Here is a 144179-nt window from a genome sequence, read left to right as displayed (position 1 = left end):
TGGGTTAAACTCCAATGTGCAGGCTTTGAGCCGGGGTGGCAACAAAAATTGCTACCCCAGCTCTTCGCTTCTTACTGCGTGCAACGCCAGTGTGGAAGAGAGTCCAGCCCCTATCGAGAGAACTGGTTCCAGAGCCCTTGCTGTGCGTCGAGGTGAGTCCTAATATAGCCAGCTGGAACTTCTCTACCTCGTGCACTAGCTCAGGCTCCCTACCCTCCAGCGAGGTGACGTTCCACGTCCCAAGAGCTAGCTGATGTAGCCGAGGATCAGACCGCCAAGTGCCCTGCCTTCGGCTTCCGCCAAGTGCCTTGCCTTCGGCTTCCGCCAAGTGCCCTGCCTTCGGCTTCCGCCAAGCTCACATGCACCCGACCTTTATGGCCCCTCCCATGAGTGGTGAGCCCATTGGAGGGGTGACCCACGTTGCCTCTTCAGGCTGGGCCATTGTGCCCCAATTCTGAGCCTACCTCCAGGGGGAGGGAAATCTGCGTCTTTGTTGTTGCATTCCCGGACAACATAGCTCCTAGGATCATTGGGACACGCAAACTCCTCTACCATGATAAGGTGCCAGGTCAGAGAGGAGTGCTTGAAACATGTTGTTTTTAAACAATTTGCTCAGGTGTCAGGTTCAAACACTGATGACATCTATTAGTCAGACAAGAAGCAAAGAAGCATGGAGAGACACTGTTCAATTTAGCTCATGAGGAGAACACATGGAGCTGCACACTTAGTCACAGTCTCGCCCTACGCTCTAAGATTCAACTCCCACGTCTCTCTATTTATTCAGGAGTTCCACAGTCAACATTACTGAGGCCGCCTCTAAAAGCAGTGGTCACATTTATCATGCAAAGCAGGTCTAGTACGCACGATATGTGACGTAATGTGCCGGGGCCTTGTGATTGCTTTGTTTCTGCTTCGTCTGCGTGCTGTCCTTTTATCTTGGTTGAGGTCTCTGAAGTCCTTGGCTGTTAGCCGGCTAAAACAAAGATAACATCTGCGGCAGAGGTCACCCCTTTAGACCAGAAGTTTTGACCTTACACAGATATAAAAAAATGCAGCTTGAGCAAAATAGCTAATAACTATAGCAACAGACTTTAAACATACTAAAGTTGTGTGATAATATGTTAGTATATATACATGATTATTCTCACATCAGACATTTGTTGACAAAGTGGTGACCCTCGCCCTGTCCTTGTTTGTGAATGAGTGAGAATTTCATGGAAGCTGATTTTATACCAAATCCTGGCACCCACCTGTTCCCAATTAGCCTGTCCACCTGTGGGATGTTCCAAATAAGTCTTTGATGAGCATTCCTCAACTATCTCAGTCTTTTTTGCCACTTGTGCCAGCTTTTTTGAAACATGTTGCAGCCATCACATTCCACATGAGCTAATATTTGCAAAAAATAACAAAGTTTCTCAGTGTGAACATGAAATATCTTGTATTTGCAGTCTATTCAATTGAATATAAGTTGAAAAGGATTTGTTGTATTTTTTTTTTATTTACCATTTACACAACGTGACAACTTCACTGCTTGTGGGCTTTTGTAATTAAAATCCATGTAACAAAGTCAAATACAAATAAGTCAAGAAGAGAAGTATCAACACTTCTCTATCCTAGAGTAAAAGTGTAAAGCAGATAAAGATCATCTACATCCGTGGTTCTTAACCTGTGTCCGATCGAACCCTAGGGGTTCCGTGAGTCGGCGTCAGGAGTTCGTGGGAGGTCAAAACACACCTGACTTATTGTGTAAATACAAACTTCTTCCGTAATACGCCAACAGCTGACTGATTTGCAGGTGTGTAATTTGCTGTGAGTTTATGCACTGTGTTGGTTTTGTTGATTGAACAAGGTGATGTTCAAGCACGATTTACTGGATATATCTCGGGTTTGTCTCTGTGCGATACAGGAAATGACTATATCGTGATATTCGAATATATGTTCTCACACAGTTGCATTTAGCTGCTGGCATTACACTACAGGCTCTTCCCACTCTTCCTTGTCTCTCCTCGCAGAGACATAAAACAAGCGCACCTTCTTACATACGTCAGATACTGTCACACGTGCAACGTCACACGCCCTCCCCGAGCAGAGAGGTAGCTACATGGGTAACGTTAGCTGTGATGCTAACAGTGCGTTGAGAGTGGCAATACGAGAGTGAGAAGGTGCGAATCTGGTAACAAATGCAGGAAGACTTAATCCCCAAGGAAAACAGCACAGGGTGCATCGTCTGGCGGGGGTTTGGCTTCAAGCGGGAAAATGTTGAACAGACAACCGTTATATGTCAAGTACGCGGAAAAAGCGTTGGTACAAAAAGTAGCACCACTGCTGTTGTGTAGCATCATTTGAAAAGTCACCCGCTACAGAATGAAGGGTGCTTGAAACTCTGCATGTCAACATCTTGGCTGGTGCCACACCCACAAAATGCCCCAGCAACCATTTCCAGATCAACACCATATGAAAAAAATAGTCAACAACAGAAGGAGATAACGTCCGCAGGAACCTACCACAGAATGAAGGACATACACTGTTTGATTTCCTATTATGCAGCTCCTTTTTATTTGACACTTATTAAAATATTTCTGTGACATCATGCACAAAAGTGCACTTTATTTGTTTTAAACTATTGTAGTGGCGTTCTGTACAAAAAGTGCACTTTAATTTAGTGTTGTTTTGATATGTCATCTTAGTGACATCATGCACACAAGTGCACTAATAGCTTGTTTTAAAATGTCTCTGACAATCTTGCACGTTCAGTTTTGGAAATGTTATTAATGTGTGTGCCACTGCTTAATAACTGTTTAATAAATACACTTTTGCTAAATTGACTTAGTTGTGATTTCCCTCTCTGCATGACAGTTGAAAAGTAGCATATATTAATGCAGTATGAAGAAGAATGTTTTAATGTAGACCCAAAGAATCATCATTCTGCTGTGATTATATGCATCAAGTGTTCATTCAAGGCTAAGGCAAAATATCCACATACTGTATATATGGTGTATTGTAACATGGCCTAAAAATATCGAGATATAAATAAAAGGCCGTATCGCCCTGTCAGGCTTGCCACTGACAATTTGTTTGTGTTTTAGTTTTTCCTCTGTGTGTTTAGTATTTCCTGTTTTTAGTTCCTGTCAGCGCTCTTATTTTGTCTGTTTCCTGTTTTTTCCCCCCGTGCGCTGTTTTCCCTCAGTTGCGGCTGATTGGCGCTCCTATTTGTACCTGCTTTTGTCCTCCAGTCAGTGCTGGATTATTGATTTGTTGATGTCACTTCTTGTCGCTCGTGTCATGTATTATCGCTCCTGTTGTGTCGTACCTTGTCGTGTCTTTGCAGCGTAGCGGTAAGCTATATTCGTTTGATGTTTATTGCTTACTGTTTTGTGTTCCCTGCCTCCAGTTTGTTCTTTCATTTTACATGTACGACTTCTGTTTCCTGCTAGATACCTGCTAGCTTCCACACTAGGCCGTTTTGTTTGTTATCCGCCCACGTGCGTGCTTTTTATTTGAACCCTTTGTTTGTTTTTGTCTTAGTATTTTAATTAAATCATGTTTTCTCACTCCATGCCTGCCTCCATCTCTGCATCTTGGGGTTAGTCACAAATTAACTCTGACACGCCCAGCCCTAATGCACGGTTCATTTTGTGCACCAGTAAAAAACAACAACATTGTAACACTTTAGTATGGTGAACATATTCACCATTAATTAATTGCTCATTAACATGCAAAGTAGTAATATATTTGATCTTAACTAATCATTATTAAGTACTTATTCATGCCTTATTCGGCAAGGACTTATTACAACCCTAAGCCTATAACCCTGACCCTAACCAAATAACTGTAAATTAAGTCTTTGTTACTTAGAATATGTTCCCCACCCTTAAGTGTTACCAAAAACATAGTATTATTTTGTGTATAACTGGAAAAAAATATGTATAAATATTTTTCACTAACTAAGGGTTCGGTGAATGCGCATATGAAACTGGTGGGGTTCGGTACCTCCAACAAGGTAAAGAACCACTGATCTACATGGCTGCACAGGACAAAAGACACAGAATAAGTAATCTTACTCTTTATTATTAATACTGCATGAGAAGTGAATAATAAATCTACATGCAAGTATGTAGTATTCAAATACACTACTTCAATAATGAATGTTTCTTCACTAAACTGGCAGAAGAATTCAAGTAGAGATAAAAATACAACTTCACACCATTAGTTATATTTTTTGCACTGAAGAAACTTGATATGCAGCCCAAATGTATACATACTATATATATATATACATACACACATTTACATTGTATGTATTATATAAGTGCATTCACATTATATATATATATATATATATATATGTATGTCTTGATTGGATTATCCAGAGAATAGTGCTCGATACCGTGGTAGAGCGCAATATGTAGGTGTGGGAAAAATCACAAGACTACTTCATCTCTACAGAACTGTTTCATGAGGGGTTCCCTCAATCATCAGGAGATTTTTTTTTTTTTTTTGAAACAGTTCTGTAGAGATGAAGTAGTCTTGTGATTTTTCCCACACCTACATATATATATATATATATATATATATGTATATATATATATATATATATATATATATATATATATATATATATATATATATATATATATATATATATATATATATAAAGACACATTTAAAAAGACAAACATTATATTGTTTTTACTTGGGACATCTTGCTGGTCCAGGTTTTGGACGCTGGTGGACGAGATCCAGCCTGCAGGTCTTAGTTTGAGGACCCTGCTTTAGGTCCAAAGGTGAGTTCTGAGGACATGGTTGATCATTTAGTCCCAAAGGTGAGTTCTAAGGACATGGTTGAATATTTAGTCCCAAAGGTGTTTGGAGTGAGCAAAGTCCCAGAAGCAGAGAACTGGTGTTAGGCAGAAGCGGGCTGCGAGGATGGGGGGTGTCATGTGAGTTCAAGGGTCCGGGGTGGTCCTCTCAGATGACCTCTCTGCTGTGTCTGATGGCACAACACAGCACCATGCTGAAGATCATCCCCAGTATCTGAGGGACAAAGAAGTCAGTCCTTGAGAACCTCACTGAGGACTTCATGTTTGTAATATTTAGTCTTCTCACCATCACTCCTCCCACGGCCGTGCCCATGTAGACCATGAGGAGCATCTTGTGGCTGAAGAAGTCTGTGATGGCCTTCAGACAGTCCTTCACAGCACACACACACATCACATGACTGTGGCTGTAGTGCAGGTATCCAAAATGCGGCCGAGGGCCATTTCTAATACTCTCTGCACATTCCATAAATACAACATTATTATGAAGTACTGAAATATTCCAGGATCTGATTACTTTCACAGTATTACACTTTGAAATACACAATCTTGTCTTAAGACTTAGATGAGTCACATCTAGTCTTAGATCGTTCACATCCAGTCTTGGACTTAGATTGTTACATCTTGTTTTAGTCATATATATATATATATATATATATATATATATATATATATATATATATATATATATATGTTTTGAATGTGAGTGTGAATGTTGTCTGTCTGTCTGTGTTGGCCCTGTGATGAGGTGTCGACTTGTCCAGGGTGTACCCCGCCTTCCGCCCGATTGTAGCTGAGATAGGCGCCAGCGCCCCCTCGACCCCAAAAGGGAATAAGCGGTAAAAAATGGATGGATGGATGGGTTTTGAAAATGAAAAATATGAAAATGGCGCCCGCATGTTTTATTATTCAGTGCAAAAGTTAGGACACCCTGCTGTCAGTGACATGAGTGACAGGTGTGGCGCTCTCACGTGGCCAAAAGACGTCACAACAAGCAGGTTCACCTTCGTCTCCTTAGGAGCATGCGCACAAAGGACTGATGATGATGACGACGAAGATCTTCCACAGCAACTCAACTGCAAATGTAAATATGATACATATATTAAATATGATGCATTTGTTAAATATGATAATTATGATGAATATAATAAATAAATATGACACACATGATGAATATGATAAATAGATATGATAAGTAAAATACAACATGATGAATAAATATGATACATATGATAGGCACCAGCGCCCCCCGCCACCCCAAAGGGAATAAACGGTAGAAAATGGATGGATGGATGATAAATAAATATGATAAATCTGATACAATATGAAGAATAATATGGTACATATGATGAATAGGATAAATAAATATAATAAATATGACACATGATGAATTGATAAATAAATGTGATAGTTAAGATAAAAATATGATTAGGATAAATATGACATTAATGATGAATATGATAAATCTGACACATATGATGAATATGATAAATAAATATGATATGTATGATGAATATGATAAATCAATAACATATGATACAAATATGATTATAATACATATCATACATATGATAAATATGTATATGATTATTATGATCCATCCATCCATCTATTTTCTATCGCTTGCCCTTTTTTGGGGTCAAATGCAGCTGAGATACAAATGATGAATATGATAAATAAATAGGACACAAATGATGAATATTATAACTATGATCAATATGACATATATGATGAATATGACGAATAATATGATATGTATGATTATGATAAATACATATGATGGATATGATAAATATAGTACATATGACTCATATGATAAATCTATGTGATACACATGATGAATATGATAAATCAACATGATAAAAATATGATTATGATACATTTCATACATATGATGAATATGAGACACACATATGGTAAATATGAATACGATAAATATGTTAAATGATACATACAAATGTGATAAATATGATAATGATAAATATCATGAATATGTATGATGAATGTGATAAATATGAACATTGTATATTATTACTAACATTATAAATAAATAGAATACATATAATGAATATGATACAATATGATGAATATAATAAATACATGTGATAAATATGAATGTGATGAATAATAATTATGAATGTGATGAATATCATGAATATTTTAATATGATACATATGATAAATATAATGAACATGATAATTATGATGAATATAAATAGGATTAATATGATTTTATACTAACTGCGATGAATATGATTATGATAAATATGATGATTAAGATAAATATGATTAATATGAATATGATACAAATATGAGCCATAAAGAAGTGAAGAGAGTATCTCACAATTGTGTGATAGATGACTGAAATGTTGCTTGTGTTGTCTCTGATGGACGTGCTGTAGTACTTGTGTACCTCCTCCACAATCTGGAAAATACATATAAATAAACATCTTTACATACCTGTAAATTTACATTGTATACATTTTCATATACCTGTAAGGATAAATTGTTATACATGTTTATATAGCTGTAAATAAACATTATATATATATCTTTATATACCCGTAAATACAAATTGTTATACATGTTTATATACCTGTAAATATACATCATATACATATTTATATACCTGTAAATATACATCATATACATATTTATATACCTGTAAATATACATTTGTATACATCTTTATATACCTGTAAATATACATTATATACATCTTCATATACCTGTAAATAACTTTATATACATGTTTATATACATCATATACCTCTTTATATACCTGTAAATATACATTATTTACATCTTTATATACCTGTAAATAACATTATATCCATCCATTTTCTACCACTTGTTCCCTTTGGGGTCGCTGGTGCCTATCTCAGCTACAATCGGGCGGAAGGCGAAGTACACCCTGGACAAGTCGCCACCTCATCGCAGAATAACATTATATACATGTTTATATACCTGTAAATATACATCTTTATATACCTGTAAATATACACCATATACATCTTCATATACCTGTAAATAACATTATATACATGTTTGTATAACTTTAAATATACATCATATACCTCTTCATATACCTGTAAATATACGTTATATATATTTTTATACACCTGTAAATACACATTTTTATACACATGTAAATATACATTATATACATCTTCATATAACTGTAAATAACATTATATACATGTTTGTATAACTGTAAATATACATCATATACCTCTTCATATACCTGTAAATATACTTTTTTTTTTACATCTTTATACACTTGTAAATATACATTATATACATCTTCATATAACTGTAAATAACATTATATACATGTTTGTATGCCTGTAAATATACACCATATACATTTTTATATACCTGTAAATAGGGCTGGGCGATATGGCCTTTTTTTAAAATCGCAATATTTTTAGGCCATATCACGATACACGATATATAGCTCGATATTTTGCCTTAGCCTTGAATGAACAATTGATGCATATAATCACAGCGGTATGATGATTCTATGTGTTCATATTCAAACATTCTTCTTCATACTGCATTAATATATGCTACTTTTAAACTTTCATGCAGAGAAGGAAATCACAACAAAAAAGAATCACTATTTTTTTCATACAGCGTTGATCTGGAAATGTTTGCCTCTGCAGTTTGAGGGTGTGGGCGTGTGCCACCAAATGTAGATGTTGACATGCAGAGTTTCAAGCACTCTTCATTCTCTAGCAGGTGACTTTTCAAATGATGCTACATATTAGCAGTAATGCTACCTTTTGTAGCAACGCTTTTGCCCCACACTTGACAAATTAAGGTTGTCTGTTCGACATATTCCCACTTAAAGCCAAACCACCACCTGCTGCTTTTCTTGGGAATTAATTCTTCCTTCATTTGTTACCAGATTCGCACCTTCTTTCTCTCGCACTCGCACTCGCACGGCTCCACTCACACCAAAGCTAACGTTACCCATGCTGCTACCTGTCTGTTCTGCGTGGGCGTATACGTATGTGACGTATGATGTGACAGTATATGACGTATGTAAGAAGGTGCACTTGCTATCTGTGAGAAGGAGAGACAACAAAGAGCAAGGAGAGCCTGTAGTGTAATGCCAGCAGCAAAAAGCAACTGCGTGAGAACGTATACTCCAATATCACCATTTACACCTGTAAATATACATTATATACATCTTCATATACCTGTAAATAACATTATATACATGTTTATATACCTGTAAATATACATCATATACCTCTTTATATACCTGTAAATATACATCATATACCTCTTTATATACCTGTAAATATACGTTATATACATCTTTATATACCAGTAAATATACATTATATACATCTTTATTAGGGCTGCGAATCTTTGGGTGTCCCACGATTCGATTCAATATCGATTCTTGGGGTCACGATTCTCGATTCAAAAACGATTTTTTCCCGATTTAAAACTATTCTGTATTCATTCAATACATAGGATTTCAGCAGGATCTACCCCAGTCTGCTGATATGCAAGCAGAGTAGTAGATTTTTGTAAAAAAAGCTTTTATAATTGTAAAGGACAATGTTTTATCAACTGATTGCAATAATGTAAATTTGTTTTAACTATTAAACACACCAAATATATGACTTATTTTATCTTTGTGAAAATATTGGACACAGTGTGTTGTCAAGCTTATGAGATGTGATGCAAGTGTAAGCCACTGTGACACTATTGTTCTTTTTTATTTTTTTATAAATGTCTAATGATAATGTCAAGCAGGGATTTTTAATCACTGCTATGCTGAAATTATAATTAATATTGATACTGTTGTTGATACTGTGTTTGTGTCGCCTCTCAATTGGTCTGTTTATTGCAGTTCGGAGTGTTGCTGGGTCAGGTTTGGTTTTGGAATTGGATTACATTGTTATGGTATTGCTGTGTAGTGGTTTGTTGGATTGATTAAAAAAATAAATAATCCATCCATCCATCCATTTTCTACCGCTTATTCCCTTTCGGGGTTGCGGGGGGCGCTGGCGCCTATCTCAGCTACAATCGGGCGGAAGGCAGGGTACACCCTGGACAAGTCGCCACCTCATCGCAGGGCCAACACAGATAGACAGACAACATTCACACTCACATTCATAAATAATCCAAAAATAAAAAATAAAATCGATTTTTTCAAAATTAAAATCGATTCTGGATCACGATTCATATTCGACTCGATTTTTCCCCACACCCCTAATCTTTATATACCTGTAAATATACATTATATACCAGTAAATATATATTATATACATCTTTATATACCTGTAAATATACATTATACACATCTTCATATACCTGTAAATATACATCATAAACATCTTTATATACCTGTAAATATACGTACATTATATACATCTTTATATACCTGAAAATATACGTCATATACTGTACATCTTTATATACCTGTAATAATACATTATATACATCTTCATATACCTGTAAATAAACATTATATATTTCTTTATATACCTGTAAATATACATCATATAAATCTTTATATACCTGTAAATATATATGATATTCATGTTTATATACCTGTAAATATACATATTTTTATACCTGTAAATATACATTATATACCTGTAAATATACATTATGTTGCGTCACATTCGGTCTGCATCTTCCTCCGCTGCGGTTCCACCCAGAGGGCCCACTGACAGCGCACCCGGACACGCCGCCGCGCTCGTCAAGTGGACCGCGCCCACTCTCCGCCGCAGCTGGCCGCAGTCCACACCTGTGACTGATGACGTGAGCTGCTTAAAGGACCAATGGACCCAGGGATCCTGGCGGGAACTTAGTTCTCTGTTGAAGTACAGTAAGCGATCATCCTGCGTTATGCAAATCCTGTTTTCCTTGTGTTCAGTCTCTCCGTGGTTCTCAGTGTCTTTTCCCATGTCCCCGCAGAACTCTCCGTCACCTGCAAAGTGAGCTGTGCATCTCACTCTTCCCCGGATCTCCTTCGTCCTCGGATAGCTTCCTTCGTCCCTCGACTCCTCGCTTCCTTCCACGGACTACCCTGCCTGTCTTGCCCTTATTGGACTGCATCGCTTCTCTCAACACGCACCTCCAACACTTTGGTAAGACACTCCAGTTAATCTATACACACATAGTCTTACAACACACACTCTTGGGTTTTTGACACACACATCATTCTCTAGTTTATTAGCATTGTTATTATTATATTTAGTATTATATATGTATATATATATATATATATATATATATATATATATATTTTACTTTATATAAGAATAAATCTTTGGACATTACTGCCATCTGCTGTCCGTTTGCCGTCACGTCCTTAGTAAACCATAACACATTATATACATGTAAATATACATTTTTATACATCTTTATATACCTGTAAATATACATTATATACATCTTCATATACCTGTAAATGTTATATATGTTTATATACATGTAAATATACATCATATACATATTTATATACCTGTAAATATACATTATATACCTGTAAATATACATCTTTATATAACTGTAAATATACATTATACACATCTTCATATACCGGTAAATAACATTATATACATATCTCTATACCTGTAAGTATACATATTTATACAGATGTAAATATACATGATATTCATGTTTATATACATGTAAATATACACTATAAACATATTTATATACCTGTAAATATACATTATACACATTGTTATATACATGATATTCATTTTTATATACCTGTAAATATACATCTTTATATACCTGTAAATATACATTATATACATGTAAATATACATTATATACATCTTTATATACCTGTAAATATAAATTATGTTAATGTTTATTATTATTATGATTATTGTTTACCTGTAAATATAAATAATATACATGTTGGTATTAGGTACATTATTATTATTATTGTTGTTTACCTGTTCCTTGTTGATGAATCCAAACACGCCTGCTGCGATCTCTGCAGCAAATATGATCAGCAGACAAACCAAGAACTGCAACACAAACTACTATCATTAACAATGTACTACACACTATCACAAAGAATTTAGTATACACTGTCACAAAGTACTATCAGAAAGAATGTAGTACGAACGCCGTTTCCATATGAGTAGGGAAATTGTGTTAGAATACAATGATTTGCAAATCCTTTTCAACCCATATTCAATTGAATGCACTACAAAGACAAGATATTTGATGTTCAAACTCATAAACTTTATTTTTTTTTGCAAATAATAATTAACTTAGAATTTCATGGCTGCAACACGTGCCAAAGTAGTTGGGAAAGGACATGTTCATCACTGTGTTACATCATCTTTTCTTTTAACAACCCTCAATAAACGTTTGGGAACTGAGGAAACTAATTGTTGAAGCTTTGAAAGTGGAATTCTTTCCCATTTTTGTTTTATGTAGGGCTTAAGTCGTTCAACAATCCGGGGTCTCCGCTGTCGTATTTTATGCTTCATAATGGGCCACACATTTTTGATAGGAGACAGGTCTGGACTGCAGGCAGGCCAGGAAAGTACCCGCACTATTTTTTTTACAAAGCCACGCAGTTGTAACACGTGGCTTGCTGAAATAAGCAGGGGCGTCCATGATAACGTTGCTTGGATGACAACATATGTTGCTCTAAAACCTGTATGGACCTTTTAGCTTTAATGGTGCCTTCACAGATGTGTAAGTTACCCATGCCTTGGGCACTAATACACCCCCATAACCATCACAGATGCTGGCTTTTGAACTTTGTGCCTATAACAATCCGAATGGTTAATATCCTCTTTGTTCTGGAGGACACCACGTCCTCTGTTTCCAAATATAATTTGAAATGTGGACTCGTCAGACCACAGAACACCTTTCCACTTTGCATCAGTCCATCTTAGATGAGCTCGGGCCCAGCCAAACCGGCGGCGTTTCAGGATATTGTTGATAAACGGGTTTCGCTTTGCATAGTAGAGTTTTAACTTGCACTTACAGATGTAGCGACCAACTGTAGTTACAAACAGTGGTTTTATGAAGTGTTCCTGAGCCCATGTGATTATATCCTTTACAGACTGATGTCGGTTTTTGATACAGTACCGCCTGAGGGATCAGAAGTCCGTAATATCATCGCTTATGTGTAGTGATTTCTCCAGATTCTCTTACTTTTTGAGGATTTTACGGACCGTTGATGGTAAAATCCCTAAATTCCTTGCAATAGCTCGTTGAGAAATGTTCTAAAACGGTTTGACAATTTGCTTACAAAGTGGTGACCCTCGCCCCATCCTTGTTTGTGAATTACTTAGCAGTTCATGGAAGCTGCTTTTATACCCAATCATGGCACCCACCTGTTCCCAATTAGCCTGCACACCTGTGGGGTGTTCCATATAAGTGTTCGATGAGCATTCCTCAACTTTATCAGTATTTATTGCCACCTTTCCCAACTTCTTTGTCACGTGTTGCTGGCATCAAAGTCTAAAGTTAATGATTATTTGCACAAAAAAAAAAAAGTTTATCAGTTTGAACATCAAATATGTTGTCTTTGTAGCATATTCAACTGAATATGGGTTGAAAATTATTTGCAAATCATTGTATTCCGTTTAGGGCTTCACGGTGGAAGAGGGGTTAGTGCGTCTGCCTCACAATACGAAGGTCCTGAGTAGTCAGGGTTCAATCCCGGGCTCGGGATCTTTCTGTGTGGAGTTTGAATGTCCTGCCCCTGAATGCGTGGGTTCCCTCCGGGTACTCCGGCTTCCTCCCACTTCCAAAGACATGCACCCGGGGATAGGTTGATTGGCAACACTAAATTGGCCCTAGTGTGTGAATGTGAGTGTGAATGTTGTCTGTCTCTCTGTGTTGGCCCTGCAATGAGGTGGCGACTTGTCCAGGGTGTACCCCGCCTTCCGCCCGATTGTAGCTGAGATAGACATCAGCGCCCCCCGCAACCCCAAAGGGAATAAGTATTAGAAAATGGATGGATGTGTTCTGTTTATATTTACATCTAACACAATTTCCCAACTCATATGGAAACAGGGTTTGTACACTGTATCACAAAGTACGACATCCATCCATTTTCTACCGCTTATTCCCTTTTGGGGTCGCGGGGGGGGGGCTGGCGCCTATCTCAGCTACAATCGGGCGGAAATTATAACAAAATATGTAGTACACTGTATCACAAAATACTTCACAATATCACAAAGTATGTAGTACATTGTATCACAAAGTACTACACACTATCATAAAGTCTGTAGTAGACTGTATCACAAAGTATTACACACTATCACAAAGCATGTAGTATACACTATCACAAAGTACTAGACACTATCAAAAAGTATGTAGTACAAAGTACTAAACACTATTAAGAAGCATGTTGTACACTGTATCACAAAGTACTACACACTATCATAAAGTATGTAGTAGACCAGGGGTTGGGAACCTTTTTGGCTGAGAGAGCAATGAAAGCCAAATATTTTGAAATGTATTTCCGTGAGAGCCGTATCATATTTTTAACACCGAATACAACTGTCAGGTTCAAACACTGATGCCATCTATTAAACAAGACAAGAAGCAAGGAATTAAACAGAGACTGGATTCAATTTAGCTCAATGAGGAGAAACCTGTACCCTTGTACAGTGTCGTTCCACGCTCTGACGAGAGAAATCTATGCCTCCTCTTTCATTTGGACTTTTCCAGATTACAACAACTAAATGCGTGCATCTCTTATTATTGTTTCCTTGAATTGCCGCTGGGGCGCTAATTAATTTAAAACCTCTTCTCACTCCGGCGCTTACCAAAGGCATGCGGTATATTTAGGCCTGCGCTTGTAAATTTGAGTGTGATGTAAGGATACCATCATGAAAAGCACATTTAATAAAAAAAAAAAAAAAACGTAATTATGGTCTTACCTTTACGTATAAATGAAGTCCATGCGCAGCTCCTTCTGATCAAAAGCATCGATAACTTCTTTATGGAAGTCTTCCTTATCTATCTTCAGTTTTAATAGTCTCTCTGTCTCAATGGAGATCTTCCTGTATTACCTCCTGCTTCGATTGACCAGTTTAGAAAACTGTTTTACTTTAGATATGTAATCCTCCATGTTAAAAGTGCAAGCGAGAGGAAAAAATAAATGATCGCTGCTCACTCTTGCTGCTTGTTGTCACTTCTTCTGCAGCCGAGTTGTCGCAAGAAGGATAACTAGCGCCTTCTACCACCAGGAGGCAGGAGTCATTTAATAACTCATATTTGACACACGCAGCTACGGTATATTAATAAAACATAGCTGCTTACTGTTCTTTTTAGCATATTCAATAGCTTGGACCTTAAATCCTACTGAATAGCTCTTAATCTTCTTCCCTTAATGCGATTTCCTAATGATTGAAATCAGCCTCCTCCATTTTGAAAATGATGACAGGTCACTTGTAACGTGACGAGTTTGACCCGGCAGAAATTTTAGACATGCGCTAATAAAAATAATATTTTGCAAAACGAGTTTGACCCGGCGTTAATCCTGAGTTGGCGGTAATGCTAAGCACGCACTATTTTTTTGCGAAATGGATTTGACTCTGCAGTAATTCTAGGCAGGCGCATACTATATACCCGGCGGTAATTCAAGGAAATACGGTATTCTGAAGCTAACCGATAATAAATAAAATACTTTCGACCATTAATGTGACTTATTGAACAGGTGGATGGATTACAATGCATGAGACTATTTTATATTTTGAACGTTATTTTTAAAACCAATGGAATTATTAATTACTTATCGGGTTAGGCAACATAGGCTAAGATTTATCTGAGAGCCAGATGCGGTCATCAAAAGAGCCACATATGGCTCGAGAGCCATAGGTTCCCTAACCCTGTAGTAGACTGTATCACAAAGTATTACACACTATCACAAAGCATTTAGCACACAGTATCACAAAGTATTACACAATATCACAAAGTATGTAGTACACACTATCACAAAATACTACACACTATCAGAAAGCTTGTAGTACACTGCAACACAAAGTACTACACACTAACACAAAGTAGTACACACTATCACAAAGTATGTAGTAGACTGTATCATAAAGTAGTACACACTCTCACAAAGCAGTTGTACCCACTGCCATAAAGTACTACACACTATCACAATGTACTGCACGGTATCACAAAGTACTACACATTATGACAGAGTATGTAGTAGACTGTATCACAAAGTACTACACACTATCACAAAGTATGTAGTAGACTGTATCACAAAGTAGTACACACTATCACAAAGCATGTAGTACGCAGTATCACAAAGTACTACACCCAATCACAAAGCATGTAGTACACACTATCACAAAGTTCTACACACTATTACAAAGTATGTAGTAGACTGTATCACAAAGTACTACAAACTATCACAAAACATGTAGTACACACTATCAAAAAGTACTACACACTATCACAAAGCATGTAGTACACAGTATCACAAAGTACTACACACTATCACAAAGCATGTAGTACACAGTATCACAAAGTAGTACACAGTATAATAAAGTAGTAAACAGTACTTTGGAATGAAGTAATATTCACTTGCTTACTTTAAGTTGACTAAGTAAAATAAAAAGAAAAGTTGTCAACTCACTGAGGTGAGAAGACTCTGAGACTCTCTCACGGCCCCCACACTTCCTAGCAGGGCCCCCAGCATCATCAGCACTGTGGCCCCCAGCATCATGTACGCTCCTGCAAGTACCAGATACATGTAGTTTTATCATGTGTACAACTATAATAACCGTCATCATGTACGCGCCTGCAAGTACCATAAACATATAGCATTATCATGTTTACAAATGTAATAACTGTTATGTACGTGCCGGCAAGTACCTCAAAAATATAGTATTACCATGTGTACAACTGTAATAACTTTATTATGTAAGTGCCTGCAAGTACCATAAACATGTAGAACTATCATGTGTACAACTGTAATACCTGTTATTATGTACATGCCTGCAAGTACCATAAACATATAGCACTATAATGTGTACAAATGTAATAACTGTTATTATGTACGTGCCTGCAAGCACCATAAACATATAGCACCATCATGTGTACAAATGTAATAACTGTCATCATGTATGCGCCTGCATGTACCATAAAAATATAGCACTATCATGTGTACAAATGTAATAACTGTTATTATGTACACACCTGCAAGTACCATAAACATATGGCACTATCATGTGTACAGATGTAATTGCTGTCATCATGTACGCGCCTGCAAGTACAATAAACATATAGCACTATCATGTGTACAGATGTAATAACTGTTATGTATGTGCCTGGAAGGACCATAAACAAGTACTACTATCATGTGTACAACTGTAATAACTGTTATGTACGTGCCTGCAAGTACCATAAACATATAGCACTATCATGTGTACAAATGTAATAACTGTTATGTACGTGCCTGCAAGTACCATAAACATATAGCACTATCATGGGTACAACTGTAATAACTGTCATGTACGCGCCTGCAAGTACCATAAACATATAGCACTATCATGTGTACAGATGTAATAACTGTTATTATGTACGTGCCTGCAAGTACCATAAATATACAGTACTACCATGTGTACAACTGTAATAACTATTATTATGTAGCCACCTGAAAGTAACATCATTATATAGTGCTATCATGTGTACAACTGTAATAACTGTTATCATGTACACACCTGCAAGTACCATAAATATACCAACATGTAGTACTATTATGTGTACAACTGTAATAACTGTTATTATGTACACAGCAGGAAGTGCTGAAAGTGCACCTGAACCGTTTTCAGAAGGAGCAGAAATCCAAGTGGCCAATCTTGACTATAGGATGTCCCGCAAGGAACTACACACTATCAGAAAGCTTGTAGTACACTGCAACACAAATTTATTTGAAAGTATGTACAAATTATACCAGTAGGAAAAGATTCATCATTTACGACATTAAACATCTTTGGTTGGCTTCAAAACTCCCTCAGAGGTTTTGTTCAGTAAAATGGATGCTTTTTGTCTTTTAAAAACTTTTATTTTGTAGGTGATATTTCCGGTTCTGCTTACGTTACGTTCTACACTTGACTGATTGAATGTTTCTTGAGCTCAGTCATTGATGAGTCAGTCTTACACGCCTTTAGGAGACTTATTGCTATTCACGGCTGCGTGGATGTTTCTGCGTGTAAGATACACTCGGCAAGTATTATTACTATTATTATTATTACTATATTTTACTGATATTTTAAGGCGACACCACCCATTTTGGTACCGATACAAAAACAACGGCATCGACTTTTTAAAGAAATAATCTAAATATTAGCTTAATTGAATACGTTTTTGGCACGACTGTACCATCTAGTCCCACAACAATCATTACAACTAACACTTTATGAGCATCTTAACAACATTTAAGGAATGAAAAAAAATTGTTAATTCGACTGCAGTTGAATCAACAATTTTTGATTCAACTACAGTTCATCATCTCACCAGAGGAGGGCAGCAGTTTACTACGTGTGTGTTTGTGTACTCCCACGGACTCATATATTTTATATATATATATATATATATATATATATATATATATATATATATATATATATAGTAGGGCTCCTGGGCAATATGGCCTTTTTTAATATCTCGATATTTTTAGGCCATATCGCGATACACAATATATATCTCGATATTTTGCCTTAGCCTTGAATTAACACTTATATACTTTATATATATATATATATATACATACATATATATATATATATATATATATATATATACATACATACATACATACACATATAATCACAGCAGTATGATGATTCTATGTGCCTACATTAAAACATTCTTGTTCATACTGCATTAATATATGCTCATTTTAAACTTTCATGCAGAGAAGGAAATCACAACTAAGTCAATCGACCAAAAGTGTATTTATTAAACAGTTATTAGCAGGTGACTTTTTAAATGATTCTACATATTAGCAGTAATGCTATTTTTGGTAGCAACGCTTGAGCCCCACACTTGACAAATTAAAGTTGTCTATTCGACATCTTCCCGCTTAAAGCCGAACCATTGCCAGACGATGGACCCCCTGGTGTTTTTCTTGGGAATTAATTTTTCCTTCATTCGCACTTTCTTTCTCTCGTATTAGCACTCGCACGGCTTCGCTAGCATCACAGCTAACCTTACCCATGCTGCTACCTCTCTGCTCCTCGAGGGCGTATACGTATGTGACGTATGACATGACAGTATGTGACGTATGTAATTTTGTGCGCTTGCTGTTTGTGAGAAGGAGACACAAGAAGGAGTGGGTAAAGCCTGTAGTGTAATGCCCGCAGCTAAAAGCAACAGCGTGAGAACGTATACTCCAATATCACGGTATAGTCATTTTCTATAACGCACAGGGACTAGTCTGATGTGTGATATGGTAGAAGTGGTCAGACTGGTCTAATGTGTGAAATAGTAGACGTGGTCAGGTGGTGTAATGTGTGATGTAGTAGAAATGGTCAGACTAGTTTAACGTGTGAAATAGTAGAAGTGGTCAGGTGGTCTAATGTGTGATACAGTAGAAGTGGTCAGGTGGTCTAATGTGTGATACAGTATAAGTGGTCAGGTGGTCTAATGTGTAATATAGTAGAAATGGTCACGTGGTCCAATGTGTGATATAGTAGAAGTGGTCAGACTAGTCTAATGTGTGAAATAGTAGAAGTGGTCAGGTGGTCTAATGTGTGATATAGTAGAAATGGTCACGTGGTCTAATGTGTGATACAGTAGAAGTGGTCAGACTAGTCTAATGTGTGAAATAGTAGAAGTGGTCAGGTGGTCTAATCTGTGATACAGTAGAAGTGGTCAGGTGGTCTAATGTGTGATATAGTAGAAGTGGTCGGACTAGTCTAGTGTGTGAAATAGTAGAAGTGGTCAGGTGGTCTAATGTGTGATATAGTTGGAAATGGTCGGGTGGTCTAATGTGTGATACAGTAGAAGTGGTCAGGTGGTCTAATGTGTGAAATAGTAGAAGTGGTCAGGTGGTCTAATCTGTGATACAGTAGAAGTGGTCAGGTGGTCTAATGTGTGATATAGTAGAAGTGGTCAGACTAGTCTAGTGTGTGAAATAGTAGAAGTGGTCAGGTGGTCTAATGTGTGATATAGTAGAAATGGTCAGGTGGTCTAATGTGTGATACAGTATAAGTGGTCAGGTGGTCTAATGTGTGATACAGTAGAAGTGGTCAGGTGGTCTAATGTGTAATATAGTAGAAATGGTCAGGTGGTCTAATGTGTGATATAGTAGAAGTGGTCAGACTAGTCTAGTGTGTGAACTAGTAGAAGTGGTCAGGTGGTCTAATGTGTGATATAGTAGAAGTGGTCAGACTAGTCTAGTGTGTGAAATAGTAGAAGTGGTCAGGTGGTCTAATGTGTGATATAGTAGAAATGGTCAGGTGGTCTAATGTGTGATACAGTAGAAGTGGTCAGGTAGTCTAATGTGTGATACAGTAGAAGTGGTCAGGTGGTCTAATGTGTGATACAGTATAAGTGGTCAGGTGGTCTAATGTGTGATACAGTAGAAGTGGTCAGGTGGTCTAATATGTAATATAGTAGAAATGGTCAGGTGGTCTAATGTGTGATATAGTAGAAGTGGTCAGACTAGTCTAATGTGTGAAATAGTAGAAGTGGTCAGGTGGTCTAATGTGTGATATAGTAGAAATGGTCACGTGGTCTAATGTGTGAAATAGTAGAAGTGGTCAGGTGGTCTAATGTGTGATATAGTAGAAATGGTCACGTGGTCTAATGTGTGAAATAGTAGAAGTGGTCAGGTGGTCTAATCTGTGATACAGTAGAAGTGGTCAGGTGGTCTAATGTGTGATATAGTAGAAGTGGTCAGACTAGTCTAGTGTGTGAAATAGTAGAAGTGGTCAGGTGGTCTAATGTGTGATATAGTAGAAATGGTCAGGTGGTCTAATGTGTGATACAGTAGAAGTGGTCAGGTAGTCTAATGTGTGATACAGTAGAAGTGGTCAGGTGGTCTAATGTGTGATACAGTATAAGTAGTCAGGTGGTCTAATGTGTAATATAGTAGAAATGGTCACGTGGTCCAATGTGTGATATAGTAGAAGTGGTCAGACTAGTCTAATGTGTGAAATAGTAGAAGTGGTCAGGTGGTCTAATGTGTGATATAGTAGAAATGGTCACGTGGTCTAATGTGTGATACAGTAGAAGTGGTCAGACTAGTCTAATGTGTGAAATAGTAGAAGTGGTCAGGTGGTCTAATCTGTGATACAGTAGAAGTGGTCAGGTGGTCTAATGTGTGATATAGTAGAAGTGGTCGGACTAGTCTAGTGTGTGAAATAGTAGAAGTGGTCAGGTGGTCTAATGTGTGATATAGTTGGAAATGGTCGGGTGGTCTAATGTGTGATACAGTAGAAGTGGTCAGGTGGTCTAATGTGTGAAATAGTAGAAGTGGTCAGGTGGTCTAATCTGTGATACAGTAGAAGTGGTCAGGTGGTCTAATGTGTGATATAGTAGAAGTGGTCAGACTAGTCTAGTGTGTGAAATAGTAGAAGTGGTCAGGTGGTCTAATGTGTGATATAGTAGAAATGGTCAGGTGGTCTAATGTGTGATACAGTATAAGTGGTCAGGTGGTCTAATGTGTGATACAGTAGAAGTGGTCAGGTGGTCTAATGTGTAATATAGTAGAAATGGTCAGGTGGTCTAATGTGTGATATAGTAGAAGTGGTCAGACTAGTCTAATGTGTGAACTAGTAGAAGTGGTCAGGTGGTCTAATGTGTGATATAGTAGAAGTGGTCAGACTAGTCTAGTGTGTGAAATAGTAGAAGTGGTCAGGTGGTCTAATGTGTGATATAGTAGAAATGGTCAGGTGGTCTAATGTGTGATACAGTAGAAGTGGTCAGGTAGTCTAATGTGTGATACAGTAGAAGTGGTCAGGTGGTCTAATGTGTGATACAGTATAAGTGGTCAGGTGGTCTAATGTGTGATACAGTAGAAGTGGTCAGGTGGTCTAATGTGTAATATAGTAGAAATGGTCAGGTGGTCTAATGTGTGATATAGTAGAAGTGGTCAGACTAGTCTAATGTGTGAAATAGTAGAAGTGGTCAGGTGGTCTAATGTGTGATATAGTAGAAATGGTCACGTGGTCTAATGTGTGAAATAGTAGAAGTGGTCAGGTGGTCTAATGTGTGATATAGTAGAAATGGTCACGTGGTCTAATGTGTGAAATAGTAGAAGTGGTCAGGTGGTCTAATCTGTGATACAGTAGAAGTGGTCAGGTGGTCTAATGTGTGATATAGTAGAAGTGGTCAGACTAGTCTAGTGTGTGAAATAGTAGAAGTGGTCAGGTGGTCTAATGTGTGATATAGTAGAAATGGTCAGGTGGTCTAATGTGTGATACAGTAGAAGTGGTCAGGTGGTCTAATGTGTGATATAGTAGAAGTGGTCAGACTAGTCTAGTGTGTGAAATAGTAGAAGTGGTCAGGTGGTCTAATGTGTGAAATAGTAGAAGTGGTCAGGTGGTCTAATCTGTGATACAGTAGAAGTGGTCAGGTGGTCTAATGTGTGATATAGTAGAAGTGGTCAGACTAGTCTAGTGTGTGAAATAGTAGAAGTGGTCAGGTGGTCTAATGTGTGATATAGTAGAAATGGTCAGGTGGTCTAATGTGTGATACAGTATAAGTGGTCAGGTGGTCTAATGTGTGATACAGTAGAAGTGGTCAGGTGGTCTAATGTGTAATATAGTAGAAATGGTCAGGTGGTCTAATGTGTGATATAGTAGAAGTGGTCAGACTAGTCTAATGTGTGAACTAGTAGAAGTGGTCAGGTGGTCTAATGTGTGATATAGTAGAAGTGGTCAGACTAGTCTAGTGTGTGAAATAGTAGAAGTGGTCAGGTGGTCTAATGTGTGATATAGTAGAAATGGTCAGGTGGTCTAATGTGTGATACAGTAGAAGTGGTCAGGTAGTCTAATGTGTGATACAGTAGAAGTGGTCAGGTGGTCTAATGTGTGATACAGTATAAGTGGTCAGGTGGTCTAATGTGTGATACAGTAGAAGTGGTCAGGTGGTCTAATGTGTAATATAGTAGAAATGGTCAGGTGGTCTAATGTGTGATATAGTAGAAGTGGTCAGACTAGTCTAATGTGTGAAATAGTAGAAGTGGTCAGGTGGTCTAATGTGTGATATAGTAGAAATGGTCACGTGGTCTAATGTGTGAAATAGTAGAAGTGGTCAGGTGGTCTAATGTGTGATATAGTAGAAATGGTCACGTGGTCTAATGTGTGAAATAGTAGAAGTGGTCAGGTGGTCTAATCTGTGATACAGTAGAAGTGGTCAGGTGGTCTAATGTGTGATATAGTAGAAGTGGTCAGACTAGTCTAGTGTGTGAAATAGTAGAAGTGGTCAGGTGGTCTAATGTGTGATATAGTAGAAATGGTCAGGTGGTCTAATGTGTGATACAGTAGAAGTGGTCAGGTAGTCTAATGTGTGATACAGTAGAAGTGGTCAGGTGGTCTAATGTGTGATACAGTATGTGGTCAGGTGGTCTAATGTGTGATACAGTAGAAGTGGTCAGGTGGTCTAATGTGTGATACAGTAGAAGTGGTCAGACTAGTCTAATGTGTGAAATAGTAGAAGTGGTCAGGTGGTCTAATGTGTGATACAGTAGAAGTGGTCAGGTGGTCTAATGTGTGAAATAGTAGAAGTGGTCAGGTGGTCTAATCTGTGATACAGTAGAAGTGGTCAGGTGGTCTAATGTGTGATATAGTAGAAGTGGTCAGACTAGTCTAGTGTGTGAAATAGTAGAAGTGGCCAGGTGGTCTAATGTGTGATATAGTAGAAATGGTCAGGTGGTCTAATGTGTGATACAGTAGAAGTGGTCAGGTAGTCTAATGTGTGATACAGTAGAAGTGGTCAGGTGGTCTAATGTGTGATACAGTAGAGGTGGTCAGGTGGTCTAATGTGTGATACAGTAGAAGTGGTCAGGTGGTCTAATGTGTGATACAGTAGAAGTAGTCAGGTGGTGTAATGTGTGATACAGTAGAAGTGGTCAGGTGGTGTAATGTGTGATACAGTAGAAGTGGTCAGACTACCCATGAAAAAGGTGTGGGGGGCTTCATCTCCAGTCAGCAGCTGCACAGTGTCAGGGTCGAAGCGCAGCCAAAGTCCCACAGCCAGGACCAACAAGCCACAGAGCTGTGGAGTAAAGAGTTAATACTGTTTAGTCTGCATTTTTAAAATCACTTCATTATAAAACTTAAATAATTAAAATTGTGTGTCAGTAGTTGTTGACGTCTTTAATATTGACTTATGAATACTCTGACTTCATGTCATGACTCTTAGCTTGGAGGGCAACTGAACTTTGTGTCATACTCCTTATGAGAGACAAGAACACATCTTTGTAAGGCACTACCACTGGCCAATCACAGTCAGCTAACACCATAGCTCATGTGAGCCATGAAGTCATATTCCACATATAATGTGAGCCATGATATCATATTCCACATATAATGCTAGTCATGACATCATATTCCACATATCATGTGAGCCATGACGTCATATTCCACATATGTGAGCCATGACGTCATATTCAACATATGTGAGCCATGATATCATATTCCACATATAATGCTAGTCATGATGTCATATTCCACATATCATGTGAGCCATGACGTCATATTCCACATATGTGAGCCATGATATCATATTCCACATATAATGCTAGTCATGACATCATATTCCACATATCATGTGAGCCATGACGTCATATTCCACATATGTGAGCCATGACGTCATATTCAACATATGTGAGCCATGATATCATATTCCACATATAATGCTAGTCATGACGTCATATTCCACATATCATGTGAGCCATGACGTCATATTCCACATATGTGAGCCATGACGTCATATTCAACATATGTGAGCCATGATGTCATATTCCACACATAAAGTGAGCCATGATGTCATATTCCACATATAATGCTAGTCATGACATCATATTCCACATATGTGAGCCATGACGTCATATTCAACATATGTGAGCCATGATGTCATATTCCACACATAAAGTGAGCCATGATGTCATATTCCACATATAATGCTAGTCATGACATCATATTCCACATATCATGTGAGCCATGACGTCATATTCCACTTATAATGTGAGCCATGACGTCATATGTGACATTCTAACATAAACATAAAAAATACAAGTAAGTCTGTAAGTGAGGATACATGGACATGAGGTATGTATCAGAGGTGGGACCAAGTCATTGTTTTGCAAGTCACAAGTAAGTCTCAAGTCTTTGCCCTCGAGTCTCGAGTCAAGTCCCAAGTCAAGACAGGCAAGTCCCGAGTCAAGTCCAAAGGTCTAGACTGGAAAGTCTCAAGTCAAGTCCCAAGTCCTGCATTTTGAGTTTCAAGTCATTTGAAGTCCTTTTAACCACAGACTAATACATTTACACAGATTGTGTATGCTTTTAAAACGCTGTATTTATTTACAGTATAATAAAAAAAAAATGTGCTGACATTGCACTTCATAATAGCACTATTAACCAGTTATTTTAAACATTTAACTCATTCCTTTACAGAATAAACACATTTGAAAAAACAAGTGCAACTGTACTTATTTGCACAAAGGTGTTAACATTGTATTTCCATGGCATATAGCATTGGAACTAGTTCCACAGCAGTTTCTATCCTGTTCTTACCCTATCTCATTGATCTCATCTCACACTGTAAATGTGTTTATGTGTGCGTATACATGAAAAACATAAATACATGAAAATAACAAGGAACAGAGTTGCACTTTTTAGAATTCACGGCCCTATGGAAAATTAACCAGCCGCCACTGATTATAATGCATTCTCATTTTAGGCAAAGTATATGACAATACTTTAACAGTATAACTGTAACCAGGAATAAGTCTTCAAGTAACAATATTCAAATACTAACATTGTTGGGTGAGAAAGAATTTGCTTTTATTCTGAATCCAGTAAAACTGATTGGTGGTTTTAGCTGATATTAAGACTTTCAGGTGTTTATATACGTTTATGTTTAAATTGGCAGACACTTTTATCCAAAGCATCATAGATGAAAAATACATATAAAACAATCACTGTAAACATCATCATTTAAGGGAAGAATGTAATACAAAATATTAATACAAAGTGTCAAGACAGAATAAACTCTCTGCTGATGCAGCAACAGAAATACAGTCTATAAGATATATAGATATCTTATGCATTCATACATTGTTTATGTAGGATATATGCATGTATATATAACCTAATCATATTGTTTCTTCAACTTAGAAATAGCTGACCGTTTTTTTCCCCCTTTTTGGGATTATTATTCCCAGTTTTGATCTTGGACGTCTGGTCACTTATATCATATAAGAATATTCTATTACTGTTAAGCAAACTATGAACACACCAAAAAATGTGTCCTTTATCATAGTTACACGTATGACAAAAAAAGCGCGTGAATATCAGTGCTATTCAGTGAGGTAAAATGAATTAAATGCACCGACAGTTCATTGCTCCTGAGTGGAGGGGATCACCACTCCAAGATGGCGGCCGCGCGTCTCGTCTCGTCTCGTCTCGTCAGCGCCAGTAGGCAGGAGTGGTCGATGCTGCGTCTACTTATAAGATGTCTATGGTTATAACGTTAGAAGTGTGTTTACAGCCTACCTGATTTAACTAAACAGCAAATAAAAATTACGATACTCGGCCAATAAACGTTAGCTTACATTCAAAATATACCCTTCTTTGTGCAACTTCAAATGTCGAACGAAGTCGGAAGTTGTTGCGTCTCCGTCTGCAATCTTTGAACGAACCACATGCTTTGCATACGGCAATTCGTTTTTTGTTGACCAATTCATAGTTTTTATACCCGAACAACACAATTTTTGGCATAAATTTTCCTCAATGGCGTGTTGTATGAGAGCTCTTCTTTGTTGGTTTTCATGCAATTTGATTGGCTGAATGCTGTGTGACAAAAATAACATGTATGTAATTTGATTGGCTGCTGTTCTGACAGGTAGCGCACACACTGTCATCGCACACACGGACAGATACAGCGCGCTCCTGAATAACTTTTTAATCGTTGGGTTTTGGGGAAAGTAGCAAGTCATGTCAAGTCAAAAGGCTCAAGTCCAAGTCAAGTCACAAGTCATGGATGTTAAAGTCTAAGTCGAGTTGCAAGTCTTTTTAAATGTTTTCAAGTCGAGTCTAAAATCATCAAATTCATGACTCGAGTCTGACTCCAGTCCAAGTCATGTGACTCGAGTCCACACCTCTGGTATGTATCAATCACCAAGTATGTATAAATCACCAAATATGTATGAATGAAAAGTATGTATATATCACCAAGTATGTATCAATCACCAAATATGTATCAATCACCAAGTATGTATAAATGACAAGTATGTATAATCACGAGTAGGTATAAATCACAAGTATGTATACATCAAAAGTATGTATAAATGACAAGTATGTATCAATCACCAAGTATGTATAAATCACCAAATATGTATAAATGACATGTATGAATCACTAAGTATATAAAAATCACCAAGTATGTATGCATCACCAAATCTGTATAAATGACAAGTATGTATAATCACAAAGTGTGTATAAATTATAAGTATGTATAAAAAAAAAATGTATCAATCACCAATCATGTAGCAATCACAAGCATGTATTAATCACAAGTATGTATAGATCACAACTTCAAGTACAAACCCCATTTCCATGTGAGTTGGGATATTATGTTCGACGTAAATATAAACAGAATACAATTATTTGCAAATCCTTTTCAACCCATATTCAATTGAATGCACTACAAAGACAAGATATTTGATGTTCAAACTCAACACTTTTTTTTTGTCCGCAAATAATTATTAACTTACAAACACCATTTCCATATGAGTTGGGAAATTGTGTTAGATGTAAACATAAACTGAATACAATGATTTGCAAATCATTTTCAACCCATATTCAGTTGAATATGCTACAAAGACAACATATTTGATGTTCAAACTGATAAACAATTTTTAAATTTTTTTGCAAATAATCATTAACTTTGGAATTTGATGCCAGCAACACGTGACAAAGAAGTTGGGAAAGGTGGCAATACATACTGATAAAGTTGAGGAATGCTGGTCAAACACTAATTTGGAACATCCCACAGGTGTGCAGGCTAACTGGGAACAGGTGGGTGCCATGATTGGGTATAAAAGCAGCTTCCATGAAATAAGTAATTCACAAACAAGGATGGGGTGAGGGTCACCAATTTGTAAGCAAATTGTCGAACAGTTTTAGAACAACATTTCTCAACGAGCTATTGCAAGGAATTTAGGAATTTTACCATCTACGGTCCATAAAATCATCAAAAGGTTCAGAGAATCTGGAGAAATCACTGCACGTAAGCGATGATATTACGGACCTTTGATCCCTCAGGTGGTACTGCACCAAAAACTGATATCAGTGTGTAAAGGATATCACCACATGGGCTCAGGAACACTTCATAAAACCACTGTCAGTAACTAAAGTTGGTCGCTACATCTGTAAGTGCAAGTTAATACTCTACTATGTAAAGCGAAAGCCATTTATCAACAACACTCAAAAACACCGCCGGCTTGGCTGGGCCCGAGCTCATCTAAGATGGACTGATGCAAAGTGGAAAAGTGTTCTGTGGTCTGACGAGTCCAATTTTCAAATTATATTTGGAAACGGTGGACGTGGTGTCCTCCGGAACAAAGAGGAAAATAACCATCCGGATTGTTATAGGCGCAAAGTTCAAAAGCCAGCATCTGTGATGGCATGGGGGTGTATTAGTGCCCAAGGCATGGGTAACTTACACATCTGTGAAGGTACCATTAATGCTAAATGGTCCATACAGGTTTTGGAGCAACATATGATGCCATACAAGCAACGTTATCATGGAGGCCCTTTTGCTTCTTTCAGCAAAACAATGCCAAGCCACGTGTTACAACAGCGTGGCTTCGTAGTAAAAGAGTGCGGGTACTTTCCTGGCCCGCCTGCAGTCCAGACATGTCTCCCATCAAAAATGTGTGGCGCATTATGAAGCGTAAAATACGACAACAAGACCCCGGACTGTTGAACAACTTAAGCTGTACCTCAAGCAAGAATGGTAAAGAATTCCACTTTGAAAGCTTGAACAATTAGTTTCCTCAGTTCCCAAACATTTATTGAGTGTTGTTAAAAGATAAGGTGATGTGACACAGTGGTGAACATGCCCTTTCCCAACTACTTTGGCACGTGTTGCAGCCATGAAATTCTAAGTTAATTATTATTTGCAAAAAAAAAAAGTTTATGAGTTTGAACATCAAATATTTTGTCTTTGTAGTGCATTCAACTGAATATGGGTTGAAAAGGATTTGCAAATCATTGTATCCTGTTTATATTTACATGTAACACAATTTCCAGACTCATATGGAAACAAGGTTTGTATGTATGAATCCCCAAGTATGTATACATTTCTAAGTATGTATAAATTACCAAATATTTATAAATGACAAGTATGTATAATTACAAGTAGGTATAAATCACAAGTATGTATACATCAAAAGTATGTATAAATGACAAATATGTATAAATCACCAAATATGTATAAATGACAAGTATTTATGAATCACCAAGTATGTATAATCACAAGTATGTATAAAAAAAGTATGTATCAATCACAAGTACAAACCCCATTTCCATATGAGTTAGGAAATTGTGTTAGATGTAAATATAAATCATTTTCAACCCATATTCAGTTGAATGCACTACAAAGACAAGATATTTGATGTTCAAACTAATAAACTTTATTTTTTATTGTTTGCAAATAATAATTAACATAGAATTTCATGGCTGCAACACATGCCAGAGTAGTTGGGAAAGGTAATGTTCACCACTGTGTTACATCACCTTTTCTTTTAACAACATTTGATAAAAGTTTGGGAACTGAGGAAACTAACTGTTGAAGCTTTGAAAGTGGAATTCTTTCCCATTCTTGTTTTATGTAGAGCTTCATTCGTTGAACAGTTTGGGGTCGGTCTCCGGCTGTCGTATTTTACGCTTCATAATGCGTCACACATTTTCAATGGGAGACAGGTCTGGACTGCAGGCGGGCCAGGAAAGTACCCACATTCTTTTTTTACGAAGCCACGCTGTTGTAACACGTGCTGAATGTGGCTTGGCATTGTCTTGCTGGAATAAGCAGTGGCATCCATGAAAAAGACGGCGCTTAGATGGCAGCATATGTTGTTCCAAAACCTGTATGTACCTTTCAGCATTAATGCTGCCTTCACAGATGTGGAAGTTATCCATGCCTTGGGCACTAATGCACCCCCATACCATCACCGATGCTGGCTTTTCAACTTTGCGTCGAGAACAGTCTGGAATGTCCGCTTGCCCTTTGGTCCGGATGACCAAACGATGTCGAATATTTCCAAAAACATTTTGAAATGTGGACATGTCAGACCACAGAACACTTTTCCACTTTGCATCAGTCCATCTTAAATGATCTCGGGCCCAGAGAAGCCGGCGGCGTTTCTGGATGTTGTTGATGAATGGCTTTCGCTTTGCATAGTAGAGCTTTAACTTGCACTTACAGATGTATCGACAAACTGTATTTAGTGACAGTGGTTTGCTGAAGTGCTCCTGAGCCCATGGGGTGATATCCTTTAGAGATTGATCTCGGTTTTTGATACAGTGCCGTTTGAAGGATGGAAGGTCACGGTCATTCAATGTTGGTTTCCGGCCATGCCACTTACGTGGAGTGATTTCTTCAGATTTTGATGATATTATTGGCCGTAGATGTTGAAATCCCTAAATTTCTTGCAATTGCACTTTGAGAAACGTTGTTCTTAAACTGTTTGACTATTTGCTCACGCAGTTGAGGACAAAGGGGTGTACCTCGCCCCATCCTTTCTTGTGAAAGACTGAGCATTTTTTGGGAAGCTGTTTTTATACCCAATCATGGCACCCACCTGTTCCCAATTAGCCTGCACACCTGTGGGATGCTCCAAATAAGTGTTTGATGAGCATTCCTCAACTTTATCAGTATTTATTGCCACCTTTCCCAACTTCTTTGTTACGTGTTGCTGGCATCAAATTCTAAAGTTAATGATTATTTGCCCAAAAAAAAAAAGTTTATCATTTTTAACATCAAATATGTTGTCTTTGTTGCATATTCAACTGGGATGAAAATGATTTGCAAATCATTGTAGTCCGTTTATATTTACGTCAAACGCAATTTCTCAACTCATATGGAAACGGGGTTTGTATATATATATATATATATATATATATATATATATATATATATATATATATATATATATATATATGATGGCCTGATTGAAATCATAGTTTGGGTTACAACAACAGAAAGAAGTTTTCTGCTGTGTGTCCTCAGGCAGGAAAAGAACTGTATTGATGTTGAAGGCATAGTCCATGTCTCCAAAAAGCAAGAGGAAGGGCATCATGGCTTCAAGCATCCTATTGATTTGAAATGAACATTTGCCCCAACGTGTCTGATCAATGAGTGCATTAGTGTTCCCATCATGCACATGGGTCGCTGCCAGCCTCCCACACAGCGGTGACGTCATACATGCGGGCCCCTCAGGAGCCCCGCTCTCAGGCCCTTGGTGCCTGGCAACTGAGTGTTTCCTTTCACGCAGACAAGGAGGGTTTCATCACTTCATGTGTCTCTCGTTGGCCTATTTTTTTTTACTGAGCATGTTTTTTGGTGCCTCTTTTATTCAGCCAAATGATAACCACAATAATAAAATCATAGAAATGTAAAAAGCTAAAACATCTTTACAACATGATTACCTTACATGCTCGTTCGGGGGCAGCAGTACGACAAACAATCATACTAATAACAATAATACTGATAAATAAAATAATGAAAAATCATGATTGATAACTAAACCGTGATTAAATTATGGACTGTTTAGCATTAGGTTGCTAACCATCTTAAATGAAAACATGAAAACAAAAGTCATTAACATATTTCCCCATTAAAAAACATCATACCCCACTCTAAACTTGGATAAACTCATTAGTGTCTAAATTACCATGGTACAATATTCACATTAAACATAAACAACTAAGATAAAGTATTCACATTAAACAAACAATTAAGATACGGTATTCACATTAAACATCAACTACTAAGATACAGTATTCACATCGAATATAAACAACTAAGATACAGTATTCACATTGAACATAAACAACTAAGATACAGTATTCACATTAAACAATCGACTAAGTTACAGTATTCACATTAAACATGAAGACTACTCCTGCACAGACACACAACCCCTTTGATGGTTTTTTGGTTGTGATTTTTAAACAACAGTGCAATTTTGATGACAAATATTTTATTATTTTAGTATTTCTTATATTCCAATTACAATGTATAAATGTTAATATGTATGTCAGAAATACAACTTTATTGCATGTGGAAGTGTACACAAATATCACAAAATCACAAATCGACTAATATATATATATATATATATATATATACACACACATATACACACACACACACAAAGCAATGTTTTGCAGCAGACACACAACACAAATACACAACAGAAACACACGGTACACAAAGACATACTACATAACGTGCACAACACAAAGACATACTACACAAAGACACACTGTACAACATGCACAAAACAAAGACACACTACACTACACACTACACAAAGACACACTACGCAACGTGCACAACACAACGTGCACAACACAAAAAACACTACACTACGTGCACAACACAAAGCCAGACTACACAACGTGCACAACACAAAGACACACTGCACACAGACACACAAGAAATACACACTACACAACGTGCATAACACAAATACACACTACACAAAGACACACTATACAACGACATATTGAGACACACGACGTGCACAACACAAAGACACACTACACAAAAAAGACACACAATAAAGACACTACACAACGTGCACAACACAAATACACACTACTTAAAGACACACTACACAACGTGCACAACACAGACACCCGACACAAGGTGCGCATGCGCAACATATACTGTACTCCACGACCACTGCACGTTTGAGTTTGCTCACTGAATGACGCAATGGGACGGATGACGTCAGGCACTCACCCAGAAGATGGCGGTGAGGGCAAGCAGCAGGTACTTCACGCACGTCATTCCTCCGTGCACGTTGCTCATCGTGTCACGTGATGCCATCACACCCGGCCCGAGTCCAGACGTGATTGCGCACCGTCGCGGGTCAGCTGGTCAGACGTGCGCGTTCACGGTCATGTTTGAGTATGGCGTCACATTAGTGCCAAAAATCCAAGCGCATCTCTCGCGACTACGCCGCAAGCTAAGCCCCGCCCAACGCTGATGGCGCGTGCGCCTGCTTTCCAGCAATGGTCACGTGGCGTAAACAATATGACCAACAACAATATTAATAATTTATTAGTACTCCACAGTGTTTAAGATGACTAATACTACTAATACTCAATACTATTTTTCATTAAGTACCACCATAATAACAACATTAAAATACAGTAGTGTAGTAGACCTAAGTATTCATTAAATATAATGACAACATTAAAATACAGTAGTGTAGTAGACCTAAGTATTCATTAAACATAATGACAACACTAAAATACAGTAGCGTAGTAGACCTAAGTATTAAGTACCACCATAATGACAACATTAAAATACAGTGGCGTAATAGACCTAAGTATTCATTAAGTACCATCATAATGACAACATTAAAATACAGTAGCGTAATAGACCTAAGTATTCATTAAGTACCACCATAATGACAACATTAAAATACAGTGGCATAATAGACCTAAGTATTCATTAAGTACCACCATAATGACAACATTAAAATACAGTAGCGTAATAATTGAATTGAATTGAATTATATATTTATATAGCGCTTTGGGACGGCGTGGCGCAGTGGGAGAGTGGCCGTGCGCAACCCGAGGGTCACTGGTTCAAATCCCACCTAGAACCAACCTCGTCACGTCCGTTGTGTCCTGAACAAGACACTTCACCCTTGCTCCTGATGGGTGCTGGTTGGCGCCTTGCATGGCAGCTCCCTCCATCAGTGTGTGAATGTGTGTGTGAATGGGTAAATGTGGAAGTAGTGTCAAAGCGCTTTGAGTACCTTGAAGGTAGAAAAGCGCTATACAAGTACAACCCATTTATTTATTTATTTGCTCTAGTGACTCAAAGCGCTTAACATAGTGAAACCCAATATCTAAGTTACATTTAAATCAGTGTGGGTGGCACTGGGAGCAGGTGAGTAAAGTGTCTTGCCCAAGGACACAAGTATTCATTAAGTACCACCATAATGACAACATTAAAATACAGTAGCGTAATAAACCTAAGTATTCATTAAGTACCACCATAATGACAACATTAAAATACAGTAGCGTAATATGACAACATTAAAATACAGTAGCGTAATTGACCTAAGTATTCATTAAGTACCACCATAATGACAACATTAAGATACAGTAGCGTAATAGACCTAAGTATTCATTAAGTACCACCATAATGACAACATTAAAATACAGTAGCGTAATAGACCTAAGTATTCATTAAGTACCACCCTAATGACTACATTAAAATACAGTAGCGTAATAGACCTAAGTATTCATTGGGTACCACCATATTGACAACATTAAAATACAGTAGCGTAATAGACCTAAATATTCATTAAGTACCACCATAATGACAACATTAAAATAGAGTAGCGTAATAGACCTAAGTATTCATTAAGTACCACCCTAATGACTACATTAAATACAGTAGTGTAGTAGACCTAAGTATTCATTAAGTACCACCATAATGACAACATTAAAATACAGTAGCGTAATAGACCTAAGTATTCATTAAGTACCACCATAATGACAACATTAAAATACAGTAGCGTAATAGACCTAAGTATTCATTAAGTACCACCCTAATGACTACATTAAATACAGCAGTGTAGTAGACCTAAGTATTCATCAAGTACCACCATGATGACAGCATTAAAATACATTAGCGTAATAGACCTAAGTATTCATTAAGTACCACCATAATGACAACATTAAATACAGTAGTGTGGTAGACCTAAGTATTCATCAAGTACCACCCTAATGACTATATTAAAATAGAGTAGCGTAATAGACCTAAGTATTCATTAAAGGCCTACTGAAATTAGATTTTCTTATTCAAACGGGGATAGCAGGTCCATTCTATTCGTCATACTTGATAATTTTGCGATATTGCCATATTTTTGCTGAAAGGATTTAGTCGAGAACATCCACGATAAAGTTTGCAACTTTCGGTGCTAAGAGAAAGCCCTGCCTCTACCGGAAGTCGCAGGCTCCTCACATATTCACATTGTTTATAATGGGAGCCTCGAACAAAAAGTGCTATTCGGACTGAGAAAACGACAATTTCCCCATTAATTTGAGCGAAGATGAAAGATTCGTGTTTGAGGATATTGATAGCGACGGACTAGAAAAAAAAAAAGTTTAAAAAAACAATACGCGATTGCATTGGTACGGATTCCGATGTGTTTAGACACATTTACTAGGTTAATTCTGGGAAATCCCTTATCTTTCTATTGTGTTGCTAGTGTTTTACTGAGTTAAATAGTACCTGATAGTCGGAAGGGTGTCTCCACGGGTGTCTTGACGCCAATGTCTCAGGGGAGTCGACGGCAGCTATGGACGGCACAAGCTCAGCTTTTCTCCGGTAAGAACTGACTTTTTAACCACAATTTTCACACCGAAAACTGCTGGTTGACAAGTGGTTGGGATCCATGTTGGCTTGACCGCGCTCTGATCCATAGTAAAGCTTCACCTCCAGGAATTTTAAACAAGGAATCACCGTGTGTTTGTGTGGGTAAAGGCTAAAGCTTCCCAACTCCATCTTTCTACTGTGACTTCTCCAATATTAATTGATGACATTGCAAAAGATTCAGCAACACAGATCTCCAAAATACTGTGTAGTTATGCCGTTAAAGCAGACGACTTTAGCTGTGTGTGTGCGTAGCGCTCATACTCCCTAAAACCCGTGACGTCTTGCGTTCACGTCATCATTACACGACGTTTCGAAGACGAAACTCCCGGGAAATTTAAAATTGTAATTTAGTAAACTAAAAAGGCCATATTGGCATGTGTTGCAATGTTAATATTTCATCATTGATATATAAACTATCAGACTGCGTGGTGGGTAATAGTGGGTTTCAGTAGGCCTTTAAGTACCACCATAATAACAACATTAAATACAGTAGTGTAGTCGACGTAAGTATTCATTAAGTAGGAGTGGACTTACTGAGTCTGTTTAGCTGATTGGAGAGCTGGCTTGCGCAGCAAGCGGGTCCATGACCATGACTTCTGTTTTGTTTGATCAGTCGTTTTACTGCCCTTTTACAGACACCGTTAGGAAACAATATAGGTATGTAAATAAACATTTACAGAACATTTCTGTTTCTGTTCTATTTGTAAATGGAAAACAGCACCATGTTTTTTTTTTCCATCGGTGAAAGTCAGGCACTTCTTTTTTTTTTTTTTTTACCATAAAATATTTATTTTTATTTAATACAAAGTTTGTCATGTATGATCATGTAATAATTACATAGTTACATGAATAGAAAACATGAACATAATATTAGTACAGATTATTATTACCGGTACTTTCCAGGTGGACTTCTTACAAATGTGACCAAGATTAACATCATCCATCCATCCATCCATTTCCTACCGCTTGTCCTTATCCCGGCTCCATTCGGGTGGAAGGCGGTGTACACCATGGACAAGTCACCATCTCTTCACAGGGCATTAACATCCTTAATAAATGCAAACATATTTAAGTATATGTATTTTTTCTGTCCAAATGAAGAGAATGAATACATTTAGTAAAAAAAGATAAGCTACTTTATTGATAGATTTTATTTTGTAGGCCACATAAAATGAAGTGGCGGCCCAGATCTGGCCCCCGGTCCCTGAGTTTGACACCTGTGGTCTATTGCCGACGCTGCATTATATCATTTGTATTGGTGTACCCCCCTGGGGGGTCATGTGTGAGGTCACATTTCCTGTCATTTGTGCAACTGCCAAGCAAATATTGATAAATATTGACCTGCTTTGTGTTTCACATGCAGCTTTCATCATCTTCATGATTAGCATACAGTCATCATCATCGTTGGGTCATGATTAGCATACAGTCGTCTTCCTCATTGGCATCATGATTAGCATACTGTCATCTTCATCATAGGATCATGATTAGCATACAGTCGTCTTCATCATTTTCATGATTAGCATACAGCCATCTTCATCACTGCATCGTGATTAGCATACAGTCATCTTCATCATCTTCATGATTAGCATACAAACGTCTTCATCATTGGATCATGATTAGCATACAGTCATCATCATTTTCATGATTAGCATACAGTCATCTTCATCATTGCATCATGATTAGCATACAGTCATCATCATCATGTTTTATGATTAGCATACAGTTGTCTTCATCATTGAATCATGATTAGCATACAGTCGTCTTCATCATCTTCATGATTAGCATACAGTCGTCTTTATCATTGGATCATGATTAGCATACAGTTGTCTTCATCATTGGCATCATGATTAGCACACCGTCATCTTTATCATTGGATCATGATTAGCATACAGTCATCATCTTCATTGGATCATGATTAGCATAAAGTTGTCTTTATAATCTTCATAATTAGCATGAAGTTGTCTTCATCATTTTCAATATTAGCATAAAGTTGTCTTCATCATTGCATCATGAGTAGCATACAATCGTCATCATAATTTTCATGATTAGCATACTGTCCTTTTCATCATTGGGTCATGATTAGCATAGAGTCGTCATCAACATCATTTTCATGATTAGCATACAGTCGTCTTCATCATTGCATAATGATTAGCATACAGTCGTCTTCATCATCTTCATGATTAGCATACAGTTGTCTTCATCATTGGATCATGATTAGCTTAGAGTCATCATCACTGGATCATGATTAGCATACAGTCCTCATCATCATCTTCATGATTAGCATACAGTCGTCTTCATCATTGCATCATGATTATCACATACATACAACTAGCATGTATTCATATTACATTGACGAGAGCCGTAAAGCAGGGTTTCTTAACCATAGGGCCGGGGCTGCAGTGTTCCTCAGGTGTGATACACTTGTCCACCATTTGTGGCAGTAATGACCATCTCGAAAACACAGAAGAAGTCCTAGAGAAGTTCCTCAAGCACAAAAAATATGACTAAAGCTGTATTTTCATTTGCACTTTAATTGAACTGTAAATGTCAATATTGGAGTGGGTCCCGGCCCCTGTGTAGTAGATAGGTTGGGGCTGAGAACCCTTCCCTAAGGGTTGTCATTACATTTGTGATCTCGTCAAGATTTAATTAACAAAAGAGAGAAATCAGCATATATTCAATGTGTTCTTTTTTCCTTGTCAACCTGAATGTAACATAACGCATGCGCACTGTGCATATTAAAGCTAATCAATCAATCAATCAATCAATGTTTACTTATATAGCCCTAAATCACTAGTGTCTCAAAGGGCTGCACAAACCACCACGACATCCTCGGTAGGCCCACATAAGGGCAAGGAAAACTCACACCCAGTGGGACATTGATGACAATAATGACCTAGTGGGACGTCAGTGACAATGATGACTATGAGAACCTTAGAGAGGAGGAAAGCAATGGATGTCGAGCGGGTCTAACATGATACTGTGAAAGTTCAATCCACTCATGTTCCAATTTACTGTAAAGTACAAAAACAAATTGCCGTTGCCAGCTTTTAATCGTTGCCAGCAGCCTATACGTAATCAATTCTTTAGTGAGTTGGAGTTTTTTTTACCCTTTATATAATTGGATACAAGCTTGTCCCTTTACCATGAATTGATTAACGTGGACCCCGACTTAAACAAGTTGAAAAACTTATTGGGGTGTTACCATTTAGTGGTCAATTGTACGGAATATGTACTGTACTGTGCAATCTACTAATAAAAGTTTCAATCAATCAATCAAACACAAACCGCTAGCCGGTCAGAAGACGCATCCTTACGTCGAGTGTCCACCAGAGAGCAGTGTGGTGTTGAAGTTGCGGCGCCTTGATTTATTTATTTATTATTTTCAGAAATCTTTATGTATACTTTGCAACATTTCACATACAAAGTTGCTGCATGGATTTTTTTATTTCATTTTTTTTCAAATGTATTATTACATTTTTTAAATTATAATGTACAACATTTACATACAAAGTTCCTGCTTGGCTTATTTTTTATTTGCAATTATTTTCCAAATCTTTTTTAGAATTTGCCACACTTACATACAAAGTTGCTGCATGGCTTTTTATTTTTTTATTTTTTGTATGTATGTTTTATAAATCGATATTATAATATACAGCATTTACATACAAAGTTGCAGCATGGGTTTTTTATACATATATTTATTTATTTATGTATTTATTTTTATGAATCTTTATTTGTAATTTGTAAAATTTACATATAAAATTGCTGCATGGCCTATTTTTTATTTTCATTTATTTTAATAAATCGTTACTTATAATTTGCAACATTTACATACAAAGTTGCTGCATGACCTTTTTTATTTATTTTTTTATTTTTATAAATCGTTCAATACCCGGCTCGGGATCTTTCTGTGTGGAGTTTTCATGTTTTCACCGTGAATGCGATGAGGTGGCGACTTGTCCAGAGTGTACGCCGCCTTCCGCCCGATTGTAGCTGAGATAGGAACAGGCGCCCCCCGCGACCCCAAAGGGAATAAGCGGTAGGAAATGGATGGATGGATGGATGGATGGATGGGTTTATTTATAATTTGCAACATTTACATACAAATTTGCTAAATGGCTTATTTTTTAAATTTTATTTATTTTTGCAAACCTTTAAATATAATTTGCAACATTTACTTCCGAAGTTGCAGAATGGCTTTTTTATTTTCATTTCAAAAAATATTTTTTATAAATCTTTATTTATAATATACAACATTTACATACAAAGTTGCTGCATGGCTTATTTTTTGTTTTTTTTCATTTGACATGAATCTGTTCATATAATTTGCAACATTTACATATAGAGTTGCTGCATGGCTATTTTTAATTTTTCTTTTTTAGGTGTTTTTTTATAGATCATTATTTATAATTTGCAACATTTACATACAAAGTTGCTGCTTTTTTTTGGTAATTTTTTATTTATAATTTGCAACATTTACATACAAAGTTGCTGGATGGCTTTTTTAATTTTTCTTTTTTGAAATTTATTTAAAAACATCTTCATTTATAATTTGCAACATTTACATACAAAGTTGCTGCATGGCTTTTTTATTTCTTCTTTTTGAATTTTTTTTATAAATCTTTATTTATAATTTGCAAAATTTACATAAAAAGTTGCTGCATGGCTTTTTTTCTTTTTTATTTCATTTTTATGAATCTTTATTTATAATTTGCAACGTTTACATTGAAAATTGCTGCATTACCTATTTTCTATTTTTATTTATTTTTATAAATCATTATTTATAATTTGCAACATTTACATACAAAGTTGCTGCATGGCTATTTTATGTTTTCTTTTTTTAATTTTTTTTAAAGAAATCTTTATTTATAATTTGCAACATTTATATACAACGTTTCTGCATGGCTTTTTTTATTTAATCTTTTTTCAGATACATTTACATAAATCTTTATTTATAATTTACAACATTTACATAAAAAGTTGCTGAATGGCTTTTTTTTCTTTTTGAATTTTTTTTATTGAATCTTTATTTATAATTTGCAACGTTTACGTTGAACATTTTTGCATGGCCTATTTTGTATTTTATTTATTTTCATAAATCGTTATTTATAATTTGCAACATTTACATACAAAGTTGCTGCATGATTTATTTGTTTATTTGTATTTATTTTTATAAATCTTTAGTTAAAATTTGCATCATTTACATACAAAGTTGGTGAATGGCTTTTTTTCTTTTTTTACATTTATTTTTCCTAAATCTTTATTATAATATATAACATTTACATACAAAGTTGCTGCATGACTTGTTTTCCTTTTCTTAAATCTATTTTTTTTTTATATAAATATTCAATATAATATACAACATTTACATACAAAGTTGCTGCACGGCTTTTTTAAATTTTTCTTTTATTTACATGTATCAACTTTGGAGTCAACTGAAAGTATTTGTTTCGTTTGTGTTCTCATCTCCCCCAGCTAAAAGAACTTTGAAGAAAGACACCCAGCATGTATGTAAGTGTTTAATAAATAAAGTTGTCCTCGTACCAGGTCTGGACTAGAAACACTTACACGTTGTTGTTGCTGCTTCTTCACCACAAGTTGCAACCTGCCGAGTCAGAGGAGTGTTGTATTCTACTTGGCATTGAATGACCTTGACACATCTCAGACCATGTTTGCACTTTCATGAACCAGAGAGTGTGGCGAAGTTTGTAACAAGAAATAAATGAGTCCAATGATCACCTAGAAGTGTGTCCTCAAATATTAGTGATACAAGATGTCATATTTGAGGTCACACAGGACTAGAAAGTGAGGTCGGGTCACCTCTGATCAAGGTCGTGTCCACACAAATATGGATATTAAAAAAAACAAAGCTATTTGGTTTTTTCATCAACAGGCAAACCTGGGTTTTGGTCCTTGAAGGGGAACTGCAATTTATTGGAATGTTGCTTATTGTTCACAATCATAGTGAGAGACAAGAACATATTTGTGGTTTTATTGGTTTTTTTCAATCAATCAATCAATGTTTACTTATATAGCCCTAAATCACTAGTGTCTCAAAGGGCTGCACAAACCACCACGACATCCTCGGTAGGCCCACATAAGGGCAAGGAAAACTCACACCCAGTGGGACATCGGTGACAATAATGACTATGAGAACCTTAGAGAGGAGGAAAGCAATGGATGTCGAGCGGGTCTAACATGATACTGTGAAAGTTCAATCCACAATGGATCCAACACAGTCGCGAGAGTCCAGTCCAAAGCGGATCCAACACAGCAGCGAGAGTCCCGTTCACAGCGGAGCCAGCAGGAAACCATCCCAAGCGGAGGCGGATCAGCATCGCAGAGATGTCCCCAGCCGATACACAGGCAAGCAGTACATGGCCACCGGATCGGACCGGACCCCCTCCACAAGGGAGAGTGGGACATAGAAGAAAAAGAAAAGAAACGGCAGATCAACTGGTCTAAAAAGGGAGTCTATTTAAAGGCTAGAGTATACAAATGAGTTTTAAGGTGAGACTTAAATGCTTCTACTGTATTCCAATTTGTACTAATCAGCTCCTTCAGCCTCTAAATCACTTTAAAATGCATTCTAAAATTGTCAACAATACTTCCTTTACGTTGTGTAACCTGTATAATAACAAACTGAACAACGTTGTTTTTTTAAGAGAGAACACCGAGGAACTCTTTTTCTAGCGTACTAACATATCACTTTAACAAGCTTCTGCGTCCGCACCAGAATGCATTTTGAGTTTATAACACACAACACTGGGATGGGACACCAATCTGTACGAGTGAAACACATGAACAATCATTTTGTCCACTTGGGATGGTCTCCTGCTGGCCCCACTATGGACTGGACTCTCACTATTATGTTAGATCCACTATGGACTGGACTCTCACTATTATGTTGGATCCACTATGGACTGGAATCTCACACTATTATGTTAGATCCACTATGGACTGGACTCTCACTATTATGTTAGATCCACTATGGACAGGACTCTCAAACTACTATGTTAGATCCACTCTGGACTGGACTCTCACACTATTATGTTGGATCCACTATGGACTGGACTCTCATACTATTATGTTAGATCCACTATGGACTGGACTCTCAAACTATTATGTTAGATCCACTATGGACTGGACTCTCATACTATTATGTTAGATCCACCATGGACTGGACTCTCACACTATTATGTTAGATCCACTATGGACTGGACTCTCTCACTATTATGTTAGATCCACTATGGACTGGACTCTCAAACTATTATGTTAGATCCACTATTTACTGGACTCTCACTATTATGTTAGATCCACTATGGACTGGACTTTCACTATTATGTTAGATCCACTATGGACTGGGCTCCCACACTATTATGTTAAATCCACTATCGACTGGACTCTCACACTATTATGTTAGATCCACTATGGACTGGACTCTCTCACTATTATGTTAGATCCACTATGGACTGGACTCTCACACTATTATGTTAGATCCACTATGGACTGGACTCTCTAAAAAATAAAAGATGATATAGCAAGATGGAACTTAATTCCTTTTTTTAGCCTTAGTTCTAGAATTGATTCCATTAAAATGAATGTACTGCCGAGACTGCTATACCTGTTCCAAACCCTTCCAATAGAGATTAACCAAAACCAATTCAATGAATGGGACAAAATGCTATCAAGGTTTATATGGCAAAGTAAAAGGCCAAGATTTCGTCTCAAAACTTTACAACTGATCAAACAAAAAGGAGGATGGGGTTACCTTGCCTTCGATATTATTATTTTGCAGCCCAGATGAGAGCAGTGATATGTTGGTGCAACCCGTCATATGTTGCTCAATGGAAAATTATTGAAGAAGAAATGGCCTCCATCCCCATACAAGCAATTCTGGCAGATAGCAATTTACAAGCCCACATAAATAATATTGATAATCCATGGGTGAAATGGACCCTTAAAGTGTGGAAAAAGATCATAAAGGAACACAAACTCAAGAGCGATATTGCAGTTCTTAAGTGGTGTGCCTACGATACAGAGTTTGCACCTAATAAATTAGACTCAAGATTTAAGGACTGGATATCTAAGGGTATAACAGCTTTATGTAGTATAATGGAAAATAAAAAAATGCTTAGTTTTGAAACTATGAAAAGGACATATATATTAGAAAACCAAGATTTTCATCGATATCTGCAGTTGCGTCATTTTGTTAATATGAAGATGAAAAGCGTCACAAAGACGAATATATGTTGGATTGAATTGTTTACAAAAGCTTACAATTCAGAAATTATTGATAAAACTGTTTCATGCCTGTATAAGTGTTTGTTGAATATGAAATTATACTCAACCTCATATATTAGAACAAAATGGGAGAAGGAAGGAGGGATAACTATATCGGAGGAAGAATGGACAATAATATGGAAATATCAATGGACTTGTACCAGCTCACCCAAGTGGAGGGAGTTTGGCTGGAAAAGTTTGATCAGATTTTTTATTACACCCTCTCAGAAGTCTCACTATGATAACTCCCCTGCCTGCTGGAGAAATTGTGGGAATTCAAACGCAAACCACTACCATGTTTTCTGGGACTGCTCTACCATAAAGGACTATTGGAAAGAGATACACCAAGCTTTACAGGATATTTTTAAACGAGAAATACCCCTTGAAAGTAAAACTTTGTTTTTTGGACTTGCTCCTCAAGATTGGCTGAAGAAAGATAAATACTTAATGAATATCCTACTGGTGGCTTGTAAAAAGACCATCACTAGGAAATGGATATCCCAGGAGAGCCCAACTTTGAAGCAATGGATGGAAACCACAATGGACATATATAAAATGGAGAAGATAACTGCCTTTATTAATTATAAATCTGAGAAATTTGACTTATACTGGGAAAACTGGGTCAATTATGTCACGCCCCATAAGCCTGACTTAAATCTTGGGAATTAGTGTACTGTTTAAAAAAAAAAAAAAAAAAGGTTACTCCCTATATGTGTATATATACATATAAGTATCTGTATATATTTTATTTCTGTTCATTATTATTATCAATGTATTATTTATTATTTGCTGATTTAATTGATGTATTTGTAGATACCACCTTGTTTTTGTTTATCTCTGTTTCTTTTTCTTTTTTTGGGGGGGTGGGTGGCAAACAAAAATACTTTTGACATTTAAGACAGACAACGGTTATGTGATGTATGTTAATATGATTTAGTAGATGGAAATGTCTGATGCTGGATGTCAATAAAAATAAAATGAAAAATAAAAAATAAAAGGACTGGACTCTCTCACTATTATGTTAGATCAGGGGTCTCAAACTCAATTCACCTAGGGGCCACTGGATGCAGAGTCTTGGCCGCAAGAAAATAAAGTATTACAGTGTCCCGGAAGAGATAGTGCTGCAAGGGATTCTGGGTGTTTGTTCTGTTGTGTTTATGTTGTGTTACGGTGCGGATGTTCTCCCAAAATGAGTTTGTCATTCTTGTTTGGTGTGGGTTCACAGTGTGGCACACATTTGCAACAGTGTTAAAGTTGTTTATACGGCCACCCTCAGTGTGACCTGTATGGCTGTTGAACAAGTATGCTTGCATTCACTTGTGTGTGTGAAAAGCCGTAGATATTATGTGAGTGGGCCGGCATGCAGAGGCAGTGCCGTTAAGGTTTATTCGCGCGCTGTACTTCTCCCTATGTCCGTGTACCATTCCGTACAGCGGCATTTTAAAAAGTCATTCATTTTACTTTTTGAAACTGATAACGATAATTTCCGATAATACATTTTAAAGCATTTATTGGCCGATAATACCGGCAGTTCGATATTATCGGAGATCTCCACAAATAACGTTTTGAATTGGTCCGCGTTATCAGGGACTGTTATTACTGATGGACAAGAGTTGCAGTGTGACTGCAGCCGGGCACGTAAGAAAACCCTTTTCTCCATGGCAACATCTCTGTTGATTCCACTCATTTGCCGCTTTTCCACTAACGCAGGGGTAGGCAACCCAGAACGTTGAAAGAGCCATTTTGGAGCCAAATAACACAACACTGTCAAGCGCCATTCATATAAAACTTGTGGGCTGCACTAACATTAGACTTTCATATTAAGGTGGGGGCCCCAAAATAACGTCTCGCGGGACCCCTGTGTTAGATCCAATATTGACTGGACTCTCACACTATTATGTTAGATCCACTAAGGACTGAACTCTCACACTATTATGTTAGATCCACTATTGACTGGACTCTCACACTATTATGTTAGATCCACTATGGACTGGACTCTCATACTATTATGTTAGATCCACTATGGACTGGACTCTCATACTATTATGTTAGATCCACTATGGACTGGACTCTCACTATTATGTTAGATCCACTAAGGACTGAACTCTCACACTATTATGTTAGATCCACTATTGACTGGACTCTCACACTATTATGTTGGATCCACTGTGGACTGGACTCTCATACTATTATGTTAGATCCACTATGGACTGGACTCTCACTATTATGTTAGATCCACTACGGACTGGACTCTCACTATTATGTTAGATCCACTATGGACTGGACTCTCAATATTATGTTAGATCCACTATGGACTGAACTCTCACTATTATGTTAGGTCCACTATAGACTGGACTCTCAAACTATTATGTTAGATCCACTATGGACTGGACTGTCACTATCATGTTAGATCCACTATGGACTGAACTCTCACTATTATGTTAGATCCACTATGGACTGGACTCTCACACTATTATGTTAGACCCACTCGACGTCTACTGCATCCAGTCTCCCCTGGGGTGGTTATAAACACATCTACGGTCCTCTACGAGGTTTCTCATAGTCGTCCACATTGATGTCCCACTGGGATGTGAGTTTTCCCTTGCCCTTTTGTGTTTTATATGAAACATGGATTATGGTTTAGAAGTTGTTTTAAAGGCCTTTGGGTGTAGCATAGGTGACTTCCATTAGCTGCAATGTTAGCTGCATCTTGCTCACAATTTTTTTCTCTTTAGAAACCTAATAAATAGGCAAGTGTGTTCTTTTCTCTCGTAAGGAGTGTGAATGATGGACACAATTCCCCGCCCCAAAAAGTGCAGTTCCCATCAAAGCTTATTAAAAGTACAACTTCAGGTGTAATTTGGCCCTAGAGTGATGGACAGAGGAGCTCTGATGTGTTTTTGTGTTTCTTCTGATCAGTCCATGAAAGTCCTTGAGTGAGTTGTTGACAAAGTGGATGAACAAACATGTTGGTGTGGACAAGACCTCAGTCGGGTGGTGGCACCTCTCAACTCTCCTGACTTGGAGGTCATGATGTGGGTCGTACCAAGGAGCATTGGGGCAACAAACAATATTGCTGATAAAGAATGTAGTGAATCATGAAAGTCACAGAAATGAAAACTCTCTCTCCAATTTTCTTTTTGAAATCTTGTGGTAATATTGTGTTATTACTATTGTGCCAGCCCTAATACTCATTGGTACAAAGTCATCACTAGTTAGTGGCAGAGTAGAGATCATCCCTCCAATGTATAATCCTCATGTTTAAGGGTTGGAATTTGGGGTTAAATCACCAAAAATGATTCCCGGGCGCAACCACCGCTGCTGCTCACTGCTCCCCTCACCTCGCAAGGGGTGAACAAGGGTGATAGTTTAAATGCAGAGAATTGTTTCGCAACACCTAGCGTGTGTGTGTGAAAATCATTGGTACTTTAACTGTAACTTTGTACCTCTATGTTCCAAAATTTAAATAATTGTAAAAACATATTTAATGTGAAAATACAAACTACAAAAGCAGTGAAGTTGTCACCTTGTGTAAATGGTAAATAAAAAGAGAATATAACAAATCCTTTTCAACCTATATTCAATTAAATAGACTGCAAAGACAAGATATTTCATGTTCACACTGAGGAACTCTGTTGTTTTTTGCAAATAATCATGAATTAGAATTGAATGGCAGCAAGATATTGCAAAAAATGGCATTTTTACCAGTGTGTTACATGGCCTTTCCTTTTAACAACACTCAGTAAAGGTTTGGGAACTGAGGAGACGCATTTTTGACGTGGAATTATTTCCCATTCTTGCTTGATGTACAGCTTAAGTTGTTCAATAGTCTCCCTTCTCATATTTTAGCCTTCATATTGCACCACACATTTTCAAAGTCTGGACTACAGGCAGGCCAGTCTAGTAGCCGCACTCTTTTACTATGAAGCCACGCTGCTGTAACACCTGTATTGGCATTGTATCGCTGAAATAAGCAGGGGTGTCCATGATAACATTGCTTGAATGGCAACTTAAGTTGCTTCAAAAGCTGTATGTAACTTTCAGCATTAATGGTGCCTTCACAGATGTGTAAGTTACCTATGCCTCGGCCACTAATACACCCCCATACCATCACACATGCTGCCTTTTACACTTTGACACTAGAACAGTCCCGATGGTTATTTTCGACGACCGCAGTTTCCAAAGACAATTTGAAATATTAACTCGTCAGACCACAGAACACTTTTCCTCTTTGCATCAGTCCATCTTAGATGAGCTCGGGCCCAGCAAAGTGTTTCTGGGTGTTGTTGATAAATGGCTTTGGCTTTGCATAGTAGAGTTTTTACTTGCACTTACAAACGTAGCGACCAACTGTTGTTATTGACAGTGGTTTTCTGAAGTGTTCCTGAGCCGATGTACAACTATACCTAACCCTAACCCTGACCCTAACCCTATGATATTCTAAACCTTAGATGGTAAAATCCCTAAATTCCTTGCAATAGGTGGTTGACAAATGTTGTTCTTAAACAATTTGCTCAGGCATTTGTTGACCAAGTGGTGACCCTCGCCCCGTCCTTGTTTGTGAACGACTGAGCATTTCGTGGAAGCTGCTTTTATACCTAATCATGGCACCCACCTGTTCCCAATTAGCCTGTTCACCTGCGGGATGTTCCAAATAAGTCTTTGAGGAGTGTTCCTCGATGTTCTCAGTTTTTTTTGTCACCTTTGCCAGCTTTTTTGAAACATGTGGCAGGCATCGAATTCCAAATGAGCTAATATTTGCAAAAAATAACACATTTTCTCAGTGTGAACATGAAATATCTTGTCTTTGCAGTCCATTCAAATGAATATAAGTTGAAAAGGATTTGCAAATCATTGTATTCTATTTGTATTTTACCATTTACACAACGTGATAACTTCACAGCTTTTGGGGTTTGAAGAAGGAAATCAAATATTCAAACTCACAATTTGCAGCACCCGTCAGATAACGCAAGCCACACTCATAGTTGGTTGATTTGAGTGAAAGTGGTGGTAAAACTCTCTCACCTTGTCCCACAAGATTTAGCTTCTCCTGAACATCCTTCTCGAAAATGACCTTGCGAGTATGAATCTACAACCTAATCAATGTTTTGCTGTCATTGAGCAATGGTGGCTTGAAGAAAATCAAGTCAATATAAGCAGTGTGACTCGTAACAAGTCTTCATGGCACTTCCTGGTTTTGCAACCTGTGATTGGATACTCACTTGTTGCATACTTGCCAACCCTCACGGATTTTCTGGGAGACTCCTGAAATTCAGCGCTTCTCCCGAAAACCTTCCGGGACAAATTTTCTCCCGAAAATCTCCTGAAATTCAGGCAGAGCTGGAGGCCACGCCCCCTCCAGCTCTATGAGGACGTGAGTGATGTGTCTGAGAGCGTGTCTGCCCAATGACGTTATAACTGTAGAATGATCGAGGGCGAGTTCTTGGTTTCTTATGTGGGTTTATTGTTAGGCAGTTTCATTAAGTCCTCCCAGCGCAGCAACAACACACAACAACAGCAGTCACGTTTACGTCTACCACTCTACCGTAAGGCAGTTCGTCTGCCGTAAACAGCATGTGACACTCTTAAACATGACAATACTGCCATCTACTGTACATGCACCACAACACCTCCAGGCAACTTCAACCCTTTACTAATCCTCCTCCAATCACATTCCATCTCCCTGAATTGTAAATAACCTAATGTAAATAATCTAATGTATTTCTAATGTATATACTTGTTCTTATGCTATCTGAGCTCACTAGGTTCTCTGCTGGCTGTACATATCCTACTAAGTAAGACCTACACTGTTTCAATGTCCATTTCTCTGTTGATGCAATTGTTGATGACTGAAGTACTGATATCGACCAAAGCTCCTCATCCCACCCCCCGGATTGTAAATAATTCAATGTATATACTATGATGATTTACTTGTGTGATGACTGTATTATGCTGATAGTATATATTTGTACCATCAATCAATCAATCAATGTTTACTTATATAGCCCTAAATCTACCATGAATTGATTAAAGTGGACCCCGACTTAAACAAGTTGAAAAACTTATTGTGGTGTTAACATTTAGTGGTCAATTGTACGGAGTATGTACTGTACTGTGTAATCTACTAATAAAAGTTTCAATCAATCAATCAATCAATCAATCAATCAATCAATCAATCAATCTACTTTAGAAAATGCAGTGCACAACTGCGCACACAACAGCTGTAAATATACCCCTCCCCTCATAACCACGCCCCCACCGCCAACCACGCCCCCCCACCCCCCGAAATCGGAGGTCTCAAGGTTGGCAAGTATGACTTGTTGTCACAAGTGAGTATTCATGTGTGGCAGCCAAGGGAGGCCCACTCTCGTGATCTGATTGGTCATCACAACAGTCGACTGTACTTGACCTACATTGTTGATCCAGAAGACTTGGGACATATTTCATGCAACACTGGCAACTACTTAGCTGAAGTCTGGTTGGATTAAAGCTCTAACAAAAAGAGCAACACTGGAGCCTAACCTGACGGGAAGAATATACGACATTTTATATTTAGGGAAAGTCAATTAAAAATCAAATAAACTTTTATCAATTTATGATCATGATTCGTGTTCGGCCAGCAGAGAAGGTCCTGACGGGCCACCACTGTCATCAAAATCATACAATAGGAACATGTGCATCTTCTCAACACTTCTGCATAATCCAAGTGGAGTCAGTGTTGGGTCTGACCCAGGACCTGCAGAACCCACAGCTGGACATAGCACTAATAATTTACTCTGAAGTGGTCTACAGCTTGCCGTGTCACTGCCGCCATGACTTGCGGCTGAGCACGCACACGCAGGCCACATTGATGCGGATGAGCCTCCAGGCCACCAGCTTCTTGAAGGAGGTCAAGGCGCGGACGAAGGTGTGCGAGTTGGTGCAGTGAGAGTTCCAGTGGCGACCGTCGATGCCCAGGCACCCCGAGTCCCCCGCCTGTGAGCTGTGACACGTGGTCTCGAAGAAGTACTGCTTCTTGTTGACATTGTTGATGTTGACGTCCGGCAGCACCGTCACCTCATTCCCTGAGATGTCCGTGGCCTTGGTCTTGTTGCCCACCCACACGCTGACGCTCTCGCACACAGAGTACACACCTCGGCTCTGAGGCTGGCCCGCTCGCCTTCGGCTTCTACGCCCCGTGGGTTCGGCGTCGGGGGGCTGGACGCTAAAGAGCACCCTGGGGGAGAGCCTGCGCCGCTTGTTGAAGATCTTAGTGTCCACTTTTGGGACGGAGTCGCCCGTAGCCTCCTGGTGTGCAGTGGGGGCGGTGCCCGAGTCCTCCCTGACGGCGGCCGCGGCCTGGGCACTGAAGAAAAGCAACAGGACCAGCATAGATGACCTCATGGGCACACCACCTGTGGAGACAGCACACCTTCAGTCTTAACCACCCGGACATTCTGAAGCCGACGGACTGATCACCTGTTCAACCATTTACTTGCACCGACTGACTGGCCTGAAAGTCCAGGTTTTTGTAAACATGGAAGACCAACTACATCTTTTTGTGGCAGCAGATCCAAGCAACTGAAATACCTTATTTTTCAGACTATAAGGCGCACTTTAAATCCTTTAATTTTCTCACAATACGCCTTATAACCCGGTGCGCCTGATATACGGAATAATTCTGGTTGTGCTTACCGACTTCCAAGCTATTTTATTTGTGGCAGTAGAAACACTTAACACCAGACTTAATGCGTTCACACACTAAGACCAGAATTAATGTGTTCACACACTAAGACCAGACTTTAGTAGAACTTAAAATGACAGAATGTGAGTAAGTGAGTGAGTGTCAGAACTTGGAATAGTCCAGTGCCAAACCAGTTCTTACTCCTGTGTACCTCATCCAAGGTTCATTTGGAGTCTTAGAGCTAATAATCTTCTTGTCATCCTTCTTAGCAAACAGTGAGAGTAGACATGTTCATACCTGTGATGGCGCTGTTGGCGGGCTGCGTACGCTTAGGGGGCGGAGCTTTACTGTACAACTACAGTTGGCACTAGTCACATGACTCCTGATTACACCTTGTGAAGTCTCAAAGTAATACTTAGACTCACACGGTTTTCATTGAGGGCCACATGGTCCTCAGAGGGCCCGTCAGACTGTGAACCATTTTATTACAATATGACTTGTTTTCTACGTACAGTGTGAAAAAAGACGACAACGGACGTTCATCAATATTAGTTTTGGCATCTTGGTGTTAGACGTCTTTACCTTCTCAGAGTCTCCTGGAGAACTGGACCACCTAGTCTGAGGCACCTAGAGGGTGTGAAGAGCTGGCTTGGGACCTCCTGCCATGTGGCCTCCTGCTATTCGAGACTCTTGTGACCTGCAACTGAGACACCAGCAGACTTTCAGTGACCTGCTAACACTGTTGTGCTGACAGTAGTGTTGACTTTCAGCTAAGACACCAGCAGACTTTGTACAAAGTACCCCACCTTCCTTGTCCAGGGTTTAAACTGTCTTCCTTATCCGGGGTGTACCCCGCCTTCCTTGTCCAGGGTGTACGCCGTCTTCTGCCCGAATGCAGCTGAGATAAGCTCTAGCACCCCCTGCCACCCCAAAAGGGACAAGCGTAAGGAAATGGATGGATAAAAAATTTAGATGTATTTAGTGTTTGGTGCAGCCGGACCGGAGCAGGAGGGGATAGAAGAAGACAGACAAAGAAGAACGACAAAATACAAATAAAATAACGCCCGCCAATATATTAGCCGCCACACCTTAAAAATAATTAGTTTTTTAACGTGAAAACAAAATAAAGTGATATCATGTATTGTCACCTCCAGAAAAAAACACACAAAGTCTCACACTCTTTTTAGTTGTTATTGCCAATCTTATGCTGACAACCAGCCTGATTCCAACATGTATTTGTTCCGTGTGCTCACCCGTCTCTGTGCTTCACTTCACATTCTGCACCCACACGCCGTGTTCACAGACCATGGGACAAATGAACATCATGGCAAACATACACATCAACACCAGTATGTACTTACAGTATACATTCATATATGTGTAGTTCATTATGTGCGCTCAAGTGATGAGTGACGCACTGACATTTTGACCGTGGAAGAAAGATGTCCTCTGGTCAACAGAACAGCGCTACCAGAACCAAATGTTGTGAGGATGTAAGTCATTCACACGGGGTTGTCTGGACTTGGAAGTACTTCAATATATTGGAGATATAACCACAGACAGACATCTTCACAATTTAGGGGACACTTTTAGTGTGAGAGTAAGCAAGTGAAACGTCATCTTCAGCCTGCTTTTTGTGGTGCATAGCCATACTTGCCAACCTTGAGACCTCCGATTTCGGGTGGTGGGGAGGAAGCGTGGTTGGGGGCGTGGTTTTGGGTGGGGGGCGTGGTTAAGAGGGGACGAGTATAATTCACCAACTCGAGTATTTCATATATATATATATATATATATATATATATATATATATATATATATATATATATATATATATATATATATATATATATATATATATATATATATATATGTGTGTGTGTGGGGGCGTATGAAATACTTGACTTTCAATGAATTTTAGCTATATAGATTTATTTTATTATATATATAAATGAAATAAATAGTAGAATTTCAGACGGCACCTATCAAATACACAGTAATAAAAACACAGTTGTTCTACTAACTATACTGTGCTTGCTGGTTATTAAAAAAAACAACAACAACACTTACCGTTCACTATTTGAGTAACCTTTGTTCTGCCATTTGCGTGCAGTACTGGCGAGAGTCACTTGCCGTCAGGTGCACAACACCACGTAAATAGTTGGCCAATCAAAAAGCAACCCCATAACGCTATAGCCAACATTCACCAGGAGATGGCGACAGACAGCATTGAATCACTCTATTACAGACGGCGTCGCCATGGCTGTAACTTCCTCGTTCTTCTGCTTCGTCTCTTTGTGTGTGCAGTTTTTTATTAAAAATCCATAGATGTTGTAACGTGATTGGGCAGGCAAGCTGTTTGTACAACACGAAAGCGGACGTGAAAACAGGCTGTCCCCACTCATGACCGCATGGAGCTGGAGGAGGCGTGAATTTTGGGAGATTTCCGGGAGAAAATTTCTTCCTGGAGGTTTTCGGGTGAGGCGCTGAATTTCGGGAGTCTCCCGGAAATTCCAGGAGGGTTGGCAAGTATGTGCATTGCAGTCTACAATAACACCAGAGATAGATGCAAACCAGTTTACATGAACACCACAGATAGATGCTGGATTTGTTGCCAGTTGTTTTACTAATATGAATGATGACTAAATGGATTAGAGAAATCATTAGGAAAAATACAATCTCAACAAAGTGCAAAAAGAAGTAACGATTGAAAATTAGAGCAAAACTATATGATGTGATAACAAATATATATAGTAACAGATGTAAGTCATACAATTTGTTTGCACAAAAATCGGATATATGTATCATAGCATATCATTTGAGAACGCCATATTAACCGCGTCCCTAACCACGCCCCCATTATCAGATATCTCTCTCTCTCTCTCTCTCTCTGTCTCTCTCTCTCTCTCTCTCTCTCTATATATATATATATATATATATATATATATATGTATATATATATATATATATATATATATATATATATATGTATATATATATATATATATATATATATATATATATATATATATATATATATATATATATATATATATATATATATATATATATATACATATACATATATATGTGTGTGTGTGTGTGGGCTCATACGAGTCACCCAGGCCCTCTCTGATAATGCCACCAGTGCAGTCGTCTTTAAGAACCAAACAGGACAGTTCTTCAGAACCACAGTAGTTGTCAGTTTAGGATTGATTCTCTCCCCCACTTTGTTCAGTCTATTCCTAGAGAGACTCCTGCAGGGACCTATACCAGCACCAGACTACAATATCAATAAACAGCAGGCCCATCTGCAATCTACATTTTGCAGATAATATGAACCTCATGGCAGGCTCACACTCCTAACTGCAGGACCTTACAAAAGACAAGATACTACCAACACAAACCAGTGAGGGTGTGCCAGGTGAAGTCCAAAGACTGTTTGGTCAACAAGAACCCTGCTGGCAAACGACTGAAGAAGGACATCAACTTGGTTCAGCCACACATGCCGCCATGACACCCTGTGCAAGACCATTATGCAGGGCACACTAAAGGATGGAGGGAAGCCAGGAAGACTATGGGAATCCATCCTGGACAGACAACATCATGACATGGACAGACCTGTCCACCCCAGAACTGTTATCAACCAATATTAACCACCATGCATTCATACTCAACAGCCATACATGTCACACTAAGGGTGGCCGTACGAATAAGGGCAACACTGTCATAAATATATGCCATATAGTGATACCACACTAAACAACACAGTCATAAACATGTGCCATAGAGTGACACCACACTACACAACACTATCATAAACGTGTGCCATATTGGGAAACGACACTAAACAACATTGTCATAAAATGTGCCATATTGGGAAACCACACAAAACAACACTTTCATAAACTTTTGCCGTATTGTGAAACCAAACTAAACAACTCTGTCATAAACTTTTGCCGTATTGTGAAACCACACTAAACAACTCTGTCATAAACATGTGCCAGATAGTGAAACCACACTAAACAACACTGTCATAATTATGTGCCATATAGTGAAACCACACTACACGACACTATCATAATCATGTGCCATTTTGTAAAACCCCACTAAACAACACTGTCATAAATATATGCCATATTGGGAACCCACACTAAGCAACACTATCATAATCATGTGCCATTTTGTAAAACCCCACTAAACAACACTGTCATAAAAATGTGCCATATCGGGAAACCACACTAAGCAACGCTTTCATAAACTTCTGCCATATTGTGAAACCACACTAAACAACACTGTCATAAGCATGTGCCATAAAGTGAAACCACACTTAACCACACATTCATAAATATATGCAATATTGTAAAACAACACTAAACAACATCTGTCATGAACATGTGCCATATTGGGAAACCCCACTAAACAACACTGTCATAAACATGTGCCATATAGTGAAAATACGCCAAACAATACTGTCATACACATCTGCCATTTTATGAAACCAGACTAAACAAAACAGTCATAAACACGTGCCATATAATGAAAGCACAATAAACAATACTGTTGTAAACATGTTCCGTATTGTGAAACCACACTAAATAACAGTCATAAACATGTGCCATATACTTTAACCACAATTAACAACACTGTCGTAAACATATGCCATATAGTGAAACCACGCCAAACAATACTGTCATACACATGTGCCATTTTATGAAACCACACTAAACAACACAGTCATAAACACGTGCCATATAATGAAAGCACAATAAACAATACTGTTGTAAACATGTTCCGTATTGTGAAACCACACTAAATAACAGTCAGAAACATGTGCCATATAGTCTAACCACAATAAAAAACACTGTCGTAAACATGTGCCTTATAGTGAAACCACACTGAACAACACTGTCATAAACATGACCCATATAGTGAAACCCCACGTAGTACCAACATCGTCACGTCCGTTGTGTCCTGAGCAAGACACTTCACCCTTGCTCCTGATGAGTGCTGGTTAGCGCCTTGCATGGCAGCTCCCTCCATCAGTGTGTGAATGTGTGTGTTAATGGGTGAATGTGGAAGTAGTGTCAAAGCGCTTTGAGTACCTTGAAGGTAGAAATGCGCTATACAAGTACAACCCATTTACCATTTAAACAACACTAAGATGAACATGTGCCGTATTGTGAAACCACACTAAACAACAGTCATAAACACGTGCCATATAATGAAAGCACAATAAACAACACTGTTGTAAATGTGCCATATTGTGAAACCACACTAAATAACAGTCATAAACATGTGCCATACAGTTTAACCCCAATGAACAACAATGTTGTAAACATGTGCCATATAGTGAAACCACACTAAACAACACTGTCATAAATATGTCCCATATAGTGAAACGCCACTAAACAACACTGTCATAAACATTTGCCATATAGTGAAACCGCACTAAACAACACTCAGATGAACATGTGCCGTATAGTGAAACGACACCACTAAACAACACTGTCATAAATTTGTGCCATATAGTGAAACCACACTAAACAACATTGTCGTAAACATGTGCCATATTGTGAAACCACACTAAACAACAGTGTCATAAAAATGTGCCAAAGAGTGAAATCACATTAAACAACACTGTCATAAATATGTGTCCTATGGGGAAACTGTTAGAATAATTATGTGTATATTATCACACAACTCTTATGCTTTACGGGCCGTTACTACAGTTATCATCAATTTTGCTGAAGTTGTACTTTTCAATCAGTGCAAAGGGACAACTGGCAATTCAAAAGATTGCAAGTCTTCTCGTAAGAGGGTTTATGTCCAGACTCGGCCTGCTGACTGCCAAGACCGAACATCGAGTACCGTGATGCAGACAAAGCAGACAAGGCGATATCACGCGTGTCAGCACATTTGCATTTCTGAATAATCATACATTGTGTCCAACTGGGGCTGGTGAAATTACCCCCCTTCCTTCAGTAGCAGCCTCAGTGAAGTAACTAGGGACCTCCCAAATAAATAACAAGAAACATGTGGGCTGGACTTTAGAGTGTAGGTTGGATCTGTAACTAAGAAGTACAGCCCAATATGTCTCTCCTCATTGAGCCAAATTTTACTTTGTCTCTGCATGATTCCTTGCCTCTTGTCTGTTTAATAGAAGTCATCAGTGTTTGAACCTGACATCTTCTTGGTCCTTCGAGCCGGATTCCAACATGTCTGACGATTCCAGCCGGGTGAGTAAAACCAGAAGACCATGGCAACCATTTCCCAATGAGGAGCTGCTTTTCTTCACCCCGACTGGGATCTGAGGATTGGCGGGAAAAACCGAGGACAAGAGTGAGGAATGCAGATTTCAGTGAGTACGTTTTAAATTACAAAGGAAAAATTGCGTGTGACTGAAGGTTACAACGCATAGAAAAAAGCATGTAACTAAGGGTTACGACGCATAGAAAGAGTGTGTGACTAAGTGTTACGACGCATAGACAAACCCTGTAAATCCTAAGCCCTAACAGGTAAATAGGCGAAAGAATCAGAAGGACGGCGGAGTACACAAAAAAACAAAAATCCTGTTGAATTTAACATTGAAAATAAGCCAAATTAAGGACAGCAAAGTCCACGTAAAAAACGAAAATAGTCTGAAGGACGGCGTAGTCCACAAAAACTGAAAATTCCGTAAACCAGGTGTGAAAGTGAGAGTGTGTTACTTCTACTATTACTATTACATCTCACAACTAAAGTTGTGAGATGTAATAGTGGGTTATTGTGGAAGATCTAGGCGAGACATCTCCACTGGGGCACAACCTCCAGTAGAAGTAATGAATACCACAATAATAATTTAAACCACTATCTTACAACAAAGATCTTATGAGTTCGGCTCTGTAGAGGATGACGGATTACTCCAAATTCTCAAAATGGGAAAAGAGACAAATAAACCAAAGGTTAGGTTTGGGACGGCGTGGCAAAGTTGGTAGAGTGGCTGTGCCAGCAATCTGAGGGTTATTGGTTCAATCCCCACCTTCTACCATCCTAGTCACGTCCGTTGTGTCCTTGGGCAAGACACTTCACCCTTGCTCCTGATGGGACCTGGTGAGCGCCTTGCATGGCAGCTCCCGCCGTCAGTGTGTGAATGTGTGTGTAAATGGGCGAATGTGGAAATACTGTCAAAGCGCTTTGGGCTCCTTAAAAAGGGGTAGAAAAGTGCTATAGAAGTACAACCCATTTACCATTTACCATTGGTCCAAAAGACGAGTTAAAATGTAAAGACTGGAAATTTCTCCATAACTGGATCTCAAAACATGAATTTACCTGATGCCTCAAAGTAGGTGATATATTAAAACTGCGGGAATCTATAATACAAAAATGCTGAGTAAACCAAAAGAAACTGGCCAGAATGGGGTAAGAACACTTGGAGTGCTGGATGAGGATGGCTCAAAGAAAGGAAGAACAGGAAGAAAGGGAAATAAAAGGAAAATAAGAGGAAAAAGAAAGGGCTAAGAGAGACGAAAAGCTTATGTTTCATAGAGCAGAATATTATGAGACAGGCCCAGTTAGTGGAAGAAATAGGCAAATTGTAAGGGAAGATAGTGAGGAAGAAGTACAGACAGAAGCCGCCAAACCCAGCGCTCCAAAAACAACAAAACGTAGATCAATGTTAAACAAATGACAAAATTTACCGCCATACAATGAAAGTGTATCGGAAAAAACAACAGTAATCGCAAAAAGGGACCCAAAAAACGCAGACCCAAAATGGTCAATTACAATCTATTCAAACCAACATAAAAGACAACAACGACAACAACAGCAGATACTCCCTGATGCATGTCGGTGTTGTGGGAAAGAAGGACATTTCACACGAGACGGAAAAAGAAAAAACAACTGTGGAGGTCTTCCTCTTCCCCTTTGGATTCCTAGCGGATCACTGGGACCACAACACTTGATACGTGCGTCTTTAACAGAACAGATTTTATTTTACATTCACAATAGTTTCCAAAGTCCCTCTTTTTTGCTCTCGGCAATCGGGTTTATTTTATACAACGTTCACTCTCTGCTTTTCAGCCTCTCGGTCTCCTCTGTCCTCACGAAGAAGAGAACCCCTCATGTTGGCTGCTTCCCTGTACACACCCCGCCCGCAGGGGACGCGCGACCACGCCCCTCCACAACAACAATCAAGGTTACTCAGCATGACCAGGTCAGGAGACATCCAAATCTCCAATGACCACACCAAAAGACAAAGAAAATGATCAGAGTGATCATAAGAACATACTAAGTTATGAGAACTTAGGTGAACAAACAGCAAGTAAACCAGAAATAATAATTCAAATAAAAGGCATCCCTCCATCCATCCATCCATTTCCTACCGCTTATTCCCTTTTGGGCTCGCGGGGGGCGCTGGCGCCTATCTCAGCTACAATCAGCGGAAGGCGGCGTACACCCTGGACAAGTCGCCACTTTATCGCAGGGCCAACACAGATAGACAGACAACATTCACACTCACATTCACACACTAGGGCCAATTTTGCGTTACCAATCAACCTATGCCCAGGTGCATGTTGTTGGGGGTGGGAGGAAGCCGGAGTACCCGGAGGGAACCCATTAAATCATGGTGGAAAACATGCAAACTCCACACAGAAAGATCCCGAGCCTGGGATTGAACCCAGGACTGCAGGACCTTCGTATTGTGAGGCAGACACACTAACCCCTCTTCCACCATGAAGAAATCAAATTTCTGTGTGACACTGAAGCATGTAGATTTACATGTAGAGAATAAAACTAAGTGGACACAACATTTCTGCAAGAGCATCGGACTCTCCAGTAAACTTCCAAAGACAAGAGGTGATGGCTATGCTAGGATTAGCGATACAATCAAATTATGAAGAAGGAATGACTGTTAAAAGATGACACCAATTAGAGAGAGAGTGATAAGAGATAAGGAGAGATGTATGACATTATGTGGTTGCTGACTCTGTTGTATTTTATAAGACTGATTTATTGTTGGATTAATGTGTTGTTGAAAAGGAGAAAATTAGAAAAATGGATGGTAAATTGGAGATTGTGAGTAGTGTGGATAGAGAGAGAGGTTAGGAGCGAGATAAATATTTAAAAATAGATGAAGAAAGAGGAAGAAATCAATAAGAATAATTTAATGTAAAATGTAATAAACTAATGCGTACAACAGATAATGTGGGGGTATTGAAATAAGACATGAAGACAATGTACACTGAAGATATACATGTATATATATATACATATATAATTATATATATTATATATATATATATATATATATATATATATATATATATATAATTAAAATAATGGAAAAATAAGAACCTATATTAATAACTATAATAAGAGTCAATATGTACAGAATGATAAATTGATTCAAAATAAGTTTAATGTTTACAAGTTGAGGAAAAAAAACAAAGAAAAACACTCTTCGAGTGTTGCTCGCCTTATCTCTTAGGATGTGCACACGCACACACACAACTTTGTGTGTGTGTGTGTGTGCGTATGTGTGTGTGTGTGTGTGTGTGTGAGTGTGTGTGGCGCGTTGGGAATGGATGTGTGAAAATGAATCTATTACTTGTACATTTAAAGTACGTTTAATTTTAATGTGTAGTTTAACATTATTAAGTTGTTTTATGTTTTAGACATTTGCAGTACACCATACATCTGGGTGCTGAGCTAAGATAAGATAATGGCATAACATAGAATAAATAAAGGAGGCATGGCAATCACAACAGCTATAGCGATAGACAACTGTTTGCTTTGAATATTGTTGAATAATAATTACAAATAAAAAATATAAAGAATTAAAAGAATGTCTCTTCAGAATTGTAAAATTATAGTTTAATTCACGTATAGACAGTTTTTAGTGGGTTTAAAATGTTACTTAAAATTACATGAAGTAATACGTATAACATTTGAATTAGGAATATTGATTAAGGGTTTATCAGGACAATTAATGCTGTGATTTTAAACATCATATGCAGGATTGGACACATTTCACAGTGATTGATATCAGTAATGCATTCTTCTCGATACCAATACATAAAGAAGTCAATTTTGAATTGCATTTACATATAAAGGGAAAATATACACCTATACAAGATTACCTCAAGGGTATGCGGAAAGTCCAACAATCTATTCACAAGAAATGCATGCAATCATGTCCAAATTCAACCCTCCAGGAGGAGGACAAAAGTCCTGATATACATAGATGACATATTGTTAGCATCACCAGATAAGGAAACCTGAAGAAAATATACATTAGCGTTATTAAATCATCTACATAGTGAAGGACACAAAGTAAGCAAAACAAAAGTCCATTTATGCAAAACAGAAGTGAAGTATCTAGGACATTCTCTAAACAAAGATGGACGTACTATTGTGGAAAGTACAAAAAACAGCAATACTACAAGCACCAAAACCACAAACAAAAAAGCAAATGATGTCATTTCTAGGATTAACTAATTACTGTAGAAATTGGATACCAAATTACATTGAAATAGGAGTTCCATTAAATAAATTAATGTATGAATAAGATCCAAAAATGTCATCACCTGTAGAGTGAAATTCAAAAGCTGAAGCAGCATTCTGTGAAATATAAATAGAATATGATGTGTGGTTTTTATGGCAACTAATTTTTGGAAAGCTATTAAATGACCATCGAATTACTCAGCGCAAGCTGCATATCTAGTAGCACTAACAGAAGTATGTAACGTAATGAAAAATCAAAATGTTACAATGCACACAAAAAGCCAATATGCATTCTCAACAGTGCACACATATGCACAACACTGGCAAAATAGAGGAATGATAACGTCAACAGGAAAAACAGTAACACATGGAGAGCTATTAAAATAATTATTAAAAGTGGTACAGTTAGCAACTAAAATAGCAATATGCAAATGTGCGACACACACCAACGGAACGGACGCAAAATCACGAAGAAACTCGTATGCGGAGAAAACAGCAAAACAAGCAGCAGAACAAGAAATGCAAGTTTTTCAAACTACAAACTAGGGCCTTGAATAATGATACACTAAAAGACATGCAACAACAAAGTACACCAAAAGAAAAAGATAAGTTGATAAAAAAAAAACAAAAAAACGGAGCTACGGTGGTGACGACTATAAATTGGTAAATCAAGTTGCAGCTGGGGGCTTCACGGTGGAAGAGGGGTTTGTGCGTCTGCCTCACAATACGAAGGTCCTGAGTAGTCCTGGGTTCAATCCCGGGCTTGGGCTCTTTCTGTGTGGAGTTTGCATGTCCTCCCCGTGAATGCGTGGGTTCTTTCCTCCCACCTCCAAAGACATGCACCTGGGGATAGGTTGATTGGCAACACTAAATTGGCCCTAATGTGTGAATGTGAGTGTGAATGTTGTCTGTCTATCTGTGTTGGCCCTGCGATGAGGTCTGGCATAGATACATCTATGTGGGATGGATGGTTAGATGTGTTTTCTGCAAATAAAAGGCCTTGGACGGCGTGACGAAATTGGTAGAGTGGCTGTACCAGCAATCTGAGGGTTACTGGTTCAATCCCCACCTTCTACCATGCTAGTCACATCCGTTGTGTCCTTGGGCAAGACACTTCACCCTTGCTCCTGATGGGCCCTGGTGAGCGCCTTGCATGGCATCTCCCACCTTCAGTGTGTGAACGTGTGTGTGAATGGGCGAATGTAGAAATACTGTCAAAGTGCCTTGAGTTCCTTAAAAAGGGGTAGAAAAGCGTTATACAAGTACAACCCATTTACCATTTACCATTAATCAATTCTAGTATCTATGGCTGTGCTTGCAGCAATACTGACGTTGTGTGAATGTTAATGTATTTCCCTGTCTGTGTTCTCTGCTTAACTGTCTGATTACCACAGCGATTAGCCCAGAACTGTTCAGATGCATCATCTGGCAGACGACAGGGAAGATGAATCTGATGACATGCTTAAGGGCCGTTGCTATAGTCATTTTCAATTGTACTGAAGTTGTACTTTTCTATCCGTGCAAACGGACAACTGGCAATCCAAAAGATTGCGAATCGTCTGCTGACTGCCAAGATTGAACATCGAGTCCTGTGACGCAGACAAAGCAGAGACGACCTAGGGTGTCCTGGTGCCAAGTGCACATATGGACACCCTTATGTTGAACATGGTGTTTGTTATGGACAATCTGTGACGATCACAAAAGTCCAATAACAAAACACCACTCTGGTTCAGATCCGGGTGGCCATTCTTCCCAATCACGCCTCTCCAGGTTTCACTGTCGTTGCCAACATGAGCGTTGAAGTTCCCCAGTAGGACAAGGGAATCACTCGGGGGAGCACTTTCCAGTACTCCCTGAAGTGTATCCAAAAAGGGTGGCTACTCAGAACAGCTGTTTGGTGCGTAAGCACAAACAACAGTCAAGACCCGTCGCCCCACCCAAAGGCGGAGGGAGACTATCCTCTCGTCCACTGCGTTGAACTCCAACGTACAGGCTTTGAGCCGGGGGACAACAAGAATTGCTACCCGGCGTGGCGCAGTGGAAGAGTGGCCGTGCGCAACCCGAGGGTCACTGGTTCAAATCCCACCTAGAACCAACCTCGTCACGTCCGTTGTGTCCTGAGCAAGACACTTCACCCTTGCTCCTGATGGGTGCTGGTTGGCGCCTTGCATGGCAGCTCCCTCCATCAGTGTGTGAATGTGTGTGTGAATGGGTAAATGTGGAAGTAGTGTCAAAGCGCTTTGAGTACCTTGAAGGTAGAAAAGCGCTATACAAGTACAACCCATTTAATTATTTACCCTAGCTCGTCGCCTCTCACTGCGGGCAACACCAGTGTGGAAGAGAGTCCAGCCCCTAATGAGAGAACTGGTTTCAGAGCCCTTGCTGTGCGTCGAGGTGAGTCTGACTATATCCAGCCGGAACTTCTCTTCCTCGCGCACTAGATCAGGCCCCTGACGTTCCACATCCTAAGAGCTAGCTTATGTAGTCGACGATCAGACTGCCAAGTACCTGCCTTTGGCTGCCGCCCAGCTCACAATGCACCCAACCTCTATGGCCCCTCCCATGAGTGGTGAGCCCATTGGAGGGGTGACCCACGTTGCCTCTTCGGACTGTGTCCGGCCAGGCCCCATGGGGACAGGCCTGGCCACCAGGCGCTTGTCATCGTGCCCCAACTCCAGGCGGGGCCCCAGTGACACGCGTCCGGGCAAAGGAAATCTGAGTCCATTTTGTTGTAATTCCATAGAAGTCTTTGAGCTGCTCTTTGTCTGATCCCACACCTAGGACCAGTTTGTCTTGGGAGACGCTACCAAGGGGCATGAAAGCCCCTGGACAACATAGCTCCTATGATCATTTGGACACGCAAACTCCTCTACCACGGTAATGTGGCAGCTCAGAGAGGAGCTGCTATAAATTTGTGCCAATTACTGAAACCACACAAAACAACTTTGTCATAAATATGTGCTATGTAGTGAAACCACACTAAACAACAGTGTAATAAACATGTGCCATATTGTAAAACCAAACTTAACAACACTGTCATAAATATGTGCTCTACTGTGAAACCACACTAAAGAACACTGTCATAAAAACTTGCTATATAATGAAACTACACTAAGCAACACTGTCATGAATATTTGCTATTAGTGAAACCACACTAAACAACACTGTCATAAATATGTGCCATATTGTTAAATCACACTAAACAACAATCTCATAAATATGTGCCAAATTGTAAAACCACACCAAACAACACTGTCATAAACATGGGCCACGTAATGAAACCACACTAAACAAGTGTCATGATCATGTGCCATATTGTAAAACCACACTAAACAACACTGTCATAGTCATGTGCCATATTGTAAAACCACACCAAACAATACTGTCAAATACGTGCCATATTGTGAAACTACACTAAACAACACTGTCATAACCATTTGCCATATAGTGAAACCACACTAAACACTGTCATAATCATGTGCCATATTGTAAAACAACACTAAACAACACTGTCAAACACATTTGACGGCATGGCGCTGTTGGGAGCTTGGCCGTGCCAGCAATCGAAGGGTTCCTGATTCAATCCCCACCTTCTACCAACCTCGTCACGTCCGTTGTGTCCTTGAGGAAGACACTTCACCCTTGCTCCTGATGGGTCCTGGTTAGCGCCTTGCATGGCAGCTCCCACCATCAGTGTGTGAATGTGTGTGTGTGTGAATGAGTGAATGTGGAAATAGTGTCAAAGCGCTTTGAGTTCCTTAAAAGGGTAGAAAAGCGTTATACAAGTACAACCCATTTACCATTTACATATGCCATTTTGTGAAACCACAGTAAACAACATTGTCTTAAATATGTGCCATATAGAAAAAACACTCTAAGCAACATTGTCATAATTATGTGCCTCATAAAGAAACCAAACTAAACAACACTTTTATAAACGTGCCAAATGGTGAAAGCAGGCTACACAACACTCTCATTAACATGTGCCATATCGAAAAACCACACTAAAATTCACTGTAATCAACACGTCCCATATTGTAAAACTACACTAAACAACACTGTCAAAAATATGTGCCATATTGTGAAACCACACTAAACAACACTGTCATGAATATGTGCCAATTACTGAAACCACTCTTAACAAAAGTGTCATAAATATGTGCCATATAATGAAACCACCCCAAACAACACTGTCATAATTATGTGCCAAATGGTGAAAATACACTAACTAACACAGGCATAAATATGTGCCATATTGTGAAACCACACCAAACAACACTGTCATAAATATGTGCCATATTGTGAAACCACACTAAACAACAGTGTCATTATCATGTGCCATATTGTAAAACCTCACTAAAAAACACTGTCATAAACATTTGCCGTATAGTGAAACCACACTAAACAACTTTGTCATAAATATGATCCATATAATGAAACCACATTTAACAAAACGGTCTTAAACATGTACCATTAAGTGAAACCACACTACACACTGTCATAAATATGTGCCATAAAGTAAAACCACACTAAACAACATTGACATAAACATGTCATATTGTACAACCACACTAAACAATACTGTCATAAATCTGTGCCAAATACTGAAACCAAACTAAACAACATTGTCATAAACATGTGCCATATAGTGAAACCACACTAAACAACACTGTCATAAAATTGTGCCATATAGTGAAACCATACTAAACAACACTGTCATAAATATGTGTAATATTGTAAAACCACAATTAACAACACTGTCATAAACATTTGCTATATAGTGAAACCACACTAAACAACAGTCATATCTGTTATTAAGTCAAACTACACTAAACAACACTGTCATAAACATCAATCCGTCAATCAATCAATTATTACTTGTATAGCCCTAAATCAAGAGTGTCTCAAAGGGCTGCACAAGCCACAACGACATCCTGGACTCAGATCCCACATCAAGGCAAGAAAAAAACTCAACCCAATGGGATGAGAATGAGAAACCTTATAAGGGACCGCAAATGTGAGAATCCAGTCCGTAGTGGATCTAACATAATAGTGAGAGTCCAGTCCATAGTGGATCTAACATAATAGTGTCAGAGTCCAGTCCATAGTGGATCTTACATAATAGTGTGAGAGGCCAGTCCATTGTGGATCTAACACAATATTGTGAGAATCCAGTCAATCAGGGATCCAGCATAATAGTTAGAGTCCAGTCCATAGTAGATCTAACATAATAGTGTGAGAGTCCAGTCCATAGTGAGACCAGCAGGAGATCATCTTGAGTGGAGACAAGTCAGCAGTGCAGAGACGTCTCCAACTGATGCACAGATGAGTGGTCCACCCTGTGTTATGACTTTGGACAGCTAGCGGGTCATCTGTGGTCACCAAATTCGTGCCCACCCCTCTTCACGTAAGAGAGGGGGCAGAGCAGAAAAGTAACAGCAGATCAACTGGTCTGAAAGGGGGTCTATTTAAAGGCTAGAGTATACAAATGAGTTTTAAGATGGTACTTAAATGCTTCCACTGAGGTAGCATCTCTAACTGTTACTGCTAGAACATTCCAGAGTACTGGAGCCCCAATAAAAAACGCTCTATAGCCCACAGACTTTTTTTGCACTCTGGGAATCACAAATAAGCCGGAGTTCTTTGAACGCAGATTTCTTGCCGGTACATATTGTACAATACAATCAGCAAGATAGGATGGAGCGAGACTGTGTAGTATTTTATACCTCAGTAGTAAAACCTTAGAGTCACATCTTAGGTGTACAGGAAGCCAGTTATATATATATATATAACTGTATATATATATATATATATATGTATATATATATATATATATATACATATATATATATATATGTATATATATATGAATATATACATATATATATGTATATATACATATATATATATATATATATATATATATATATATATATATATATATATGTATGTATATGTATGTGTGTAGTTTGCATGTCCTCCCCGTGAATGCGTGGGTTCCCTCCGGGTACTCCGGCTTCCTCCCACCTCCAAAGACATGCACCTGGGGATAAGTTGATTGGCAACACTAAATTGGCCCTAGTGTGTGAATGTGAGTGTGAATGTTGTCCGTCTATCTGTGTTGGCCCTGCGATGAGGTGGCGACTTGTCCAGGGTGTACAAAAAGAGAATAAGCGGTAGAAAATGGATGGATGGATATATATATATATATATATATATATATATATATATATATATATATATATATATATATATATATATATACATACATATATATATATATATACATACATATATATATATTTAGTATAGGAACCTATATAGGTATACATTAATATAGGTATACAAAGGTACAGTGTATATACATTATTGGCCTGATAAAATTAAACTTTGTTGTTCCTGTCATTTTGTACCAACACTAATCTTTTAATGCTAGTCAAAGGGAGACATGAAAATAATACGTTACAGTAATCGAGACGAGACGTAACGTACGGTGAATAATGATCTCAGCGTCGCTGGAACAAATTTTTGCGATATTACGGTGATGAAAGAAGGCCGTTTTAGTAACACTCTAATGTGTGACTCAAACGACAGTTGTTTTAGTAACACTCTTAATGTGTGACTCAAACAAGAGAGTTGTTTTAGTAACATTCTTACTGTGTGACTCAAACGAGAGAGTTGGGTCGAAGATAATACCCAGATGTCACTTTGTGTAATTTTTAGGATTTCAAATGATAAGGTGGTATTATTAAACAAGTGTGTAATTGTTTGGTTGTCAAATGTTAAAGTGGTATTATTATATAGGTGTTGGTGTCTCGCAGGACCGATAATCAGCATTTCCGTTTCCTTAGTGTTGAGTTGCAAAAAGTAAGCGGACATCCATTGTTTATTTTCCATAAGACACGTTCCCAGCTGACTACAATCCAGCTTTTATCATGTTTGTCACAGACAGTTTATTTTTTGGACATTAAAAAATGCAGGAAAAACACAAACTATGAAACAGGCAACAGGAACCAGCAAACGGGAAACGAGGAAGAAGAAGACAACAAGCTGCAAACAGCTTTCGGCATACAGGATACTGCATACAGGATACTGCAAACAGTCCACGGCATACAGCTTACAGCTACAATACTCCAGCGCTGACTGGAGGGAGAGGCAGGTATAAATAGTGGCCTGATTGGCAATTACCACCAGGTGTGCCAGACTGCCAATCAGGGACAAATGAGGGAAACAAGCCCTCAGGGAGATGTGCAGGGAAAGGAACCAAAATAAGAGGGCTGACAGGAAATAAAAACAAACAGAGGAAAAACGAAAACATAACTAAACTGTCAGTGAAAAACCTGACAGCTTTAGGGGTATGTAGAGTTGGTTGTCATCATCATAACAGCGAAAGCTAACACCGTATTTGCGTATGATGTCACCTAGCGGCAGCATGTGTATGCTGAAGAGTGCAAGGCCAAGAACCGAACCCTGGGGAACTCCAGACGTTTCCTTAACATAGTCTGAGGTCACATTGTCATGAGAGACGCACTGCATCCTGTCAGAAAGATAAGAGTTAAACCAATACAAGGCTAAGTCTGACATATCAATACATATTTTGATACGCTCTAATAAAATATTATGATGGACGGAATGGAAAACAGCGCTAAGATCAATAAGCAGCAACATGAATAATGCATCAGCATTCATCGTTAGCAATGGATCATTAGTCATTTTTGCGAGGGCTGTGTCCGTAGAGTGATTTGCCCTGAAACCAGGTTGAAAGGGTTCACAGAGATTGTTAGACGCTAAGTGTTCATTTAGCTGCTGTGCAACAATTTTTTTGGAGGATTTAAAAAAAAAGGGAAGGTGGGACACCGGCCAGTAGTTTACAATGAGGTCAGGATCGAGGTTAGGTCTTTTGGGCAGAGAATTAATAACCACTTTTTGAATGCTAGTGGAACGGTGCCAGAGGAAAGTTATACGTTTACAATATTAAGCACTGATGGACCTAATATTACAAACAGTTCCTTGATAAGTTTCCCAGGAAGTGGGTCAAATAAATATGTTGTTGGTTTTATCCCATTTACATGACATAGGAGTTCCTCTAATGTTATTTCATCAAAAAGAGAGAGACTATTTTGGATGGCAATATCCATCGTATATCCATTTGTATCTGTGATATTAAGGCCCAGTTGTAGCTGGGATGTGTTGTCTTTAATCTCCTTTCTAATGAGTCCTATTTTCTTATTAAGAAATTCATAAAGTCATCTGCGGAGTGGGTGGAGATAGTGGAAGGTGTCCCTTTTTGGGTTAGCGATGCTACTGTACTGAACAATTATTTATGATCGTTTTTGTTGAGGCGGAAGAAATTTCAGTAGTAATTAGTTTTAGCTAAGCTACAACACTGTCATAAAAATGTGCCATATAGTGAAACTACACTCAACAACACTTTCATAATTATGTTTCATATTGAGAAACCAGAATAAACAACTTTGTCTTAAACATGTGCCATATTGTAATACCACACTAAAAAACACTGTCATATTGATGTGCCATATAGTGAAACCACACTAAACAGCTTTGCCATAAACATGCGCCATATAGTGAAACCACACTAAACAACATTGTCATAAATATGTGTCATATTGTGAAACTACAATAAAAAAGACACTGTCATAAACATGTGCCATGTTGTAAAACAAAACTAAACAACACTGTCATAAATATGTGCCCTATAGGGAAACCAATTTAAACAACACTGTAATAATTGTGTGCCAAATAGTGAAACCACACTAAACAACACTGTCATAAACATGTGCCATATAATGAAAGCACACTAAAAAAACACTTTCATAAACATGTGCCATATTATGAAACCACAAAAAACACTGTCATGACGTATAGTGAAACCAAACCAAAAAACACTGTCATAATTATGTGCCGTATAGTGAAATCACACTAAACAAAACTGTCATAAAAATGTGCCATTTAGTGAAACCACTCTAAACAACTCTGTCATAAATATGTGCCATATAGGGAAAGAAACTAAACAACACTGTCATAATTATGTGCCATATAGTGAAACCACACTAAACAACACTATCATAAACATGTGCCATTTAGTGAAACCACACTTAACACCACTGTCATAAAAATGTGCCATTTAGTGAAACCACACTAAACAACATTGTCATAAACATGTGCCATGTTGTAAAACAAAACTAAACAACACTGTCATAAATATGTGCCCTATAGGGAAACCAATTCAAACAACATTGTAATAATTGTGTGCCAAATAGTGAAACCACACTCAACAACACCGTCATAAATATCTAGGTTCAAGGTTCAAGGATCAAGGTTCAACTTTATTGTCCCCGCGGGGAAATTTGTCATATTTTGCCATATTGTGAATCCACAGTAAACAACACTGTCATAAACATGTGCCATATAGTGAAACCACATAAAAAAATACTGTCATAATATTTGCCATGTTGTGAAACCACACTAAGAAATACTTTCAAAAACATTTTCCTCACTGGGAAACCACACTTAACAACTTTGCCATAAATATGTGCCATATAATGAAACCACACTAATTAACAATGTCATAAATATGTGACTCCACACTGAACAACACTGTTTTAATGATATGCCATATAGTGAAACCACACTTAACATCTTTTCCATAAACATGCGTCATATAGTGAAACCACACTACACAACACTTTCCTAAACAGGTGGCATATGTTGTAACCACTTCAAACAACACTGTCATAATTATGTGCCATATAATGAAACCACACTAAACAACACTGCCATAAAAATGTGCCATTTAATGAAACCACACTAAACAACACCGTCATAAATATGTGCCATATTGTAAATCCACACTAAACAACACTGTCATAATGATGTGCCATATAGTGAAACAACACTTAACAACTTTGCCATAAACATGCGCCATATAGTGAAACCACACTAAACAACACTTTCATAAACATGTGGCATATAGTGAAACCACATTAAACAACACTGTCATAATTATGTGCCGTATAAGTAAACCAAAATAAACAACACTTTCATAATTATGTGCCATATAGTGAAACCACACTAAACACTAATGTCATACACATGTGCTATTTAGTGAAACCAAACCAAACAACACTGTTAAAACATGTGCCAAATAGTGAAACCACACTAAGAAATACTTTCAAAAACATTTTCCTTACTGGGAAACCACACTTAACAACTTTGGCATAAATATGTGCCATATAATGAAACCACACTAATTAACAATGTCATAAATATGTGAATCCACACTGAACAACACTGTCATAATGATGTGCCATATAGTGAAACCACACTTAACATCTTTTTCCATAAACATGCGCCATATAGTGAAACCACACTAAACAACACTTTCATAAACAGGTGGCATATGTTGTAACCACTTCAAACAACACTGTCATAATTATGTGCCATATAATGAAACCACACTAAACAACACTGCCATAAAAATGTGCCATTTAATGAAACCACACTAAACAACACCGTCATAAATATGTGCCATATTGTAAATCCACACTAAACAACACTGTCATAATGATGTGCCATATAGTGAAACAACACTTAACAACTTTGCCATAAACATGCGCCATATAGTGAAACCACACTAAACAACACTTTCATAAACATGTGGCATATAGTGAAACCACATTAAACAACACTGTCATAATTATGTGCCGTATAAGTAAACCAAAATTAACAACACTTTCATAATTATGTGCCATATAGTGAAACCACACTAAACACTACTGTCATACACATGCGCTATATAGTGAAACCAAACCAAACAACACTGTTAAAACCATGTGCCTAATAGTGAAACCACACTAAACAACACTGTCATAAATATTTGCCATATAGTGAAACCACACTAAACAACCATGTCATAAACATGTGCCATATAGTGAAACCAAACTAAACAACACTGTCATAAACATGTGCCATATAGTGAAACCACACTAAACAACACTGTCATAAATATTTGCCATATAGTGAAACCACACTAAACAACCATGTCATAAACATGTGCCATATAGTGAAACCAAACTAAACAACACTGTCATAAACATGTGCCATATAGTGAAACCACATTAAACAACACTGTCATAAACATGCGCCATATAGTGAAACCACACTAAACAAAACTTTCATAAACATGTGACATATGGTGAAACCACACTAAACAACAGTCATAAATATGTGCCATATATGGAAACCAAACTAAACAACACTGTGATAAATATGTGCCATATAGTGAAACCAAACCAAACAACACTGTCGTAAAGATATGCCATATAGTGAAACCACATTAAAAACAACACTGTCATAAAAATGTGCCATATAGTGAAACTACACTCAACAACACTTTCATAATTATGTTTCATATTGAGAAACCAGAATAAACAACTTTGCCATAAACATGCGCCATATAGTGAAACCACACTAAACAACACTTTTATAAACATGTGGCATATGGTGAAACCGCTTCAAACAACACTGTCATAAACATATGCCATATAGTGAAACCAAACTAAACAACACTGTCATAAATATGTGTCATATTGTTAAACCACACGAAATAACGCTGTCATAAATATGTGCCATGTTGTAAAACAACACTGTCATGAACATGTGCCGTATATGGAAACCACACTAAAACACACTGTCATAAAAATGTACCATATAGTGAAACCACACTAAAAAACACTGTCATATATATGTGCCGTATTCAGAAACCACACTGAGCAGCTTTGTTTTAAACATGTGCCATATAGTGAAACCACACTAAACATCACCGTCATAAATATGTGCCATTTTGTGAAACCACACTAAACAACACTTTCATTAACATGTGGCATATGGTGAAACCACTCCAAACATTACTGTCATAAATATGTGCCATATAATGAAACCACACTAATTAACAAGGTCATAAATATGTGCCATATTGTGAATCCACACTAAACAACCATGTCATAAACATGTGGCATATGGTGTAACCACTTCAAAGAACTTTCCCATAAATATGTGCCTAATAATGAAACCACACTAAACACTACTGTCATACACATATGCCATATAGTGAAACCAAACTAAACAATACTGTCATAAAGATGTGCCACATAGTGAAACCACACTAAACAACACCATATGTGGTGAACTGAATTTTTCATGTTTTTCTGTGTTGGTTTGCACGTCATGATTACTCTCGCTCTCGCCCACAGTCTGTAGTGCAGCTGACGCTGGGCAATCGTGCACACCTGAAAGTTGATTAGGTGGCCTATTTAGTCTGGGTTCTGACGGCCGTTCAGTGCTGGAACTTTGTATCCACTGCAAGTTCACTCGCATGTGTCTTGGCCTCCTACACACTCGCAGTCTTTCTAGTCTGTCTTGTGCACCTCTCAGGTTTTCCTATTTATACCCTAGCCTTGTCTAGCGCCTTTAGTTAACATTTTTTTTCTTTGTTTTACTTCGTGTTTTGAAGTAAATCATCCTAGCTTCGTCTAGCGTCCTTATTTTGTACTTTGTACTCCTGTTTTGTATTTTTCCCAGCCTGTATTGTTCCTAGCTTTGTCTAGCGTTTTCTGTTCAATTTTTGGTTGTTTGATATAGTTATTTATTCATGGTGTGTTTTTGCATTTCCACCATCGTCTTTTGTTTTGGCTACGTTCCACTTCCACCTAAATAAAGGAAGAACTTAACTATATCAAACTACGTCTCTGCATCCTTGGGAAACACTCTCCAATTTCGTAACACCATACTTGCACACCTTGAGACCTCCGATTTCGGCAGGTGTGGGGTGGGAGGGCGTGGTTAAGAGGGGAGGAATACATTTACATCTACAATTCACCAACTCGAGTATTTCATATATATATATATATATATATATATATATATATACATATACTATTATTTATATATACACATATATATATGTATATATATATACATACATCCATGTGTATGAAATACTTGACTTTCAGTGAATTCTAGCTATATATATTTATTTTATCATACATATAAATAAAAGAAATAGTTGAATTTCAGAAAGCACCTAATAAAAACACAGTTGTTCTACTAATTGTACTGTGCTTGCTGGTTACTAAAAGAAACAACAACAACACTTACCTTTCACTAATTGAGTTACCTTTGTTCTGCCATTTATTTCTTCATTTTGCTCGTTGACGGTGTAATATATTAGGTTGGAGTCAATAACCAGGTGAGGTGATAAAGTAATGTCTCTTTACTGTGGGCTTCAGAACAGATTCCCTCACTTGCCGTCAGGTGCCCAACACCACGTAAATCGTTGGCCAATCAAAAAGCAACCCCATAACACCATAGCCAATATTCACCAGGAGATGGCAACAGACAACATAGAATAACTCTATTACAGACGGCGTCGCCATGGCTGTAACTTCTTCGTTCTTTTGCTTAGTCTCCTTGTGTGTGCAGTTTTTTATTCAAATCCGTAGTTGTTGTAACGTGATTGGGCAGGCAAGCTGTTTATATAGTGGGAAAGCGGACGTGAAAATAGGCTGTCCCCACTCAGGTCCGCTGACCGCAAGGAGCTGGAGGGGGCGTGAGATTTTCGTGAGAAAATTTCTTCTGGGAGGTTTTCGGGCGAGGCGCTGAATTTCAGGAGTATACCGGAAAATCCGGGAGGGTTGGCAAGTATGAACAACACCGTCATAAATATGTGCCATATTGTGAAACCACACTAAACAACACTTTCATAAATATGTGCCATATTGTGAAACCACAATAAAAAACACTTTCATAAATATGTGCCATATTGTGAAACCACACTAAACAACACTTTCAGAAACATGTGGCATATAGTGAAACCACTCTGATAAACACTGTCATAATCATGTGCCATATTGTGAATCCACACTAAACAACACTGTTATATGTCAGGCTTGGACATGGATTGAGTGTGCTCCTTCGATGCAGCGGGATTACAGAACGAGCCAGGCGGGAATTCAGGTACATGATTTATTAAATAAACAAACACTATAATCAAAAATAATCAAACTAAGGGCGCTCACAAGGAGGTATAAAACTTGGGTACAAAATATAAACAGGAAACAAAAACACTTGCTCGATTGGCATAAATGAACTATGAGCAGACAAAACTAGCACTGTGGCATAAATACATAAACTTACTCGGCATGAAACTGTGGGCGAGGACGTGAAGGTTTGAACAGCATGGATAGGGTGCGTGCGAGTGTGTATTCAACACAGTCCAGTAGGTAAAGAAGCCAGGCCGAGGAAAGGAAAACAAATGACTTAAATACTGCTGTGGTAATTAGAACCAAAACATGATCCATAGGTGTGACAGAGCCGCCCCCCCCCCCCCCCCCCCCCGTCCGTTAAGGACAGCTCCCAGATGTCCAAAAACAAAAAACAAAACAAAACTATGATCGAGAGTCAAGAAAACTATGATCGAGAGTCATGGGAGGGCGGGAGGGGGACATGGCGGTGGATCGCCAAACCACGTGTTCCCGTATCCATCGGGGCAGAGTCAGGTGGCGGCGACGCGTGGAGGACCGAGATGGGCGACCCACGTAGCAGCCACATCCGTGGCGGACCCCCTTGGCGTGGCGGACGACCACCTAGTTGCCACCACTGTGGCCGACGAGGAGGTCGGCATCCTTGGCGTGGTGGACGCCCACGTAGCAGCCACATCCGTGGCCAACAAGGAGGCGGGCGCGTCGTCATCGTGGCAGGCGTTGGCGTTCGTCGTGGACTTGCCGGTCGACGTGGTCGTGGAGCTGCCACTGGCGGCACTTGGCTTCGATGTGGAGCTGCCACTGGGGGCACTTGGCTTCGACGTGGAGCTGCCACTGGGGGCACTTGGCTTCAACGTGGAGCTGCCACTGGGGGCATTTTGCTTCGACGTGGACTTGGGCTTGGCGGACGACTTGGGCTTGGCGGTCGACTTGGACTTGGGCTTGGCGGTCGACTTGGACTTGGGCTTGGCGGTCGACATGGACTTGGGCTTGGCGGTCGACTTGGACTTGGAGCTCGTCCTGGAGCTGGAATCTTTCTGTCAGGCTTGGACATGGATTGAGTGTGCTCCTTTGACGCAGCGGGATTACAGGACGAGCCAGGCGTGAATTCTGGTACATGATTTATTAAATAAACAAACACTATAATCAAAAATAATCAAACTAAGGGCGCTCACAAGGAGGTATAAAACTTGGCTACAAAATATAAACAGGAAACAAAAACACTTGCTCGATTGGCATAAATGAACTATGAACAGACAAAACTAGCACTGTGGCATAAATACATAAACTTATTCGGCATGAAACTGTAGGCGAGGACGTGAAGGTTTGAACAGCATGGATAGGGTGCGTGCGAGTGTGTATTCAACACAGTCCAGTAGGTAAAGAAGCCAGGCCGAGGAAAGGAAAACAAATGACTTAAATACTGCTGTGGTAATTAGAACCAGGTGTGAGAGGCTGAGGATCGGGGCGTGACTAAGGGAACCAGGTGGAAACTAATGGGTTGGCATGGAAACAAACAAAACCAGGAAGTGCAAAACGTGACTGAATGTCCAAAATCAAAACATAACATGAGAAAACAAAACATGATCCATAGGTGTGACATCATAAACATGTGTCATTTAGTGAAACACCACTAAACAACACTGTCATAAATATGTTCCATAAAGGGAAACCAAAATAAACAACACTTTCATAATTATGAGCTATATAGTGAAACCACACTAAACACTACTGTCATACACATGTGCCATATAGTGAAACCACACTAAACAACACCGTCATAAATGTGTGCCATATTGTGAAACCACATTAAACAACACTGTCATAAAAATGTGCCATCATGCTACAATAAAGATGACGGGGACAAGACGCTGTCGAACGTGAGACACGTAAATCACCACAAATCGCTGCATCCTGAAGCGACTGTTAGAAAGAGACTTGAAGATGACGTGTAAAACATCATGTATGCAACATTTTGAGCAAAGAACCACCATTACATGTTATGTAGACCACAAGGAAGTTTATTACATATAGAAAAAATGATTATAAGACTCCTTCAATGTGCCTTACAATCCAGTGCAACTAATATGAAAAAAATATTAAAAATAGACCATTCATCAGCAGTGTGCCTTTTAATCCGGTGCACCCTATGGTCAAATTATTAATTATTTAATATTGGTTGACTTTAAAGTAATGCATTCTCCGGTACAGTTTCCTAAATTTTGATTCGCAGAAAGTTTTACTGATCACAAATACTGCAGTTGTCTTATTTTGTGTTATTTTTTTTAATGAATGAAATATTATTTATGACAACCTTTTTCTCAAACACAATATAAAATGTGAGGAAACAGGATAATGCATACATTTATCATTTTTTTCAAAACGCCTACAAAAAAGTGGGACCACAAAATTTACTGTGGGACCCCATTTTTATGACTTCATGGGGTCCCTGGGGCCCCATTTTAAAGATTCCTAGCGCCAACACTGATATATGTACATATACAGTTGTCATCAAAAGTTGACACAGCAGGACCAAATGTGCTGGGTCAAAAGTATACGACCTGCAATTTTAATATTTGCTTACATGTCCCTTGGCAAGTTTCACTGCAATAAGGCGCTTTTGGTAGCAATCCACAAGCTTCTGCTTCAATTTTTCACCACCAAATTGGTGGAATTGAGTGAAATGTGTTGCTTTTCTAACATGGACTTGTTTCTTCAGCATTGTACACAGGTTTGAGTCAGGACTTTGGGAAGGCCATTTTAAAACTTTCATTCTAACCTGATGTATACTTTTGACCCAGCAGATTTGCTCACATTTTCAGTAGACCCTTAATTATTTCATAAAAGAAGCAAATTTCATTAAGGTTTTTTGTGACCAACAAGTATGTGCTCCAATCACTACATCACAAAAAAAAATAAAAGTTGTAGAAATGATTGGAAACTCAAGACAGCCATGACATTATGTTCTTTACAAGTATATATATATATATATATATATATATATATATATATATATATATATATATATATTACACTACAATATATATTACACTACTGTATTTTAATGTAGTCATTATGGTGGTACTTAATGAATACTTAAGTCTACTACACTTCTGTTTTTAATGTTGTCATAATGGTGGTACTTAATGAATACTTAGGTCTACTACACTACTGTATTTTAATGTTGTCATTATGGTGGTACTTAATGAATGCTTAGGTCTATTACACTACTGTATTTAATGTTGTAATTATTGTGGTACTTAATGAATACTTAGGTATACTACACTACTGTATTTGAATGTTGTTATTATGATGGTAGTATTTACAGCTAGCATCAGATCTCAAATAAAAAAGTAGAGTGTTAAAAATGAAACATATAAAATGTCATGTTTTCTTTGTTTGTTGTTTTGTTTATGAACTTATTTCCTTGATAAAGTGTGTTGTTATGATGTCTTTTAACTGATGAACATCACAAGTTTATGCAGAGCGAGCCTGCAAGCTAACTGACTGTGTGTCCTCCTCCAAGTGTTCTTTTCGATCATGTGAGAATCCTGAGTTATTCAAGTGTTTTTGTGAATGAATGACAGTTGGCAGGGAGTCTTTTCTTCAATACTTCAATCTTCAATCTGCTTTTGCTCACATTTGGCACAGTTTGTGACGACAGAATATCGCTCAGAGAAAACAGACGTCTCAGCTTGCTTTCCAACGTCTGATGCAAAACTTTCTTAGTGGTTATATAAAAGTGTGGAGTCAGGAGTTTGCCTCTAATCACTGGGCTACTAAGCTGCAGCAGACTGGGCCAGCATGTTAACCTCAGCCTGGCTTTAGCTTCATTAGCCTAATGCTAACAGCTGCTTGTCATGTTTGCACTTGTTGATTTTGTCATATAAAGGAAATATAAACAATGAAAGCAAAACAATGTAATCAAGAGAAGCAAAACAATGTAAACAATGTAAGCAAAAAAAATCTGAACAATGTAAACACAAAAATATAAAAAATGGATGCAAAACAATATAAACAGTGGAAGTAAAACAATGTAATCAAAGGAAGCAAACAAATGAAAGCAAAATAATGTAAACAATGGAAGCAAACAAATGTAACCAATGGAAGCAAAGCAATCAAAAAAATAGACGCAAAAAAAAAATTGGAAGCAAAACAATGTAAACAAAGGAAACAAAACGATGTAAACAATGGAAGAAAAACGATGTAAACAATGAAAGCAAAACAATGTAAAAAAAATGGAAGCAATACAATGTTAAAAATAGAAGCAAAACAATGTAAACAAAGAAGCAAAACAATGTAAACAAAGGAAGCTAATTTATGTAAACAATGGATAAAAAACTATGTAAATAATGGAAGCAAAACAATGTAAACAATGAAAGAAAAACAATCAACAAAATGGAAGCAAAACAATAAAAACATTGGAGGCAAAACAATCAAAACATAGTAATCAGTGGAAAAAAAAACAAAGGAAGCAAAACAATGGAAGTACAAACCCCGTTTCCATATGAGTTGGGAAAGTGTGTTAGACGTAAACATAAACAAATAATTTTCAACCCATATTTAAATGAATCCACTACAAAAACAACATATTTGATGTTCAAACTGATAAACTTTTTTTTTTTTGCAAATAATCATCAACTTTAGAATTTGATGCCAGCAACACGTGACCAAGAAGTTGGGAAAGGTGGCAATAAATACTGATAAAGTTGAGGAATGCTCATCAAACACTTACATGGAACATCCCACAGGTGTACAGGCTAATTGGTAACAGGTGGGTGCCATGATTGGGTATTAAAGCAGCTTCCATGAAATGCTAAGTAATTCACAAACAAGGATGGGGTGAGGGTCACCAATTTGTAAGCATATTGTCGAACCGTTTTAGAACCACATTTCTCAACGATCAATTGCAAGGAATTCAGGGATTTTATCATCTACGGTCCGTAAAATCATCAAAAAGTTCAGAGAATCTGGAAAAATCACTGCACGTAAGCGATGATATTAGGTACCTTTGATCCCTTAGGCGGTACTGCATCAAAAACCGACATCAGTGTGTAAAGGATATCACCACATAGGCTCAGTGACACTTCATAAAACCACTGTCAGTAACTACAGTTGGTCACTACATCTGTAAGTGCAAGTTAAGGCTCTACTCTGCAAGTCCAAACCCATTCATCAACAATATCCTGAAACGCCGCCGGCTTGGCTGGGCCCGAGCTCATCTAAGATGGACTGATGCAAAGTGGAAAGGTGTTTGGTGGTCTGACGAGTCCACATTTCAAATTATATTTGGAAACAGAGGACGTGGTGTCCTCCAGAACAAAGAGGCAAATAACCATTTGGATTGTTATAGATGCAAAGTTCAAAAGCCAGTATTTGTGATTGTATGGGGGTGTTTTAGTGCCCAAGGCATGGGTAACTTACACATCTGTGAAGGCACCATTAATGCTGAAAGGTCCATACAGGTTTTGGAGCAACATGTGTTGTCATCCAAGCAACGTTATCATGGACGCCCCTGCTTATTTCAGCAAGACAAGTGTTACAACAACGTGGCTTCGTAAAAAGAGAGTGCGGGTATTTTCCTGGCCCGCCTGCAGTCCAGACCTGTCTCCCATCGAAAATTTGTGCCGCATTATGAAGCGTAAAATACGACAGCGGAGACCCCAGACTGTTGAACGACTGAAGCTCTACATAAAACAAAAATGGGAAAGAATTCCACTTTCAAAGCTTCAACAATTAGTTTCCTCAGTTCCCAAACGTTTGTTGAGTGTTGTTAAAAGAAAAGGTGATGTAACACAGTGGTGAACATGCCCTTTCCCAACTACTTTGGCACGTGTTGAAGCCATGAAATTCTACGTTAATTATTATTTGCAAAAAAAAAATAAAAATTATGAGTTTGAACATCAATCACTTGTCTTTGTAGTGCATTCAATTGAAAATGGGTTGAAAATGATTTACAAATCATTGTATTCCGTTTATATTTACATCTAACACAATTTCCTAACTCATATGGAAACGGGGTTTGTAAAACAATGTAATCATTGGAATCAAAACAACGTAAACAACGGAAGCAAAACCATGAAAACAAAAGTATCAAAACAATGGAAGCAAAACAATGTCAACAATGTACACAAAAAAATTAGAACAATGGAACGAAAACAATAAAAACAATGGAAGCAAAACAATATAAACAAAGGAAGCAAAACAATTGATACAAACCAATGGAAGCAAATAATCAAAACAATAGAAGCAAACAATCAAAACAATAGAAGCAAAACAATGTAAACAATTGAAACAAAAAAATCAAAACATCGGAAGCAAAACACTGGAAAAAAATGAAGCAAATTGATGTAAACAATGGAATTGAAACAATGTCAACATTGGAAGCAAGACAATGTAAACAATAAAAGCAAAATGATGTAAAAATTGAAAAAAAAACCAATGTAAACAATGTCAACAAAACAATCTGAACTATGGAAAAACAATGTAAACAATGGAATCGAAACAATGTAAACAATGGATGCAAAAAAATATAATGAATGGAAGCAAAACAATGTAAACAATGGAAGCAAAACAATGTAATCAAAGGAAGCAAAACAATGAAAACAAAACAATGTAAACAATGGAAGCAAACAATCAAACAATAGAAGCAAAACAATGGAAACAATTTAAGCAAAACAATCAAAACAATGGACCCAAAAAAATTTAAACATAAGAAGCAAAACAATGTAAACAAATGAAGCAAATTAATGTAAACAATGGAAGCAAAACGATGTCAACAATGGAAGCAAAACGATGCAAACAATGGAAGTAAAACGATGTCAATAAGGGGAGCAAAACAATGTAAACAATGGAATTAAAACAATGTCAACATTGGAAGCAAGATAATGTAAACAATAAAAGCAAAACAAAGTAAACAATGGAAGCAAAACAATGTTATCAATGGAAGCAAAACAATCAAAACAATGGAAGCAAAATAATACAAACAATGGAAGCAAAACAATCAAAACATTGGAAGCCAAAGAATCAAAACAATGGAAGCAAAAACAATGGACGCAGAACAATGTAAACATAGGTAGCAAAACAATGTAAACAAAGGAAGCAAAACAATGTAAACAAAGGAAACAAAAGGATGTAAACAATGGAAGCAAAACAATGCAAACAATAGAAGCAAAACAATGTCAACAATGGATGAAAAACAATAAAAACAATGGAAGCAAAACAATCAAAACAATGGAAGCACAACAATGTAAACCATAGAAGCAAACAATGCAAACAATGGAAGCAAAACGATCAAAACAGTAGAATCAAAACAATCAAAACAATGGAAGCAAAATCAATGGACGCAAAACAATGTAAACATAGGACGCAAAACAATGTAAACATAGGAAGCAAAACAATGTAACAATGGAAGCAAAGCAGTGTAAACATTGTAAGCAAAACAGTGTAAACAAAGGAAGCAAATTGATGTAAACAATGGATGCACAACAATGTAAACAATGGAATCAAAACAATGTAAACAATAGAATCAAAATAATATAAACAATGGAATCAAAACAATGTAAACAATGTGTGACAGTTTGACCCCACGCTGTCACTGTTTGCCCTTAAACTTCCTTACAAAGCGTGCACATGTGTAAAGAAGCACAACTTGAACAAACAACCAACTTTCAATCTTTTTGAGCATGCACTCAAACAAATGATAAGCTGTCACTCACCATGACTCTGAACGGGTGACTGAAAGAGTCATGGTGTGGCTGAGGGCTTTATACAGGTGAGCACACCTGCCTAGACTAATTAGGCCTAAATTGGGCCCAACCATGGTTGTGAAAAGCTGGGTGTTACAGAAGGACGCTGGGCATTTCAAAGTCATGTTATCTAAGCCTGAATACACTGTGTACACACATGACTGATCTACAAATGCCAAGTGAATACTTTTACATGTGTGATGGTTATTTATGGTGTATTTTACAAAAGAACTGTAAAACATGTAAACAATGTAAACAATGGAAGCTAAATAATTTAAGAGGTAGGCATTTTTTGGTGGTCTCAAGAAGGTATGAACTACAAGAATCTGTGTGTGTGTGTGTGTGTGTGTGTGTGTGTGTGTGTGTATTCTTGTATTTATACCCTTCTTGAGACATCAACAAGAAAAAGTACCTTCGATATGAGGAGCGGTGAACAAGTTCGGACTGAAATCATGGTCCCAATATGGAAAACCATTGCATCTAACAGAGAAAGTCTCATTTGCACCCCTGGTGGTGAAATCCATCAAAATGAAGTTGGTCCTAAAAAGGAGGGATTTTACAAATTGACTGTGTGTCGGTTTTAAAAGTGCTCCCCCTCTGGTCAACATATGTAACAACAAGTGTGTGTAAAAAATTGAAATGCGCCCCCTTTGGCCAAAATTAATAAAACAAAATAAAATAAATATATGTATCTAGAGACATACTGTAATAACTAGAAGTAAATAATGAATATTATAAACCAATGATGAACCAAAAATTTAAAAGTAAATAAATTAACTAAAAGCAATCTTTTTCTCACAATGTATCGACTTTTTTCTTATAAAATTGGGAACAATTCCATTTCTGCTCCTGTAATATTGCAATATTTTCTCGCAAAATTATTACTTTTTTTAATGTAAAATTAGGGCAGCCTGGTGGAAGAGAGGTGAGTGCATGTGCCTCACAATATGAAGGTCCTGAGTAGTCCTGGGTTCAATCCCAGGCTCGGGATCTTTCTGTGTGGAGTTTGCATGTTTTCCACCATGATTGCGTGGGTTTCCTCCGGGTATTCCGGCTCCCTCCCACCCCCAACAACATGCACCTGGGCATAGGTTGATTGGCAACACTAAAATTGGCCCCTAGTGTGTGAATGTAAGTGTGAATGTTGTCTGTCTATCTGTGTTGGCCCTGTGGTGACTTGTCCAGGGTGTAAGACGCCTTCCGCCCGAATGCTGCTGAGATTGGCTCCTACATCCCCCGCGATCAGAAATGGTCAAGCAGTAGAAAATGGATGGATGGACAATTTAAACAATAGAAGTAAAATTATGTAAACAATGGAAGAAAAACAATGTAAACAAAGGAAGCAAAATTATGTAAACAATAAACACAAACCAATGGCAGAAAAACTATGTAAACAATGGAAACAAAACAATGCAAACAATAAAAGCATAAAAATGTAAAACAATGGAAGCAAAACAATGAAAACAATAGAAAAAAACAATGAAAACAATAGAAACAAAACAATGCAAATAAAGGAAGCAAAACAATAGAAACTATGGAAACAAAGCAATGCCAAAAATGAAAGCAAAACAATGTAAACAATGGAAGCCCTTCATGTTATGATGTTGTGATTTAAATCCACAGCATTCCAAACAATAGCACCAGTCTTCCTACGACTACTACTACCACTACTACTACTACTACTACTACCACCATTACTATTACTACTGGTATTGCTACTGTTACTAACATTATTACTGTTATTACTATTTCTACTATTAGTATTATTACTATTACTACCATTACTATTACGACAACTACTACTACTACTAATTATTAGAATTACTACTACTATTACTATAACCACCACTATTACTACTACTTATATTATTAATTCTACTAATAATAATATTATTAATTCTACTACTACTACAACAACAACAACAACAACAACAACAACAACTACTACTACTACTGTTACTACTACTACTACTACTACTACTACTACCACTACTACTACTACTACTACTACTACCACTACCATAATTATTACTACTATTACTACCACTTCTACTACCTCCATTACTATTAATACTAGTATTACACCTACTACTACCATTATTACTAATATTACTATTACAACTATTACTACTATTAGTATTATAACTAATACTACCATTACTATTACTACCACTATTACTATCACTATAACTACTACTACTACTACTACTACTATTAATATTATTAATACTACTAGTAGGGCTGGGCGATATATCGATAAATACGATAAATCGCGGGTTTGTCTCTGTGCGATATAGAAATTGACTATATCGTAACATTCGAGTATAGGTTCTCATGCAGTTGCTTTTAGCTGCAGGCATTACGCTACAGGCTCTTCTCACTCTTTCCTGTCTCTCCTTCTCACAGACAAGCAGGCGCACAAACTTACACACGTCACATACTGTCACGTCATACGTCACATACGTACACGCCCTCGCCCAGTAAAGAGGTAGCAGACTGGGTAACGTTAGCTGTGATGCTAACGTAGCCGTACGAGTTGTAATACAAGAGAAAGAATGAAGGAAGACTTCATTCCCAATAAAACAGCAGGGGGTCCATCGTCTGGCGGTGGTTTGGTTTCAAGTGGGAATATGTCTAACAGACAACCTTAAATCGTCAAGTGTGGGGGGAAAGGGTTGCTATAAAAAGTAGCATTACGGCTAATAGGTAGCATCATTTGAAAAGTCACTCACTAGAGAATGAAGAGAATTTAATAACGTCCGTGGTAACCTACCACATAGTGAAGGACTATTATTACTATTCGATTTCCTAGTATGCAGCTCATTTTTATTTGACACTTAAAAAGTCTGACAATCTTGCACTTTCTGTTTTGGAAATGACATGAATGTTTGTGCCACTGCTTAATAACTGTTTAATAAATACATTTTTGGTCAATTGACTTAGTTGTGATTTCCCTCTCTGCATTAAGGTCTAAAAGTAGTATATATTAATGCAGTATGGAGAAGAATGTTTTAATGTAGTCACATAGAATCCTCATACTGCTGTGATTATATGTATCAAGTGTTCATTCAAGGCCAAGGCAAAATATCGTAATATATATCATATATCGCAATATGGCCTAAAAATATTGAGATATTTAAAAAAAGGCAATATCGCCCAGCCCTAATTACTAGTATTACTAGTACTATTACTATAACTACCACAATTACTAATAATAATACTATTAATTGTACTACTACTACTACTATCACTGTTACTACTACTAATACTATTTACTACTTTTGAAAATACAGCTTCTACACTTTAGTCATAATTTTTGCGCTTCAGAACTTTCTCTATGACTTCAGCTCCAGACTTCTTCTGATTGTTTGATACGTGGTCATTACTGCCACCAGTGGTGGAAACGTGTATTACAATTGAGTACTGCTACGGGACCAAAGGTGACAGACACATGTTTGTTGGTGGTCCCTAGGGGCCACCAACACACCAAGGAAGTAGATCACAACAATTAGAGGTCATCTTTAAAGAAAATGAATATATCATATTATTTATTAATATGCTTCTTGTTTGTTTGTTTTTGATATTATTCTTCTTCTTCTTATTATTGCTACTTTTGTTTTTACTGTAATCCCCAGAAAGAATTGAAGTTTGGCTAAAAGTTCCAAAAGTTGTCCTTTTGACTTTGTGTGTGTGTTTGTTCTTCAAAAAAATTATTGATCGTTCGACCAGTTGACTTATATGTAGTCCATCAGGTGTCGCCACCAATTTCACAATGTGCACACTACAGTATCTCTGCAAAGTGCAATTTCTAAGGTATTGTCTGGGGTCTCATGGCAGTGTACCTAATAAAGTGTCTACGAAGGAAGTCCTAGCTGTTCCCCTTCACAGAGAGGACTCAGCATGGCGGCCATCTTTACGCTGCATTGCAAGCCTCCACCAATGACGCATCCAATAGCAGCGCATTTATTGTGGCTTTAGTGGCTTAATATTGGCTTTGTAGTGACTTTATAATAGCTTTGTAGGGGCTTTAGTGTGGCTTAATAGTGGTTTTGTAGTGACTTTATAATGGCTTAGTTTGTAGTGACTTTTGTAGTGACTTATAGTGGCTTTGTGGTGGCTTTGTAGTGACTTTATAGTGGCTTCGTATTGGCCATATTGTGGCTTTGTTGTGGCTTCATAGTAACTTTATATTGGCTTTATAGTGGCTTTGTAGTGACTTTATATTGGCTTTGTAGTGACTTTTGTAACGGCTTTATTGTGTCTTTGTAGTGTCTTTGTAGTGGCTTTAATTTGGCTTTGTAGTGGATTTTAATGGCTTTGAAGGGGCTCTAGTGACAAAGTGGCTTTTTGGTGGCTTTATAGTGGCTTTGTTTTGGCCTTATTGTGGCTTTGTTATGGCTTTATAGTCACTTTATAGTGACATTATAGTGGCTTTGTAGTGGCTTTATAATGGCTTTGTAAGGTAGTGGCTTTGTAGATTACTTTATTGTGGCTTTATAGTGGTTTTAATACTGGCTTTTATATTGTCTTTAATTTGGCTTTATAGTGGCTTTGTAGTGGCATTGTAGATTACTTTATTGTGGATTTATATTGGCTTTATAGTTGTTTTGTTGTGGCTTTATAGTGACTTTATAGTTGCTTTGTAGTGGCTTTATAGTGGCTGTGGACCCTGAGACGCAGAGAGTTACAAAAGTCAAAAGCTGTGAAGTTGTCACATTGTGTAAATGGTAAATAAAAAGAGAATACAATCATTTGCAAATCCTTTTCAACTTATATTCATTCAAATAGACTGCAAAGACAAGATATCTCATGTTCACACTGAGAAACTTTGTTATGTTTTGCAAATAATCATGAACTTACATTTGAATGGCAGCAACACATTGCAAAAAAGGCATTTTTACCGGTGTGTTACATGGCTTTTCCTTTTAACAACATTCAGTAAAGGTTTGGGAACTGAGGAGACACATTTTTTAAGTGAAATTATTTCCCATTCTTGCATGATGTACAGTTTAAGTTGTTCAACAGTCTCCATTCTCATATTTTAGTCTTCACACACTTACAATGTCTGGACTACAGGCAGGCCAGTCCAGTACCCACACTATTTTACTATGAAGCCACTCTGTTGTAACATGTGGCTTGTCATTGTCTTGCTGAAATAAGCAGGGGCGTCCATGATAACGTTGCATGGATGGCAAAAAATGTTGCTCCAAAAGCTGTATGTACCTTTCAGCATTAATGGTGCCTTCACAGATGTGTAAGTTACCCATGCCTTGGCCACTAATACACCCCAAAACCATCACACATGCTGCCTTTTACACTTTGACCCTAGAACAGTCCGGATGGTTATTTTCCTATTTGGTCCACAGTTTTCAAAAACAATTTGAAATGTGGACTTGTCAGACCACAGAACACTATCCCACTTTGTATCAGTCCATCTTAGATGAGCTCATGCCCAGCGAAGCTAGTTTCTGGGTGTTGTTGATAAATGGCTTTGGCTTTGCATAGTAGAGTTTTAACTTGCACTTACAGATGTAGCGACCAACTGTAGTTACTGACAGTACTTTTCTGAAGTGTTTCTGAGCCCATTTGATGCAGTAGCGCCTGAGTGTTCTAAGGTGCATAATATCATGGCATACGTGCAGTGAATTCTCCAGATTCTCTGAACCTTTTGATGATATTACGGAGCCTAGATGGTGAAATCCCCAAATTCCTTGCAATAGCTGCTTGAGAAATGTTGTTCTTAAAGAATTTGCTCAGAAATGTGTTGAAAAAATGGTGACCTTCGCCCCGTCTTTGTTTGTGAATGAGTAGAATGGAAGCTGCTTTTATACCAAATCATGGCACCCATCTGTTCCCAATTAGCCTTTTCACCTGTGGGATATTCCAAATAAAGTCTTTGATGAGCATTCCTCAACTTTCTCACTCTTTTTTTGCCACTTGTGCCATCCTTTTTGAAACGTGTCGCAGGCGTCAAATTCCAAATGAGCTAATATTTGCAAAAAACAACAAAGTTTTCCATTTCAAACATGAAATATCTTGTCTTTGCAGTCTATTCAATTGAATATAAACTGAAAAGGATTTGCAAATCATTGTATTCTCTTTTTATTCACCATTTACACAACGTGACAACTTCACTGGTTTTGTTTCAGTAAATGTTCCTGCTGAAGAAGGTTTTCTGCAAACACTGCCAGGAGTTAGACGAGGTCAATCCTTTCCTAACGAAGTCGTTGACGTCAGCGAGGAGAGAAAGTTTCAACTCGAAGAACGTTTGCAGGCAGAGAGGAAGACTTTGTTGCTAGGGCAACTGTTATGTGTACTCCTTCCGCAGGCAATTTTTTTATAATCCAGAAATTTTACACACTTTGGTGCCTCCGCCATGTTAATATGTTTATTCACTCTCCGTTATGCTCTTATTCCCATTTTTTAAAAGTCTTTATGAATCATCAAGAAGTCTGATTTGTGTGTATTTTATTTTAAGAATGTAATTGTATTTCCAATCCAATATGAGCTGATCGAGTGACTGTCAGGAATTACAGTTGTGGTTTAATCTGGATCTGTTCTAGATTAGTGGAAATGTATCTCTGTTAGGTCTCATTAGTTCAGCTTTTAATTTGTTACTCTGTGTTCTACTTAAAAAAAAGGAGATTGTGGATGACATATCCAAGAATCAAGCGGTAGACTCACTGATTTTGCACGCTAAATATCAAAGCATCTTTCCAGTCCAGCTATAACTGGATTAAGCTGCCGTCATTACAGTGGAACAGCTCTGCCAAAGCCGCAAGCCTGAATGTTTCCAACATGGATCCAAACCTGAGCAAAGCTGCTCAAACTGCAGCTGGGGTCAAGGCTGGGCTTTGTAAAAGTTGGTGAAGTTTGGATCTCTCGTAGCAGTCATTATGTGGGAAGCCACAGTTGTTACACCCACTCTGCAGACCTGGAGTGACTTGTGGGTTTGTCACAACACCAAATCAAGCTTTATTTTGAAAGGCCTTTACACACATCCAAACACAAAGGGCTTGAGGGATTTCAAAAAATGCCATTGTTTGACAATGACCATGTGTGGTGTATTGCAAAGTGTTTTATACTGAATTAATGAGGTTTTCCTTTTATTGAAGGAATGTCATTTAAAAGGTGACAAGTTTTCACACCTTGATTTGGATTTATTAGAAGTAGATCTCAAACATAAGAAACATTTTACCAAAAATGATACAAAACCCCAAAAGCAGTGAAGTTGTCACTTTGTGTAAATGGTAAATAAAAAGAGAATACAATGATTTGCAATTCCTTTTCAACTTCTATTCAACTGAATAGAATGCAAAAACAAGGTACTTAAAGTCCTACTGAAATGAGATGTTCTTATTTAAACGGGGATAGCAGGTCTATTCTATGTGTCATACTTGATCATTTCGCGATATTGCCATATTTTTGCTGAAAGGATTTGGTAGAGAACATCCACGATAAAGTTCGCAACTTTCGGTGCAAAGACAAAAACCCTGCCTCTACCGAAAGTCGCAGACGATGACGTCGCAGGTGTGGGGGCTCCTCACATATTCACAATGTTTTTAATGGGAGCCTCCAACAAAAAGTGCTATTCGGAACGAGAAAACGACAGTTTCCCCATTAATTTGAGCAAGGATGAAAGATTTGTGTTTGAGGATATTGATAGCGGCGGACTAGAAAAAAAAAAAAAAAGTTAAAAAAAAAAAACGCAATTGGGACGGATTCCGATGTTTTTAGACACATTTAATAGGATAATTCTGGGAAATCCCTTATCTTTCTATTGTGTTGCTAGTGTTTTAGCGAGTTAAATAGTACCTGATAGTCGGAAGGGTGTCTCCACGGGTGTGTTGACGCGCAGTGTCTCAAGGGAGTCGACGGCAGCTATGGACGATACAAGCTCAGCTTTTCTCCGGTAAGAAGCAACTTTTTAACCACCATTTTCTCACCGAAACCTGCTGGTTGACATTCCGTCTTGATTAATGTTCGCTTGACCGCGCTCTGATCCATAGTAACGTTTCACCTCCAGTAATTTTAAACAAGGAATCACTGTGTGTTTGTGTGGCTAAAGGCTAAAGCTTCCCAACTCCATCTTTCTTCTGTGACTTCTCCAATATTAATTAAACAAATTTCAAAAGATTCAGCAACACAGATGTCCAAAATACTGTGTAATTATGCCGTTAAAGCAGACGACATTTAGCTGTGTGTGTGTGCAGCGCTCATACTTCCTAAAAACGCGTGACGTCTTGCGTACTCGTCATCATTACATGACGTTTCCAGGACAAAACTCCCGTGAAATTTAAAACTGTAATTTAGTAAACGAAAAAGGTCGTATTGGCATGTTTTGCAATATTAATATTTCATCATTGATATATAAACTATCAGACTGCGTGGTGGGGAGTAGTGGGTTTCAGTAGGCTTTTAACGTTCTAACTGGAAAACGTAATTTTTTGCAAATATTAGCTCATTTGGAATGTTACAAAAAAGCTGGCACACGTGGCAAAAAAGAGTGCGAAAGTTGAGGAATGCTCATCAAAGACTTATTTGGGACATTGTTTTTGTGGTTGTTGTGTTCGTACGCAAAATGAGCCCAAAACGCCTGACTAACCTGGGCCCAAAACCCTGACACTGGTTTTCAAACCCCGAGACCTTCCGGTTGAACTTGTCAATGATTTTTGGTAGATCTGAAGACAACATCTGGACATTTTCTCATGTAATACAACACTGCTCCACTCTGTGATTTACAGACGTATGAAAATCTATGAAATTCATGCTGTCAAGGATAAGTAAATGCAGCTCCAGAAAGAATGTTTCATAAGCCCACAGCAGCTCTTTAAATAGTGTCAATGACAACCAGGTGAGGTGCAGAGCGCTTGGGGGCCAAGGTGTTGTTTCCACTGAGGGACCACAACACAATGGTGGTCTACTTTAGCATGCTACTTTAGCATCTTCCCTGGTTTGGAACCAGACTTGGTGGTTGACAGCTTCCCTGATTGCAGAGGCCGGTTCATCGTTGGACGACCTTCAAGGCCAGATGGAACATCAACACTTGCTCTTGTAAGCAACTTATTAGCTCCTTTAGCACATTCTTTGTCATAAAAGCCTGCAGTCCCTCACTACAAACACAGTAAATCTCTGGCCGTGTGAGAGAGAACAAGTGTAGAACACATCTTCCTTTTATTGCCTCCATGTCTCCCAGCAGGATTGTGACGACTGCCAGGTCAAAATACTTGTACTTTTACTGCTTCTGATGGTGGCTAAACAATAGCAGTAGTATGCTGCTGGCAATGTCTTTTATATCCAACGTTGTATTTTAGAATTTCCATTTTCTTGACCAAACCTGGTAGGACCTGTTGAATGTTAGCGGGATGTGTTTGGCCTTGTGGTCTCCCTGGAGGTCCTCTCACTCAGTATAGACCAAAACAGAACTTATTCTCAACAATTACCTAAGTCACGTGTCCCACTATTGTGTTTTGGAAGTATGGTCTTCAAAAAAAGTATTGTGGCTGGAATGTAGACAATAAAAGGGATTTTATGAGGCCCTACTCCGCCGTTTTGTGTGTCTGTAGGTTTAAAGCTAACGGGTTATGTCCATACTTGCTAATCTTGAGACCTCTGAATTCGGGAGATGTGGTGGGGTGGGGGGGGGGGGGGTGCAGGCAGCATACCCCTTCCACTTCGAGCTCTCCTGGATGAAATGCATTTCTTTTTTCCAATCACTTTGGAAGTTGCAAGCATATTTTTTCTTCTTACACATCGTCGCCATTTCTCTTCTTCGTTCTCCTGCTTCGTCTCCTTGTTGTGTTTGCAGTTGTGCACTGAGCACCAAAAGCCGTAGATGTTATTGTAGCGTCCCGGAAGAGTTAGTGCTGCAAGGGGTTCTGGATATTTGTTCCGTTGTGTTTATGTTGTGTTACGGTGCGGATTTTCTCCTGAAATGTGTTTGTCATTCTTGTTTGGTGTGGGTTCACAGTGTGGCGCATATTTGTAACAGTGCTAAAGTTGTTTGTACGGCCACCCTGTAGTGTGACCTGTGTGGCTGTTGACCAAGTATCAAGTATGCATGCATTTACTTGTGTGTGTGTGTGTGTGTGCGTGTGCGTGTGTGTGTGTGTGTGCTTGAAATTAACGTTTTCATTAAACCAGTTAAAAAATCATACAACGTGTCAGCATTTCTTGACATCTTCGAGTAAAGACCATTGTTAAACCCGTCCAACGCTTCATTATTATGTGACTGGGCCGGCACACTCTTTAAATGGAGGAAAAGCGGACAACTGGACAACATGCGGCTGTTAAGGGGTGAAGGTTTCAGGCGAGATAGGACGCTAAAGGCAATGCCTTTAAGGCCCGCCCCCAGTATACTTGTCCGGGTGGAAATCGAGAGAAATTCGTGAGAATGGTTGCCCCGGGAGATTTTCGGGAGGGTCACTGAAATTCGTGAGTCTCCCCGGAAAATCGGGAGGGTTGGCAAGTATGGTTAGGTGTCCTTCTTAACCATTGTGGGACCCCCTAGAGGGCCGCCAATTATATCTGCAGCGGTCCTGACTTGTAATGCCCTTTTCCATCACTTGTGGCAGTAATGACAATATCAATCAAGCAGAAGAAGTCTGGAGCCAAAGTCATGAAGACGTTTTTAAGCGCAAAAAATATGACCAAAGTGGTGAAGCTGTATTTTCCTTTGCACTTTAATTTGGAGGAGCAAGGACCCACACGGGGTCACTGCGGTTGATGCAGAGTGGAAGGATGGACGATTCAGACACCTTTTGGGGGGATTCTTGGTGCTATTGCGCCAATTTTGGGAAAGGCTTCACGGTTGAGGGTCAGTTGAGAAATGCCATTAGCAGATTTCCAAAGCAGCAAAGTCTCAACTTTACCCAACAAAATCAGCAGAAGTCAAATATGAACCGCAAACTAAAACATAGTTCAGTAAGTCCAGAGGAGATTTCTCGGTCCTTCTACCTTGTTTATATTTCTCCTGACGTTTTTGAAAGTTTGTCCAGGCCTGTCTCCTTCTTAACCATCGTTGGACTGCCAATTATATCCACAGCAGTACTGAATTATAAAACACTTTTCTACCACTTGTGGCAGTAATGACAACATCAATCAAACAGAAGAAGTCTGGAGCCAAAGTCATTAAGAAGTTGTTTTAAGCGCAAACAATATGACTAAAGTGGTGAAGCTGTGTTTTCATTTGCGCTTTAATTTGGAGGAGTAAGGAGCCACACAGGGGCACTGCGGTTGATGAAGAGCAGAAGGGTGGAGGATTCAGACACCTTTTAGGGGGATCCCTGTTACTATTGCGCCAATCTTGAGTAAGTAAGCAAGTAAGTAAATACTATTTATAAAGTGCTTTTCACAGATCAAATGACAAAGCGCTGTACAAAACATAGGTGAAACATAGGATATAGCAAGATGGCGGCGCCCGGACGGGCTGCGACACTGCGGTGCTCTTGCTAAAGATGGAACATTTGGCGGAAATGCCGGACAGTTCTGCAGACTTCATGGCTGGCTCGCATCGTGGTCACTCCGTGATCACGTACGACCGCCAGACACTTCTGGATATGGACATATCGGGCCGTTTTGGACTGATAGACGCGGGCGTGCTAAACATGCTAACTAGCATGGGAATACGTCGGCGGCTACATCCAGCGGCCTGTGAAGCAGCGGAGTCTAGTAGCAGCGGGGGCCGTCTACGGAGCAGACGCCAGCGGTGTGATCGGAAACGCGGATGCCGAGCGGGGCTTAAAACAAAGCAGAAGGCTAATCCCCACAGAACACCACTTCCCTCCATTCTGAAGATGGATTTAGATGAAAGATGCGAGACTACTGGTCTGGGTAAGGAGTCTGTTAAATTAGAACAGGTTTTTTCTGCTTTGAGTGTTTCAGAGTTGGACATGTGTTTTACCGAGGTGGCTAACTATGATGCGTGCAGTTTATCAAAGCAACAAACAAACAATCGAAAAATCCCCGTTACTGAGGTGGCTAACTATGATGCGTGCAGTTTATCAAAGCAACAATCAAACAATCGGAATATTCCCGTCGTATCAATTCCTAGATATGGTCGTAATTATACTGAACGCACTGGGCATAATAAACACAACATTATTAATATTGCTACTACGGATAATTTGATCAACAATTCCCTAAAACAGCCCACAACCTATAATATAGGTTTTTTAAACATAAGATCATTGTCTCCCAAAACGTTGTTAGTTAATGATATTATCAGAGACAACAATCTTAACGTCATCGGTCTCAGTGAAACCTGGCTTAAACCAAATGACTTTTTTGCGCTAAATGAGGCATGTCCTCCTAACTTTACACATGCGCATATTGCCCATCCGCTTAAAAGGGGTGGGGGGGTCGCACTAATATACAACGAAAACTTTAACCTTAGTCCTAACATAAATAATAAATATAAATCGTTTGAGGTGCTTACTATGAGGTCTGTCACACCGCTGCCTCTACACCTGGCTGTTATCTACCGCCCCCCAGGGCCCTATTCGGACTTTATCAATGAATTCTCAGAGTTCGTTGCTGATCTAGTGACACACGCCGATAATATAATCATAATGGGGGACTTTAATATCCATATGAATACCCCATCGGACCCACCGTGCGTAGCGCTCCAGACTATAATTGATAGCTGTGGTCTCACACAAATAATAAATGAACCCACGCATCGCAACGGTAATACGATAGACCTAGTGCTTGTCAGGGGTATCACCGCTTCCAAAGTTACGATACTCCCGTATACTAAAGTATTGTCCGATCATTACCTTATAAAATTCGAGGTTCAGACGCATGTTCGTCAAACTAATAATAATAATAACTGCTATAGCAGCCGCAACATTAATACGGCCACAACGACAACTCTTGCTGACCTACTGCCCTCGATAATGGCACCATTCCCAAAATATGTGGGCTCTATTGATAACCTCACTAACAACTTTAACGACGGCCTGCGCGAAACCATTGATAACATAGCACCGCTAAAATTAAAAAAGGCTCCAAAAAAGCGCACCCCGTGGTTTACAGAAGAAACTAGAGCTCAGAAATTATTATGCAGAAAGCTGGAACGCAAATGGCGCACGACTAAACTTGAGGTGCACCATCAAGCATGGAGTGATGGTTTAATAACTTATAAACGCATGCTTACCTTAGCTAAAGCTAATTATTACTCAAATCTCATCCACCGTAATAAAAACGATCCTAAATTTTTGTTTAGTACGGTAGCATTGCTAACCCAACAAGGGACTCCTTCCAGTAGCTCCACCCACTCAGCTGATGACTTTATGCAATTCTTTAGTAAGAAAATTGAAGTCATTAGAAAGGAGATTAAAGACAATGCGTCCCAGCTACAACGGGGTTCTATTAACACTGACACGATTGTATATACGGCGGATACTGCCCTCCAAAATAGTTTCTCTCGTTTTGAGGAAATAACATTAGAGGAATTGTTACAACGTGTAAATGGAATAAAACAAACGACATGTTTACTTGACCCGCTTCCTGGGAAACTGATCAAGGAGCTCTTTGTATTATTAGGTCCATCAGTGCTAAATATTATAAACTTATCACTTTCCTCGGGCACTGTTCCCCTAGCATTCAAAAAAGCGGTTATTCATCCTCTTCTTAAAAGACCTAACCTCGATCCTGACCTCATGGTAAACTACCGACCGGTGTCTCACCTTCCCTTTATTTCAAAAATCCTCGAAAAAATTGTTGCGGAGCAGTTAAATGAACACTTAGCGTCTAACAATCTATGTGAAACCTTTCAATCCGGTTTCAGGGCAAATCACTCGACGGAGAAAGCCCTCGCAAAAATGACTAATGATCTATTGCTAACGATGGATTCTGATGCGTCATCTATGTTGCTGCTCCTCGATCTTAGCGCTGCTTTCGATACTGTCGATCATAATATTTTATTAGAACGTATCAAAACACAAATTGGTATGTCAGACTTAGCCCTGTCTTGGTTTAACTCTTATCTTACTGATAGGATGCAGTGTGTCTCCCATAACAATGTGACCTCGGACTACGTTAAGGTAACGTGTGGAGTTCCCCAGGGTTCGGTCCTTGGCCCTGCACTCTTCAGCATCTACATGCTGCCGCTAGGTGACATCATACGCAAATACGGTGTTAGCTTTCACTGTTATGCTGATGACACCCAACTCTACATGCCCCTAAAGCTGACCGACACGCCGGATTGTAGTCAGCTGGAGGCGTGTCTTAATGAAATTAAACAATGGATGTCCGCTAACTTTTTGCAACTCAACGCCAAAAAAACGGAAATGCTGATTATCGGTCCTGCTAGACACCGAACTCTATTTAATAATACAACTCTAACATTTGACAACCAAACAATTAAACAAGGCGACACGGTAAAGAATCTGGGTATTATCTTCGACCCAACTCTCTCCTTTGAGGCACACATTAAAAGCGTTACTAAAACGGCCTTCTTTCATCTCCGCAACATCACTAAAATTCGCTCCATTCTGTCCACTAAAGACGCTGAGATCATTATCCATGCGTTTGTTACGTCTCGCCTCGACTACTGTAACGTATTATTTTCGGGTCTCCCCATGTCTAGCATTAAAAGATTACAGTTGGTACAAAATGCGGCTGCTAGACTTTTGACAAGAACAAGAAAGTTTGATCACATTACGCCTGTACTGGCTCACCTGCACTGGCTTCCTGTGCACTTAAGATGTGACTTTAAGGTTTTACTACTTACGTATAAGATACTACACGGTCTAGCTCCATCCTATCTTGCCGATTGTATTGTACCATATGTCCCGGCAAGAAATCTGCGTTCAAAGGACTCCGGCTTATTAGTGATCCCCAAAGCCCAAAAAAAGTCTGCGGGCTGTAGAGCTTTTTCATTTCGGGCTCCAGTACTCTGGAATGCCCTCCCGGTAACAGTTCGAGATGCTACCTCAGTAGAAGCATTTAAGTCTCACCTTAAAACTCATTTGTATGCCGACAGTTGATCTGCCGTTTCTTTTCTTTTTCTTCTATGTCCCACTCTCCTTTGTGGAAGGAGTCCGGTCCGATCCGGTGGCCATGTACTGCTCGCCTGTGTATCGGCTGGGGACATCTCTGCGCTGCTGATCAGCCTCCGCTTGGGATGGTTTCCTGCTGGCTCCGCTGTGAACGGGACTCTCGCTGCTGTGTTGGATCCGCTTTGGACTGGACTCTCGCGACTGTGTTGGATCCATTATGGATTGATCTTTCACAGTATCATGTTCTCATATGTTCTCATAGTCATCAGTATCATCAGTATCACAGTATCACAGTATCACGTTCTCATAGTCATTATTGTCACCGATGTCCCACTGGGTGTGAGTTTTCCTTGCCCGAGGATGTCGTAGTGGTTTGTGCAGCCCTTTGAGACACTAGTGATTTAGGGCTGTATAAGTAAACATTGATTGATTGATTGATTGAAGTCAAACAATAACTCAATGAAAACATCATAACAAGGACACAGAGGTGATTAAAAATGATATTTAAAAGGTGCATTAATAAAAAAGTACTAAAATGAGAAGTTTGCAAAAGTTTCCTAAAGGTGTCAACACAGTCAAGACCACGGACGGACTGGTGCAAGTTGTTCCAGAGTCTGGGAGCAATAGTCTTGAATGCCAGGGTTTTAAAATGAGTTTTTGGGTCTTTAAAAGACCATGGCCTGAAAACCCTAAAGAGTAGGGACATAATGTGTCGTGATGTACTGAGGGTCCCCACCATGCAACTGAAGGACAGGGGCATAACAAGTCAGTGGTGTACTGAGGGGCCCCATCATGCAACTGAAGGGTAGGGTCGAAACAAGTCAGTGATGTACTGAGGGGCCCTGCCATGCAACTGATGAGTAGGGGCATAACAAGTCATGTACTGAGGGGCCCCACCATGCAACGCACGGAAAGTCAGGACTAAAATCTTCAACTGAATTTGACTGGAAGTCAATGGAGAGTGGATCAAACAGGGGTGACATGGACTGTTCTGGTCTAAAGTCTGGCAGCTGCATTTTGTAGCAACTGAAGTCTCTTTAGTTGACTTGTTGAAAAGAAAGAAGAGAGAAGTGCAATAGTCAACACAAGATGAGGTGAACGTGTGAATAATCATTTCCAGTTCCAATTTTGACAGCAAATTTCTCACTTTAGAAATATTTCTGTGGTAATAAAAACTGTTTTTGGTCACTTGACCGCAGTGGCCCTCCTAAAACTTGGACTGATCGAACACAAGCTAAGGTTTCTGAGGCCTCTTTGAAAAGATGCACCCAGAGCCCCAGGGAGTTCTTGATCAGGGGGGGTCATTTGAGAAACTCCATCAGCAGCTTTCCAAAGCAGCAAAGTCTAAAGAATGCCCAACAAAATCAGCAGAAGTCAAATATGAACCACAAACTAAGACACAGTCCAGTAAGTCCACTAATGTCCAATGGTTGTTCCAAAGGTCTTGGTCCTTCTAGTGCGTGTATATTGGTCCTGACTTTGTTCTCTGACTGTCCTCAAATGACAGAAAAGCCATAACAAGCAGGAGCAATCAGCCAGAGCAGACGGTACGGATCAACTTCCAGAGTTGTGTTTGTTACCCAAACATCTTTAGCCTCTTGACGCCTGCAGACATTTTCTGTGTGCTCGGAAAACTTTAGCAATAATCCCAGCGTCTAAAGACTGGGTTGCTCATGTACCCCGTGACTCCAGACCTGTGTCACTCCCGATTTACAACCGGACCTGAGTGAGGACAGCCTGTCGTCACGTCCACTTTTCCTCCATATAAACAGCCTGCCAGCCCAGTCAAATTATAACATCTACGACTTTTGGATACTTTTTTTACACACAACATGAAGGAGAATATTATATGTCTCTGTTATCCATAGGTTTATCTATAACCCATAAAGTAGACAGGCAGGGAGCTATTTCTCAGCGTGTGTTTATTCCAGCCGGCAGGTTAATACACTGACACACAACATACGGAATCCCATTATGCATTGCTTCAAAACATTGGCCAGTAGTAATGTCCAAAAAAAGTTAGTGACAGAGAATAGAATGAGGATGGACAAGTCAACCCTAAACTCACTCCATTCCTGCAAATTAAATGTCACAGATGCTGCCCAAACCTATGCTCCTTCAAAGGCTTTGCTACTGGCTGCAAACCATTGCACTTTCAAATACAGCAATGAGTATAGGAGTGTTATTTGTGTGTATATGTGTAAATAAATTACCACAGAAATTATATGTGTATATATATATATATATATATATATATATATATATATATATATATATATATATATATATATATATATATATATATATATATACACATACAAACCCCGTTTCCATATGAGTTGGGAAATTGTGTTGGATGTAAATATAAACGGAATACAATGATTCGCAAATCATTTTCAACCCATATTCAATTGAATATGGGTTGAAAAAAGACAAGATATTTGATGTTCAAACTCAGACACTTTATTTTTTTTTGCAAATAATAGTTAACTTGGAAATTCATGGCTGCAGTACGTGGCAAAGTAGTTGGGAAAAGACATGTTCACCACTGTGTTACATCACATTTTCTTTTAACAACACTCAACAAACGTTTGGGAACTGAGGAAACTAATTGTTGAAGCTTTGAAAGTGGAATTCTTTCCCATTTTTGTTTTATGTAGAGCTTCAGTTGTTCAACAGTCCGGGGTCTCCGCTGTCGTATTTTACGCTTCATAATGCGCTACACATTTTCGATGGGAGACAGGTCTGGACTGCAGGCGGGCCAGGAAAGTACCCGCACTCTTTTACTACGAAACCACGCTGTTGTAACACTTGTCTTGCTGAAGTAAGCAGGGGCGTCCATGATAACGTTGCTTGGATGACAATATATGTTGCTCCAAAACCTGTATGGACGTTTCAGCATTAATGGTGCCTTCACAGATGTGTAAGTTACCCATGCCTTGGGTACTAATACACCCCCATGCCATCACAGATGCTGGCTTTTGAACTTCGCGCCTATAACAATCCAAATGGTAATTTTCCTCTTTGTTCTGGAGGACACCACGTCCTCTGTTTCCATATATAATTTGAAATGTGGACTTGTCAGATGACAGAACACGTTTCCACTTTGCATCAGTCCATCTTAGATGAGCACGGGCCCAGCACAGCGTTTCTGGGTGTTGTTGATAAATGGCTTTGGCTTTGCATAGTAGAGTTTTAACTTGCACTTACAGATGTAGCAACCAACTGTAGTTAATGACAGTGGTTTTATGAAGTGTTCCTGCGCCCATGTGGTGATATCCTTTACACACTGATGTCCGTTTTTGATGCAGTACCGCCTGAGGGATCAAAAGTCTAAAATCTCATCACTTACGTGCATGGATTTTTCCAGATTCTCTGAACTTTTTGATGATTTTACGGACCGTCGATGGTAAAATCCCTGAATTCCTTGCAATAGCTTGTTGAGAATTGTTGTTCTAAAACTGTTCGACAATTTGCTTACAAAGTGGTGACCCTCGCCCCATCCTTGTTTGTGAATTACTTAGCATTTCATGGAAGCTGCTTTTATACCCAATTATGGCACCCACCTGTTCCCAATTAGCCTGCACACCTGTGAGATGTTCCATATAAGTGTTCGATGAGCATTCCTCAACTCAATTAGTATTTATTGCCACCTTTCCCAACGTCTTTGTCACGTGTTGCTGCCATCAAATTCTAAAGTTAATGATTATTACCAAAAAAAAAAAAAGTTTATCAGTTTTAACATTAAATATGTTGTCTTTGTAGCATATTCAACTGAATATGGGTTGAAAATTATTTGCAAATCATTGTATTCCGTTTGTATTTACATCTAACACAATTTCCCAACTTATATGGAAACGGGCTTTGTATAATAAAACATAATGTTGAATATGGAGAACATACACACAATTTACTTATTGAATGGAAAACACTGACATGCCACGACATAATGAATGTGCAAACATGTCAAACGATACCAACTATAACCTGCTAGCCAAGAATGTACAACAATTCTTCTCAACTTAAGAGGAGAAATATAATGTTAATGTAATTTCAAACATGTGTATGCACGTACAAGACTTAAAACCTTTAGTATATCAGTATGGGGAATTAAATAATGGAATGAATTAATAAACAATGTACTAATGTGATCCACTTCAAGAAACTCTTCACACTTAAAGTGTTTACTAAGTACAAATCCCTGTTTCTATATGAGTTGGGAAATTGTGTTAGATGTAAATATAAACAGAATACAATGATTTGCAAATCCTTTTCAACCCATATTCAATTGAATGCACTACAAAGACAAGATATTTGACGTTTAAACTAATAAACTTTATTTTTTTTGCTAATAATAATTAACTTTGAATTTCATGGCTGCAACACGTGCCGATGTAGTTGGGAAAGGGCATGTTCACCACTTTGTTATATCACCTTTTCTTTTAACAACACTTAATAAACATTTGGGAACTGAGGAAACTAATTGTTGAAGCTTTGAAAGTGGAATTCTTTCCAATTCTTGTTTTATGTAGAGCTTCAGTCGTTCAACAGTCCGGGGTCTCCGCTGTCGTATTTTACGCTTCATAATGCGCCACACATTTTCGATGGGAGACTGGTCTGGACTGCAGGCGGTCCAGGAAAGTACCCACACTCTTTTTTTATGAAGCCACGCTGTTGTAACACGTGCTGAATGTGGCTTGGCATTGTCTTGCTGAAATAAGCAGGGGCCTCCATGAAAAAGACGGCGCTTAGATGGCAGCATATGTTGTTCCAAAAGCTGTGTGTACCTTTCAGCATTAATCGCCCGCCGGGACGCGCCCGTCGGCCTGAGGGCAGCAGCCCGGCCGTCGGTCGCAGAGCCCGCCGTGCCATCCGCGCCAAGGGGCGGGCCAGAGCCCGCCCAAAGCCCTGGGACTTCTAGAGAGGGTGTGTCCAGCAGAAAATAGGCATTATAAACAAAGAGGGTTGGGGTTTGGAGGGGGCAAAATGTCCCAGCTGCGGGACATTTTGCCCCTTCCAAACCCCAAACCTTTATTAATGGTGCTTTCACAGATGTGTAAGTTACCTATGCCTTGGGCACTAACACACCCCCACACCATCACAGATGCTGGCTTTTGAACTTTGCGTCGATAACAGTCTGGATGGTTCGCTTTCCCTTTGGTCCGGATGACACAATGTCGAATATTTCAAAAAACAATTTGAAATGTGGACTCGTCAGACCACAGAACACTTTTCCACTTTGCATCAGTCCATCTTAAATGATCACGGGCCCAGAGAAGCCGGCGGCGTTTCTGGATGTTGTTGATAAATGGTTTTCACTTTGAATAGTAGAGCTTTAACTTGCACTTACAGATGTAGCGACAAACTGTATTTAGTGACAGTAGTTTTCTGAAGTGTTCCTGAGCCAATGTGGTGATATCCTTTAGAGATTGATGTCGGATTTTGATACAGTACCGTCTGATGGATCGAAAGTCACGGTCCTTCAATGTTGGTTTCCGGCCATGCCGCTTACGTGGAGTGATTTCTCCAGATTCTCGGAACCTTTTGATGATATTATGGACCATAGATGTTGAAATCCCTAAATTTCTTGCAATTGCACTTTGAGAAACGTTGTTCTTAAACTGTTTGACTATTTGCTCACTCAGTTGTGGACAAAGGGGTGTACCTCGCCCCATCCTGTCTTGTGAAAGACTGAGCATTTTTTGGGAAGCTGTTTTTATATCCAATCGTGGCACCCACCTGTTCCCAATTAGGCTGCACACCTGTGGGATGTTCCAAATAAGTGTTTGATGAGCATTCCTCAACTTTATCAGTATTTATTGCCGCCTGTCCCAACTTCTTTGTCACGTGTTGCTGGCATCAAATTCTAAAGTTAATGATTATTTGCAAAAAAAAAATTGTTTATCAGTTTGAACATCAAATATGTTGTCTTTGTAGCATATTCAACTGAATATGGGTTGAAAAGGATTTGCAAAGCATTGTATTCCGTTTATATTTACATTTAACACAATTTCCCAACTCATATGGAAAAGGGGTTTGTACAAAGAATACGTATGCATTCTGGATTTATTTCATTCATCCATTCATTTTCTAGGTCATCTTATTTATCTCATCCTATGAAATATAAATTATGTATCTGCAATGTTATTATTTATGGAGTATATTGTGAATAAACTGAGAACAGGAAGTGAAGACAAGTGTGAGCAACTGCTATGTAAAGGAAAAGGGCTAGGATTAAATAAGCTCTGCTTCTTCCCAATAATTTTCCAACATGTTGAATAGAGGAACTGGAAATTGTGACGTATCATAATGTATGCATGCATGTGTTATGCATCATGTTGTATGCATGCATGTATGATGTATCATGTTGTATGCATGCATGTGTGATGTATCATGTTGTATGCATGCATGCATTTGTGATTCATCATGTTGTATGCATGTATGTGTGATGCGTCATGTTGTATGCATGCATGTGTGATGTATCATGTTGTAGGCATGCATGTGTGACGTTTAATGTTGTATGCATGCATGTGTGATGTATCATGTTGTACGCATGCATATGTGAGTCATCATGTTGTATGCATGTACTGTATGTGTGATGTGTCATGTTGTATGCATGTACGTTTGATGTATCATGTTGTATGCATGCTTGTGTGATGCATCATATTGTATGCATGCATGTGTGATGTATCATGTTGTATATATGTATGACGCATCATGTTGTATGCATGCATGTGTGATGCATCATGTTGTATGCATGCATGTGTGATGTATCATGTTGTAGGCATGCATGTGTGATGTATAATGTTGTACGCATGCATGTGTGATTCATCATGTTGTATGCCAATATGTGTGATGCGTCATGTTGTAGGCATGCACGTGTGATGTCTCATGTTGTATGCATGCTTTTGTGATGCAGCATGTTGTGTGCATGCACGTGATGCATCATGTTGTATGCATGCATGTGTGATGTATCATGTTGTAGGCATGCACGTGTGATGTATCATGTTGTATGCACACACGTGTGATGTATCATGTTGTATGCATGCATGTGTGATGCATCATGTTGTATGCATGCATGTGTGATGTATCATGTTGTATGCATGCATGTGTGATGCATCATGTTGTATGCATGCATGTGTGATGCATCATGTTGTAGGCACACACATGTGTGATGTATCATGTTGTATGCATGCATGTGTGATGAATCATGTTGTATGCATGCACGTGTGACATATCATGTTGTATGCATGCATGTGTGATGAATCATGTTGTATGCATGCATGTGTGATGTATCATGTTGTATGCATGCATGTGTGATGCATCATGTTGTATGCATGCATGTGTGATGCATCATGTTGTAGGCACACACATGTGTGATGTATCATGTTGTATGCATGCATGTGTGATGAATCATGTTGTATGCATGCACGTGTGACATATCATGTTGTATGCATGCATGTGTGATGAATCATGTTGTATGCATGCATGTGTGATGTATCATGTTGTATGCATGCATGTGTGATGAATCATGTTGTATGCATGCACGTGTGACATATCATGTTGTATGCATGCATGTGTGATGTCTCATGTTGTATGCATGCTTGTGTGATGCAGCATGTTGTATGCATGCATGTGTGATGTATCATGTTGTATGCATGCACGTGTGATGTCTCATGCTGTATGCATGCTTGTGTGATGCAGCATGTTGTATGCATGCATGTTTTAAATAAACTCATACTCAAGTCAACTCTTCAACTAATTGTAAACATTGGGGAAAAAAACGGAATATTTGCCAACAAGAAGAAGGCCGAAGGTTCCCTGAGAAACTATCAGGAGCATCCCCAACATGTAAGGGACCTTGCAACAATACTACTTAGCACACAAATCATTGGCAGGTGTTCATGGGATTGTGGCCTAGGCCTGTTTAGTATGCCACAGAAGTTTCTACAGTAAGATTTTTGGACTGCTGAGTTCACATTTCAACCAGAACATTCTCGAAAGAGGAATGACAGCTGGAAGACGGGGAAGCTGGAATGATGATTGATGACTGCGTTGCTGAAGTTGTTGAGAAAACTTCTTGCATTGTGTGAAAACTTATAAAAATAACAGTTGCTTATGCTTTTTCAGTAGTTCGTTTTGGCACTTGATTGCATGACTATTTTGAAACAAGCTCAGTCCCAATGAAGAGTAAAACTAATGTTGTGTTACAGACATGTCAGCATACTTGCCAACCTTGAGACCTCTGAATTCGGGATATGGCAGGGGGATGGGTGTATATATTTTTGCACTATATATATATATATATATATATATATATATATATATATATATATATATATATATATATATATATATATATATATATAATCCGTTTATGAATGATGATATCCAGGGGGGTATATATGTTCAATTATTTTTTTACACAAACGTATATATATATACATATACATATATATAAATAATCTGTTCATGAATGAGTATATCCTTTCGGCCACCGTGTTCAATGGAGAAGTCTGATTTACAAAATTTGCAGGCAGTATACGAGGGGTGGGCAATATCGCAAATTTGGGTATCAATACCGATCCGATCCGATACCGGCCAGTATCGCCGATACCGATACCGGAAGTGGCGTCATCTGATGTATCGATACTTTTAAAAAACAAATTTGTACTTTTGCCTTTATTAATTGATTATGATAATAATACAACATAGGACAACGATTTAAGTCAAAAAATAAAATAATTATTACAAAAGTAATATCAATAGCAATAAAGTAATGCAAATAAGGTGCAAACAACAACTGAACCTGGCTTGTCGCCTCAAAACACAAACACTTAAGGTAAATAACAAAACTCTAGTTATTGAACAAAGTTGTAAACATGAATACAAAACAAAAGAACTGAGAAAATTCAAATAAAAAAGTAATAATATCAATTACAATAAAGTAAGTAGTGCAAATAAGGTGAAAACAAATACTGAACTTGGCTAGTCGCCTCACAACACACAAGAACTTAATTAAAAAAGAAAACACTAGTTATTAAACAGTTGTAAAAATGAACACAAAACAAAAGAACTGAGAAATTCTCATCGTTATTTTAGTGCAATAAAATACTTTACAGTTTACAATCAAGACATTAGGTCGCACTGGAAACGCACAGGTGTGTTTGTGCGTGTCCGAGTGAACCTCACAGCGAATTATACTGATGTGTGTGCGCGAACGCACCAAGTGTCATGTTAATTGTATTTATTTTATTTTACTTTGGGTTGAAGATGAATTTTTAAAATGTTTTTAAATCTCATTCGCGACCCATCCCTATGGAGGAGGGTGGAGTGGTGAGGAGCGCTGCGCTGCGTTCACATTTTTTTTTAAATCGGAGTGATTCGCTTAATTTGGTGAAGTATCGATACCATCATGCCAGTATCGATACGATACCGATACTCACCAAGTATCGATACTATCGATACTTGGTATTGATACGCCCAGCCCTACAGCATACCCCTTCCCCTTCGAGCTGTCCTGGATGAACTGAAATTATTTTTTCCAATTATTTTGGAACTTGCAAGCGTATGTCTTCTTCTTACACGTGGCCGCCATGTCTCTTCTTCCTTTTCTGCTTCTTCTCTGTTGTGTTTTTGGACATTACTACTTGCTGTAGTTTTGAAGCAAATGCATGATGGGAATCCGGATGCTGTGTGTCAGTGTATTAACCTGCCAGCTGGAATAAACACACGCTGAGAAATAGCTCCATTGCCTGCCTACTTTATGGGTTATTGATAAACCTATGGATAACGGAGACATATATAATAATCTCCTTTTCAGGTGAGAGAGGACGCTAAAGGCAAACCCGCAATATTGTTGTCTGGGTGGAAATCAGGAGAAATTCGGGAAAATCGGGAGGGTTGGCAAGTATGCATGTTAGATATTATTGTTCAGTTGCCAAATACTCATGTTCCCAAATATCACTCTTTTTACTTTCAAGGAATCAAGGGCAATATCTTCAGTGAGGTCCTGGCACCGTCTCAAGGACTATCTTCATCAAATTAGGCCAGGTCCACACAATCCAGGGATCTGCTAAACCCAACAGTTGTGAAGTTATCACGTTGTGTAAATGGTAAATAAAAAGAGAATACAATGATTTGCAAATCCTTTTCAACTAATATTCAATTGAATAGATATTTCATGTTAACACTGAGAAACTTTGTTATTTTTTGCAAATATTGGCTCATTTGGAATTTGATAAGAGTGAGAAAGTTGAGGAACGCTCATAAGACCTATTTGGAAGAACCCACAGGTGAACAGGCTAATTGGGAACAGGTGGATGCCATGATTGGGTCTAAAAGCAGCTTACGTGAAATGCTCACTCATTCACAACTAAGGACGGGGCGAGGGTCACCACTTTGTCAACAAATGCCTGAGCAAATTGTTTAAGAACAACATTTCTCAAGCAGCTATTGCAAGGAATTTAGGGATTTCACCATCTACGCTCCGTGATAGAATCAAAAGGTTCACAGAATCTGGAGAAATCACTGCACATAAGCAGCAAGACTGAAAACCAACATTGAATGCCCATCAGTGCCACATCAGTGTGAAAAGGATATCATCACATGGTCTCAGGAACACTTCATAAAAGCACTGTCAGTAACTACAGTTGGTTGCTACATCTGTAAGTGCAAGTTAAAACTCTACTATGCAAAGTCAGAGCCTTTTATCAACAACACCCAGAAAGGCTTTGCTGGGCCCGAGCTAATCTAAGATGGACTGATGCAAAGTGGAAAAATGTTCTGTGGTCTGACGAGTCCACATTTCAAATTTTTTTGGAAACTGCGGACCAAATAGGAAAAGAACCATCCGGACTGTTCTAGGGTCAAAGTGTAAAAGGCAGCATGTGTGATGGTATGGGGGTGTATTAGTGGCCAAAGCATGGGTAACTTACACATCTGTGAAGGCACCATTAATGCTGAAAGGTACATACAGCTTTTGGAGCAACATATGTTGCCATCCAAGCAACGTTATCATGGACGCCCCTGTTTATTTCAGCAAGACAATGCTAAGCCACATTTTACAACAGCCTGGCTTCATAGTAAAAGAGTGCGGGTACTAGACTGATCTGCCTGTAGTCCAGACATTGAAAATGTGTGGTGCAATATGTAGGCTAACATATGAGAAGGGAGACTGTTGAACAACTTAAGCTGTACATCAAGCAAGAATGGGAAATACCGTATTTCCTGCGCTTACCAAAGGCATGCGGTAAAAGACAGCATGCGCTAATTATTTTAAAACCTCTTCTCACTCCGGCACTTACCAAAGGTATGCAGTAAAAATCTGAGTGTGATGTAAGCTTGGACCCGAAATCCTACTGAATAGCTCTTAATCTTCTTCCCTGTATGCGATTTCAAATTAACGGTATTGAAATCAGCCTCCTCCATTTTGAAATCGATGACAGGGGAAGTGTCACTCGTGACGTCACGAGTTTGACCAGGCGGTAATACTAAGCATGCGCTAATTATTTTGGGAAGCGAGTTTGACCCGGCAGTATTTCCAGGCAGGTGCATACTATATGCCCTGCGGCAAATCAAGGAAATACGGTAATTTCACTTCAAAAATGTGTCTCCTCAGTTCCCAAACCTTTACTGAGTGTTGTTAAAAGGAAATGCCATGTAACACACTGGTAAACATGTGTTACATGCAAAAAATACCAGTTTCACAGTGTGAACATGAAATATCTTGTCTTTGTAGTCTATTCAATTGAATATAAGTTAAAAAGAGGTTTTGTTGTATTCTCTTTTTATTTACCATTTACACAACGTGACAACTTCACTGCTTTTGTAGTTTGTAAATGGCAGATGTGTGTTTGTGTGTTTTGGCCATTGGTCCACACACATTTACTAACACTGACATGTTAGTTTCAGACACCAACTTGCTTGCTCGGTGTCGCTGAAATGATGCCACTGAAGGATTTATTTCGGCGATCAGCTTAACCGCAGCGCAACAAAGTCAAGTTCACGTAAGTATTTTATGGCAGGTGTGCTCTTCTTCTCAACATCTATCCATCTATCACCTCAGTAGTCTGGGTAGGCAGTGACTACCCAGAGTCCATGACTATTACCCAGGGTCCATGGCCATTACCCAGAGTCCATGACCATTACCCAGAGTCCATGACCATTACCCAGAATTCATGACCATTACCCAGAGTCCATGACCATTACCCAGAATTCATGACCATTACCCAGAGTCCATGACCAAAACCCAGAATTCAAGACCATTACCCAGAGTTCATGACCCTTACCCAGAGTCCATGACCATTACCCAGAGTCCATGACCATTACGCAAAGTTCATGACCATTACCCAGAGTCCATGACCATTACCCAGAGTCCATGACCATTACCCAGAATTCATGACCATTACCCAGAGTCCATGACCATTACCCAGAATTCATGACCATTACCCAGAGTCCATGACCAAAACCCAGATATTCAAGACCATTACCCAGAGTTCATGACCCTTACCCAGAGTCCATGACCATTACCCAGAGTCCATGACCATTACGCAAAGTTCATGACCATTACCCAGAGTCCATGACCATTACCCAGAGTCCATGACCATTACCCAGAGTTCATGAACATTACCCAATTGCCAGATCATACATGGAACATCTTAATGTCAAGTGGTGTGACGGCAAAGAAACAAGTGTTTCTTCTTTTCATCTTGATATTAGCACTTCATTATGAGGTCATTTTGGATCAACATCACTTCCAGAACAACATGAGAAACTCTTTGAGGAACCATGTGATACTGTCTTCAGTTACTCGTAGGGTTGTCCCCATACCAATATTCAGGTGCCGGTACCAAAATGTATTTCCATACTTTTCTAACTAAAGGGAAGCACAAAAAATGTCATAAGTGTCTTTATTGTAACAAAAAATGTTAGTGTACATGACAGATATGTTTATTATTGTTATTTAGTCCTTAAATAAAATGTTGAACATACTAGACAACTTGTCTTTTAGTAGTAAGTAAACAAACACAGACTCCTAATTAGTCTGCTGACGTATGCAGTAAGATATTGTGTCATTTAGACACCTATTATTTTGTACACATTTTGAGGGACAAACTGTAAAAAATGATTATTCATCTACTTGTTCATTTACTGTTAATATCTTTTTATTTTATATTTTAACATGTTCTAGCTACACTTTTGTTAAAATGTAATAATCACCTATTCTTCTCTTCTTTGATACTTTACATTAGTTTTGGATGATACCACACATTTAGATATGGATCTGATACCAAGTAGTTACAGGATCATACAATAAAATATAATACCTAATAAACCAATACTGAGGAAGAATTACTGATGTAAAGGGTAGGTGTCGCGCTGTATTCTTTTTTAACATGTTTTATCTACACTTCTGTTAATATGTAATAATAACTTATTCTTCTTTTTTTGATACTTGACATTAGTTTTGGATGATACCAAACATTTAGGTATCGATCCGATACCAAGTAGTTACAGGATCATACATTTGTCATTTACAAAGTCCTCATGTGTCCAGGGTTGTATTTCCTGAATTTATATAAACATTGTATTAATTTTCAAAATAGGAAAAAAAATGTTTGTGATAGTAAAAAATATCCATGTAATCATAGCAGTATCATCTAGATAAGCTCCTGTACTTGCTATCATTACAGTGGATGTCAGGTATAGATCCACCCATGGCATTTGTTTACATTGTGACGCCTGTGAGCTATTGTATCCTCCTACAGTGTGTAGGGAAGCATTTTTACCTATTCCTCGTCCTCCAATGATAATGGTATTTTTAAAAATGTACTTTATTTGTCGCCATGGAGGCCAGGATTAGTGATTTGGATGTTAGCTGCTAGCCAGCTAGCCATGTCTTAAAGTAGCTCTTCCTGAGGGTGTGTCAGTGTTATAACTTCACCTTTATCTTGACTTTTTACATCAAAATGCGTCCATTCTCCCTTATATGTCTACACACTGTGTCTGATTGTAAGTACTCTGTGTGTGTGCGCTGCCCAACATGCTCCTCTGCTCCCAAAACCAGCAATGTCACTACGTGACAACGTAAAATGAATACATTGGGAACTGCTACTTTTCAAACAGAGTCTAGTACATTTTTGGATTCATTAATACCGGCATACTATACTAGTACAGGTAAATTGTGCAAGCCTGGTTGACCACAAGGAGCTTCATGACAAATTTATGAAAATAAAAACATGAGGTTTAAGACTAGCTTAATAGACTAGTCGTGGTCACACAGGTTGTTTTGTTGTCCACATTTTTAACAGATTTTCCTTTCAATGCAAGAAAAAAAGATGAGAGCATCACTCCACCTTTTCATAATCCCACTTTGGTGGCACTAACATGTCAGGAGAAGTACATTTGCCATTGCTATGGTTAGCACTTATAGTGGCCAGAGGAAGAAGACATACAAACTATCAACCAACAAGAGTCTATTTCCAGGAAAGTGTTGATCCCGAAGAGGACACCCAAATAGTAGCAAGTCTTCTCCGGTATAATCGCCTGCTATTATGACAAGAATGCAATGCATCTGAGCTCTGTGGCATAATTTGAGGAAATTGCCCCGCAGCCACTTTCTTGTTTCCACGCCAACATACCACACAAACCCCGGGAACTCGCCAGGAATTTTTTTTGATATACTTTTTTTTTTTGTTACCTCCAGTGCAAGAGGAGGAGAAGCGGCTCAGTGTAACCCGATGAGGCCGCCGATGCGCCTCAGCAGTCTGGCAGGGGATGGAGGGGGTCCCTAGTGGACCTGATCGACAACACCCGACTGAAGGAGAGTCTCAGGACTACGGCAGGTTGCATTCAAAGACACATTCTGAGACAGGACTCGTGGAAATAAATAGCAGAACGATTCTGAAGCACCTGGAAAGGATCAAGCCAAGTAAATCTCATTTCTTTCAGTCTGTTGCAACACATGTTCAATGGTGCACTTTTAGGCGGTTGTCAAAAAGTGTTGTACCTCTGCAAAGGTGTCGCTCGATGCTTCTCAGGAGAAGGATTGAAATATATTCCAGAGTCCACAGGTTGCTGCAGAGGAGACCAGCACATTCTTTGTCATTTGTTCTCTCTGAGATCTGCACTTGTTGGAAACTTGGTCTGATTGTGAGCTCCACTGCAAAGACTCTGGGAAAGTTTCCTGTCAGGTCCTAGTGCCTGCCCTCCTCCCCAAGGGCCTCTCCAGGTCTCACACTTTTTAAAACGGTACTTTGAAAAGCTGAAGAGGAAAGGCATGTAGAGTTTTTCCGTCTTAGCCATGTTATTAAAGTGTCTTGTAAAGACTTGTGCGCCTTAGTCGCTCCATAAAAGACTTGTTGAGCTCATGGAGTTGATTTTAAACACCGGCGGGTGTGACAAGAAGAACAGAAGAGGCCCTTTTTTTTTTTGTAAAATCAGCAAAAACAAACACAACCAAACTGTTTCATGTCAAATTTAAACAGGCAATACAGTAGAGGGGTCGGTATGGCGTAGTGGGGAGAGCGGCCGTGCCAGAAACCTGAGGGTGGCAGGTTCGCTCCCCGCAACTTGGGCAGCGAACCAATGATAGGTGGTGGTCGGAGGGGCCGTAGGCACAATACTGGAAGCCTCGCTTCCGTCAGTCTACCCCAGGGCAGCTGTGGCTACAAATGTAGCTTACCACCACCAAGTGTGAATGAATGATGGGTTCCAAATTCTCTGTGAGCGCTTTGAGTATGTAATAATAGAAAAGTGCGATATAAAATGTAATCCATTATTATTATTATTATTATTAGAGAGGAACCAAAGGATGCGGACTGACGGTGAGTAAAACAATTACTTTACTTCACTAAAATATCTCACAACAATGATCCAAACAGGAGATAAGAACTAGAGATGGTGCGAAAAATAGAAAACAAAGTGAGCAAAAAAGAACAAAAGCTACGATATAAAAATAACTAGACTTGGGTTGGAGTTGCGAAACGAGCAAATTACCACACGACACCAGGCTGGAAGGCACTTGGAAAAGCCATTAAAGTTGGTATCAAAACCTCGGGAAGCATTGGAAACTTCCGGTGTGTAGATTCGAGGAGCGGGTGGCGTCGTCTGCAGACCCACTGGAGAGGATGGCGGCGTCTGCTGACTCACTGGAGAGGATGCCGGCGTCTGCAGACCCACTAGAGAGGATGGCGGCATCTGATGTGGCCTCAATGGGAAAGGTGAGAGATGTTCCTCCGCCCTGGCAAAGCTGACCTTAGCCCCCCTCCCTCAAGGGACGGATCCCAGAAGTCCCCAAAAAGGCCAACAGGCGACAGGGGTGGGTGAAAGAAAGCTTGAAAAGAGGCCACAACGTGCCACAATCTTGTTAAGCCTCTCTGCCAAATCTCAGCGGGGTCACTCACTGGCTTGTTCATTTCTGTCACGGGGTGGTGAGCGTTGCTTCGGCGTGACTCCAAGGATGCAGAGAATGGCAGGCGGAATGCAAGTAAAACACAATGTATTGCTGACAAAGAAGTGTGGAACCAAAACAGCACACGAAGCGTCGGTCTCAAAAGAAGAATGATCCAACACTGAAGGAAGGACCCAGGTGGAACTAAATAGAACTAAGACATGAACAGAAAGTAAAGGTGCTGGAAAACACAGAGAACAAACAGGAAATACTGACAAAACAAGAGAACCAGGACAGGAAGTGATTCTAAACACAGGAACACCCAAACATAACCAAACTGTCAGTAGCACTTCTGACAGCAGATTCTTAGAAAAGCTCATCTTCAAAAAGCAGTTCAGTTCAGTTCGCTTGGGAAGGAACACAAATCACTGGACTGTGTTTCCAACAGCCATTAATAGAAAGTCAAGAACTTCGGAGAATGTCCAGTATGTGGAGTGAAAAATGTGACATGTGTCTGTCCTCCGGTTGCTGATGGGGCCGGGGCGGTCTTCCCATCAGGTTGCGGGGAGTCTCTGGGCCCCCCCGGCGGACCGTCACACCTTTTTGCCCGTGTGGGGTGTGGTCTCTCGCTGGCTTGAGGGCTGTCTGTCCCCTGCTTTTCCCGTGCCTTGTCCTCTGCCGGGGGCATATGTCTGCGGCCTGCTGCTGGCTCTTCCGGGTGACACGGTGGGCCGGGCTCTGGGGTTCCTGTCGCTGGCCGGTCTGGCCACGTGGGGCCGATGGTCCCTGGTTCCCTGGGCACGACACTTGCTGTTTGTGGGTTGGGCTCCCTGGGTGGCTGGGTCCGTAGTCTGGCTCCCACACACACTGGGAGTCAAATATATTGTACATACAAATACACGTATAATCACATACACACCGTTATTCAGACATACACTGTACATACATACATACATAGGTACCTACGCTCCCACATACATATACAAATACAGTACATACCTACATACGCAAAGTTTGTACATCCACACGCACATTCACTGTACAAACATACATATACGCATTCTGTACATACACAAGTACATATTCATACATACACTTATGCACATAATCAGGTTAATAAAACATATATTAACGTTGTTGCCCTAGGGTAAACTCGGTAACGCATGACCCACTGACAAAGTTTAACCTATTGTTACTATAACAATCTACAAGATTAATATAGCTTGCTTCTCTTTCTTCCCTTCCCCCTCCATTTTTCTGCATTCTTTTGTATCTGTAGTTATCATGACATATATGTATTGTTGCATTTGAACAACTGTATTGTTGATAATAAATATCAATTATTGGTATTGTTCATTATCAAGTGATATTTTTATTGGTATTTGTATTGATCCATTTGTAGTGCGATAATGCTCATTGTCATTTCTGTATTATTATTTATTTCACTAACTGCTTCTTTGCTATCACTTTTACCACCATATTTGTACATATCCTATTCTATGATGTTACTCTATTGTTGTTATTGTTGTGTTTGTTGTTGTTGTTGTCCCTCTGTCTTATCCTCCTCTTGTCCCCACAATTTCCTCCTCCGTCTTCCTTTTTTTTATCTCTCTATCCCCTCCTACTCCGGCCCGGCTGCACCAAATGATAATATAAATACATTTAATAAAGTCCAATACAAATAAGGCAACAAGAGAAGTAAATAGAAACCCCAACTCAATGTTCCTAGAAGGAGTGACAAAAGACGAAATAATTAATATTGTGAAAAAAGGTCAATCCAAGACTTCTACTAATTGATAAGAAAACAATAAAAAAATATATATTGAAGAGCTTTCAGAACTTTTAACAAATCTATCATTTCAAACATTTGCAGATCAAATAAAAGTAGCAGAATTTGTACTGATTTATTAGGTTGGAGACAAACAGTTTACAAACGACACACCTGATTCACTACTTCCACCATTTTATAGATTTATTGAAAAACTATTTAACGGATTGGACAAATTCATTAATAAGGACACAGAGCCAACATCTAAACATCAATGGCATTCATGGAAATAAGAGAAAAGATCACAAATGTGATAGACGTTAAAAATGTGCTGCTGCAGAGTTTATGGATTTAACAAAACCATTTGACACAATTAATCATAATAATTAATCTACTAATTTTAAAGGTATGGCATCAGAGGGTTGGTCCCAAATTGGGTTAGAAACTACTTAACCAACAGGAAGTAATACATGAAGATAGGGGAACATACTTCTAATACACTAAATATATCCTGTGGTGTACCTCACGGATCAATACTGGGGGCAACATTGTTTAATCGTTATATAAATTACATCTGCAAAGTTACAAAGGACTTAAAGTTTTTTTTGTTTTTTTTGCAGATGATACAAGTGCGTTTTTTTTCAGGAGAGAACACACAGAAGATAACACAAATTAAAAATATAAAATTAAATTAATGTTAATTAAAATTGTACAAATGAAAAAGATGCTTTGACAAAAATACACTCTTTGATTAAAGCTAAAATAAAGATATTTGATAAGAGTAGAAGAGAAAGTCAAACACAAATAGACGGAGTAGACATTGAAAGGGTAAAATAAAATTTGTGTTTGGGTGTAATAATAAAATGAACTGGAAACCTCATGTAACAAATGTACAACATAAAATATACAATATAAAGTAGCAAGAAACATGTCAATTATAATACAAATAAAATATGTTGTGGACCAAAAAATACTTTATATTAGTTACTGATTATTGTGTAGAAACATGATGACATCATGACTAAAGTAGACATATTCACTAACTGTGTTACAACAAAGATGAGTTATAATAAAATATCATGTTGGATATAGAGAACATACACACACTTTATTTATTCAATCACAAATATTAAAAGCCAATGATTTGGTGCATTAGCAAACATGTGAAATGATGCTAGCCAAGAATGTAAAACAATTCTTCTCAACTAAAGATGAGAAATATAATGTTAATGTCATTCAAACATGTGTATGCACGTACAAGACTTAAAACCTTCAGTGCATCAGTATGTGGAGTGAAATGATGGAATAGATGGAGTAAAGAAACGAAAGAAAGCAGCAATATGATTCACTTTAAGAGACTGTTCAAACTACAAGTGTTCACTAAGTACACACAACTATAATTAGGAACTACATCTTCCACCTTTATTTTACATAAAGTTTATTTATGTATTTAATATTTGTTTACTTACTATGGTATATTATTTATTATTTATGCATTTAATATGTGTTTACTTACTATAGTATATTATTTAGTTCTTATTTATGTATTTAATATGTGTTTACTTATTATGGTATATTATTTATGTATAATATGTGTTTCCTTACTATGTATTATTTATGTATTTAAAATGTGTTTATTTACTATGGAAAATGATTTAGTATTTATGTATTTAAGGTGTTTACTTACTATGGTATATTACTTATTTATTAATCTAATATGTGTTTACTTACTATGGTATATTATTTATTATTGATGTATGTTATATGTGTTTACCTACGATGGTATATTATTTATTATTGATGTATTTAATGTGTTTACTTGCTATGGAATATTCACAAATTATTCACTGTTCTGTTAGAGAGAAGAAGGAAATGGGATTAAATAAGGTCTGTCACGGCCCGAGCCCACCCCAGTGCACATTCATGTGTGCGCTGCGCTGAGCTCACCTCTGGGAACATGCCGGGCGCGCTTTAGTCGGGCTGCAGCAAGCAGCTGCAATCAGTCGCCAGCAATCAGCGCACCTGTGGCTGATCAGGGGACCTGCCTTCATAAGCCTGCACAACCTGCTATACCGTGCCAGAACGTAGCTACCTGTCCTGTACAGTAGGCCAAACCAGTATAGTTCTTTGCATTCTCTCTCGGTGCTTCTCCCCCTCCTTATTGATTTGTCTCGCCTTATTTTGTCGATCCAGCAGCCTCCCTCCGTTTCCGCGTGACTACCTCTTGGATCACAATCTCCCGCCTGGACACGGACCTTCGACGCCCCGCTATAGCCCCGACTTCCTGCCTGCACAAAGCCCTCCGAGTTCTCCCTTGTCCTTCTTGATCTTCCGCCTCTCGCGCAACACTACTGGTAACACTCAACAGCTAATCACCACACATAGTCTCACACACAATTTATTCTATTAGATCTCCAAGGTGCAACCGTTACTTCTATTATATCCCCAAGTTGCAACAGTTTCTGCTATTTACCCTCCAAGGTGCAACATTTTATTTTTATTTTTATATTTCCAACGTGCAACAGTTTCTTCTATTATTTCTTTAAAGTGCAACAGTTTCTTCTATTATTTCTCCAAGGTGCAACACTTTCTTCTATTATATCTCCAAGGTGCAACATTTTCTTGTATTATATCCCCGAGGTGCAAAAGTATCTTCTATTATTCCTCCAAGGTGCAACCGTTTCTTCTATTATATATCCAAGGTGCAACAGTTTGTTCTATTATTTCTCCAAGGTGCAACAGTTCATTCTATTATATCTCCAAGGTGAAACAGTTTATTATATTATATCTCCAAGGTGCAACACTTTCTTCTTTTATTTTTCCAAGGGAATTTTTTTTTTTTAATTATTATTTCTCCAATGTGCAACCCATCCATCCATCCATTTCCTACCGCTTATTCCCTTTTAAGGTCGCGGGGGGCGCTGCCCCCTATCTCAGCTACAATCGGGCAGAAGGCAACCCTTTCTTCTAATAATTATCCAAGGTGAAAAAGATTATTTTACTATATCTCTAAGGTTTAACAGTGTATTCTATTATATCTACAAGGTGCAACAGTTTATTATGTTACATCTCCAAGGTCCAACAGTTGTTTCTACTATTTCTCCAAGGTGCAATATTTTATTTTAATATTTCTCCAGGGTGCAACGGTTTCTTCTATTATATCTCCAAGGTGCAATATTTTGTTCTATTTTATCTCCAAGGGTCAACAGTTTCTTCTATTATTCTCCAAGGTGCAACATTTGCTTCTATTATATCACCAAGGTGCAACAGTTTCTTTTCATATTCCTCCAAGGTGCAACACTTTCTATAATTATTTCTCCAAGTTGCAACTGTTGATTCCATGATATCTCCAAGGTGCAACAGTTTCTTTTCATATTCCTCCAAGGTGCAACACTTTCTATAATTATTTCTCCAAGTTGCAACTGTTGATTCCATGATATCTCCAAGGTGCAACAGTTTATTTTCTTATTTTTCCAAAGTGCAACAGTTTATTTTATTGTATCTCTATGGTGCAACCATTTCTTCTATTATTTATCCAAGTTGCAACTGTTGATTCCATGATATCTCCAAGGTGCAACAGTTTATTTTCTTACTTTTTCAAAGAGCAACAGTTTATTTCATTATATCTCTAAGGTGCAACCGTTTTTTCTATTATTTCTCCAGGTTGCAACAATTGATTCTATTATTTCTTCAAGGTGCAACAATTTATTCTATGATATCTCCAAGGGACAACAGTTTATTCTACTATTTCTCCAAGGTGCAACAGTTTATTCTATTATTTCTCCAAGATGCAACACTTTCTTCTATTATATCTGCAAGGTGCAACTCTTCCTTCTATCATATCTCCAAGGTTCAACAGTTTATTCTATTATATCTCCAAGGTGCAACAGTTTCTTCTATTACTACTCCAAGGTTAAACACTTTTTTTGATTATTTCTCTAAGGTGCAACAGTTTATTCTATTTTTTTATCCAAGGTGCAACACTTTCTTCTATTATATCTGCAACACTTTCTTGTACTATGTCTCCAAAGTGCAACTATTTATTCTAGTATATCTCGAAGGTTCAACAGTTTATTCTATTATTTCTCCAAAGTGCAATATGTTCTTTAAAGGTGCAACAGTTTATTCTATTATTTCTCCAAGGTTCTTCTATTATGTATTTAATGTGAAACAGTTTCTTCTTTTAAATTGCAACAGTTTACTCTATTATATTTCCAAGGTGCAACAGTTTCTTCTATTATTTCTCCCAGGTGCAACGCTTTCTTCTAAGGTGCAACAGTGTCTTATATTATTCCTCCAAGGTGCAACAGTTCAACCTGACTAAAATAAGTCCAGCTGGGTTCTGCGTGGTGATGGTGAGCAGATGTCTCACAGGAGGTTCACCTCGTGGTTGTGAGTCCTGTCACGACCTGCAGGCCCAGTCTAGAGAACGTCCACTTTGGAGAACTTAAGCAGGCAGCAGCTGGTCAATATGCTCCTCTCGGAGTTGTTCCCTCTTCTGTGTTGAGGAAAATGATAATAAAAGTATTCATCAACACTCCTTAAAGGGTCCAGTTTCTTGGTGTGAGAACCACCACGTGTCTCCCAGCACTCCAAGGTGAATCCAAGGTCGCAGGGAGTGTTTGCTCATCAGCAGGCCCGGACCTAACCAATCTAGCGCCCCGGGCAAGATTTTAGGTGCCCCCCCCCCACCCCCACCACCCCACATCGGCAGTGAAGTGTATATACTCAAAAGAAACCGAATAGCTTTGTCTTTGACCTTTTTTTTTTACTTAAAGAAAGCAAATTAACAATCAGGATAGTTAACAACATAATAAAAAATATGAATAAATAAATGAATACAAAAAATAAAAAATAAATATATGAAATACAATATTTTTACATACATAAACACAAAATAAAACGTGTCAACAGAATGCATAAAATGAATTAAATATACAATATAAACAAGGCACTGCACAAAACAAGATATCAAATCAGTATGACTTTAACAACTATATTACAAAAAAAGAGTATCCTACAGAGTTCTCTATTTGTGCTTTTTAATACACTGTAAAAACTCTTTCAGTGGTATTGTCCATTTTACTTTATTTTTAAAAGTATATTTATTCTAATAAATCAATTTATTTTTATTTTTATAGTTTTTGAGTTATCTGTAAGTGAAAAGTGTGAATATTTTCGTAACTTATTTTTTTATGAGATAAAATTAATTTTATTGGACTTCCAACATAAATTGATTTAGCAAAACTCAGTTCCAATGTTTATATCAGACCTAAAATGTCAGGACCCGCCCACCTGCAGCTGTGGAAGAACAAGCCCAGACACGTTGTTTCACGGAGCTGAAGGAAAACACTTTACCGAACTCATGTAAGTAACAATTTATATTGTTAAAAGTCAGCATTTGCCAGGATTGAAAGGCTTCACGGTGGCAGAGGGGTTAGTGCGTCTCCCTCACAATACTAAGTTCCTGCAGTCCTGGGTTCAAATCCAGGCTCGGGATCTTTCTGTGTGGATTTTGCATGTTCTCCCCGTGAATGCGTGGGTTCCCTCCGGGTACTCCGGCTTCCTCCCACTTCCAAAGACATGCACCTGGGGATAGGTTGATTGGCAACACTAAATTGGCCCTAGTGTGTGAATGTGAGTGTGAATGTTGTCTATCTATCTGTGTTGGCCCTGCGATGAGGTGGCGACTTGTCCAGGGTGTACCCTGCCTTCCGCCCGATTGTAGCTGAGATAGGCGCCAGCGCCCCCCGCGACCCCGAAAGGGAATAAGCGGTAGAAAATGGATGGATGGATGGATGGATGGATGAAATGTATACATTTTCAAAAGCATGGTTCAAGGTTATATTTTGTTTGCTACTTTTCCCGCCAACTGCCATTTCGAATGTGCTCTTACCGCCAACAGCTCATAACTTCAACCAAACATTGTTTATACATGAGCAGTTTATAATTAGAGTTTTCTTTGCTTGTAGTCAAGACGCTGTAGTCATGTAGCTTATTCACTTTCCCAGCAAAACTTGGGAAGCTGTTATGTGCTGGTGAGATGGGTTGTGATACTCTCTGTCTGTTGGTTAAGTTAGTATTAGTTATTTTGTCTTAAACTGTATATAAACGAAACAATATGATTGCTAATACACTGCTGAATATTTACGTTTGTTTTGTTCGGTGAAAACTGCAGTTTATTTTGGTAAATTTGACGGAGATTTTGCCCTCATTTGCATAAATAATGACCTACTGCAGGAGACTGAGCGCGTCTGACAGCCTGTTTACTGACTGTCCCTCATAGGGTATACATGTGCGGATCCTGATTCCTGCTCTGACTGATGTGCAGCCTATCAGAGAAAGGACTGCAAGGAGCATCAATGATATGATGGCCACAACATACAGTTGGAGAAGACAGGAAGTGGGTTCCAAGTCTCCTGGGGTGGCAGAATTTAAGGAAAGATGGCCTGCACTCTTCGGACCATTCCAGGTAAATGATTAATCCTTCTATTTTTCCTGGAAATGACATACTAGTCTCACTTTTTGCCTGAAAATGTATAATAAAACCCTTAATATCAGTAACGGTCAACACTTGCTGTCTGACAGATTAATGAAGATTTCCGAAGGTGCACTGCTGTTCCACTGGAATCAACATTTATGTCCCAGCTGGACAAGTACACTCCAAAACTCCTGGAGCTCTTCAGTGCAAAAGGAGGAGTGAGTGGTCCGCACATCAAGAACTTGTTGATGGAACTGATACAGGTGGGTATCAGTTCCATCAGATTTGGAGTAAAAGTGCCAACAAAATTCATTGATTTATTATTCTTTTAACTCTAGGACCCAAGTGCCTCTGCAGTGATGAAGAGAGATGTGACTCTGAGATGCCTCATAGAGTACATGGGAGAGAGTTGACAGGAGCTCATCTCTGACTACTGTGTAAGTATTGTTTAAAAGCAGCTTTGGATCAGTCTGATGTACAAGCTTAAATTGGCTTTAATTTTATGTGAACTGACTGAACCAGCAGTTGTCAGGTGGAGGTGGAGCATACAGCTAGTTGGCAGGAGCCCCAGGATAGCCGATTAGCACAGCACCACAGAGTGATGCCTTTCTGTCTTGTGTTTCTGTTTGTCCTAAAAAAAACAATGCAAACAAAAACTTCTCCCCCTAAACAAGCATTTATATATACATATATATGTATATATATATGCATAACATATTACTGTTTGTTTATTTGTTTTAGTTTATGGTGGTTCTATTCAGGTTTTTTATATGCAAATTAAAAATGCCAATAAAAAGCATGTGGCTGGAAATGCATCTATTGTACCAACTTTAATGTACAAGATCTCAAACTAGAATTCAAAAGTTTTCAAAATGGTCTTCATAAAAGTAATCATAATCTGAATTAAAAATCACACAACTTATATCAAATATAAAATTAGATGTTTGTTTTTTAATGACTGTTTTTGTATCTCAAAGGGAACTGCCGTGACCACTGTTCATGAGAACCTGAAAATGAAGAATATGAGCATCTACATCTGTCGTGAGCCAAATGCAGTCGGAATCATCATTGAGGGAGTACCAGTCCTTATTCATCTTGGAAACCTGGCCAAAGCATTCTGCCTACTTCCAGGGTTGATGTATGCACTTCATCTGGAGTATCCATCCAAACTTTCCAAAACATTTTAGGTATTTCAAAGACTTTTTGTGGGACTCGACACACTGCGCCCAAAACCAACCCCCAAATTCATGACTCTCAAAAACAAGCTTCTAGTTTAGGCAGTGAGCCATGACTGTCAGCTTGCACTTTTAAAAAGCTATTTTCTTGTGTCTGTTCAAAATCTTTATACATTGTACATTGAGTGGAATTCTTCAGAATGTTGTAACGATTTGTCCTGTTCAGATTTTATACAAAGCTCTAGGTCAGGAGTGCCCACACTTTTTCTGCAGGCGAGCTACTTTTCAATTGACCAACTCGAGGGGATCTACCTCATTTATATATATAGTTTATATTTATTTATTTATGAAAGAGACATTTTTGTAAACAAGTTAAATGTGTTTAACGATAATACAAGCATGTGTAACACATATAGATGTCTTTCTTTCACGAAGACAAGAATATAAGTTGGTGTATTACCTGATTCTGATGACTTGCATTGATTGGAATCAGACAGTAATGATGATAACGCCCACATTTTCAAATGGAGGAGAAAAAAAGTAGTCCTTTCTGTACAATACCACATGAAAGTGGTTGGTTTTTGGCATCTAATTCATCCAGCTTCCATACACTTTACAAGAAAAACATTGGCGGCAAATTCCGTAGCTTGCTTGATTGACATTCACGGCACCCGAGGGTCTTGTGAGATGACGCTGACTGCTGCCAGTTCGCTATTATGAAAAAATGACAGAGAGCAAGGCGAGAAACACTTTTTATTTCAACAGACGTTCCGTCAAAATTCTAAAGGCCGACTGCACATTTCCTATCTTCACAATAAAAGCCCTGCTTCATGCTGCCTGCGCTAACAAAATAAGAGTCTCGGAAAGCTGGCGTGCACAAGTGATATGCACGCCAGCTTTCTGAGGGATCGCTTGTGCACGCCAGTTTTCCGAGACTCTGTATTTAGTTAGCGCAGGTAGCATGAAGCAGGGCTTTTATTGTGAAGATAGGAAATGTGCAGTCGGCCTTTAGAGTTTTGACGGAAGGTACGGCGCGAGAGTCTGTTGAAATAAAAAGTGTTTCTCGCTTTCCTCTCGGTCATATTTTAATAATAATGATCTTGCAGCAGCCAGCGTTATCTCACAAGACCCTCCGGTACCGTGAATGTCATTTAAGTGACGTCTTGGTGAAGCTTGATGATCACTAATATTTAGGTCTATTTTTTTTAAAAGCCTGGCTCGAGATCGACTGACACACCCCCCGCGGTCGACTGGTAGCTCGCGATCGACGTAATGGGCACCCCTGCTCTAGGTCATCGTTTCTGGTGTGTAAATTAGTTTTTTTTACGTTTTATACACACTAAATTGCCCCACTGTGAAGCTCCAGCTGGTCAGAAGGAGGGATCTGTGAATTGTTTAAGTTAAGATGTTTCAAAATATACACACTGAAAGACACTACTGTGAAGTTGTTCTGCTTGTGAATTGTTACAGAAGTACAGATAATCTTAATGTTAAATTGTTTTAGCAAGAAACTGTACTGTGAATGTTCTCAGTAAAACTTGAGATGCTGAGGTCATGCATTCTTTTATGCACTAAATAATGATGTTCTTGACTATTAATACTGTCCAGCTCATTGACACGGTTTGGATATGGCTTGTGAAAATGTTTTATTAATATGCATACGGTTAAAAAAAAGAAAACTACTGTGAAGGTGTTTTCTATACATCACTTTAAAAAGTTGAGGTCATGTATTCTATGCACTAAATATGGATGTTGACTGTTCATACTGTCCAGCTCATTGACACTGTTTTTATATGGTAATGATTTAATAAAGGTTGGAATTTGATATGTTTTGATTTTTTTATTATTATTCTAAGTAATTTTTCCATTTTTAAAACAAAGAAAGGGTAAGTTGGTCAGAATTAATAAAATTGAGTACAAACATTATTTTTTTCATTCAAATGTTACTTATTTTATTAAGTCTTGTGTGTCTAATATGCTGATGTTTTTTTTACATTGATTTTACTCAATTTCTTGGCTTTTTCTGTAAACTCAACTTAATCTTTTTGCATAAATTGAAATGCATATTATTAAGTTCTACTTACTCTAAATACCAATTAGTTGACTAAACTAACAAAAATTGCTTGGAAAATGTTGCCTTATTTTTATTGAGTTAGATCTAGGCAACACTTTTTACAGTGTATTGCATTAACTAGAATGACTTACAAATGACTGTACACCACCCCCTCATCAACCTCACATCACCTGCTACAGCCTTACTCTCCTAGTCTTTCTTGCAGCAAAGTCATCTGTAACATCATCATATGACAACTGATTTGAGACCACATGATTTATGGTTTTGAAGGAAAGTCCACTGAGACGTTCTTGCATCATAGTAGATCTCAGGTAGGTTTTAATGAGTTTGAGCTTAGAGAAGTTTCTTTCAGCAGCAGCCACTGTAACAGGAAAAGTGGCTGAGATTCTCAGAGCAACCCACATGTTGGGGTACATTTCTGCCTGCTTCTTCTCATGCAGGAAGGTCAAGAGTTCCATGTTTGTCATGTTCTTCGATGGCAATGGAGGGAAATTCTGCATTTCCATTGCAAGTTCTGTGCCATTAATGTCCAGCTGGCTGTCATGGTCAGAGTAGTACTCAGGGTTAGGTACTAATGTTGTAACAAAGAATATTTCTATTTAAAAGGCTTTACTTTGCATTTTAATTGACGTGGGATTATTTTTTTATTTAGAAATAATAGTACCAACATTTTTTTTTGCTCCAACATTTGTGGCACTGGCGTGGCGCCCCCTAATGGACGGCGCCCTTAGCATTTTCCTATACGGCCTATGCCACGGGCCGGCCCTGCTCATCAGTGATGGGTTTAGAACATGGCACTGAAGTCCCTGGCACATCTGGAGCCAGATGGCAGCATATGGAAGACAAATCTTCTCAGGCCAGGATTACGTGACCTCGGTCCTAGGAGTGTGTGCCTTTTCACGGCGCTATAGGCCGCCCATCTTTGGTGATGATGGAAAGGCGAGTTCCATGGTGGCGAGATGAGATGACGGACACGCGGGCTACATGGTGCCAAAATGAGAAGATGGACAGGCGGGGTTCATGGTGCCAAGATGAGATGATGGACAGAAGGGGTCCATGGTGCCAAGATGAGATGATGGCCAGGTGGGGTCCATGGTGCCAAGATGAGATGATGGACAGGTGGGGTCCATGGTGCCAAGATGAGATGATGGACAGGTGGGGTCCATGGTGCCAAGATAAGATGATGGACAGGCGAGGTCCAAGGTGCCAAGATGAGATGCTGGAAAGGCGAGGTCCATGGTGGCAAGATGAGATGATGGACGGATGAGGTCCATGGTGCCAAGATGAGATGATGGAAAGGCGAGGGCCATTTTGCCAAAATGAGAAGATGGACAGGCGGGGTCCATGGTGCCAAGATGAGATGATGGACAGGTGGGGTCCAAAGTGCCAAGATGAGATGGACAAGTGGGGTCCATGGTGCCAAGATGGGATGATGGACAGGTAGGGATCATGGTGCCAAGATGAGTTGATGGACTGGTGGGGTCTAAGGTGCCAAGATGAGATGATGGACAGGTGGGGTCCATGGTGCCAAGATGAGTTGATGGACTGGTGGGGTCTAAGGTGCCAAGATGAGTTGATGGACAGATGGTGTCTCAGGTGTCGAAATGAGATGTTTGCAAGGTGAGGTCCATTGTGCCGAGATGAGATGATGGACCTGACCAGCCCACTAACTGACCTCACTCGAAATGATGCTCCAGATCTGGTCCAGTGGTCGGAGCAGTGCCAGCAAGCGTTTGAGAAGGTGAAGAAGGCCCTTTGCAAGGAGCCGGTCCTGCACATGCCTGATTTATCTCTCCTGTTTTGTCTGCAGGCTGACGCGTCAGGCAGAGGGCTGGGAGCTGTTTTGTCCCAGCAGGTGGGGGGCGTGGACAGCCCCATTCTGTACATCAGCTGGGGGTAGTAGGTGCGGCCGGACGGCTTCCCGGCCTTCGCCTGGCGGTGAAGGTATGTGGTGAGGGGCGTGGCCTACAGGCCTGCCACGGAACAGAGTGTGCCAGGACCGGCCTCTAAGACAGCGACGGGTGAGTAGATGGCCAAGGTGGGCCTTGTTATCAAATCCTCTGTCACCCTTATTAGCAGCAGCCGGTATGAGACACATGTTTGAAGTTGGAGTGGGAACCAAAGGGAGAGAGAGAGAGACACACACAAACTCAGATTTTTTTTTTTTTTGCTGGGAAGCAAAAGTCTTGCACATTTTATGAAAATAAAACAGTGTTATAACCTGAATTCCAGGCTCTTCTGGCAGTGTGTGGTGAGCCGAGGAACCCACTATTAGGCAACTTCTACATTCACTATTTTTTTGTTCTCTAAAATGATCATATTTGTACATTTGTTGATGTATGTTGTTATTGTTGTTATTGTCTCTGTATGTCCCCGCAGTTGGTTTGTTTTTTCTAAGCTGCTGCACCTGCCTTTAAGTGTATCGATGAATGTCCTCTTTCTCATATTTATTTTCAAAATAAATGTCTTTGGGGTTTTGAATGGCGTAAATAATTTGTAAAAGCAAGACTTATGTATGTTACTGCATGTCAAACAGCTGAAAAGATGCATCCTTTATGAACTTATGAACGTGTTACTGCATGTCAAACAGCTGAAAAAATGCATCCTTTATGAACTTATGAACGTGTGACTGCATGTCAAACAGCTGAAAAGATGAATGGTTTAGTTTCTGATATCATGTAATTGACTTGAGGTCTTACTGCATGGACTTTGTGACAAAGTGAACATAACGACTGAGTTGACATGTTGCCTTGAGACAAGGTGGTATTCAGGTGTCATAGAGAACACAAGACTTCTAGATTCAAGATTCAAGATTGTTTATTGTCATATGCACAATTAAACAGACAGTTTGCAGTACAATTAAAATCTTACTTTGCTAGTCCACCCTTCAACAAGTCACACGGTACTTAGCTAAAAATAAACATAAAACAAAAAAATAAAAATGTATATACAAGGCACAGTAAATAACATAACATTATTGCACATTCTGATTGACAGTCAACAGTATAAATATGGAGGTGACCTTGGATCACAGCAGCAGTTAAAGTGTCTTTAGTGATCAAAGGTGAAAGTTGCCTACAGTGATGGTTCACAGTTCGGGGGTGGTCAAGGTATCTGTCTTTTGTTCAAAAAGACAAAATTAAAAATGGGGGGCAGCTAGCATTCACAAGTTAGCATTTACAAGCCTGATGGCCTGTGGGTAGAAACTGTTTGTCAGTCTCGTAATCCTGAATTTCAGGCTCCTGTATCGTCTGCCTGATGGTAGGAGGCTGAAGAGATTGCTGGGGGTGTGTACTGTCCTTGATGATGTTGTGTGCTCTCCTGGTGGCCCTGGTAGAGTACATGTCCTGTAGTGAGGGGAAGGCTGCTCGTGATATGTACTGAGCAGTTTTAATCACTCGCTGGAGTGCCTTCCTGTCCTTAGCAGTGCAGTTTCCATACCAGACCGTGATTGAGCTGGTAAGGACACTCTCAACCATACTTCTAGGGCGGTATAGCTCGGTTGGTAGAGCGGCCGTGCCAGCAACTTGAGGGTTGCAGGTTCGAAACCCGCTTCCGCCATCCTTGTCACTGCTGTTGTGTCCTTGGGCAAGACACTTTACCCACCTGCTCCCAGTGCCACCCACACTGGTTTAAATGTAACTTAGATATTGGGTTTCACTATGTAAAGCGCTCTGAGTCACTAGAGAAAAAGCGCTATATAAATATAATTCACTTCACTTCACTTCTATAGATGTTGCTGAGAATTTTGGGTGGCACACCAAATTTTCTCAGCCTTCTGAGGAAGTAGAGTCGCTGCTAGGCTTTCTTTATTGTTTGTTGGGTGTTGTGATCCCAGGTGAGGTCCTCGCTGATGTGGGTCCCGAGGAATTTAAAGGTTTTCACCCTGTCCACCTTTGTCCCCCCTATGTACAAAGGTGTGTATTGTGCACTCCTTCTCCGTGGGTAAATAATCATCTCCTTGGTCTTGTCTGTGTCCAAGGAGAGATTATTATCTTGACACCAGGCCACCAGTTACGCTACCTCCCTTCTGTACGCTGCCTCAGCTCCCCCGGTGATCAGTCCGACGACCGTAGTATCATCTGCAAACTTGATGATACTGGTGTTGTTCTGGGAGGCCACACTGTCAAGTGGGAAAAGGGTGTACAGTAGGGGGTTCTACACGAAGCCTTTGGGGGTCCCTATGCTTAGAACCTTTGTGCCTGATGTCTGGTTGCCGATTCTTAGTGACTGGGGCCGGTTTGTAAGAAAGTTCAGGACCCAATCACAGATAGTTGGTGTCAGACCAACAGTGAGGAGTATAACAGTGTGTTCTGGTGGGATGACTGTGTTAAAAGCAGAGCTGTAGTCGATGAATAATAGCCTGGCATAGGTGTCCTTGCCCTCTAAGTGGGTGAGGTGATGTGGATGACGGAGTTGACTGCAACCTCAGTTGACCGATTCTGCCGGTAGGCAAACTGTAGAGGGTCCAGTGTGTCTTGGATGGTCTTCTTGATGTGTGACATGACTATCCTCTCGAAGCACTTCATCACTATTGGGGTGAGTGCAACAGGGCGATAGTCATTCAGACAGGTCACGTATTTTTATTTGGCAGGTGCACGATGGTGGTGGTCTTGAAGCATGTAGGCACAACAGCTTGTGCTAGTGACAAGTTGTATAAGTCAGCAAGTATGTCAGCCAGCTCTGATGAACACACTCTGAGGGCCTGGCCAGGGATGTTTTCTGGGCCGGCTGCCTTCCGTGGGTTTGTTCTCCTCAGAACTGTACATACCTCTGTTGTTGTCACAGTGAGTGGTGGGTCCTGCGTGCGCTCCGTGGTCAGAACCCCTCTCTGTTGGTTGGTGTTGAGGACCTCGAAGTGGGCGTAGAACTCATTCAGCTCATCTGGCAGTGAGCGTTGGCTGTTTGTGACCCCCCTGTTCCCCTGCTTGTAGCCTGGCCTTGCCACATGCGCCAAAAACCTGTGGTGGAGTAGAATCCCTCCAGCTTTTGTCTGTATTCTCCCTTGGCCTCGTTGATGGATTTACGCAGGTCATATCTGGCCCTCTTGTAGTCCTCAGCGTTGCCTGAGACAAATGCAGTGGAGCAGGCATGTAGCTTGGACCGAACATCACAATTAATCCAGAAGGTGATAATATTCAATTTGGACCTACTGAACTTGATGAGCAGCAAAGAAGAAGTCAAAGTTGGGATCGACACCAGTTCCTCTGTGCAAGAACATCGTGGCCTTCTTCAAACCTCTAGAACTTGAACAAAATTGGAGCCTGAGATGATGGACAAGTGAGGTCCATGGTGCCAAGATGAGATAGACAAGTGGGGTCCATGGTGCCAAGATGGGATGATGGACAGGTGAGGTCCAAGGTGCCAAGATGAGATGATGGAAAGGCAAGGTCCATTGTGCCAAAACGAGATGATGGACAGGCTTGGTCAATGGTGCCAAGATGAGATGATGGACAGTTGGGGTCCATGGTGCCAAGATGAGATGGACAAGTGGGACCCATTGTGCCAAGGTGGGATGATGGAGAGGTAGGGTCCATGGTGCCAAGATGACTTGATGGACAGGTGATGTCTAAGGTGCCAAGATGAGATGATGGGCAGGTGGGGTCCATGGTGCCAAAATGAGTTGATGGACAGGTGGGGTCTAAGGTGTCGAAATGAGATGATGGAAAGGCGAGGTCCATTGTGCCGAAATGAGATGATGGACAGGCGAGGTCCATGGTGGCGAGATGAGATGATGGACAGGTGGGGTCCATGGTGCCAAGATGTGATGATGGACAGGTGGGGTCCATGGTGCCAAGATAAGATGATGGACAGCCTTAGTCCAAGGTGCCAAGATGAGATGCTGGACAGGCGAGGTCCAAGGTGCCAAGATGATATGATGGAAAGGCAAGGTCCATTGTGCCAAAACGAGATGATGGACAGGCTTGGTTCATGGTGCCAAGGTGAGATGATAGACATGTGGGGTCCAAGGTGCCAAGATGAGATAGACAAGTGGGGCCCATGGTGCCAAGATGGGATGATGGACAGGTAGGGTCCATGGTGCCAAGATGAGTTGATGGACAGGTGGGGTCTAAGGTGCCAAGATGAGATGATGGACAGGTGGGGTCCATGGTGCCAAAATGAGTTAATGGACAGGTGGGGTCTAAGGTGTCGAAATGAGATGATGGACGGATGGGGTCCATGGTGCCAAAATGAGATGATGGAAAAGCGAGGTCCATTGTGCCAAAATGAGAAGATGGACAGGTGGGGTCCATGGTGCCAAGATGAGATGATGGACAGGTGGGGTCCAAGGTGCCAAGATGAGATCGAAAAGTGGGGTCCATGGTGCCAAGATGGGATGATGGACAGGTGCGGTCTAAAGTGTCGAAATGAAATGAAGGAAAGGCGAGGTCCATGGTGGCGAGATGAGATGACGGACACGCGGGCTACATGGTGCCAAAATGAGAAGATGGACAGGCGGGGTTCATGGTGCCAAGATGAGATGATGGACAGAAAGGGTCCATGGTGCCAAGATGAGATGATGGACAGGTGGGGTCCCTGGTACCAAGATGAGTTGATGGCCAGGTGGGGTCCATGGTGCCAAGATGAGATGATGGACAGGTGGGGTCCATGGTGCCAAGATAAGATGATGGACAGGTGAGGTCCAAGGTGCCAAGATGAGATGCTGGAAACGCGAGGTCCATGGTGGCAAGATGAGATGATGGACAGATGGGGTACATGGTGCCAAGATGAGATGATGGAAAGGCGAGGTCCATTTTGCCAAAATGAGAAGATGGACAGGCGGGGTCCATGGTGCCAAGATGAGATGATGGACAGGTGGGGTCCAAAGTGCCAAGATGAGATGGACAAGTGGGGTCCATGGTGCCAAGATGGGATGATGGACAGGTAGGGTTCATGGTGCCAAGATGAGTTGATGGACTGGTGGGGTCTAAGGTGCCAAGATGAGATGATGGACAGGTGGGGTCCATGGTGCCAAGATGAGTTGATGGACAGATAGGGTGTCAGGTGTCGAAATGAGATGATGGCAAGGTGAGGTCCATTGTGCCGAGATGAGATGATGGACAGGCGAGGTCCATGGTGCCAAAATGAGAAAATGGACAGGTGGAGTCTTAGGTGCCAAAATGAGATTATGGACAGGCGGGGTTCATGGTGCCAAGATGAGAACATGAACAGGTGGGGTCCATGGTGCCAAGATGAGATGATGGACAGGTGGGGTCCATGGCGCCAAGATGAGAAAATGGACAGGTGGAGTCTTAGGTGCCAAAATGAGATTATGGACAGGCGGGGTTCATGGTGCCAAGATGAGAACATGAACAGGTGGGGTCCATGGTGCCAAGATGAGATGATGGACAGGTGGGGTCCATGGCGCCAAGATGAGATAATGGACAGGTGGAGTCTTAGGTGCCAAGATGAGATTATGGACAGGCGAGGTTCAAGGTGCCAAGATGAGATGGTGGAAAGGCAAAGCCCAAGGTGCCAAGATGACATGATGGACAGGTGGGGTCCATGGTGCCATGATGAGATGATGGACAGGCGAGGTCCATGGTGCCAAGATGAGATGATGGACAGGTGGGGTCCATGGTGCCAAGCCGAGATGAAGGAAAGGCGAGGTCCATTTTGCCAAAATGACAAGATGGACTGGTGGGGTCCATGGTGCCAGGATGACATGATGGACAAGTGGGGTCCAAGGTGCCAATATGAGATTGACAAGTGGGGTCCATGGTGCCAAGATGGGATGATGGGCAGGGGTCTAAGGTGCCTAGATGAGATGATGGACAGGTGGTGTCCATGGTGCCAAGATGAATTGATGGACAGGTGGGGTCTAAAGTGCCGAAATGAGATGATGGAAAAGCGAGGTCCATTGTGCCGAGATGAGATGATGGACAGGCGAGGTCCATGGTGGCGAGATGAGATAATGGACAGGCGATATCCATGGTCCCAAGATGAATTTATGGACAGGTGGTGTTCATGGTGCCAAGATGAATTGATGGACAGGTGGGGTCTAAAGTGCCGAAATGAGATGATGGAAAAGCGAGGTCCATTGTGCCGAGATGAGATGATGGACAGGCGAGGTCCATGGTGGCGAGATGAGATAATGGACAGGCGATATCCATGGTGCCAAGATGAGATGATGGACAGGTGGTGTTCATGGTGCCAAGATGAGATGATGGACAGGCTAGGTCCAAGGTGCCAAGATGAGATGCAGGAAAGGCAAGGTCCATGGTGCCAAGATGAGACGATGGACAGGCGAGGTCATTGGTGCCAAGATGAGATGATGGACAGGCTAGGTCCAAGGTGCCAAGATGAGATGCTGGAAAGGCAAGGTCCATGGTGCCAAGATGAGACGATGGACAGGCGAGGTCATTGGTGCCAAGATGAGATGATGGACAGGCTAGGTCCAAGGTGCCAAGATGAGACGATGGACAGGCGAGGTCATTGGTGCCAAGATGAAATGATGGGCAGGTGGAGTCTATGATGCCAAGATGAGAAGATAGACGGACGGGGTCCATGGTGCCAAGACGTGATGATGGACAGGTCGGGTTCATGGTGCCAAGATGAGATGATGGACAGGTGGAGTCCTAAGTGCCAAAATGAAATGATGGACAGGTGGGGTCCATGGTGCCAAGATGAGTTGATGGACAGGCGAGGTCCAAGGTGCCAAGATGAGATGCTGGAAAGGCAAGGTCTAAGGTGCCAAGATGAGACGATGGACAGACGAGGTCCATTGTGCCAAGATGAGATAATGGACAGGTGGGGTCCATGGTGCCAAGATGAGATGATGGACAGGTGGGGTCCATGGTGCCATGATGAGATGATGGACAGGTGGGGTCCATGGTGCTAAGATGAGATGATGGACAGGTGGGGTCCATGGTGCCAAGATGAAAAGATGGACAGGTGGGGTCCATGGTGCCAAGGCGAGATGATGGACAGGTGGGGTCCATGGTGCCAAGATGAAAAGATGGACAGGTGGGATCCATGGTGCCAAGATCAGAAGACGGACAGGCGGGGTCCATGGTGCCAATGCGAGATGAAGGACAGGTGGGGTACATGGTGCCAAGACAAGAAGATGGACAGGCAAGGTCTATGGTGCCAAGACGAGATGATGGACAGGCAAGGTCCATAGTGCCAAGATGAGATGATGGACAGGCAAGGTCCATAGTGCCAAGATGAGATGATGGACATGCGGTGTCTTTGTGTCAGAACATCTTTGTGTAGGATGAACTTTCTCCTGGAGTAACACAACTCCCAAACATCATGTTGGCAACATTGGAGCAAGTTGGCTCCCAAAAAAGATTAATTTTGTCTTCGAAAGGGCGGCAGAAACACTCAGTTGGTAGAGCGACCGTGCAAGCAACCTCAGGATTCCATGTTCAATCCCCACTTCTGTCATCCTAGTCACAGCTGTAGTCACCTGCTCCAGTGCACCATTAATGAGCAACGTTCATGAACTCAGTGATTGTAACTGTATTGACAGGAAGTGAATTTTCACCCTGCAACACCTGCAGAAGGCCAACTTGTCCCAAAGATGGTGCCATGGCCCACCCACTAACACACCCTGTCAGTGTCTTTGTAACATGACCAGTATTAGTTGATCCCCAAACTTTATGGCCATTAGAAGAAATACATAATTTAACTGCACCATTTTATTAGCCGCAGGGTGCAATGTGTTGGGAAAAAGCTTATAGTCTGTATAAATACGTTAGTCTGCTATGGTGTTTTCTGTACAGTCGATTACAATTAATCGTCCGTCACGAAAGTGCATGCATGTGTTTGATGAAGCAGTGAATGACATCATCAGCCAAAAAAGCACCAAGCAAATTCCGTTTCAATTAGAGTTGCAGTTGTGTTCATTTACACTGCACACTTATTTACAACCAAATCATGTTTTCTCTCAGTGGTTAACGAGGCCAATGTGTGAAACATAGTAATTATGTAGTGCTTTATTAAAAGCAACTAACAATGGTGTTCATACAACTGACCTCCTATTGTAGTTGTAAATAATTTTTTGAATAAATAAACAACCATATTGTCCTTTTCGGATGCCACTCTGGAGCAGGTGTTGCACTCATTATGTAAACACGCTTTGTAGTGCAAATGAAGTGTCCATGGTAACCTGCAAAGAAACAGGGAACGTGTCTTATTATGGGATGTATTCCCACAACCTACAGAGGCCTCTTGTATGCAGCAACTAATTTTGTGTGTGTCAACATCTGTCTTCCACCTCCAGGTAAAAAAGGTCAACAAGTTTGGTGTGGGGGAGGTGGGCATCACAAGAACGTTGGGGGTGGGGGTTGGGGCATCACAAGAACTTTTGGGGTGTGGTGTGGGGGTTGGGCATCACAAGGAGTTTTCTGTCATTTCTTATTAGGAGTGCTTTTCATTCCAGCTGCTGCGTGTCTGTGTGCTCATAATGGAATCAAGATGCTTCAAAAGGGAGTCAGGCAGGAGTGTAAATCTATCTGCTGCCCCCCTGTGGATCTATGCTGGGACTGCAGGACCCTCTTACTGGCTCCTTGGTACACTTTAGTGTCACTCACCTGGGAGACTGTTGCATGGAATAGTCCGTGTTACCAATATATAAAATAGACAGTATTGCATATATACATTTGACAACCAAACAATTAAACAAGGCGACACGGTAAAGAATCTGGGTATTATCTTCGACCCAACTCTCTCCTTTGAGGCACACATTAAAAGCGTTACTAAAACGGCCTTCTTTCATCTCCGTAATATCGCTAAAATTCGCTCCATTCTGTCCACTAAAGACGCTGAGATCATTATCCATGCGTTTGTTACGTCTCGCCTCGACTACTGTAACGTATTATTTTCGGGTCTCCCCATGTCTAGCATTAAAAGATTACACTTGGTACAAAATGCGGCTGCTAGACTTTTGACAAGAACAAGAAAGTTTGATCACATTACGCCTGTACTGGCTCACCTGCACTGGCTTCCTGTGCACTTAAGATGTGACTTTAAGGTTTTACTACTTACGTATAAATTACTACACGGTCTAGCTCCATCCTATCTTGTCGATTGTATTGTACTATATGTCCCGGCAAGAAATCTGCGTTCAAAGGACTCCGGCTTGTTAGTGATTCCCAAAGCCCAAAAAAAGTCTGCGGGCTATAGAGCGTTTTCCGTTCGGGCTCCAGTACTCTGGAATGCCCTCCCGGTAACAGTTCGAGATGCCACCTCAGTAGAAGCATTTAAGTCTCACCTTAAAACTCATTTGTATACTGTAGCCTTTAAATAGACTCCCTTTTTAGACCAGTTGATCTGCTGTTTCTTTTCTTTTTCTTCTATGTCCCACTCTCCCCTGTGGAGGGGGTCCAGTCCGATCCGGTGGCCATGTACTGCTTGCCTGTGTATCGGCTGGGGACATCTCTGCGCTGCTGATCCGCCTCCGCTTGGGATGGTTTCCTGCTGGCTCCGCTGTGAACGGGACTCTCGCTGCTGTGTTGGATCCGCTTTGGACTGGACTCTCGCGACTGTGTTGGATCCATTGTGGATTGAACTTTCACAGTATCATGTTAGACCCGCTCGACATCCATTGCTTTCCTCCTCTCTAAGGTTCTCATAGTCATTATTGTCACAGACGTCCCACTGGATCATTATTGTCACCGATGTCCCACTGGGTGTGAGTTTTCCTTGCCCTTATGTGGGCCTACCGAGGATGTCGTGGTGGTTTGTGCAGCCCTTTGAGACACTAGTGATTTAGGGCTATATAAGTAAACATTGATTGATTGATTGATTGATATATATATATATATATATATATATATATATATATATATATATATATATATATATATATATATATATTTTAGGGGTGGGCAAATTAATGCGTTAATCACGCGTTAACTCATCACTCTATTAACGCCGACAATTATTTTATCGCACATTTGCGTATCTTGTTTACATGCTTTTATTTTGTTAACGCCTTTTGATAACAAGATGACATCTCCCGGATGTACTTCGGCGTCGAGGGGCTCTTGGTAAAGATGCAACATTTGGCAAAAATACCGGACAATTCTGCAAATTTCATGGCTGGCTTACAGCGGGGTCACTCCGGGATCACTTACGACCGCCAGAAAATTCTGGATGTGGATGGATCGGGCCGTTTTGGACTGATAGACGCGTGCTTGCTAGACCGGCTAGCTAGCATGGGAATACTTTGCCGGCTACATCCAGCGGCCTGTGAAGCAGCGGAGTATATGTGTTGTCTGTCCATTTATGAATAATGCAGACGAGGAGTGTTGGCTGAGTTCTTAACGTTTGCTTTCAGAGCGTGCATGTCACAACATACACGATGCTGTCATGGCGACACACAACCTATACCGGGCTAGCGCGCATGCTCGTCACTCCAGTTGCATGCTGGGTAGGGTAGTTCTTTTTTTCCCTGGCTCATAACATCACAATATAGTACCATGTATATGCGTTCAGTTTATCAAAGCACCAAGCAAACAATCGGAAAATTCCCATCATATCAATTCCTAGATATGGTCATAATTATTTTAAGTGCACTACGCAGAATAAACACAACATTATTAATATTGCTACTACGGATAATTTGATCAAAAATTCCCTAAAACAGCCCACTACCTATAATATAGGTTTTTTAAACATAAGACACTGATAAAAAAAAAAAAATTCTGCTGTTACCTCTGAAATTGCCTGTTCAGATGTTATGATTGTGGCTCAGAGATTTGTATGTAGATTATATTTATTTTCCATAACAAACAGGATAACTTAAATACCCTGGCAGTGGCAATAAGCTTAAATGTTTGTATTTACATTTTTTGAGTTGATTTTCATAAAATATGCTATTTAACTGCTACTGTTTAACAAGGACTGATTTAAATTGTTTTTGCACAACAAATGTTTTGGCGCTTTTGTTCATGTGGGAGAATATTCCAATAAAGGTGCACTACACACTACTTTTGAATTCATTATTGGGCTTTGCGTATACAATGCAGTTAATCGCGATTTATTGGAGAAATAGTGCGATTAACTTCGATTAAAATTTTTAATCGTTGCCCAGCCCTAATATATTTACATACGCACATTCATACATATGGCACACTGCTCAAGCTTAACCTATTTTTAGCATAAAAATGTAAATGGTTAACACAGTCCGCTCCACTTTGTTCTTCCTTATATATCTGCTTTCTTTTGTTGATAATTAGAGGTAATCATTGTTATTCAAAATAAATTGTGTTTATATCTGTATTTATATTAATCCATTTGTGCTGCAGTCATGTTTATTTTCATTTACTTCACAGTGGAAGGGGGATCGGGCTGCGCGCCTGCCGCGGAACGGGCTGTGCCAGGACCAACCTCAAAGACAACAAAGGGTGAGTAGATGGCCCAGGTGGACCTTGTTATCTAATCACCTGTCGCCTTTTATTAGCAGCAGCCGGATGACACACATGTTTTGACTTGGAGTGGGAGCCAGAGAGAGAGAGAGAGAGAAAGAGAGAGACACCAAATATGAATTTTTTTTTTTTTTGCTGGGAAGCAAAAGCCTTTCACAATTTATGAAAATAAAACAGTGTTATACCCTCAATTCCGGGCTCTCCTGGCAGTGTGTGGTGATCCGAGGAACCCACTATAGGGCAAGCCGGACCACTAGAGGAGATTGAAGCCGACCCTCTGGCAGGATTGATGAACATTTTTGCGGAGGTGACGGCGGCCAGCCATGGACAGCTGGAGGCGGCGCCAACAAGGGGCCCTGCAGAGCCAAATCTTGCAGGCAATGGCGGTCTTCGTAGGAGCAGCACCGCCAAAATTAGCAGCCATCTCCATGCAGCGCATGGGGGGAAAGGAGGGCCCCCATGCCTTCATGGAAATTTTTGTGGCCGAGAGAGGAGTGGGGAGTGCGTCTACTGCCGCTGCTGGCGGGGGAGGCGCAGCGGCCGGCGCTTAGCCTACCGGCGGCCTCCCGTGTGCACTTCCTGGACCTGAGGTGGGTGGTGCTGGACCGGACCGGTTGCACCGCCGAGGACCATCGACGCAGGTTCCGGGCGCTGCGTCTGGCGATGTAGGACCGCCCGTTCATGATTGGGCAGCAGCTCGCGGACGCGGCGACACATTGGCTGCAGCCAAGAGAGGTCGACGACTAGGTGGTAGAGCAGATGGCCTCGGAGCAGTTGTTGGAGGCGATCCCAGCGCGAAAGGCGCCTGGGTCCATTACCAGCGGCTCCAAGATCTGGCCGCAGCAGTGACACTCGCCGAGCACCACCCGGCGGTGCACCGCGAGGCGCGGAGGGAGACAACCGTGGAGGCGGCCGAGCGCACAGCACAAGCACGACTGTTTATTTTTTTGTGTACACAGAGCCCAACACGCCCAGCACCAGCACCGCGCAGACCGAGCGCACATCAGGAGGAAGTGGCACCGCGCAACTGACCTTTTTTCTTGTTCTGCCTTGCAGGTCCCAGCTGCTGCGGATACAATGCTTACCGCGCAGACGGCCCCTCGAACGCCTGGGCAGCCATGCTGGAGGCGTGGGCAGCCCGGTCACGTGCGTCAGGAACATGATTTGATGTCATCATCCAGAGTGGCAGCTGGGAAGAACTACATGCAGCGGGTGGGGGAGGTGCTCGAGTCCCTAAGGCAGGCGGGGCTCACCGCCAACCCAGCGAAGTGTACGGTTGGCCGGAGAGAAGTACAGTGTCTGTGGTACCATTTGGGAGGAGGGCGGGTGCGCCCGCAAACAGATAAAACAGCGGCAATTGTGGCCTGCCCAGGCTCCAAGACGAAGTTTTTGGGACTGGCAGGTTACTATCGAAGGTTTAAACCCCGGTTCGCGGACCTGACCAGCCCACTAACTGACCTCACTCGAAATGGTGCTCCAGATCTGGTCCAGTGGTCGGAGCAGTGCCAGGAAGCGTTTGAGAAGGTGAAGAAGGCCCTTTGCAAGGAGCCGGTCCTGCACATGCCTGATTTTTCTCTCCTGTTTTGTCTGCAGGCTGACGCGTCAGGCAGAGGGCTGGGAGCTGTTTTGTCCCAGCAGGTGGGGGGCGTGGACAGCCCCATTCTGTACATCAGCTGGGGGTAGTAGGTGCGGCCGGACGGCTTCCCGGCCTTCGCCTGGCGGTGAAGGTATGTGGTGAGGGGCGTGGCCTCCAGGCCTGCCACGGAACAGAGTGTGCCAGGACCGGCCTCTAAGACAGCGACGGGTGAGTAGATGGCCCAGGTGGGCCTTGTTATCTAATCTCCTGTCACCCTTATTAGCAGCAGCCGGTATGAGACACATGTTTGGAGTTGGAGTGGGAACCAAAGAGAGAGAGAGAGAGACACACACAAACTCAGATTTTTTTTTTTGCTGGGAAGCAAAAGTCTTTCACATTTTATGAAAATAAAACAGTGTTATAACCTGAATTCCAGGCTCTTCTGGCAGTGTGTGGTGAGCCGAGGAACTCACTATTAGGCAACTTCTACATTCACTATTTTTTTGTTCTTTAAAATTATCATATTTGTACATTTGTTGATGTAGTCCTGTTGTTGTTATTGTTGTTGTTGTCTCTGTATGTCCCCGCAGTAGGTTTGTTTTTTCTAAGCTGCTGCACCTGCCTTTAAGTGTATTGATGAATGTCCTCTTTCTCATATTTATTTTCAAAATAAATGTCTTTGGGGTTTTGAATGGAGTAAATAATTTGTAAAAGCAAGACTTATGTATGTTACTGCATGTCAAACAGCTGAAAAGATGCATCCTTTATGAACTTATGAACGTGTGACTGCATGTCAAACAGCTGAAAAGATGAATGGTTTAGTTTCTGATATCATGTAATTGACTTGAGGTCTTACTGCATGGACTTTGTGACAAAGTGAACATAACGACTGAGTTGACATGTTGACATGTTGCCTTGAGACAAGGTGGTATTCAGGTGTCATAGAGAGCACGAGACTTCAAGATTCAAGATTCAAGATTCAAGATTCAAGATTCAAGATTGTTTATTGTCATATGCACAATTAAACAGACAGTTTGCAGTACAATTAAAATCTTACTTTGCTAGTCCACCCTTCAACAAGTCACATGGTACTTAGCTAAAAATAAACATAAAACAAACAAAAAAAATGTATATACAAGGCACAGTAAATAACATAACATTATTGCACATTCTGATTGACAGTCAACAGTATAAATATGGAGGTGACCTTGGGTCACAGCAGCAGTTAAAGTGTCTTTAGTGATCAAAGGTGAAAGGTGTCTACAGTGATGGTTCACAGTTCGGGGGTGGTCAAGGTATCTGTCTTTTGTTCAAAAAGACAAAAGTAAAAATGGGGGGCAGGGGGCAGCTAGCATTCACAAGTTAGCATTTACAAGCCTGATGGCCTGTGGGTAGAAACTGTTTGTCAGTCTCGTAATCCTGAATTTCAGGCTCCTGTATCGTCTGCCTGATGGTAGGAGGCAGAAAAGACTGTGCTGGGGGTGTGTACTGTCCTTGATGATGTTGTGTGCTCTCCTGGTGGCCCTGGTAGAGTACATGTCCTGTAGTGAGGGGAAGGCTGCTCCTGATATGTACTGAGCAGTTTTAATCACTCGCTGGAGTGCCTTCCTGTCCTTAGCAGTGCAGTTTCCATACCAGACCGTGATTGAGCTAGTAAGGACACTCTCAACCATACTTCTATAGATGTTGCTCAGAATTTTGGGTGGCATACCAAATTTTGTCAGCCTTCTGAGGAAGTACAGTCGCTGCTGGGCTTTCTTTATTGTTTGTTGGGTGTTGTGATCCCAGGTGAGGTCCTCGCTGATGTGGGTCCCGAGGAATTTAAAGGTTTTCACCCTGTCCACCTTTGTCCCCCCTATGTACAAAGGTGTGTACTGTGCACTCCTTCTCCGTGGGTAAATAATCATCTCCTTGGTCTTTTCTGTGTCCAAGGAGAGATTATTATCTTGACACCAGGCCACCAGTTACGCTACCTCCCTTCTGTACGCTGCCTCAGCTCCCCCGGTGATCAGTCCGACGACCGTAGTATCATCTGCAAACTTGATGATACTGGTGTTGTTCTGGGAGGCCACACTGTCAAGTGGGAAGAGGGTGTACAATAGGGGGCTCTACACAAAGCCTTGGGGGGTCCCTATGCTTAGAACCTTTGTGCCTGATGTCTGGTTGCCGATTCTTAGTGACTGGGGCCGGTTTGTAAGAAAGTTCAGGACCCAATCACAGATAGTTGGTGTCAGACCAACAGTGAGGAGTTTAGCAGTGTGTTTTTGTGGGATGACCGTGTTAAAAGCAGAGCTGTAGTCGATGAATAATAGCCTGGCATAGGTGTCCTTGCCCTCTAAGTGGGTGAGGTGGTGTGGATGACGGTGTTGACTGCATCCTCAGTGGACTGGTTCTGCCGGTAGGCAAACTGTAGAGGGTCCAGTGTGTCTGGGATGGCCT

General features: G+C 39.7%; 2 protein-coding genes across 5 annotated transcripts; both read right to left on the bottom strand.

Moving 5' to 3' along the window:
• Positions 1 to 4661: 4661 nt before the first annotated feature.
• On the bottom strand, positions 4662 to 33229 carry LOC133541647 (tetraspanin-2-like). Of its 2 annotated transcripts, none has more exons than XM_061885172.1 (8): positions 32999 to 33229; positions 23917 to 24019; positions 16428 to 16525; positions 11755 to 11829; positions 7161 to 7241; positions 5789 to 5893; positions 5107 to 5190; positions 4662 to 5034 (listed from the first exon to the last, which is right to left on the bottom strand). In XM_061885172.1, exons 1-8 carry the CDS (start codon positions 33083 to 33085, stop codon positions 4969 to 4971), a joined length of 699 nt encoding a protein of 232 aa, XP_061741156.1. In that variant the 5' UTR covers positions 33086 to 33229; the 3' UTR covers positions 4662 to 4968. The 2 variants fall into 2 exon arrangements, with proteins under 2 accessions (XP_061741156.1, XP_061741163.1); XM_061885179.1 differs by having other exon boundaries at positions 5822 to 5893.
• A 17008-nt stretch (positions 33230 to 50237) lies between these two features.
• Positions 50238 to 114077, bottom strand: ngfb (nerve growth factor b (beta polypeptide)). 3 transcript variants are annotated; one of them, XM_061885156.1, is made up of 4 exons: positions 113908 to 114077; positions 57785 to 57912; positions 52188 to 52308; positions 50238 to 51336 (listed from the first exon to the last, which is right to left on the bottom strand). In XM_061885156.1, the coding sequence occupies exon 4, from the start codon at positions 51323 to 51325 to the stop codon at positions 50744 to 50746; it is 582 nt and encodes a 193-aa protein (XP_061741140.1). In that variant the 5' UTR covers positions 51326 to 51336; positions 52188 to 52308; positions 57785 to 57912; positions 113908 to 114077; the 3' UTR covers positions 50238 to 50743. The 3 variants fall into 3 exon arrangements, with proteins under 3 accessions (XP_061741140.1, XP_061741147.1, XP_061741131.1); XM_061885163.1 differs by lacking the exon at positions 57785 to 57912 and adding an exon at positions 52412 to 52525; XM_061885147.1 differs by lacking the exon at positions 57785 to 57912.
• Positions 114078 to 144179: the final 30102 nt, after the last annotated feature.

Source organism: Nerophis ophidion, linkage group LG02, assembly GCF_033978795.1.
Source record: "Nerophis ophidion isolate RoL-2023_Sa linkage group LG02, RoL_Noph_v1.0, whole genome shotgun sequence".
NCBI classification, from domain to species: Eukaryota; Metazoa; Chordata; class Actinopteri; order Syngnathiformes; family Syngnathidae; genus Nerophis; species Nerophis ophidion.
The sequence above is the reverse complement of the archived record's forward strand: the minus strand, read 5'-3'. Positions and strand labels throughout refer to the sequence as shown.

Excerpts from the sequence above, each read along its gene's own strand:
- LOC133541647 (XM_061885172.1), bottom strand. The coding sequence starts at position 33,085 with ATGGCATCACGTGACACGATGAGCAACGTGCACGGAGGAATGACGTGC. Across the intron at positions 5,191-5,788 it reads TTGTGACGTCTTTTGGCCAC|GACTGTCTGAAGGCCATCAC; the intron begins GTGAGAGCGCCA and ends TGTGCTGTGAAG. Across the intron at positions 5,035-5,106 it reads CGGCCGTGGGAGGAGTGATG|ATACTGGGGATGATCTTCAG; the intron begins GTGAGAAGACTA and ends TTTGTCCCTCAG.
- ngfb (XM_061885156.1), bottom strand. The coding sequence starts at position 51,325 with ATGAGGTCATCTATGCTGGTCCTGTTGCTTTTCTTCAGTGCCCAGGCC.